The following is a 144,179-nucleotide window of genomic DNA, read 5'->3' as shown; positions in this document are numbered from 1 at the left end:
ATGATATCAATAATAACAATTGTACATCCACAGAATTTGGCGACGCTGTAGCTTCGTTTGATACGGGATTATTCGTTAGCAACCAAAGTACTGTAAAGGCTTCTGGAAGTGGTGTTGCTTCAAGCGCCGTGACTTCCGGTATGGACAAAAGAGAGTCGTCGGATAGTGATTCATCTTCCGGTACAAAATCCGGAAGTCATGGTTCATCTGACGAATCTTCTGTTGGTGAGGACACTGACAGTAATGTTGCCAATAATGATTCCAGCGCCGTCACTTCCGGTATGGACACCAGTGAGTCGTCAGAAAGTGAGTCTTCTTCCGGTACGAACACCGGAAGTAATGTTGTCGACAGTGTATCTTCAAATGATGTGAATAGTGTTCATGATGTCGAAAGTGTGTCCAAGGATAATTCAGGATCAGCTAATAATGATGATGAAAGTGCTAAGACCGTGAAAGAGAATTATTCGCCAGAGGTAGTATGGATCATTGATGACGAAGAGTGTAGTGCACTAGTGCCTTTAAATAAGTGTAAAAGAAAAGAAAAAGTCTGGATTATTGAATTTAGACAGATTGTCTCAACAAGGAATGCCGTACAGGTCATTGAGAAAAGTGAGGTCACTACCGACCATTATGTGCTCGATGCTTAATTGTGAAATTTAATATGAAAATGAAATTGCCAGGTAGCAATCAGAAAGTGTTTAAAACAATTGAAACATTAAAAATTATGTATTGCTGGGTAGCATTATGAAACAGTATAAGCTTAGAATTTAAACGTCATTGTTTGTTATGTTCTCAGTAAGCATATAATATCTATTTTATTTGTAATGCTGTTAATATGTATTTGATGTGTCAATGTTCATATAAACAGATGCAGTTCTTAATATTAATACATATGTACTAAACTGTCGGCGGGAGTGTCGCGACTTTCGCGAGTATTCCGCCGGATCATATCCGACGGATATAATCCTTTCGGATTGTGCACGTTTTTCTCGGGCGTGTCGTGCCCGAGTGGCGGGATAGAAAGGTATATAAGGAACGGTTTTAGAGTGCTATAAAAGAAGTTGTTCATTTTGGACAATGGATTATTAAAAACGTCAGTGATAAACGATTTATTGTGTATTATTTAGGAAATTCATTTAAGAAAACTATATTAAATTTGAAACAAATTAAAAACTGTAAAAATTAAATTGTGTTGTTTCTTGTGAGAACATTCAAAACCAAACCCCAATGTGGCAATTAAATCTCACGGGGCAATTACTCAATTAAACTTCGCCACATTCACAGACGTGTTATAAACATGATTTCTTGATAAGTAAACACGCATGGCAATCGTGTGATGCAATATTCATTTTCATTGGATGACGGAGATACCCGAGGCCGTTATTCTTTTCCGTAAACTTCTATACGCAATATAAGCTGTGTATTGGCAAAATTTATAAGCGGAAGTGTCAGTGACAAGGGATAAGTGTTTATAAGGCCGATGCCGCGTTAGACAGTTGGCCGCTTAATGCACGTACATTATATAGTAAAACGTACGGGGGGAATTTGGAATGGCCCGTTAAGGACCTTGCATAATCAATTGAACTGGATGTGGCATTCATCACTGTGGTATTAGATATTTATGTTTGTTCTGTATGAAAAGGGAACCATAATTGAGCTACGGCAGAAGTCTTTTCTATCGACCAATCAGAACCAGACATTGACCAGCCCCCTCTCCTCCAGGATAGACAAGAACGATGTAGTGTTGGAGTGCGGAGGGCAGTTTGAGGAAGGGAAGTTGTATATGATCGATGATCATCAGGGTAACACCAGGAAAATGATCTTTACCAAGGGAGATTTCATGCCATTGCAGGAACCAGATAAATCCAGTAAGTGGTTTGTGAACAAAAAAAAAAACTAAAATGATTTGTATCAAAATTGTATGTATAGGAATTCATTTTTCATGAACAAATTATTTTTAACTAACCTAAGCACAAAGTGCTCAGCGTTATCTCGAGCTTTTGTTTTAGGGTTATTGTCCATCACCGTCCGTCCTTTTCCTTCAAACAACTTCTTCTCCTTAACCACTGATACGATTTCAACCAAACTCTATAGGTATGTTCATAGGGTGGTCCTCTTCCAGATTCCTTCAATAAATGTAGTTCCAAGCAGAGCTCCGTTGCCATTGAAACCGAAAGGAATACTCCTCTGAAACTGCTAGCCCGATTTCAAAAATAATTTCACGGAAATGTTTCTTAGGCGACCATGACTGTATCAAATTCATTCACCACATGTTGATTTGTTAAAAATATGTCTATATGAGAGAAAATCTCCTCCTCAGAATCCACTGGCCAAATTTGAAAATACATTCTCTGAAGTGTTTGTAAGGTGGCCTTTTATCAATTTCTTCACCCAAAGTTGATTCGTGTAAAATCTTGGCCGCCAGGGTGCGGGGCTTCCTTTCACTGTATGTATATATGGACAACTTTGAATTTATTCTGTTCAGAAACTATTCGCCCGATTTCAAAATAATGTCACAGAAATTATTTCTAAGGTTACACTCTGTCAAATTCCTACACCCCATGTGTTCCTGAGGTGACCATATATCAAATTGCTTCACCCCAAGGGTGGGGTATATTGCTTTGCACATGTCGGTAGGTCTTTTGGAAGGTCGGTCCGTTGTTTGACCAAAGCTTGTCCGAGTGATAACTGAACAATTCCTCGACGTCTGGTCTTCAAACTTGACATGAAGATTGGGCCTAAACAGTAGATGACCCCTATTGATTTAAGGGGTCATTGGGTCAAAGGTCAAGGTCACAGTGACCTTTAATGGTAAAATAATTTTGAAGCTTGTCTGAGTGATAACTGAACAATGCCTAGATCTTTGGTCATCAAACTTGACATGGAGACTGTGTCTGACCAGTAGATGACCCCTATTGATTTAAAGGGTTATTGGGTAAAAGTTGAATGATAAATGGTTGTCCGAGTGATAACTCAACAATGTCTGCACCCATGACCCCCAAACTTGACTTGGAGGTTGGGCCTGACCAGTAGATTACTCCTATTGATTTTAGGGGGCATCAGGCCAAAGGTCAAATTCACAGTGACCTTGAAGGCAAACTCGACAATTCCTGGACCTATGGTCATCAAACTTGATATGAAGGTTGGGCCTGACCAGTATATGACCCCATTTATTGTTGGGGTCATCAAGGTCACAGTGACCTTTAAATGCGAAAAAGTTAACTAAGCTTCTTCCGGTAATATCTCAATGATGCCTGGACCTATGATCTCCAGACTTGACATACAGGCTTGGCCTGACCAGTGGATGACTTCTATTGATTTAAGGGGTCATTTGGTCAAGGTCACAGTGACCATGATTGATAAAAGGTTTTCTGAGTGATAACTCAACGATACCTACACCCATGGTCCTCAAACTTGACTTGGAGGTTGGGCCAGACCAGAAGATGACCCCTTTTGATTTTTGTTGTCATCAGGCCAAAGGTCAAGGTCAGAGAGACCTTAGATAATAAAAGGTTGTCCGAGAGTTATCTCAATAAGAGATAACTAAACAATGTCGCACCCATGGCCCTCTAACTTGATTTGGAGATCGGACCTGACCAGAAGATGACCCCCTTTTGATTTTAGGGGTCATTGGGTCAAAGGTCAGGGTCACATTGACCTTGAATGAAAACTTGACAATTTCTGGATGTATGGCCATCAGACTTGACATGGAGGCTTGGCCTGACCAGAAGATGGCCCCTATCAAATTAAGGAGCCATTTGGTTAAGGTCACAGTGACCTTGAATGCGAAAATGTTGTGCGAGTGATTGCTCGACGATGCCTTAATTTAGGGGTCATCAGATCAAAGGTCAAGATCACAGTAACCTTGAACGCAAAGAGCTTGTCTGTGTGATAACTTGAGAATGCCTGCACCAATGACCCTCAAACTTGACTTTCAGGTCCTCACACTTTGAATGCTCATAATCTTAAAACTGCCTCAAAGGCATCCAATGTCAATGACAAAACTGCCTCAAAGGCATCCAATGTCAATGACATAGCAGCTTTCATTTCGGTCCATGCATATTTCATTCAATTGTCCAAATAATCCCGACAATATGGCGCTCGGGTGGGGTGGGGGGTGGGGGCAATATGTTTGACAAACACCTTTTGTTTGCTTAAATTTTCACCGCATTGTTTGTTCTTGTTACCCTTAACTAATTTTATTTTTCTTATAGTAAACTTAACGTTTTTTAACGTTGTATAATGTTTAGAACTTAAGTCGAACTTTATCCCATATATATTGTTGGCTGTCCTGAAACACAAGAAATCTTTTTTTTTCGCGTACTAATTGGTCAATTGCCTAAAGAATATATACAAAATTGGTTTTGTGATCTCTGACCTACTTATATCATATTCTGATGTATGAATTTCTTGTTTTCAGTACACGATGTCATATAGTGGAGTTCTGAAGAACATATATTGTGCTTGATAAAATTTACAGTCCAGGTAAATAAAGCATTTATATCTTGCTAGTGGTTAGTGATTTCAAGATATGTACAATGTATTGAACACTGTATTATGTGAAGTTAGACAACCACATTAAATCTAGAAAAGCCATGTTCCCTTCCACAAAACTTTGTTAAACAAAGTTGGGGATAACATAGCCAAAATGGGCAATAACGAAAGCACTATGTTGCCTTATTTTCAACTGCAACAAGAACACTTCAATAAAGCTGCATTGTTGGTGCGTGCATCAACAAATGCACTTTGTACTTTGAGCAACAAGAACACTTCAATAAAGCTGCATTGTTGGTGCGTGCATCAACAAAGGTACTTTGTACTTTGAGCAACAAGAACACTTCTGCAAAGCTGAATTGTTGGTGCATGCATCAACAAAGGTACTTTGTACTTCAAGGAACTAGAATACTCCAACAAAGCTGCATTGTTGGTGCATGCATCAACAATGCAGCTTTGTACTTCAAAGAACTAGAACAATTACACAAAGCTGCATTGTTGGTGCGTGCATCAACAAAGGTACTTTGTACTTCAAGGAACTAGAACACTCCAACAAAGCTGCATTGTTGGTGCATGCATCAACAATGCAGCTTTGTACTTCAAAGAACTAGAACAAATACACAAAGCTGCATTTTGCCAATGTATTGTGACAGACAATGCCACATATAACTAGTTATACCCCCACAAACGAAGTTTGAGGGGGTATATAGGAGTGAGCTGGTCGGTCGGTCGGTCGGTCGGTCGGTCGGTCGGTCTGTCGGTCGGTCGGTCGGTCTGTCGGTTTTCATGGTTTCCGGACTCATGAAAGGCTAGACAGATTTGAAATTTTTTTGGTACACAGGTGTAACATCAGAAGATACAGGTCAAGTTCGATATTGGGGCTGGTGGTGCCAAGGTCAAGGTCACTGTTACTAAAAATTGAAAAACGGTTTCCGGACGATAACTCATGAAAGGCTAGACAGATTTGAACAATTTTTGGTACACAGGTGTAACCTCAGAAGATACAGGTCAAGTTCGATATTGGAGCCAAGGTCAAGGTCATTGTTACTAAAAATAGAAAAACGGTTTCCGGACGATAACTCATGAAAGGCTTGACAGATTTGAACATTTTTTGGTACACAGGTGTAACATCAGAAGATACAGGTCAAGTTCGATATTGGGGCTGGTGGGGCAAAGGTCAAGGTCACTGTTACTAAAAATAGAAAAACGGTTTCCGGACGATAACTCATGAAAGGCAAGACAGATTTGAACAATTTTTGGTACACAGGTGTAACATCAGAAGATACAGTTTGGTACACAGGTGTAACATCAGAAGATATAGGTCAAGTTCGATATTGGGGCTGGTGGGGCCAAGGTCAAGGTCATTGTTACTAAAAATAGAAAAACGGTTTCCGGACGATAACTCATGAAAGGCTTGACAGATTTGAACAATTTTTGGTACACAGGTGTAACATCAGAAGATACAGGTCAAGTTCGATATTTGGGCTGGTGGGGCCAAAGTCAAGGTCACTGTTACTAAAAATAGAAAAACGGTTTCCGGACGATTGATCATGAAAGGCTTGACTGATTTGAACAATTTTTGGTACACAGGTGTAACATCAGAAGATACAGGTCAAGTTCGATATTGGGGCTAGTGGGGCAAAGGTCAAGGTCACTGTTACTAAAAATAGAAAAACGGTTTCCGGACGATAACTCATGAAAAGCTAGTTTTTCTTCTCAGCAGTGTAACTTCTAAATTACTCAACAGATTTAAATAAAACAATACATGCATGATAAAAGAAGATGCAGTGTGCAGAAACCTTGGAGTTATGGCCTCTTTTCAAAAGAATGGTTTGCCATTCCTGTGTCCAGGCGGCATTTGGGGGTATTCGTCACTCCTGTGACAGCTCTAGTTTGAATGTATCTTCGTAAAACGCATCTTCTACAAAAAGTATGAAGCATTTAGACACCATCAATTTTGTTTTGTTTGACATTGTACAAAAACACATAATTATAACAAAGAATGTTGTCCTAATCATAATGCAACCATACCTAGGCTTTAAAAAAATGATAGTGTTTTTAACGTACTTAGCAACTAGACATTAGTTTAATCATACTTTATTGTGTTATCACCAATACATACAAATCATACATACACTTACAAACAAATCAAACAAAAGGAAACAAATGGGTTGGGCTACAAGTTATAATAACATTAGATTTATCCCTTCAAAGATCAGCACAACAATGATAACATGGAGTGGACAATTGTATGTCAACTCAGCGCTTCCAAAGTTTCTTTATTTGAGACGCACGACGATTTTTTTATATCGTATCATCTAATTGAAAATCAATACAAGCTAAGAAAAAGGGACTAGAAAACCAGATTGTCCCAACATCGGCAAAAACAGTATTTCTTCAAAACAAGCCTAGAATTGTCAACACGAGCTAGTATGGGGCCGATAATACATCATTTAAAATGATTGAAAGAATACTTTGTCGCTGTCTCAGCTGAGTTCTATCATTTAAAAAAGTGCCTAATAGTTTTCCAGTTTATACTGTGTATACCAGTAAAACTGCGATCGCTCGAGGACGCCGGGAACTGAGCCGAAACTTCGAGGGAACTGGTGTTTCGAACGACCCGAATTTCAATTTTCCAGAAATATCTTTCAGTGTATTTTCAGTTAGAAGACATCAAATCGATTGTTTACTACGGCACCGATTATGTGTTGTGTTGTGGAAATCGCTCATATGTTCAAAGGCTGTCGTATACTAAATGTATACTAAATGTAAAAGAAATATCAATAAATGAATAAATAGAAATGTTTATTTTACAAAATTGCTGTATTGCAAAGCAAAGTGACGAGAAGGAATTCTTTTCAGATATTCCGATGTTGGACCGATAGGGTACAAAATGGTAGTGTTTATTTATATTTTTATTACTCATTTACATTTCTCGCAATTAACTTCTCGTCATAAATTTCTCATAACTATTTTCTTAAATGCCCTTATAGACTCTCATCGGTCATGCTTAAACAGTGAAAAACGGTGTTTCACACCTTAACAAATTGCCTTTCAACTGTCATTGTAATTTTTACAACTTGCGAAAATATTAACACCTAGCAATTGTTTGTTTATTTTGGAACACGAATTAAGGAAAAAGTTTGAAATTATGACCACGAGGGAGCCTTAAGGTTTTGTGCATGATTTGTAAACTTGGGACCGACTATATTGCTCGACTCTTCGACATATTTAGGTTTTGGTATATTTTATATAAAAATAGAAGGAAATATGATCGGGACCAAGCTCCGACCTCGAGGGACCGCCGGTTCTCGAACGACCGCTTGTTCGAACAACCGCAGTTTTACTGTAGTCCATTAAAGGTCATAAGACACATTTTATGTCCATGCATTTTCTACCGTTTGACTTGTTTCATCACCAGTTAATACACAAATTGTATGTAGGTATTGTTCAAGTGAATCATTTCTTTGAAAGCCGCTTTGAAATATGACCTATCTGATCAAATACATCTTGAGCATATTCTGAGTGGCACAGTGAAATCAACACCTGGCAAACATCATATGCCTTTAAATTGTCTGTATTTCCACAGTTTTTTTTAGGCCTTTCGGGATTTTCTGACTGCAGTCATTTATAGTTATTTATACTAGGTTAGGAGTGACCCATTTGATTAATCTGAAGACAGAATGAAAACTTTTAAGTTAATTGTTACTAAATCTTTTGCAGGTCACAAGACACCAAAGCAGAAGCTTATTCGTTTAAAGCCACATGGCCATCATTCGAACGGTCGATATATGCACCCGATACAAAACATCTACGACCGCTGCGATGTCGGAATACTAGAATCGCAAAACGTAACGTCCTGGACGTTAAATAGGTCTTTCGACAATCACCGATTGCCATAAGTGGCAATGTCCCTGTTGGTCACAGTCTTAAAACAGCATTCGGACTTTTTTGCCTTATAATTGATTTATTTTCAAACCCAACGTTTTATATTTTTGTATAACTGGAATGTGTTCTGTACAAACAAATAAAATATATTGTTAGATTATTCTTTTTTTTTTGAAATATCATAATTTTGCCTTCCCTTTGGAATTTTTTTTTTCCAATTGAAAAATCAGCTGAAAAATGTTTGTTGGTAATTTCTCCCAAATTTAAAAACGAATAAGTGAAAAAAACACATTGTCATTTATTTAACTTGAACAATTGTGTTCAGAGTATTATTTATCATTTTCTGATAAACAAATGCCGTTGATTAATTTTCCAATTGGAATTTTCCAACCATTCAATATGGGAATAATTAGAATAATGGAAAATTGACCAATTGAAATCTTCATATTCGAAACATTGGGCAATGTTGTCCTCAGAAGATAATGACAATGACTGACCTTTTGTGACCTACTTTCTTATATTTGAAGCTTTGACAATGACATGTGTACCAAGTGTACAGATTTGCAAACAAGTATCTATCTTATCCTCGGATAACCTTTGTTGTTACCTTTTCAACGTCGTTCTTAATTTTGACGTCAAGACAATGAAATTTGGACCTTGTGTACAATTTTGAAAACATATATTCTTTTTTACTCTAATGACCTTGTTTGTGACCTTTTTTATATATTTTTTTTATTTTTGAAGATAAAGCAATGAAATTTGGACCAAGTGTTCAGATTGCAAAGCACCAATGTTGTCCGCGGATGACTTTGACTGTGACTTTTGACCTACTGTCTGATATTTGAAGCTACAGCAATCAAATACATAACCCATACATACATTCTGTGGATTGAAAAAACCATGAAAGTAGAGCTTAACCCTCATGGGTCTCTTGTTATTTCTCAGAGTTTGTGAAGGTACACGCACATGCATTGATTACAATATTGCTTTATGCGCGTTTTCCATCACGAAAAAAGCTATAAATGACCTGTGTGTGAAAGATCACAACCAGACAGAAGAAGACTTCAAAACCATGACAAATGATACAAGATCCAGGTGCTTTTCCCTAGCTCTTTGGTCCGGTCTGAAGGAGTGGTGCATAGAAAGAGAGCGGGAGAGGGGCGTTGCAATTTTCCTGCGTTTAAAACAATACTATCTGTACAATATGCCCAACAACCAAGGGACAAGACTAAAAATTACTTTCAGTCTAGAAAACCACCAAGGCCCCGGACTGTTATACTACATTTGAACTTTTGCACGTACGCGGAACTAATCAGATGGTATAAATAAATACTGATAAAAATACATATGAGTTATATAAGTTGTAGCATTGCGTACATTTGTTTAATTATTTGTACCTGAATATACTTGAAAGTGATTTCAAACCGGTTTAACACAAACATGTTAAAGAAATCAATATTATCTGCAGCTTTAAAATTTCGAATGTGTCAGACGAATTATTTTGTGTTTCGTTCAGCTTTGTAGGACGATAAATGGCACCTTAGTTTTGCAAAATGGATATATCAAACACCCATGGGTAGGTTATATATTTTATATATTTATGTTTTGTGTTTCTCCATATTATCATTTATACATATTATGGCCCCTGAATAACTATGGAACTTTAAAGTTTTAGGGCAGGTTGTGGTATTTGTTAATAACTTGACCTTACTTCAAATGACTTGATACTTCACACAGTTATTCAGGACCATCACACAATGCGGTTACATAACTCCATATTTTACTTTATACAAGTTATTGTCCCTGATTGGCTTAGAAACCTAGGTTAAATTTTTAGGATAAGTGTGTTTTTTTACTATAAGTCCAATACCATTCATTTAATTCACTTAATACTTCACACAGTTGTTCAGGGCCATCAAATAATGAGGTTAGATATCTCCATAGTATCCTTTATACAATTATTTGCCCCTGAGTGACTATGGAACTTAGTTTTAGGGCAGGTTGGTATTCATTCAATTGACTTAATACTTCACGCAGTTGATAGGGACCATCATGACTCCATAATTATTATTCTTAATACAAGTTATGGCCCCTATGACTAAGGAACTTAAGTTTTAGGGCAGGTTAAATTTTAAGGGCATGTTGGGATTTTAACAAAAACAACAACAAACTTCTATTTCCTTCAATCAATCGACTTAATACTCCGCAGAAATATTGACGACCACCTCACAACAAGATTTCATAACTCCATTTTAACCCTATATACATGTTATGGCCCACCTCACAACAAGGTTTCATAACTCCATTTAAACCCTAAATACATGTTATGGCCCTTAAATGACTTTTCTGTTTTTTTAACATGCGCATTTTTATATTCTTAACCAGGTTTTCACAAAGAGAAAACTATTTATTAAAATGACTTGCGTCATTGCTCGGGCAGGCTGGTGGCATAGCAGCATCAAAGTCACCTTTTGTTTCGATTAATTTTAGCTAGGTTTGACATATAGCGACCAGCCTTAGTATATAGGAAGAGTTTATGGACATCTTTCATGGATTGCGTTTGAGGTCCGTAGGATCAAGGTCAAGGTCAAAGTTACTATTTATAGAAAAAAGGTTAGTATTGAATAACTTAAGTAAGGGTCGATATATTGCGACCAAATTATGTATAAAGATTTTTCCAGAGACCTTTAATGAGATTATGATTTGGGTCCCATGAGTTATGGTCAAGGTCACTGCTGCTAAAAATGGAAAAATTGGTAAGTATTGAATAACTTACGTAATGTTTGACATAGTGTGACCAAACTTTGTATTTAGGACTAGTTTATGGCGACCTTTCATTGATTTGCCCTTTGGCCCCCTAGGGTCAAGGTCACTGTTACTAAAATAGATTAATGGTTGGTACTAAATTACTTTAGTTGACATACTGTGACCAAATTTTATATAGGAAGAGTTTTTGAAAAAGAATTATTAAATTCGCCCAAAATGCACCATTTTAGACTAGACATTGTTAAAATTTGCTTCCGATACTTTAAACCTAATTAAATTTTGGTGCTGAGGAATGGGCGCAGGTCAAAATGTTACGTCCCTAACTTATGCACCCTCCAATGTCAAATCCTGAAGCCGGCCCATGCTAATCCTTAAACGTCAAAACGGGTTGGTGAAAAAATGGGGTGTTTTGAAAAGTATTGCGATTTGATGCTAGTAACATATCAACTCATGATTTGTTTGTTGGATATTGACTTTTCGTGCAAGAAACTACTACGAACAACTTGTTTTTATGATCGTTTAGAGTTAAGATTATAGACAAAATATTCTTTAACCAGGATTCCCAATCAGAATGAATGGCCCAAAATAGTGACATAACAATTTGTTCGTGAAGGATTTGCCATATAAAGAAATTTTAACCGCCGCCACCCCCACCCCAACTACCCATTATTTGGACTAGACAACTCGTCAACTGATGGGTTAGTTTACTGTAGAGAACATCCATTATATGAATTTGTCCAGATAATAATAAGCCATGTTCGACAAGCTCAGGATTTTGTAAAAAAGCTAAGCGTCTATAATTGTATATATAAAAAAAACAATATGAAAATTATCGAGACAGTTTTTAAACCAACAGACCATAACAATGATAGCGTACGCACCTATTTCGTAGTACACATGTATAGGGCCGGGTAATCATGTTTAACTAATTTGACACAAACACATATGATCTGTGACTTTTTTAACAGGATAATTGACACCTCGCCGAAAGCAAACCCTGCAAAATGAAATTTATGGGTGAAAATGAGTGTTATTCAGAACAAATCAGACACGGGTTTTCACATAAGTATGGAACTCATTGCCAAATGAAGCATATCAATATATTGATTGTAGATGCCCAAGGCATATAGTATTTCCTTTTTGTCAGGGGAGGTAAAACAAACTGGAAAATTCTGTAATTTATCATATACATTAAGCCGTTAAACTAAGAGTGTCCTCCCTTCTGTTTACGTTGCGGGAATTTTTCAAGAAAATGGCGTCTCCTTTAAACAACCACTATCTACCATATCAAGACGTTTTTCATGAGAAGATCACGACTGACAATGATAGAATGTGTCTCTAAACGAGTAAATGTGATACTGTGCAGCAATTTATTTAAGGTGAATAAATCTATTCTGAAATTTCATTTCAGACGTTTGTTCCGAGATAAGTAGGCTGTTTTTAATAAATAAAATAAATATTATATGCTGCCAGAAACTACATCGACAAAATTTACAGAAAAACAACATGTAAACAATTCCGATAGAATGGGTCATGTATTACAAACATCGTCATAACACTCAATGGAACAGACAGCCGAGTGGTTTGGGGCAGGCTCCAGAATTAAATCGATTTGGTTAAATTCCGTGCGGGGGTCTGCCATTTGTTTTTTGGTAAATGTTGTAAAAACATACTTGCATATGGATTGATACATGCATAATTTATTTATTTAGTATATCGCATTTCTAAAAAGCATCGGAACCCATTACACTATTTATGCGAACTCTAAAATAAAAAAAGAATAGTTCATGCGCATTCGATTGAAAGCAACGTTGTTGACTGACATAGGTCATAACCTAATGTTACATCGTCTATAATCATATGCTACTTTGTATTATACAGGTGCGTCAATGGTTTGTGAACAACACATGGCTACGATATTCGAAGTCTACTGGTGGAGCGTATTGCGGTCCGTGCCATTTAGTTGCATCTGAGAAATGATCGCTTGTGTCGCAATTAGCGACCGACCCAAGTAATTTAGGCAAGGTCATCATCGCTCACACAAAGTGCGGGTTCGTTCGAGTCAGCTGAAAATTTCACTGCATTTATGTCTGGAACGAAGAAGAACATCGCCCAATTAAAGGCCTAATTGAAACAATTATCCTATGTGGTCAATCGAAATCTAGCTTTATGTGGTCATGAGGATACAGATAGTAACTTTAAAGCACTATTGAAATACCAAGCCAAATATAATCCTGTGTTGCGTGATCATTTGGAGAATGGTGACCCTAGAACAAAGTACAATTCACCTGAAATACAAAATGAAATAATCACGATATGCGAGGATCAAATCAGTCAGGGAATTCTTCCTAAATGAAATAGTGCCCTTTCCTTTGATTTATGCCACTCGAACCACGGATGCTTTTTCCATGGAGCAAATGGCGCTTCTTGAGGTACTTCGCCCATGAAACAAAGTCGGTTAGGAAAGAGTTCATATCCTTTGCAAATTTTAGAAAAGCCGATGTAGACATTGTAAAAATGAGGGGTCAAGGCAATGATGGCGCATCCAACATGTCGGGAAAGTTCCGTGGTGTTTAAGCGCGAATTCGACAGATAATTCCCGACGCAGTGTACACCCACTGCAAAGCACACTGCCTAAACCTGGCGATTATTCATGCGTCCGAGGAGCCACAAACATTATGAACGTTGTTCAGGAAGTAGCATTTCTGTTTGACTACTCGTGCAAACGGCTGCTGCGTTTTCATGAAAATCTCGCGAATGATCAAGTAAGCAAGGAACAAATGGAAATTCGGACTAAATTACAGTCGCCTTGTAAAAGACGATGGGCAGACAGGGCTGACGTAATTAACACTTTCAAGTGCTCGTATACGACTATCGTTGATAGCTTAGATGACCTCAACCTTCACTATAGTGATGCCAAAGCCGGGGCATACAGAGCTGCGAACACTCAGTTCTTCTTCATGATTGGTCTATTGAGCATGTGCTGCCAGGGTTGGTGTCGTTATCCTAGATGTTACAGAACAAAAGCTTTGATCTGGTTGAAGCCGTGAGAGAATGGTAACCCGACAAGTTGCAGCCGAACGGAACGACCCAGCAGTATGGGATTTCCTGTATAACAATCTGTCGACATGGCCCATATAGTTACTGTTGAACCATCACGCCCAAGGGCATACAACAATCTTCATCAGCAGTTGGTGAACCTATACATACCGTTTGTTGATCACCTTTCGAATGAATTATCAGACCGGCTTATTGAATATGGCGACAGGTTCAATGCACAGTATCTGATTCTAAGTGATATCGCTCATCTGAATGATGGCATAGTGCAGTAAATATATGTCACGTTTGAGCGTGATCTACCTGCGGAATCCTTGGAAGAGTTCCAGCGTGAAGTGTGTCGTTGGAAAAATAAGTGTAATAGCGATGAACTAGTGTATGACACTATAGGTGATACATTAGCACAAATAAACATATGTTTATACCCAAACGTATCAACATGCCTCCACATTTTACTGTCAATGCAAGTTTTGACACCTACTTTGGAACTTTCGTTTAGCACAATGAAAAGAGTGAAGACGTACCTACGGTCAACCATGAACACCGGTAGATTATCTTGGCTTGGTTTAATGAACATCCACCGTGATCGAGACATAAACATTGATTTGGTGATAGATGTATTTGCAAGAAGAAAGGAGCGACGACTCACCCTTTTATTTCGCGTGTACTATTAAGGGAAAAACTTAGTATGAATCCTCTTACAGTCGGAAAAGCATTATTGACTTATCGGTTGCACACAAACTTATACGACGGTTTTTTTTACAAGTATACAAATTGCTGGGTTGCAAGACCTTCGACTCCGTGACGATGCCAACACGTACGCTTCTATGGTTTTAGAATGTAATAGTCTGTAGAACAATTGTGCGATAGGTGAAGACAAGCTATGGCTAAACATGTTCTAAATATTTATTTACAGGTTACGTATTGCATTACAGACGAATCAGAAAATTTACTAGAAACTCATGGTATATATATATATATATATATATATATATATATATATATATATATATATATATATATATTATTTTTGTTGAAGTGACGGTCCATGTTAAAAAAATAAATTCTAAATGCTGCAATTTTTTTAAGGTTATTTTTGTTTTTGTGCGGCACATTATGGTATGACGTAGACTCATTTAGATATTGTGGGACCCTAGAATGGTGCGTAATCTCAGTTAGGGCACAGCTACGCGCCTCAAAGTGAACGAAATATGTTGAAAATTGCTTAACAATGTATTTTAAAACACCGTGCAAATGAGACACACTTAATGACAATTTTAGCAATCAGAATCACAATAACATATAGATAAGAGATTGTATACGGACAAAAGCTGTCTTGCCATTTTATGCACGTGTTTTTCGCTGGGGGTTTTCTATCACTTGTGTATTTTGCTATGACTTCTATTTCTGTATTAGTTTGAAAATAATTTCTCTATCTAATTTATATATTACACAATGCACGTACTAACATGGTTACCATGATCTGTTGAAAATACTCACTGATTTTTATGCCCCAAAATATTTTAAATCGCAACGTCTTTCAGTACCTGCGTCGGTTCGTTCGTTTTTCCATGTCCAGGCTGCAACTTTGTCTGAGAGAGAGGGATTTTAAAATTACTCAGCATATGTGTTATGTCTATATTGAAAACGAGCACGTGGGTCATGCACGTGATACGTCAACTTAATGTGTCGAAAATATGTGCAAAGTAATTTTAAAATCCCTCCATGCATGACAAACTTAATGTCCGGCAACGGAAAACCATACCATACTGATATAAATGTAAGCGTTTTGACCACATGCAGAAAAAGGTTTATTGAACTCGTGTACCTAAAGAATTTGATTGTTATGTCTACACCATTCATTGGGAGACATATTGTTTTTGTCCGGTCCGTCAGTCAGGTAGTTTGTCCGACAATCCGTAAGTAACACTTCGTTTCCGCACAATAACTGTAGACACTTGGAGCCAGGAGCTTCATACTTGGTATGCACGTTTATCATAACTAGAAGATGACCCTAACGAGTTTGCATTTAGTAAGTCAAAGGTCAAGGTCGCGATGACTATCAGGTAAAAATGATATATATTGGTGGTGATCTTAAGCTGAAAAATGGTTTCAGCCTAAAAACCAAAAACCGCTTGCACCCATGAATTTCATACTTGGTATGCCAGTTGGTCATGACCAGAAGATGACACCTGTTGATTTTGATATCAGGTCAAGGTCGCGGTAACCTTAATGTGAAAAAACGGTTTCCGCTCAATAAACCAAGAACGCTTGGGCCCAGTAACTCCAGACAATAACTGTTCTTAAGCAGTAGATGTTCACTATTGAATAAGGGTGAATAGGCTAAACTTCAAGGTTGTTGGTTCATCTCCAATTAAAAGTTACAACGACATCATCGAGGTAGATTTCTAATAATTGATGTTTTTGTATGCTTATGAGTTTTACCTTAAAAATCCCCTAACATAAATGGTATGTTAAAAACATGGTAATAAACATATCTCATATTTCATACATTGCGTATAATGTATGTCTTTATCACAAATTAAGTAGAACTGTTTTGAGTGCCACACAAATATATATTGTATGAGTTGTATGTGTTGTTTGTTTTCAAATCATGGCAGATTGGAGCGGTTCTTCCATGCTGTGATCTGCTTTGATCTGCACCAGTATACCCGTATACGAGTTATGTGTTTTATATGTTTTAATATCATGGAAGATTGGAGCAGTTCTTCTATGCTTTGATCTGATTTGATCTGCACTATTATACCCGTTTAGGAATTATGTGTTTTATCTGTTTTAATATCATGGAACATTGGAGCGGTTCTTCTTTGCTTTCATCGGCTGAGATCTGCTTTGATCTGCAACTTTATACCCTTTTACCCGTATATGTATATTCATGTCCCTCAAGTTTGCATTTAAAATAAAACAACCATGATTATAAAATGAGACAAATACACAAAATCAAACATTTCAATTCCTCTTCTTTTAATTCATGCTGTAGTTATTTATTTTTGCATTCAAATACCAAAACATGATTTGTGGGAATTTGGATAATGCATTTATTTCTTATAGTTTTTGTTAACAATTTTTTCCATTTCATTGTGAAAAGTTGAATATTACAATTTACCGCCTTTTACTACATATATACATTGTGCTTATGATTTTACATTGCATCTAACGTTTTTTTATGCTACGTTTTGTCTTACCATTTGAGAGAAACAGTTAAGTTTCTTATAAAGTAGGCGATATTTCCCCCACATAACAGACCCAATATCAGACTGAATGAGTCTGAAATAATGTGGAGAAAATATTATCCCGCCCCAAGGTGCCATTTTGTGATGTTCTATGATGATTCATTTTCAAATCTTCATTTCAAGTGTTCCTTAAAAATGTAAGTTTCAAAATCAGGGCTCCTGAGAAATAAATGCCAGTCTATGATGATTGGGCACATTACTTTAAAAAATGTTATATTAATAATAAAACATTTCTTTAAATATTGAATACCGGATATTTAGTAAAAATATCTTCTCGGGGAAAATAATGAGAATGTAGGTTTCTTTCTAAAATCAGCCAGATCCGCCCTTGCATGACTAGATTTTGGCCCTTGAAATTATAAACAAATGCCATTTTTTAGCCAAGTCTAGAATTACACGGAGACAACCTGTTTTAAGGTTGTGCTATTGGTTTAATGGTTTGCCCTCCCTTGCCCTTGTTAAAAAAGATTACAATTAAATTACAGTTTAAAGATGTTGGTTGATTTTAGCTCTATTGGCAAGGCCATTTTTAGCTCTATTGGCCCAAGGTCAGAAGAGCTTATGCGATGGCGCAGTCGTTCGTGCGTCAGTCTGAACACAATTGCTTATGTATGTTTGTTCAAAGTATGCCCCTGGGACCATTACTGGTCACGCCCAGGGGTTCACAAGTTTGGTATATTTACATAAAGAAATGATTGAAAATATTTTTGTTGCAAACCACATGGCTCATACCTTTGATATTTGGCAATGTCTTGTGGTTTATTATTATTTTCAAAATAAGGAATATATTCAATAAACTTGCAACTATTTCTTTTACAATAATCATACTATATCATCTTCATATTTTGCTTTATGGTAAAACACTTACAGCGCATACTTGCGTGTTTGATGTGTTTATGGATCTGGTCAGGCTTTAATACGGGTCATATCTGGTCAAAAACTTGGTTGCTAATTGTAACATAATTATTATACCGCATCTTTATGAAATGTTGTCACTTTGTTTGTCATTCGCACTCCACAATCAAGTTCATTTATTAATTATGTCGGAACGAAATTGGAGGTCAGCTAAGCAAAAGTAAAAAAAAAAGATTTCTCACAAGTTTGACAGTTGGTCATGTCGGGTAAAAATATTGGTCACAAGGTTACATATAAGACAAAAACATTCTAGAAACTTAACAAAGAGGCAAAATGTTTTCAGTATGTTTAATATCACATGTAAAACCTTGTTTCCGGTTGAATATAGTCATCACGTATTTTTCTGTATTTCACATATGTAATATAACATTCCTCTTTTTATATTGGTAAAAATACATCATTCCGCATGTTTGTAAACAAATGGCAAACATAATTGCTTATCTCGCAATATTCTATCAAGTCATACGTTTATTTCTCATTTTGTTTTTATGATGAAACTTATTTGAATACAGTTATACACTTTACTTCCAAATATTGAGTAAAGCGTGGTATTTTGTCTTGATTTTGTGAACAGCAATTTTAAAGATAGTCGGAACTTATGTTTTGAAACTGCTTATGACGTTATGAACATATCACAAAGGTGACATCATATTACCGAATATGACGTCACTATCTAAAAGAAAGCCAATTTCGTGAAACATGTGTTTGTTGTAATTCTCATTAGATATCATCTTACTTATAAACAGTATTGTACTGTTTCTATGGTTTAACATTATCCAGGTTACTTCGTTTCTGCAATGCATTTCATCACAAGTGAAACATGTAGGTTGATATATTACTATTGTTACTGGAAAAGCACGCGATAAAGAAAATCTGACACTTGTCATCATATAATACAAACTTTTATTTAACTCGTCCAGTAAATTTAGCTCGTCCACCAAAGGCTCGCTTACTAACATATTACCTGGACTCGTTGAATAAAATTGTGTTTTATATGACGACTCGTGACAGATCATATATATCTTTATATTATGGGACATATCTGCTAAAAACCAGTCCACATTAAAATAAAAGAAAATCCTGGTTACTTGATAGAGGCCTAACTCTCTGTCATAACTTCTGCAAGCCTGTCCTGCTTCAGTGTTTGCTGTCTACATGTTCTTGTGATTTGATTCTCTGCTTGAAGTGTATACGCTTCGATGCATACGGACAGTTAACTAACATTAGCTAACACGAGAGACTGTTTGACTGCCCTTAACTCAGGGCTGGCCATAGGTAACGTCTTGTCAAAAGAACAATGCTACTGGAAATCCATGGAATATTTAAACCCGTTATTAAGGGCCTTAAATGGGTAACATCAATAAAATCTTTATTACCACAAGGCCATAAACAATGGATAACATCCAATCAAAAGATGAATGTAAACTGGAGATCCAGGGTTTGCTAAGCCCCGTTCGAAGGACCTTACATGTGTCTGGACATTAAACATCGAACTTTTTGTACTCACAAAGGCCACAAACCGAGACGCAATAAATAAGAAAAAATAACAACAAAGAACTGAAAAACAACAAACATTATTTGAACTTATTGGATGTTGATATACATTTGGATACCACTTAACATTAAATGAGGGCTTAAACCCATTTACTAGTGCTCAATACTTTAAATCTATCATTTATCAATAAAAGCAAAGCTAAGCCTCAATGGAATCAGCATCAAACAGAGCTGTGTTTATCGAAACGTACAAACATAAAAAAATGATTACCCTTCTGTCTTATAATTTATGATTTGGGATAGAAATAGCTTCAAAAAATATGTTCAAAACGCATTTAGTATTTATTACTTTAACTGTTTTCTAACGTTCTAGATAAGTCTAAAGGTAAACATGTTTACCTGTTTAATTTACAGAAGATACCCGGCGACCTAATCTTAAATCTACGATATGTTTTGAACCTCATGTATTATTTTGAACATTAGTCCTATTTTTTCAGTGGCAACAATAAGCTTTAAGTGTATCTTCGAAATTTGTCTACCCAGTGGAAGATGGTGTCGCTACTCTAAACGTATTCGATAAGGGACGATCACTCTCGTTCTTAATTTACCAAATTGTGGTGTCAGCGGAAAATTTCATTCTTTCTGTTATTAGTGATTGAGATCTTTTGCGCCTTTTCTTGATTTATGTTTTCGTTTTAGACTGGTTTTAAATAATATTTTTCAGAATCACTGGAATGGTCGATGTTGTCTTATGAATTTTTTTCACAAATGTAAAAAAGCGCGTTCAGAAAAAGTCTCGGACGCGCGATATTTAAAGTTGCATCGTCATCATATGGTGGAATGATATCAACAGAAGATATATAAAGATTTATGTCTAAATCAAGCATGCAGTCTTGAACATTAGCTGGCGGAGCAGAATAAGTACGAAAGTTTCATGAATACATTTTTGGATTGCCTCAATTGTTGAGTGTTTCTGATAATTTGACGTCACTTTCTGTTCTTCATTCTGCTCAGAGCAGGTCTTATGTCGACCGAAATCCATCAATGCTGAGTCAGGACTTAAGTTGGGTGAAACTTATGATCTGTTGTCCGTGACCTCGGAGCATTCTCTGTTGGTATTTCATGTTTGTCTTGCAATCGTTGGCGCTTGTGCTCAATTGGGCGTATACGTCAGAATTTACAAAAAGCATATTCTGTAAATACAAATATAAAAGAAATTTGTCACAAGAAGGGACAAAAGAGCATACAACATTAAATAACCCCTCGATAATTTGGCCTATACAATTAGCATATTTTGTTGATATAAATGTAAAAGAAGTTTTTCAGATGAAAGGTATAAATGACAGAATGATATCATTTACACTATCCCTGAGACAAAACAATTTGTGTTCGTTATAAGTCATTACTACAACTTACAGGCAACGATATAAAGGACATTCTTTCATTTTCACATCAAACTTCGATGGCAAATATGTGACATTTGTGAATATATATATTCAACGACTTAGTGTGTCATGGCTACGGCTATCTATATCGGTCCCACAACTTTGTACGTCGTGGCCGCGACTTAGAAATTACCAAGTGGTGGCTACGACAAAATAAAGCTGTTCTTACTTTTGAGAACTAGTTATTAAGTCATGGCCACGAGAAAAATCGATCCCTATGCCATCGATCACTTGTTGATCGGATCAGTCGTAAGGTCAAAGTTAAATGAAAAAGAAAGAAGTGTTAGTAAAAATGTCCACGGCGTTATTAAGCTTTAACGACCTCCAATTTGTGTTTGCAAATCCTAGATTTCGCAAACTCAAGTACCCTTTAAATACGGTGTAATCGAATACTGGCCTATACTTTAATTAGAAGGCTTCATTAAGGTATGATTTTGGTGTTTTTTGTTTGCGAAATGTTTTTGGAAGTTTGTCTAATTGACCCGCCAACTTCGGGCCCCAGCGGGGTTTTCGCAGAAAAACACGGGGTTTTTCACTATCCCGCGGGATTTTTCTCCCGTTTTTCAAAAGCTGGGGAAAAATCCCGCGGGGTTTCAATAATACACGATTCAAGTTATTTTAGCTCAAAACAACATCTTATATCAAAAGGAGCATTATGCTTCGACACCGGAAGTGAAATAACGCGAAACAAAAAAAACCCGCTTTTCAGTACGGGGTTTTTCTCCTGCGGGATAAAACTCCAAGATTTTACCGATAATGCAAAATCCGTAAAAACCCCACTTCTAAGCTAGTATATTATTGTTATGATGTTAATTATCACTTGTTTAAGGATTTTGAAATACTTGCTTTTTATTTAAAGAACAATAGAAATTTTATGAATGTTTTTTTACGGGAGAAAAACCCAGCAAAACCTGTTTTGACTATTTATGATTTAAACGCGATTATTGCACTTCATTTAAAGCAAAAACAAATGTTACTACATATGTATCTTATATGTTTAATATAACAACCATGTTAGTTATGTAAATGATATTATTAAAGGTAATTTGACTAATTTCGAAACTTATGAAATAGTGTAATGTAACCTTTTTAAAAAAAAATCTTCCTTTTTTAAACGTCTTTAAAAATACTGCAGGAATGAAAATTATACGTGACGTTAAAGAGTTGTAACGTTAAAAAGATGATATTGCTTAAAATTGTTTAATTATTGGTACTTGAATCTGACTTTAAACCGGTTTAACACAAACATACAATTACAATAATCAATACCAGGGTACATGTATCATGCTGGAAAATTACGAATGTGTCAGACGATTATTTTGTTTTTCATAGAAGATAAACAAAATCATCGAGCTTTGCAGAACGATGAATCAGAATGACTGAATGACACTAAGTTTTGCAAAATGGATATATCCCTAACTTCCATGGTAAGTCATATATATTTTATTCTATTGCATTTTTGTGTGGCTTGTTGAATATGTATCAGCTAAGAACACAGGTAGATCTACTTGACACAAACAATTTTAATAAGAATATCTTAATACACTTATCCCATATATAAGGCGATTATTGATTATGTGACTTGCACCTGTGGCTAAGAAGTAGGACAACTCTTGGTTATGCGCCAGTCAGTTGTAACCGCCCCTCCCCCCCCCCCAGTCCAGGGAATGGCAGGGACTTTGACTTTCGGTCCAGCTAAGCCCGGGCAAAGGCCCATTTTCCCCAGCTATCCCCGGTATACACCCAGTCTCGGGTAATCACGGCCTCCCCAGTTCCGGAGAATAGAGGGGACTTTGACTTTCTGTCCAGCCAAGCCCGGGTAAAATCCTTGTCCTACAGGGACGAATTGCCGGTAAAATCCCTGCCAAATGATCCCGTACCCCAAGGACCCTAGGTAAGGCCTCCGGTAATCACAGCCTTCCCAGGTCCGGAGAAAAGCGGGGACTTTGGCTTTCTGTCAAGCCAAGCCCAGGTAAAATCCTTGTCCTGCGGGGACAAACTGCCGATAAAATCCCTGCCAAATGATCCCGTACCCCAAGTAATCCAAATAATTGTACGTTGACAGATTTTTTTATGATTTTTGATATGGCAAATCCTTAATGTACAAATTGTTTTGTACCAAAAGTGGGTAGTTGTTCCGGGTTAAAGCATATTGCGTCCATTAAATATCATAAAAACAAGTAATATTACCAGATTATGTTATTTTATATTAGTTCCGTACACAAAAAATAAGTATCCAACGAATAATTATGAGTTTGACGGTCTATCACGAAGCTTGTCGGATGTGGCCTACTTATTAAGATTGTGTCGAGTTGTTCCGTTTGGCATAATTGTTGTCTGTGTCAGTCAACTTTCATTTTATTGGAAAGGTAAATGTGTTTTAATGCATTTAATGCTTGTTTTGTGCAAAATAACTTCTTTTACATGTATGGTAAATTATGAATATAAACCTTTATGATCAATTTCAACCATAAAATACTGCACTTAATACAATTTCAATATTTTTCAAACACCTCTGGTTTTTACACAAACCCGTTTAGACATTAGGGATTGGAAGAAACCCGTATAACACGTCTATTATTTTAGACTTGTACCCCAAGGACCCTAGGTAAGGCCTCTGGTATTCATGGCCTCCCCACTCTCCTAAAAAAATGGTGAGAAAAAACAACATTATTATTAAAAGTATTTATTCTTTTCATGAAAGTCTTTTGCCTGTAATTGCGCATTCAACATCCTAAATAATGCAATATAAACTGTCATGATCTGCCCCCAGATTTCAGATTTAGTAAGCTTCTTATGACACAGACAACAGTTTTGCCTATATATGATCTGCAGGTTGGCGCATGATTTTTATATATTAATGGCATATTTAGCTGACTGCAGTGGTCAAAATTGACACCAGCCCAATTTTATTTAGCAGGGCTTGATAAAAACATTAATGCCAAGCATTAGTGTTAGAAGTCGGGCTTGTACCTTCAAAAGTCTAATTGGATGATTGACTCAGTATGTGCATGTTTTGACATATTTTTATTACTGTTTGGACTTTCTGGTAGCATAGTTGTGCTTGTTAGATGTAAATTCTTCCCTCAGAAAAAATGTATCCATGGTGTGTGTTTTTCCATGTAAATGTCATTATAACTATAACTATAGTATATGTCACTGTTATATTGGTCTAAATAACTGTTTCAAAGATGTGATTACTTTCAATGTACCTGTCCTCAGAATTATTAATTTGTAAGTTGTATACATGAATGAAATGTCTGTTCGTGAATAGCTGTTCCCATGGGGTGTATCTCTTCATTGTACTAAATGTCCTTATAACTCTTACTATAGTATATGTCAGTGTAATGTTCGTCCTTGAATAACTGACCCCATGGCACGTGTCTTTGTAATGTACCATACATTTTAGAATGACTATTATGATTATTACTATATATTGAAAGTCAAATGTAATGTCCATCCCTGAATAAATGTCACTATAGTGTCATTTTTTGTTATAAAGTACATTTTAGAATAACTATTTATACTATATTGTATGTAATTGTAATGCTTGTCCCTGAATAACTGTCCCCATGGTGAGATTCTTTGTAGGTACATTTGAGAATACCAATTTCTGGAGTGTGTGTCAATGTTATGTCCGTCCCTGAATAACTGTCACCATTGGGTGTGTCATTACAATGTACATGTCAGAATTACTATTACTATAGTATAATGTCATTTAGTCAATGTATGTTTGTCCCTGAATAACTGTCCCAATGGTTCAATTCTATGTAAAGTAAATGTCAGGATAATTATTAGTATATGGTTATTGTCAAGTGTGATGTCTGTCCATAAATAAGTCTCCTCATGGTGTGTGTCTTTGCAATGTTAATGGAAGAATAACTATAACTATAGTGTATGTCAATTAAGTCTAGTCAATGTAACATCCGTCCCTGAATAACTCAGTCCTCATGGCGCTTGTCTTAAAATGTTAATATGTCAAAATAACTAGTACTTATAAAAGTGTATACATCAATGTAATGTCCGTCCCTGAATAACTGTCCCCATGGCATTTGTTGTTACAATGATAATGGCAGAATAACTATTCCTATAATGTATGTCAATGAAATGTCTATCCCTGAAATCCCTGTCCCCATGGTGTGTGTCTTTACAATTTTCATATCAGAATAACTATTTTTATAGTGTATGTCAATGTAATGTCCTTCCCTTATTAACTGTCCCCATGGGGTATGTCTTTGCAATGTTCATAAATTTCAGAATAACTATTTCTATATAGTGTATGTCAATTTAGTGTGACAGGCCCTGATTAACTTTCCCCATAGTGTGTGTCTTTGCAATGTTCAATCATTTCAGAATTACTATTTCTATAGTGGTGTTAATGTAATGTCCGTCCCTGATTAACTGTCCCCATGTAGGGATTCTATGTAAAGTACACATCAGGATAATTAATTACTGTATTGTATATCAGTGTAATGTCTGTCCCTAATTAAGTCACCCTAAGGGTGTCTGGTGTGTGTCTTTGCAATGTTCATGTCTGAAATACTATTAGTATAGTGTATGTCAATGTAATGTCCGTCCCTTATTAACTGTCCCCATGGGGTATGTCTTTGCAATGTTCATAAATTTCAGAATAACTATTTCTATATAGTGTATGTCAATTTAGTGTGACAGGCCCTGATTAATTTTCCCCATAGTGTGTGTCTTTGCAATGTTCATTTCAGAATTACTATTTCTATAGTGGTGTTAATGTAATGTCCGTCCCTGATTAACTGTCCCCATGTAGGGATTCTATGTAAAGTACACATCAGGATAATTAATTACTGTATTGTATATCAGTGTTATGTCTGTCCCTAATTAAGTCACCCTAAGGGTGTCTGGTGTGTGTCTTTGCAATGTTCATGTCTGAAATACTATTAGTATAGTGTATGTAAATGTAATGTCCGTCCCAGAGTAACTGTCACCATGTAGCGATTCTGTGTAAAGTACATGTCAGGATTACTAATTACTATATAATTGTATGCCAATGTTATATCCCTAAATAAGTCTCCCCATGGATGCACCAGTCAATTGTATCCACGCTCCCCCCCCACCCAGGTCCGGGGGTATACCAGGGATAGCCGGAGAAAAGGGCCGTGTTTTTACTTTCCAGGTGGTCCCGCAGGGCCGGGTGACCGCGGTGGTTTTGTCATAGGGCCAAATTAAGCCAAGATTGGGCCTTATATAGAGTCTCTGGGGTGCGGGGGCATTTGGCTGGGGTTTAACCATCAGTTCGTCCCCGCAGGGCGGGGATTTTACCCGGGGTCGGCTGGACCGAAAGTCAAAGTCCCGGCTATTCCCCGGACCTGGGGGGGGCTGTGGTTACAATTGACTGGTGAATTATAATGTCAGTCCCTAAATAAGTCTTCCCATTGGCGTGACTGTCATGGTAATGTACATGTACCGGTAATTATTACTTTAGTATATTATTTTAAAACTAACAGTAGGATGTCAAAATGACTTAATTAATTACACCATGATAAATGATAATATATCATGAGTGGATGGTACTCTGAAATTGCAGAGCTTAATATTATTTGTTTTAGTTGAAAGATTTTACTATTGTTAAAGTGACTGGTCAATAAACAGAATTTATGATGAAATGGGTTTCATTTTCCTACATGCCTTGGCGAAACAAAATAATCCGCTGAGTTCTCTCCATTCCTTGAAGCTGTCAAATAAGTTCACATTTGGATTATATATATCTTAAATATATATGTCTAATGTCTACACTCATGCACAATATTTTGCTAAGAATTGGGCGCAAGTCCGCTAACGCGTTCACAGGGGGTACTTTGAATGACTGGGGAATAGCACAGTAGCGCCCCTAGTGTGCCTCCTTGTTTTCAGTTCCTACTGAAAGATTACTGTTGGTCAGCCTTAGAGTATTTGAGGTTGGCTGATGTAGTTTTTTCAACAGTCAGAGACTTCTGTTCAGGATTTCCACTCCTTTATTCTAAGAATAGTGTTCCTTTTAAATCAGCGATAACAAATAACACAATTGCAATTGCAAATCCAGTATGATTTAAGTCTATTTCATGTATAGTTATATGAATTTTTCATATGTGGCAGGTCTATTTTAGAAGTCTTTTGTTTATAATTGTCTCTGTGGCTGCATTTATGCCACTCTGATCCTGTTGTTGTTGAAATAATGAAGATAAAATTCTCTATTAACAAAAAGTCCACAATTAGAAAATAGTAGGAGAGAACATAATTAAACTTTTCCCAAAAAAAAATCTTAATCAAGATATGGAAAGGGCCCTTATAATAACCTAATTAAACTTAAAATTAAAAACAAAAAGTAAGACTTGTTAATTACTCTAAAATCTAGGTGTTAGATGACATTAAAGCTGCACTCTCACAGATATATATATACCATTTTGACAACTTTTTTTTTGTTTGTCTTGGAAAGAGCAAATTTCTGCCTAGATATCTGCAAATAAATTTATGATTGCTGACAAAATCAGATCGTAGATTTTCACATTTTTCTGTTTGAAAAATTGATGTGTTTTAAGGAAAATGCATATTATATCATTTTTGGATTTTTTGTTAGTAGTTTTATTTATATAACTGGTTCCATGGATTTTTGCAAAAATTGGCTGGTTCCAAGGCAAACAATAAAAAGTTGTCAAAACTTTCAATCTGTGAGAGTGCAGCTTTAAGTGCACTGTACAAAGAAAGCTGGTAAAAATAATGAATAAACACTTACAGCAAAATTATGTTTAAACTGGGACCAATAATATGTTATCTTACTCCCAGGTTTAAACAATTGCATATATAATAACAATAATTATAGTTTTGTCTGGCTTTTCTTACACAAATAGAAACTAATTTTTTAATCAAACAAAAGACATTAAAACTGCATATCCAGAATATCCTTGAAATAATATCAAAATGCCAAAATAAAATGTACCAAAAAAACCAAAAAAACATCTGAATTAAATAACAATTAGCCACTTTAGCAAAATGGAGAATTATACATTTAAGATATTCACATAAAATTCACCTCAATTTTTCTTTTCCATTATATGATTATATATATTTCTTATTTTTTCCCTCTTTGCTATTAGCCTATAAATCAACATGACCATAAGCAATTATTTTAATCAATTCTGTGAAATGCTATGAAATTGAAGTTCAATTCTAAATTGACAGTCATGTATCTCTTCCAATATTATAAGGATTTATATTTTAAGCATAATTAAGGAACATGTATTTTGATCAATTAAAGTGCATAACTGCAGATTATGTTTATTATCTTAAATAAATTATAAGCCTATTCATAATCATATTTATAGCACCATTTTCAGAATAATGATTGTCACATTAACCAGGCTTTCCCTGTATAAAACTGTCATTCATGAAGAACATTAAAAGGCAATTTTAACTCAGCCAATCAGATGTCAAAAACAGTGAAAGGGGCAATGTCAAGTCCAGTGAAAGGGGCGGAGCTAAGATAAATACTGACATGAAATGTAGATGGATCTTACCAACTGAGGAACTATTTTGATTTTCCTCATTTGCTTGTAATAAAAATTAAACTTTTACATTGATACAAATTTATCAATATATTATTGAATATAAAAGTGAATTATAAAAGCAAAATAATGACACCAAACATGACACATCTTGCATAAAGATTAGCATTTTGATAAACTTCCAGGAATTGTTATAATCAAAATACCTTGCACCAATATATCAAATCCTACTCCCACACAATGCAATGTAATAAAGTAAAAATATATGTGTAGTATGCAGCAAAACTGTCTTCAAATTAAATCCTTGATTAGGCGAAACAAATATTCTTAGTTTCTACTAACATCCCCCCAAAAAAGGGTAGATAGGTAGGCATTACTTTTTTTTGGACGACCATAATTCTTTAGCAAACTGACCTGTATCAGGGTATTATTTTAGGTCTCTGAAAAAACGCATTTTGATCAAAACGCCAAAAAAAAAATAGGAAGAAAAAAATAAATTCAGATGGGTGTAAACAAAGATTTGTATAGGCCTTATTATGTCCATGTTATCATATCAGTGATCAAAATAATCACAAGCCCACAAGCCCTGCAAATGTAAAGTTCTTTCTTGGCTGTCAGGGGCCCAGGGCCCACTTCAACTCTTGATTTATGGTAGGTTCTGTTGAAAGTGTTTGAAGCAAAATACTAGTTTAAAAATATTGGCTTTGAAGGTCTCCATAGTAACACTTCTAAACCTAACAAATGGATTGAATTAGGGGGTTAATTGGGGGTAATAAAACACATCTTGATAGTGACAATTTAAGTTTTAATCTTTAAAGTGGTGGTTCAACTAAGGAGGGATATATATATATATTCTGTAACATTCTAAACTTTAGCATAAAATGTTAACTTAAATTTAATAAGAAAAAATATAATTAAAATGTGAAACTTTTTTGTCATTTAAAAAATCTTGTCACAGCTTCACATTCTCTTATTTTTAAGACCTTCGACATATTTGAGTGGGATCCTGAAACAACCTCTGACACAACAACTTAATCTACAAGAACAACCCTGCGTATAAGAACAACAATACTTCTGACAAAAACAAACAAAAGCAACTCCAGATTTATGAACAACTCTGATTACTAGAACATGAACACCAACCCCATCTTCAAGAACAACAACTTCAACCCCAGAACATCAACACTTCCTGCAGGGACAACTACAAAAACATCGGCTTCAAGAACAAATTCATCCTAAACACAAACATCAGCAACAACAGCTACCCGAATAAAACTACTCGAACTACAAGAACACCGGCAACACACTCTTTAAGAACACCAGCATCATCATCTTCTTCTAGACTTGCAAATGCAACAAACACCAAAGACAAAGTTGAATGGTATGTATATATGAATGCAAAGTTTTGACATACACATGTATAAGATATAGTTATTTGTCTTATTCCATAAATATGACCAACTCATTAGAACGTCATTGATTAAATTATGTAATTGAATAAAACTAAACAATCAATTTGCTATCATGGATTCTTTAAGTCAATGAGCATATGACTTTTTTTATTGTCTTTTTATTTTGTTAATGTCTCAAAAAACATTATTGAAGTATTCAACAATATATTTTGAATAGGCTTTTTTATTGAAGATTATGTTCATGCAACATAACCTACTTTATTTGTGTGCAATGTAGCCATAAACTTAAAGGGACTAGACACCAGGTTGGCAAGTACAGTATTTCTTCAAAATAAGCCTAGAACTGTCGATGTGATCATTTAGAAGGCTGATAATACAAAAGGGTTATTAGTACTGTGTTTTGATCCGGGAGGTTGTATTTAACTTGAGTGAATTTTTGCAGATTCGGATTTCACAAGGCACAAGCCTCCCGGATCAAAACGCCATACTAATAACCCTTTTATTATATATACATTACTAATTTACTTGTTACATCACTTAAAAGCCACATGTATGTTTTCATAATAAATGTCATTTTAAAGGGTCTGTCTCACAGATGATGAAATAGCGAAAAAAACAAATTGTCGAAAAATGACATAAACTTGGCATCGATGTGTACAATGCATTGAAACGTACTAATTGAAGTACCACATAGTTTACAATTTATTTAAGTTATTAGCAGTTACTTAGTATTTTTCCATTAAAAAAGATTACTGGGTATGTGTTCAAGGTAGAATTCATTCAATCATGCGTGATTGGCTAGAAGGTGTTATCACGTGAAGTTGGACTTCAATTTTTGCGACGCGGGTTTGACCCGTTCTCCGACACAATCTTTTTTTTTTTACATTTTGGTACTTTTTTACAATTATGACATCAAAGCGTAACACATTCTATTAGATAATTGTCCTGAGATTCGTTACAGAAAAAACTTTTTTGTGCAAATCTGTGACACAGTCCCTTTAAGGACACATTATTTTGTTTTATGACATCATTTTAACATCACGCAATGACACTTGTAAAGTTGTTATGACGTGACGTCACAAGAGTTGAAAACGGCTGTAGTGCACTAGAGTGGAATACAGACTACTGTATTTTGCGATATGTATTACGTGTGGATAAATGATGGGTATATAATAATTAATTTTACATGATTAAAATAAACAGAGCAATCATCATTTGACTATCTCATTTGGGTTTCATTGTGTAAAAATAATGAATTAAGTTTTCCAAGTTTATATTATATCCATTTATGAATACAGATAAATATACTGATGCTTTTTTATACTTACTGGGATATTATATGTGGTAAACACACCCCAGAAAGTTTCATATCGACAATATTTGCAAAAGCTGTGAAATTATGTGTCTTAAGCAATGTTATATAGCTATTAAAGTAAGATTAAAAGTTATTCACTAGTATATCAATTGTATGTAAGTTTTTGACAGTTATCTATTATTTTTGCAATTGTATCATCTGGTGTCTAGTCCCTTTAATAAACTCTGTTAAATTCATACATTATTGAAAAAAATGACAAGCAGCAATTGTCATCACTTGATTGTTATCCTTGCCTTGGGGATAAGTTTTGCGTTCAGGTCAGTTACATGAAAACTATCAAAGTTGTCACTTTGAAACTTGGGGAACTTGTACATCTTATACCCTTCTTCACATTATACCCTAACGATATTGAGTCTCACCTGTTTTTAGGGTAAAAAACGTGAATTTTGGTTGATTTTGAGAAATGGACACTAAGCTTCTTCATAGAAAATGAAAGGATTATGCCTTCAATATATCAAACTCATTTAGAAGGGAATGGGGAGGATGGGGGATATTTTAGTATTTGTGGACTATAGTCTAATTATTTTAAGTTAATAAAATAATGTGCTTAGAAGGCGGCTTACAAGCAAACTATCAGAGCTATCACTTTTAAACATTGGAATATTCACTTTCAAATGTACAATATGAAATAAATTTACAATAAAAGGATATAATCAGACGAGCGTTCAGAACCCGCAGGTGGTGCTCTTGTCATATGCCAAATGTGCTGGTATAAACAAGTGCCATTTTTGTGTGAAATTAAAATTTTCCTTTCTAAAATTGCAGGCTAACTTCAATGGAGAGGACAGAGTAATGGCAAAAAGACGATCATTTTAAAGAGAGGAGGAAGAGGGATATGTAAAGAGTGTTCTGAGGCCAGGATATTAGCAGTGCGTTCAGTCAGGCGAGCGTTTACAAAACGCTCGCAAACGTTTTGTTTTGTATCTCTGTTGCAACGCAACGCATATACGTTAAGCGGGAAACCAAACAGCAAACGTTCGCCGCAAACATCTTTCATCTTTACTGAACGCGTTGCAGATTCACGATGGGGGAGGGAGGGGGGGGGCGGTTTAACAGTTTTCGAGAATTATTGACATACATGTGTATAAATATATATATATCATGGTAGGAACTGTTTGCCTTGTCAACTGTGACTTAAATATTTAGTTCTTGTGTCAGCCTGTGCTTATCTCAAATATTTAATGACATTTTTTTGGTTTGTTTGATAGACATGATAATTATATAACTATTAAATATAAATGGCAACAATTATAGATAAAACATTGTAACTCTGAGTCTCAGGTTAACTTTATAATGGATAATTAATTGTTTATATGCAATATATATTAAAGGATGCATATTTCTTTTATTCTTGAATCTAGTTTTTGTGTTTTTTTTTCATATATCGAAAATATTTTTCATGAATGTGGGTTTTTAATTCTTTGTCAGTCTCAGAAGAATTAAACAACTTGTGTTGAATTTATTTGCTAGACTGAAACTAGGCTGTTAATATTGGTCAGACTAATTGAATCAGAGAATAATATGTACAGCTTATCGGATTACTGACCAATAGAGTGAATTTAGTCAATGATGTATGACCCTAAGATTAAGATTGACTTAAAGCTGCACTCTCACAGATTGAAGTGAACTTCTTTATTTTTTGGCTTGGAAAGAGCCAATTTATGCGAAAATGCATGAACAATAGTGTCATAAGACTGCATACTTTCTTATTTAAGTTCAAGAAGTGATGTTGAATGCCATTACATTAATTTTCGAACAGAAATCTACAAATATGCGATCTGATCTTTTGTCAGCAGTCTGATTTGCAAAAATGAATGTAGAAATTTGCTCATTTAAGACAAAAAAATAGAACAGCTGTCAAAACCGTAAATCTGTGAGTGTGCAGCTTATTTGCATATTTTGAACTTATGTTTCTTCATTCGTTTTTTTCATTTTTAAAGTTATTATCAATTTAAATCTTAGAATATTGTTTTTATATTGATTTATAAATATATAACAGTATTATACTAATATCAAAGTAAATTTGTACTGGCCAATTTTAAATGGACAGTTAAAGCTGTACACTCACAGATATACAATTTTTACAACTCTTATATTTTTGTCTTGGAAAAAGCACATTTTTGCGTAAATATCTGTAAACCAGTGATAAAAGATTGCTGCCAAAATATCAAATTGCGAACTTTCATATTTATGTTTGAAAATTAATGTTTTATTGCATAAGACATCAATTTTTGAACTGAAATATAAAGATCTACAATCTAATTTTTCAGCAGTCTTATTAGCTCACCTGTCACGTAGTGACAAGGTGAGCTTTTGTGATCACTCTTCGTCCGTCCGTCCGTCCGTCCGTCCGTTCACAATTGCTTGTGAACACAATAGAGGTCACAATTTTGACCTAATCTTTATGAAACTTGGTCAGACTGATCATCTCTATAAAATCTAGGTCAAGTTCGATATTGGGTCATCTAGGGTCAAAAACTAGGTCACTAGGTCAATTAGTACAAAAACCTTGTGAACACAATAGAGGTCACAATTTTAGCCTAATCTCAATGCAACTTGGTCAGAATGGTCATCTCTATAAAATCTAGGCCAAGTTCGATATTGGGTCATCCGCGGTCAATAATTAGGTCACTAGGTCAATTAGTAGAAAAACCTTGTGAACACAATAGAGGTCACAATTTTAGCCTAATCTCAATGCAACTTGGTCAGAATGATCATCTCTATAAAATCTAGGTCAAGTTCGATATTGGGTCATCCGCGATCAACAACTAGGTCACTAGGTCAATTAGTACAAAAACCTTGTGAACACAATAGAGGTCACAATTTTAGCCTAATCTCAATGCAACTTGGTCAGAATAATCATCTCTATAAAATCTAGGTTAAGTTCGATATTGGGTCATCCGCAGTCAATAACTAGGTTTCTAGGTCAATTATTAGAAAAACCTTGTGAACACAACAGAGGTCACAATTTTGACCTAATCTTTATGAAACTTGGTCAGACTGATCACCTCTATGAAATCTAGATCAAGTTCGATATTGGGTCATCTGGGGTCAAAAACTAGGTCAGTAGGTCAATTAGTAGAAATACCTTGTGAACACATTAGAGGTCACAATTTTAGCCTAATCTCAATGCAACTTGGTCAGAATGATCATCTCTATAAAATCTAGGTCAAGTTCGATATTGGGTCATCCGCGGTCAATAACTAGGTCACTAGGTCAATTAGTAGAAAAACCTTGTGAACACAATAGAGGTCACAATTTTAGCCTAATCCCAATGCAAATTGGTCAGAATGATCATCGCTGTAAAATGTAGGTCAAGTTTGATATTGGGTCATTCACGGTTAATAACTAGGTCACTAGGTCAATTAGTACAAAAACCTTGTGAACACAATAGAGGTCACAATTTTAGCCTAATCTCAATGCAACTTGGTCAGAATGATCATCTCTATAAAATCTAGGTCAAATTCGATATTGGGTCATCCGCGGTCAATAACTAGGTCACTAGGTCAATTAGTACAAAAACCTTGTGAACACAATAGAGGTCACAATTTTAGGCTAATCTTAATGCAACTTGGTCAGAATGATCATCTCTATAAAATCTGGGTCAAGTGCGATATTGGGTCATACGCAGTCAATAACTAGGTCACTAGGTCAATTGTTAGAAAAACCTTGTGAACAACATAGAGGTCACAATTTTAGCCTAATCTTAATGAAACTTGGTCAGAATGATCATCTTAACATAAGCTAGGTCAAGTTCCATATTGGGTCAACCCAGGTCAAAAACTAGGTCACTAGGTCAATTAGTAGAAAAACCTTGTGAACACAATAGAGGTCACAATTTTAGCCTAATCTCAATGCAACTTGGTCAGAATGATCAACTCTATAAAATGTAGGTCAAGTTCGATATTGGGTCATCCGCGGTCAACAACTAGGTCACTAGGTCAATTAGTACAAAAACCTTGTGAACACAATAGAGGTCACAATTTTAGCCTAATCTCAATGCAAGTTGGTCAGAATAATCATCTCTATAAAATCTAGGTCAAGTTCGATATTGGGTCATCCGCAGTCAATAACTAGGTCACTAGGTCAATTATTAGAAAAACCTTGTGAACACAACAGAGGTCACAATTTTGACCTAATCTTTATGAAACTTGGTCAGACTGATCATCTCTATGAAATCTAGGTCAAGTTCGATATTGGGTCATCTGGGGTCAAAAACTAGGTCAGTAGGTCAATTAGTAGAAATACCTTGTGAACACATTAGAGGTCACAATTTTAGCCTAATCTCAATGCAACTTGGTCAGAATGATCATCTCTATAAAATTTAGGTCAAATTCGATATTGGGTCATCCGCGGTCAATAACTAGGTCACTAGGTCAATTAGTAGAAAAACCTTGTGAACACAATAGAGGTCACAATTTTAGCCTCCAAAACCACAAGGCCTAGAGCTTTGATATTTGATATGTAGCATCACCTAATGTACCTCTACCAAGATTGTTCAAATTATGCCCCTGGGGTCAAAAATGACCCCGCCCCGGGTCACGTGGTTAACATAGACTTAGATATGGAAAACTTAACAAATCTTCTCCAAAACTAGAAGTCCTAGGGCTTTGATATTTGGCATGTATAATTACTTTATGGACATCTACCCGGGGGTCGCAAGTTTTACATAGGCTTATTTAGTGAAAACTTAAAATCTTGTCTAAAACCACAAGGCCTAGGCATTTGATATATGATATGTAGCTTTACCTTGTGGTTCTCTACCGAGATTATTCAAATTATGCCCCTGAAGTGATAAGAGGCCCCACCTAGGGGGTCACAAGTTTTACATAGGCTTATATAAGGAAAGTGTTTAAAAATCTTCTTGTCTGAAAATGCAAGGCCTACGCATTCAATATTTGGTATGTATCATAACCAAGTGGTCCTCTACCAAGATTGTTCAATTTATGCCCCTGGGGAGAAGAGGCCCTATCCTGGGGGGAGTCACAAGTTTTGCATAGGCTTATATAGAACAAAAAACTTCTTGTCTAAACCAACAAGACATTGGCATTTTATATGTGGCATAACCTAGTGGCCCGCTACCAAGATTGTTCAATTTGTGCACCTGTGGTGAAAAGAGGCCTCACCCTGGGTGTCACAAGTTTTACATAGGCTTATATAGGAAAAAACTTTAATTTTTTTTTGTCTGAAGCCACAAGGACTAGGTCTTAAATATTTGGTTTGAAGCATTGCCTACTGATAGGGTCATGTGGGGTAAAAAACTAGGTCAGTGGGACAAATAAAAGAGTGGCCTCTAGGGGCCATACTTTTCATTGGATCTTTATGATAATAGGTCAGAATGTTCACTTTATTTAGCAAAGCTACAGGTGAGCGATACAGGGCCATCATGGCCCTCTTGTTTTACTGTTTTCTATGGAATTTCGAAAACTATGGCTCCAAGACAAAAAAAAAAAAAAAATGTCAAACGTTCAATTTGTGAGAGTGCAGCTTTAATAAATGGTTAAATGTTGTTGTTTTTTAATTCTGATTTTTATAATAAGTTGATGATCGCCATGTATCATTGATAAAACATGTAAAAAAAAAAATCTTGTTTATTTTCCAACGCTGTTTTGCATTTAAATTTGCTGACATAATGCTCTCCAAAAACTTCTGATATGTGGTTTTAAAATGTGTGTTCATCCTTTATTCAGCTAGTGGATGGAATTCATTAAACTACTGTATTCAGTACACCATGCATCTCTTCCAATTGTTTGAATGCAATTATTTCACAGAATCTGATAATAGAGGGACCGGACTCAAGATTCTACATTGCAAGAAAAAGTGAAAATTGTCAAAATTTATCATCAAACTGTTATGTTTCAACAGTGTACAGTGCACTGAATCTTACTTATGTAATCATATAAGTCGAAATTAACTCACTTTGTCTACCATGTAAATCGAAGTAAATTTAGAAATAGCAATCATGTATTTATCTGTATATATGTTTATGTGACCTTTACATGCTTAAAGTAGATATGATAATACTAATAAACGGGAAAATCATTATGTGCTATTTTTTAAAGATTACTTGTCTCAGAGAGAGAGACAGTGATGAAATCTTTTAAACACATTAAATGATGTAATATCAGTCTCATAATAATTGGTATTGATTCGGCTAGGCTTGTTTTGAGGTAATATTGAATATCTTGTTTTTGGATCATCTGGTGTCCAAGTCCCTTTAATGTATGTCTGGGTGGGAATCAGCCACCGGGGTCAGCCACCGGGGCTGAGTAGGCGACAATGCTAGTGCATTGTCTATCATGGGTTTAATCCCCATATTGAACAGTCCCTTATCCATACTGTTTTACCAACCCTTTAACATTCAGTATAAAACATTGTGGACACAGGGTATAGATTACAAAAGTATTACATTAGTATTAAATGGGTTGTGTCACTTGTGTGTCTATGGGGGAAAGATTTTTGTTAAGCAAAAAAAAAATTGTAGTCATTAATGGTATTTTTCCTAGACAATAAAATAATTATAGATAATTATTAAAGCTGCACTCTCACACATTGAACGTTTTGACAACTTCTTTAATTTTTGTCATGGAACCTGAAAGTGCATTCAAGACTGCTGACAAAAAAATAGTCACAGATTTTTTCTTTATAAGTTAAAATTTTATGTTTCATGCATTTTTCTTGAACCGTAAGAAACGGTTTATAGAGATAAAAGATAAGTTTTCTGACTGAAATTTAAAAATCTGCTATCATATATTTTGACAGCAGTCTTTAACCACTGGTTTCAAGATACCAATATTGGGTAATTCGAAGACAAAAAATAAAAAATCTGTTAAAACGGCAAAACTGTGAGAGTGCAGCTTTAAAATGTTAAGTGGCAGTGAAGGGGAGTGGGGTTTGGGGTTAGTTATCCATTATTTAAACGAAATTATATATCACTTGGTAGTTCTTAAATGAAATTTTAAAGTCTTAAATGAAAGTGATCATGTAGACAATAAATAAACTGGAAGATCACTGATGGCTATAACGGCTGTTTATCGACGATGCCGACGGTTACAAACAACTAATTATTAAAATCTGATTGTTTTTTTTATTAAAAACACATGTTAACTTAATATTATTGACTCAATATAAATATGTAAAACAACTTCACTTCCTTAACAACATCCAACCGCTGGAAATTGAAATGGCTTTTGTCGGTGTTTTTTTTTTTCGTTAAAAAGCATTCCTGATTTTTGCTGGGTTTTTCTCCCGTAAAATATGCATTAAATTAATAGATTTCTCAAATGAAAGAAATGACTCTAGAATAGTCATTCAAATTAGTATTTACATTAAAGTAATGTATAAAATCTCAAAAACATAAAGCTTGAATTGATTTCTTTTTTTGCTAAAATGTAGGAATTTTATCCCGCAGGAGAAAAAACCCGTACTAAAAAGCGGTTTTTTTTTGTTTCGCGTTATTTCACTTCCGGTGTCGAAGCATAATGTTTCTTTTGATATAAGATACAAATTGGAGGTCGTTCTTTACAATTACTCCCACTTTATTTACATGCCATTTTGGAAGAATGAAGGTTCACATTCTATTTGTAGACGCTTAAATAGTTGTAGTCGCTTTTATATATTGTAATGTTTATATTTATACCCCAAATATATAATTTATTTTCTTTTTTTAAGCTCGTTTTTAGCATGCGATAAATTGAGGACGTTATTTTATACATCATATGGAACACATAAGTGGCAAATAGTTTACCAAATGTTAGCGTCGCAACGTCGTTTTTCATGCAAACCGATCCGTGAACTGATATATTGTTGTAAGAAGGTACTTCCCATTTATCCATCATTTGTCGTATTTCTCTGAAACTTTTAGAAAGATCTACAATATATTCATCTTCATTGTGCTGAATTTATATGAAGATAGTATTTATACTTTTTTATTTTATAAGCACAGTCTCAAAACTTTCCGGACAACCCTTGTAACATTTAAGAATTACTAGAAACAAGAAACAAAACAAAATTCAACATACGTTTATATCGGATATCCTTATAACCTGCAAACTTTGTCAATTATCATTCCGAATTCAATTGAAATTGGTAAAGGTCAGAGGAACGACTATAAATTTTATCTAAATGTATCGACTTATCTTTGAGTGGCAATATATATATATCACATCTACTCTGTGACGGCGGTTAAACCAAACAATATATGAAAGTGGTAAATCAATAGTTTGTAGAGGTTTTAAACCGAGTAGTTAAATACATTTTCTTCGTCTACGATGTTTCGATTACAAGCTCATCATATTTGTTTTGTTAAAGACTCATACACGGCTATGGTATGTGATAAACAATGAAATGCTCAAGTTTCATAAAAGTTGTGTTACCTTTAATGTTTGGGTACAATTTTTGATAAGCTCTTATATTATATAGTAAAATATACACATAGCATTTATTTTACAAATTAAAAAAATCTATCGTGACTATCATGAACTATTATTTTTCTTTATAGTCTTTAAACTTCGAGGAAAGAGTAACCTGGGTATTTCGTAAACGTCTCACGAACAATACAAATCAGCGAAAGATAGACATGTATTTACTAAAACAGGCAGTTCGTTAAATATAAAACTACACGCGGAATCTAAGTGACAAAACGGGGCAAAATGGACTAAAAGATAATAAATATTTAAAAAAACTGTCGCTCTTGAATGTGTTACATCGGTCAACGGCTGAAAGTGCTAAACTGCCACATGTTCAGGAGCGGATCCAGGATACGACGTAACAAGGGGCGTAACTTAGGGGCGTCAATTGATTTGGTTAAAAGCGTTTCGAGTCAGAAATGGTGCATTTTGGGCGTATTATAATTTTCTCCTATACTGAAATTTAAAGTAAACTTGGACAACTTTGGGGAATGGGTGGGTGCGCCCCTACTGTGATATTTGTATGACCTTGATTATCGGTTGAAAGTGCGAAACTGCCACCTGTTTTTGTGACCTCGCACATCGGGTGAGATCTAAACTGCCACCTTTGTTTACGACCTCGTACATCGGGTATATTGCAAACTGTCACCTCTGTGTATGGCCTCGTCCATCGGGTGAGACACAAACTACCACCTGTATTTGTGTCCTCGTCCATCGAGTGAGATGCAAACTGCCACCTGTATTTGTGACCTAGTCCATCGGGTGAGATGCAAACTGCCGCCTGTATTTGTGACCTCGTACATCGGGTATAATGCAAACTGCCACCTGTATTTGTGACCTCGTACATCGGGTATAATGCAAACTGCCACCTCTGTGTATGACCTCGTCCATCGGGTGAGATGTAAACTGTCACGTCTGTGTATGACCTCGTTCATCAGGTGAGATGCAAACTGCCACCTCTGTGTATGACCTTGTACATCGGGTGAGATGTAAACTGTCAACTGTGTGTATGATCCGTCCATCAGGTGAGATGCAAACTGCCACCTGTGTGTATGACCTCGTCCATCGGGTGAGATGCAAACTGTCACTTGTGTGTATGACCTCGTCCATCGGGTAAGATGCAAACTGCCACCTCTGTATATGACATCGTCAAACTGCCACCTCTGTGTATGACATCGTCAATCGGGTGAGATGCAAACTGTCTTCTCTGTGTATGACCTCGTCTATCGGGTGAGACACAAACTGTCACCTCTGTGTATGACCTCGTACATCGGGTAAGATGTGAAATGTCACCTCAGTGTATGACCTCGTCCATCGGGTGCGATGCAAACTGCCACCTGTGTGTATGATCCGTCAATCAGGTGAGATGCAAAAGGCCACTTGTGTGTATGACCTCGTCCATCGGGTGGGATGCAAACTTCCACCTGTGTGTATGACCTTGACTGTCGGGCGAGATGCAATCTGCCAACGGTGTGTATGACCTTGGTGAAAGTACTTTTATTTTTATCAAGGGGAAGTAACGCAAAACAATAACATAATTTAGTTTAAAAGTTAGTTCCCTTCCATTACAGACAGGAAGTTATAAACAGGAAGTTCTTAGTTTCGTTTTCAAAAGGCTTGTCTGTACATGAAGTTTTGTTTTTCAGACAAAATTAATTTGATAGCACGTCCACACCGACATTAATCTGACGAAAAACGTGCATTGGAAAATGCTGTAAGCCGATTTCTTCATATTGTGTAAGTAGATACATTATAAACTGAACTATTTCTAAAATGATTTTGCCATAAGTTTACGATTCAAAACTATACGAAATTGACACAGAAATTTTCTATATAAATGAACTTCCCCTAAAAATATATTATAAACCTGTGTGTTTAAGAAATTCAATATAGCTAATTCGTAATAAAGATTATTCGCAGTAAAGTGAATGAGGCGTAAAATATTAGGTCCAAAGTACCGTACATGCATCCTATAGACCAACAAACACATGTTTAGCCCAAACAAATGTTTGTTAAGGGTAAGATATCTCAGAAAACTAGGTAAAATAAGTAGTTTTTTAATTAAAAAAGGTGCACAAAATAGAGTAGAATTTAGTATAATTTAACACATGCAGAAGAGAAAGAATGTCACCACTGATATTGTACATTTCAAATACGACTTAAGTATTTAAAATGAATGTAATTGCGATGACTTTTAAATAAATCATTTTTCTCGCGTATATAAGCAAATCAGTTTAAGCTGTGACACGCGTTATCTTTTGTACATGTTCAATATGAGTTATCACGGAAGGTGAATGAAACCGTAATAACTGAATTCTCTTTATTTACACTTTTCCTTTGTATAACCACAGAGTGTCGACAATAATTGAAATTTGTTATTCAAGATTGATTTATTGTTTGTAATTACTTTCCGTGAGGTGCCAATGGTAATATTAATAATACATCTGTTTGACAAATGATAAACCCACAAATCGGAATTGGGACGTGTACTAACTGACCCGGGTCAGAACATTTCTAAATATGTGCAGTACTCAAAACTGATAAGAAAACATAAGCCCCAATATCAACATCACCATATATTTCCTTTTATAAATGATGCGATACACACACATTTCCTTCTTATCTTAAAACCACGTTTAATATTTGTTTAGGTGACATGTACGATAACATTTTAAACTCATTGAACTAATGTGTCTTGTTATCATATACCCGATTTAACTATAGAGTACTGTGTCCTGTATATTGTATCTTGTGCTTGTAATAAATAGTGAAGATATCAGAATTGTGTCATATATCACCTGAGAAAGATAAATAACAAAAAGACCAGCATTTTAAACCATATACGGCAATGAATTATTTCTCATAGAGGTGCAGTTAAATTTATATCCAATATAGTATACGCATATATTTGATTTTGTGAAGATCGGTTTAAAAGGACGAGAGTGCACTCATGGTATAGGTATCTATCTTTCACCCAAGAAGTTGTGGGTTCAAGCCCTACCAGGGAAACAATCTCGTTTTCTATCGAAATGGAAACGCTGCCGTACTTAACGGATTCGCGAGTGATTAATAGAAATTACAGTAAAACCCCTCTATTCAAACCACCCCAGGGACTGGATCAAGTATTCGTATAACTTAATAACGAGGTGCCCGTTTTTTGTGTTTTTTTTTCAGGGGGGGATTGGGGTTACAAACATTGAATTATATAGAAAAACAAACAGCTCTAAAAAATTCGGGGAAGTCGCATTTTTCACAGGCATTTGAAATAATTCAAAATTGTCTATGATATATGTATATTTCAAAACTTCCATACGTTAAAATGAAATACACAAAATCTAATACAGATTAGCATGACTTTAAATGTTTTAGCAAATCAATATACCCGTACTCCCAAGAGAACTACTCAAAACGGTCAAAAGCATGCGGTCACACGCACACCCTCTTATCACAAAAACGTACGTGCAAACACACCCCCTCTCCCCGAACACACGGTCGCATACACCCACTCCCACAACCCCATACACGTACGCGCACACGCACTCCCTCTCAACGAACACACGGTCGCGTACACACACTCCCACACCCCCATACGCGTACGCGTACACGCACTCCTTCTCAACGAACACACGGTCGCGTACACACACTCCCTCACCCATATACGCGTACGCGTACACGCACTCCCTCTCCCCGATCTTACGGTCGCGTTCACACACTCCCACACCCTCATACGCGTAAGCGCACAAACAGTCCTTTTACCCTCAACGCGCCTACGCGCTAACGCACTCGCATGCACACACATACTCACACATGTACTCTCTCTACCCCGTACGCGCACTCCCTCTCCCCGAGAACACGGTCGCTTATACATGTACTCCCTCTCCCAACACACCTACCCGAACACACACTACCACTTCCCTACACGTCAACGCACACATACACTCCCTCTCCCCGAGAACACGGTCGCTTACACATTGACCCTCTCCCAACACACCTACCCGAACACACACTACCACTTCCCTACACGTCAACGCACACATACACTCCCTCTCTCCGAGAACACGGTCGCTTACACATTGACCCTCCCCTAACACACCTACCCTAACACACATTACCACTTACCCACACCTTAGGCACACACACTCTCCCTCTCCCCAACGCAGGTACGCGCACATGTACAAGACCCCCACGCACAGGTACGCGCACACACACACCCTCTTCCCCATGCACGTAAGCACACATGCACGCCATCACGACACACACACGTTCGCGCATTCGTACTACTCCTCCACCCACACACTAACGCGTACTCACCTCTCCCCACAGAAACGTACGCGCATACACACTCCCTCTCCACTCACACATGTACGCGCATACGCACTCCCTCTCCCGACACTCTCGTTTGCGCATACAAACTCCCTCAACGCACACAGTTGTACATGCACACGCACTCCATCTCCTCACACACACGTACGCGCACATGCACTCCATCTCATCACACACACATGTATTCGCTCATGCACTCCATCTTATCGCACACATGTATTTGCACATGCTTACCCCTGTCTCCCGCACACGTATACACACACGTTATTTATCTCCCACACAGACATACGCACGCATGCTAATCCCTGCCCCCCACACACGTATGCACACACGTACTTCATCTCCCCCACGCACATACGCACGTATGCCAAACCCTGTACCACACGCACGTTCGCGCACATGCACTCCATCTCCATAGACACATGTACGCGTACACGCACGCATGCTGGTACACATAACATTAATTGCAGGAAATACTATATTTGCAGGTAAAATCAATATTTTAGTCAAATTCAAATAATCTTATTCCTTTGCTGTAACAAATACGTTATTATTCAAGGCTGATTTGTTGGCTTAAAATGTAGGTTAAAATCTAGAGATAAATAATGAGCTGCATTTGAAGGTTCGTGGGTCTAGGACCTACATTTAAAATATACTTCTTTAACTTATTTCAGTGAGGGTGTATTCAGAACAAAGGCTGGGCAATATTATAAAGTCCATACAAAAAGTGAATTTCAGAGTGTCAGCAAAGTTATTTGTGATTTCACCTTTATTCGGTCAGGATGTGTATATGTTTGTCGTTGTATTGTGTGTTTAACATATATTAAATACTAATTGCACGTATTGATATTTGCCGATGATGAACATTACGAAGGTCAGGTCGACGAAATCTCGGCCATCTGGTAAAGTGTAAAACTGCCACCTGTGTGCATGACATCTGCCACAGCATGACTCTTTGTTTGATAGCAACGGTTGAAAGTGCGAAAATGCGACCCGGGTTTATGACCTCGATCATATAATGAAAGTTCAAAGCTGCAATCTGCTTTTATGACCTCGGCTACATTGAAAAATTGCGAAACTGCTATCTATGTGTATGAACTCGGCTATTTGATGAAAGTGCGAAACTGCCACCTGTCTGAGTAACCTCGGCTAACAGATGAAAGTGCAAAACCGCCATCTATGCGTATATCCTCCGGTACCTGATAAAAGTACGAAATTTCCACCTGTGTGCATGAACTTGGCTATTTGATGAAAGTGCGAAACTGCCACCTGTGGGTATTTCCTTGATTATCTGATTAAAGTGAGAAACTTTCACCTGCGTCTATGTCCTCCACCATCTGATGAGAATGAGAAACTGCCACCTATGTGTATGGTCTCGACTTATTGATGAGAGTGCGAAACTGCCACCTGTGTGTATGACCTCGGCTATCTGATGAATGTGCGAAGCTGCCAACTGTGTTTTTGACCTAAACTAACTTTTGAGTGTGCGAAACTGCCACTAGTGTGTATGTCCTCGGCTTTCTGATGAATGTGCGAAACTGCCACTTGTGTGTTTGACCTCGGCTATTAGATAAAAGTGCGAAACTGCCACTTGTGTGTATGACCTCAGCTGTCTGATGAAAGTAAGAAACTGCCACTTGTTTGTATGCTCTCGGCCTTCGGGTAAAAGTGCGAGACAACCACTTGTGTGTATGACCTCAGCTATCGGATGAAAGTGCGAATCTGCCAATTGTATGAATGATTTCGGGCGCCGGATGTAAGTGCCAATCGACTACCTCTGTGTATATGACATCTTCTGTTAGGTGAAAATGCGAAACGGACATCTCTCTGTATAACCTCGAGCGTCGAGTTAAATTGCCAAACTGTTACCTGTGAGTATGACCTCCCTTTGGTAAACATAAATTGTAATCTCTGTTAAAGACCTCGGTTATCATTTGAAATTGCAAAAATGCCATCTGTGCATAAAACGTCGGTCAACTGATGAAAGTGCAAAGCTGCAACCTGTGTGTATGACCTTGGCCATCTTATAAAATTGTGAAACTGCCAACCGTGTGTATGGCTTCGGGCGTCTGATAAAAGTGCGAGCCGATCAGGTCGGTATATGACTCTGGCCATTGATTTCATGGGCGAAAATGCCACATGTTTACTTGACTTCGACTATCGGATGATACATGGAAACTGTGTCCTATGTGTATGACCTCGTTCATTGCGTGAAACTCGAAACTGCCATCTGTGTGCATTACCTCGGCTGTCTGGTGAAATACAAAACTGCCACCTGTGTGTATGGCCACGACCGCCGGGTGAAAGTGAGAAACTGCCAACCTTTTGTATGTCATTGGCCATTGGATGAATGTTCGGTACAACCATATGTGTGTATGATCTCGGCCATCAGGTAAAATTGTGAAAGTATGTGTGTATGAACTCAGGGATTGTTTGAATGTTCGAAAATGCCACCTGTGTGTACGACCTCGGCCATCAATAGAAAATGCTAAAATGCCTGTTTGTATGACCTTCAATGTCGGATGAATATTCGAAGTTGTGTGTATTTCTTCAGTGCCCGGATGAATGATCGTAACTAGGACCTGTGTGAATGACTGTTTGTTTTCAGTGCGGAACTATAACATGTGTGTATGACTTAGCCATTGGGTAATTATGCAATACTGACATATAGCTTAAAGGCCTCTGCGATCTCATGAATTAGCGAAACTGCCACCTGTGGTAGGATGAAATACTGTTGTTATTCATCAAGGGTAGAAAAAAATCATACAACTTAATTTAAACCGTAAGTTCCCTTCCATCACAATCAGGAAGTTATGAACAGGAAGTTGTAAGTTTCGTTTTTAAAACGAGGGTCTATTTATGACCAAGTTGTATTTTTCAGACACAATTTATTTGGTAGCCGGTCTACACCGAACTAAATCTGTCGACAAACGTGCACTGGACAATACAGTAAGTAGATTTCTTCATATTGATTGTAAGGTAGATATATACTCTTAAATTTGTCTAGGTAGTTCTTGAAACAATTTATCTCAATTATATTCATCATAATTGTCCAAAATGGAGACTGGAATTCCATGTTAAATTTACTTTCAGTTTTATATTTATAAAACCATGATTAACAAGAAACATATACAAACTTTGTAATAAAGTAAATAGGGCGGACTATATATGGTTTACCGTCTCGTACCACCACCAAACAGTCCAACCATTATGTGTATATTGGCAGAAGTGGACCTTTGACCTCGACCTTTGATTTCAAAACTCTAATCTAAATTGATTGACTATTTGTGACCACGTAGCTATACATTCCCTTTTAAAAAGGCTTATATTGTTTTATCGGTAGAAAAATCTTATAGTTATTTTTTTGGTTTGATCATTGTATCAACATATACTGTGATCCCTTAAAGAGTAAATCGTATTGAAGATGTTTTTTACGTGTTCACCATTCAGTTAACAATATGATATAATTTCTCTTTTTCCTATAAAGTTGGATGGTTTCTTTAGGGTGCATTTATAGCGCTGCCTCGCGGTGCTCTTCCTTTCTGTGGAGTATAATTAACGTCTGGAAAGGGATATAAAAATGGCAACAAAACGAGGCGAGAGAGAGAAAGAGAGAGAGAGAGATAGAGAGAGAGAGAGAGAGAGCGAGATAGACACAGAGAGAGAGAGAGACAGAGAGAAAGACAGAGAGAGTTCATAAGTCATATTGTAGCTACGCTATATTTCTTTCTTATTTAAGGCACTCAGAAGGATGGATGCAGTTCCAGGGCGAAAGGCGAGAATGGCATCTTGATTGGCGCCTGGCCTCACCTACTGCCAGCCGTGCGTGGAGGACGGCAAGAAAATCCTCCCCGAGGCCTTCTGTCCCGTCTGCAAGGAGTTCCTGTGTTCTAACTGTGCCCGAGTACACCGGAATCAGAAAATAACCAAACGCCACGCCCTTCAGGACAAGGACCGTATGCCTTCCTCATTCCACGAACAGAGTGAAGAGGAAATGTTTACAGAAACATGTCAGCGTCATGCTAAAGAGTTTATCAAATATTACTGTCAGCGTCATTATGGACTTTTGTGTGGAGACTGTTTAATTGAGAATGAAGATCATCGCTCTTGTAAAGTAGAGAAAATTCAGCAAGTGGCAAAACGGTATAAGCAGGGTGCAGAATACAACAGCCTTAAAACAGGACTTGTCAACACGGCCAGTGACATTAGCAAAATTTCACACGACATACAAGCGATCATGAAATCAGTTGACGAAGAAAGCCTTACCAATATCAATGAGCTTCGCAAATTCATGAATAATATAAACCGGTACCTGCAAAAAAGGGAAAACGAACTCTTGGCAGAAATCGATCGGAAGAAACGGACATCCAAGACACTGCTAGATGAACTGAAATCAAAATGCACAAATATGAAATCATCCATTAAAAAACTAAAATCGGAGCTACAAGCACAGGACGACAACAGCAATCAGCTATTTATAGTAGGAAAGCGAGCTATAAAAGAGCTGGTAGGTCTCCAGGCAGCCCTGGAAGAGGTGAGCAGGAGGAGTGATGTTCCCCGATACATGTTTTACAGTGACCCCTCAACTGAGCAGTTAATAGCTTCTGAAAAAGCAATAGGAAGGTTGGAAGAGGACAATGAAACGTCGGTTTTTGGTCAGCAGCAAAAACAACAGCAGACGAAGCAGGAACAACTGCAACAGAAGACGATAGGGCAGCAAGAACGACAACAACAGAAGGAGAAGCAGCAACGGCAACTCGCGACGATGCAGCAAGAACAAAAACACATGCAAGGCGTATCACCAAAAGGTTTGTGTACAATCACACACAAAATTGACCTTGCCCTATGTAGTGCAGTCTATAAGTCTCTTTTCAAAAGCCTTTTGATGTCGCTCAAGCTTACCAGGCACATTGACGCTGCTTTAAAAGCTATGTTGTAAATTACTAAACAAAAGCAAAATAATTAAATACTGCGACAAATAATATTGCGCAAATCTGCTGACGTCACACAAATAAAAATGCATTCTTAATTCCTCGGCCAGAAAACAACCTCGGGTGTATGTGGACTGTTTACATTCTCAGAAATTCGTATGTTTAAGTCCGCTGCAAGTAGATCGCGTAGTAATTTAATTTAGCAGTTAAACTTAATGACTTAAAGCTCTTCGGAAATTTAACTATGTTTGCAATAATACACTTTACTGGCAATCAATTAAAACTTAGATAAATAAATACAAGGTAAAACACTAAATTTAATTAATGATAAAAAAAATTAAAAAATACGAACTACTTCAACTGATGAACCGTCATACATCCGAGGTTGTTTTCGATAAAAATGGACGAGGAGCCCCGAATGAAACAAATGTGACAGTGTTGAAATGACATCATTAATCAAAATATTGCGTAATAAAAATTGCATTTATTATGAAAGCATGTGTCTTTTAAGACAAAAGAAAAAAACAAAAACTAATAATCAAAATTCATATGTATGCAATTTAATAGTCTTCAGAACTCATTCCAAAAAGGATTTTTTCACTGCACAATCCCGAATTTGATGTTAATAGACCATTGTGCTTTTGTAAGAAGGTTTCGTTTAAATGATTTGTTGGATACATTGTTAAGATTAATAACTATTCCCCAACATAATAAAATGTTATAGATCTTTTTCAGTAAAATGATTAAATGGTGATCTTAGATATTCAATGTCTCCGACTGACCAGTGTGCTTTAAGATATTGTTGAATTACTATTTGGTACTACAACCAACTTTCTATGAATGAAAAGTATTATACATTTGTGAATGACATTATAACCGTGGATATATAGTAAATTATTAAGACTGGTACCTTCCATTATCACCGAAAAAAAATATTTGTGTCGGATCGATTCGGCCGAGATATCATTTCGGCCTACTTTTATTTATTAATGTTTGTTTAAATCGTGTGAATTGCGCTTTGAACTTTAAATTTAAATTGTTTAAATTTCGTTATTGCGACTTATATTCATTAGTAAAATCGTGTAAATTAAGCTTTGTACTTCCATTATATATCACTTAAATTTAAAATAATCAATTAATGTCGTGTTAAGGCACTTATATTTGTTATCAAATGCATAATTTAAACTATTATTCACAATATGCCCATAAATTCTCAAATGCGTATTTACTACCACAGCGTGTATATAAATCGTTTTCACAGAAAGTAAATTTCTAAAATAACGAACTCGTATGACCGGCGACCAGTCAATGCAAAAAAGAGAGAATAATTTTTTTTTAACTTGCTGTTTTAAACATTTAGCTTATTCGTTTTATATGACGTTTTGGAAGTTTTACACGCATCAAAACGGCTATTGACGACAAATTTAAAGTAAAGTTGAATAAGAGTTGATATCATTAACAAATCTTCTTTTTTCATAAATAAAATTTATCCGTATACACTTCCCCATTAACAATTGCAATCATTTATCCCTAATGAAAACTCGTTATGCAAAAATGATTTTCGCATACTTTTATATTTTTTGTAAAAAGAGACAACAATATATGAACTATCGACACTAGGATTAATTTAATAAAAAGATCAGATATGATAACAATGTTTATTATTATTATTATTATTATTATTATTATTATTATTATTATTATTATTATTATTATTATTACTCTTGCTATTACTATTATAATTATTATTATTATTATTTTTATAATAATAATTATTATTATTATTATATTATTATTCCTTTTTAAATGTGATGAAACAAAACATTTTTTTGTTTTTGTTATTTATGATGGCGTTCACTTTCAGTCCTCTTTAAAGACAGTGCTGACTTAAGCCGGGTTATGTTCAGCAGGCAACCTGATATTTCAGTGAAGTCATTAGATGATACCCGTGACTGCTGGCTGTCCAGTGTTGCCCACCTAACCGGGGACAGACTCCTACTGGTAGATCGCGCTAATTACTCATTGAAGCTGGTGGACAGTGAGAATAACAAGCTGGTATCCGAAGTGAACCTGCCAGGTCAGCCGTGGGACCTGTGTCTCCTGCCCGGGGACAGGGCTGCCGTCACTTTACCTCATGTGGATAAGATACAGTTCGTATCTACTCAGGGAAATGTCACGCTACAGCGTGCTGTTAATGTAGCTGGATGCTGTTGTGGAATAGATGTCTGTGATGACAACTTGATAGTGTCCTTCGTCAACCCAGGTTATGTTGTGTTAATGGACATGAAGGGAAAGGTGAAGAATAGTGTGGACAAAGACACCAGTGGAAAACCTTTGTTTGAGTATCCCGAGTATTTGACAGTGACCAGGGTGAGCCAGACTCCGGTCATATTTATCTCAGACTGGGGCACCAACACCATATCCAGGCTGAGCATCTCACTAGAGGTGGTCCAGACCTACCAAGACCCGATACTGGACTCACCACGTTGCCTGGCAGCCCTGGGGGACAACCAGCTGCTCGTGTGTGGGAGGGACAGTAACAACATCCTGTTACTGGACACGCTCACCGGCGAGATAACCCAACAGCTAGGGAAGAAAGAAGGGATAGAGATGCCATACAGTGTGGCTTACTGTTCACTGAGAAAGATGATGTTTGTCACCTGCAGTCAGTATGCCAGACCTGAATTGAAGAATTTCGTAAAAGTATTCAGCTTAGTATAGATCGAGTCTACCAATTGATATTAGTGAAATCTGTATCAGGTGTGAAGTATTTGTTATGTTTAAAAATAATTCTAATGTATAGTATCGTACTGAATATACGCTTATACAATGCTTAATATCACATATCGCGTAATTTAATTCATTCGAAATTATTGGACGGATAAATGACTTTAAATTATGTTGAATTTTTACAGTTTTCATAAGTGACAAGTCGGGTAGTAATTTGCTATTAGACATGAATATACGAGTATAAGTTGGCTTCTTACCACATATAAACGAAGTTTATGTAAAATGTGTGAATGTTTAAACATTGTTTTGTGTAAACGAATGATCAAGAATATAGAGTAATAGACACGGTGTGTCATTTTTTCATGCAGCTTGTATTTAGTAAATATGATGTTTATAATGTGTTTATATTGAAATTTAACTCACATGTACGTGTCCTTATACATGTATATTGAATGAATAATTCTAAAGACATTGACCTTAGTGTGAATTGTTTCCAAAAAATGGAATGAATTATTTAAACAGACATAAACCATAGTAAAAAAGTTCCCTCATATATTAATGATTCAACAGACATTGATCAATGTGCAACTTGTTTCCTCATATATCTATTGAATAAATTATACAAACAGCCTTTAGCTGATTTGTAAGGGGTATGGAAATCGTGGAATTCAAAGTCAATTTGTTTAGCATATATTACCATTTGTAAAAAAAAGGTGCAACTGGCATAGTTTAACACTCCTGATGATTTGACACACTTTATCTCGTATGAACAAAATGAGGAAATAATACATTCTCTAAACCATGGAAGAGTCCCTTTAAAATACAACTGTTGTTGTGTGTCCTGCATTACGGGTATTTGTTTGGAATCGAATGCATCACCCATGTCCAATTGACGTTCAACATTTTATTTCAAATTATTTGTAAATTGGCCATAATAAAGTTTCAGATGGGTTTTTTTTTCCCGCTTTTTTGCTATAATAACTTATATACGCGTCGTCGGTTAGTGCAAAAAGGCGCTATCTAACACCATACCATTTTTCACATCTAGTGATACATTTGGCGCCACTTGAATATAGTTTTACATCATAAAGGTCTGGAAATTCCTTGAGAGATGCCTAAATTCAGTTATATAACTATATCAATACCAATTTTTAAATTATATGTTCAAGATAGCTTCGTTAAATGCCTGGCACTTCCTGTATTTTTGTGAACTATTTCCTAGCCTGATATTCAGCCTTTCGCTGAAATGTATGTGATAACATACATGGATATTTCGGTAAAGTTTTGTTTAATTTGGCAATTAATTTATAACAATGCTTTCAAAAATGTATTTTGAACGTTGCTGACGTCAACATTGTTTTATGTACGTAGTCGTTATGCTGGTGTTAAATTGTGATAATTTGTAGAATTGAATGCTAAGAGTACGGCATGTATTCCAGTTACAAAAACCATTATTCTATGTTATAGTTAGATGACCTTCAGATAAATAATAATGCTAAGGAATGGGCAGAGTGAGCGTTAGCGTCAGAGCCATTCTCAAAAACTTAGATTTCACTTCATGTTATCCAACTGATTTAGAATGTAACTCTATTAGCTAACGTAAATTCAACGTGCAATCAGAGTTTTTGTCGAAACCGTGCACTTGCTCAATATAACCGGAAACAGCATCATACGCGCAGGTGGCCGTATTCTGACATGCAACACATCGCCTACCGGAATTGCGACACATGAAGAGCATTCATTTTATTACAAGACACTTGTTGAGTGTGCAGACGTGTTTACTGGCCTGTATTCGTTTTCCGAGTGGTTAAGAATTTAACCACCCCGTCCTAACAGCACACGATGCAGCTTTTGACACAAGAGTAATAACAAATAAATGTCTTAGCTATAGTTTAAGCCATTCCTACATTTATGGTTTTGCGGATAGTTTATGACTATGCAAAGTAATCTTTCCTGGATGTACAAGCTACAAATTATCTGCAATCGACCAAAATATATTGAACATATACTAAAAAGCTCACAACGCGGACGCTGATCTTGCCGCATTCGCAGCCCTACAATAAACAGTCGACGCTCTTCCGCAGAAGGTTCAGATAACGTTCTTCGTGACCCTCATTATAAAATAACAAGAATTAAAAATGAAACGAATCACCTGCGGAAATTTTATAAGCTTATAACTTTAAAGGTATAAATAAATTCCGAAGCTAAAATATAGGCCGGTACTGGACTGCATGGGCAGTTGCTCCAAGCAGCGTGCCACGTTTCCGGGTGCGATTGTCAGTTGTGCTAAACAGATTAGTAAAATTGGTTAAACCAATTGCACCTTCATAATTTATTTTACTGATTCGAATATTTACTTAAGCTTGTTCAACTCCTTCAGATGTTACGGAACGTTACGTCATTTACTTGAAAGTTACTTGTTGTTTCAGATGTGAGGTTTAATGACACAAAATTTAGCCCCGAAACCTCATTGTTTTTACATATCGAAAATTTGAACATTTGGCTATATGATACAAATAGTCATAGAGAGCGCCGTCGTCTGAAGCACTGAACACATTTGACGTTGAACAAAAAATACGCAAAATGCGAGTTATTCTGATATTTTGAATTTGTATGTGTACAAATTTTAAAATTGAATTTCATTATAATTGTTTCAGTGCATATCTTTTATCAATTAACATGAGGTTTTTTCTATAAAATTTTAATATTTATTGACGCCATTCAGGATAAAATTAAAGAAATTATGGTGCCTTTAATGATAACGGGGTTTTCCACTTACCTTCATCGGAAATATATTTGTTCACATAAATGATTAAAGCAAGCCTACCTCTTTATGCTGATCAATTTTCAGTACATTTAGAAAATATTTCATTTTGACGGCAAAATTTTGTTTAGGAACGTATCCTATTAAGCTCAGGTAAATTCGAATACACAAATGATATGATCAAATTTCACAACATTTTATTCCAAAAATAGCACAACAAGGGTTGATCAACTTTTTGAAGATTTTACAATACTCATACACTAACAAACACATTTCATCTCATTAGATAAATCACATTTACATTATTTATTTAAAATATAGTTTGGGGGATAAAACTACTGTAAATTTATTTTAATGAACATGGTGCTTATCTATATAATTCGTACTCTGCTGTACTCTATTATAAACCTATGTCTTAAGACATGTTTTGGCATAATTGATACGTTTCTGTGCCAAAGACACAACCAATGAAATTCTGATAATCTTGAACAACTCCTATTAAATCATATATATTTTAACAAACAATAGACTATATCATAACAAACTAATGCCAGAACAAATATCACATGAGATCAAGACAAATGGAACACATCACCATTAACACTCAGACAAATGGAACACATCAACATAACAGTCATATTAAGAGAATATTGAAAAATAAATTACCATGCTCACACTCAGGCACAAGGGATATAATTATATAGCATAACACTCAGACACAATGCAAACAATTCAACAACAGTCACTTGTTAGAAACGAAGTAAGCTATTCAACTTTAAAATGATCACATGCAGAGACAAAAAGGAGAGCTCTGTTTTCAATGGGAACAATTCAACAAGAGTCACTTTCAGAAACAAAGGCAGCTAAATTACATGATCACATTCAGAGACAAGATGAAGAAGTATATAGTTATACACTCAGCAAAAAAAGAGACCAATTCAACATGATCACGATCATAAACAGAACGAGCTATTCGACACGATCTCACTCATAAATATAGCGTACATTTCCACATTATCACACACGGAGACAAAGCGGAAAATTCATGGTCACAATTAGAGACATAGGGAACAATTTAACATTATCACACTAAGAAAAATACATTGGTATCACACAAAGGGACAAATTGCATTTATCAAAATTAGAGACAAAGGGAATATTTAACAGTAACACAATTATAGATAAAGAAGTAATTAAACACTGATCATATTTGAAGACAAAGGGGAACATGCAAAGACAACGATGTCATTTTTAAATGATCACAATCAGAGATAAACAAAAGGCCTATTTTACATACCGTACTCAGAGTCAATTTAACATTATCACTCTTAGAGAAATGGGGCCTTTTAACATTAGCAACACCTCAAATCTGATATTTCGAACAAAGGGGACATCAAAACAGAGTGAGTTTTAGTGACAAAAGAGAAACCTTAACATGTTTTAGCTCATCGTTGAAGGAAACATCTCATTCAGAGATAAAAGAGACACCCCTACATGTGCATTTCATCGACAAAAGGAACATCTCAACATTATAACAATAGGAGACAAGGAACTTCTTCCTTTTAATCAGAAATAAAACATTATGGTACTTTACCTTAAATCAAATTTAGTATATTATAACATTCTGGTTCTATGGAAAATATCCAATAAGAAAAGATACACTTATTAGCTCTCCATTATTATCCCATGGAAAAGTGGGAATATATTTATAAGCTTTTATGGCAAAATAAAAGGGAAAAGTAGGAGTGCTGGCAATATAAGTTGGACAAAAAGCACTTCTTTACATCAGTTTAAGCTCATTTTAGAAAATTAAAACTTTCTTAAGAATGTTTGTAACGGCGTCTTTCTGTTTCATCAAACCTGTGATTAACTTAGCCTTGAACGACAGTTAGTTTTGAAATGTTCATAGCCATTAGGCCAAGTGAAATTGTTGGCAAGGATTGAATTGACTATAGATATGCAGCTCTTAAGATAAATAGGCAATCGGTAACCAGAGATCACGAATAGATTAAAAAGATCTACAAAATCAGTGTTTACAAAAAGGAACCAGGAAAAATAGGATTTAACGAATTTAGAGAATGACTTAATAAGTTGTTTACCATCTTTCAGTTTAATACTATACACTGTTTGCTTGTTTCTTCCCAACAAGTCGTAAAAGACAAAACAATATAGCAATATTAGGTTTTAACATATAGAAAAGGGAACACGGCCTTTTCGAAAAGTAGGGAAAACGGAGTCTAAAACAACAGACATATTATAAACTGTACATGCTATATTTTCCTTCACTAGCCACACATTTCTGAAAATCATCATAAAGGCGTTACATCATTTGAAGCATCAAATAACATTTTTTGGCAATGCAACGATAATAAATTTCAATTAACAATCACATATTTATACATTTAATCATTTGATATTACAACAATCTCAGTGCAAATTAAGGAGGTAAAATATCAACTTGAAGAACTACTTTAAAAATAAAAAGTGTGTATTTAAAGAAGAAAATAAATATATACTTGAAAAAACACACAATAAACACTTTGAAAAAAATGACAGCTACGTCATAAGCAATACTTTTCACGAAGGGCCTGCCACGGGTATTTTAGTATAAGATCGTATTTTAAATCACTCGTGACACAGCATACGATATTACACTGAAATCAATAAAAATCATCTATATATTCGAGTTAACTGGGTTATTTATTTTCTGATTAGATAACCACTCCTGTATATATCTACATACATATATATCGACATTCATAATGTCAACATTTAAAATATCGTGCACACATTTGGAATTTGCTTTGTCTAGTATCATATGAATAATTAAAACTAAATACAAACCTTTTCATTAAGATGAAACCTTTCAGTGGAAAATCCTTATCTTTTTACAGATCGTTTTAACGTTTTTATACATTTCTATATTTCCTTCAGCTCACTCTTGTGAGTCGAATTCTGTCTTCCATGCGTCTCTTTAAAGTTCCCGAATTCATACTGTATTATTTTAGTGTTTTAACCCGTGACTTCACCGCGCCACACTATGGATGGACATGTCACTCTGGCGAGTCATGTTCCCACTCTCGGCCGTCTCTATTGAGTCCCCGGATGTGTACATATTGTATCGTCTTGGTATTGTAGTCCGCGCCATTAAGAGTGCCACACCAAGGCTGGGCAAATAGACCTTCGACCTCCTCAAGACTTTTTCCCTTTGTTTCCGGTTGCCAGATATAGAGAACTAAGGCCCCAAACACTGTCAGGCCAGCATACAGCAAAAAAGTGCCTGAAATGATAAATTGTATAAAATTCAGCCACTCAATCTGCCCGGCTCGCGCAAAGGATACATCCACATGTGCTTCAAACAAGTACATTTACTAGTATATCTTTATCTTACAAACAAACTCTACGACCAATTTACATGGAGGATATATTATTGTTACTAAATCGCTGATGTTTCCAGTGAGAGCTATAAAAGTGATATCTTTTTTTACCAAAACATTGGAATTTTTCTTGGTTATAACTGAATAGTATGAGTGTTTTTGTTAGAGTCATAAATGTGTTATCACTGTTACCGAATCGCGTGAGGTTTTCTGTGAGAGTTACAAATGTGATGGAGACGAGTAGGTTGAAGATCCAGTTTGTGAATGTTGCCACTGAGATAGCTGAACTACCCAGTAGAGAGGGTAAATCTCTGAGTTGATAGTCCATGGCATTGGACCCATACCTTCATATAAATCATAAAATTTTACTGTTTTAAAAGTGTTAAAAAGCATGCTTATATGGTTATCATCAGCATCTGCAGACCTGGTTTACAGGTGTCAAAGTAGATACGGAGAAACACATCATCTGCATATGTGGTGTACAGTTTACAATATTTTCACAGACACACAAATCATCTGCAGTCTTTGTGTGAAGTTGACAAGGTGTTTTCTGTCAGACATCATATGCAGGCCTGGTGAATAGTGACGATATATATTCAGACACACACATCATCTGCAGACCAGGCATTCAGGTCACAAGGTGTGTACAGACAAATACACACAGCATCTGCAAACCTTGGGACCAGGTGAGGTTTATACAGCTACACACATCATGTATATTTTGTGTACAGGTGGCAAGAAATATTCAGCCATTCATCATCTGCAGACCTGGTTGTCCGGTAATAAGTTTTATACCGATATGCAACATCTGCCGATCTGGATATGGTAATTAGGTAAACACAAACTTATACAACAAATTGCAATATACCACAGACATCCAACATATGCAGACATAGAGCAATATATACACTGAAGGTTAACACATACTTAGATCAAAGGTGACAATTGCAGACCTGGACTAAGGGTGACAATGTACACTTAGACACACAAAGTATGACTCAAATGTGTTTAGGTATATAAAGACAAGCTCAACATCAGTGGACCTGGGGCATATGTGACGAAGTACAGAACGAGACCGACCATGTGCATCCAGGAAAATTGAGATGGGCAGTAGTCATATGCCCAGGTCAGCTTCCCCGGGAATGGTTGTTGGCTAAACTGTCCCATACCGGAAACCCGGGGGTTATCCATTCCAGTTGATAGGCAGGATGAGTTACTGATTGCTCTGCCCTCATTATCCACAAAACAGTAGCCGCAACTGAGGCCCATCATACAGTCATTACACGTCCTATCATAAACAATAAAAAATAACTCCAAGTACAGAAATAAGATATCTAACAAATCGAATTCGGATATATTCGATTCTTTTGGAATACCTAAAACGCTCAGCACAATTGCCATCATCTTGATGGTTTGCGGCGCTAAATGTCCGTGAATATCCAAAATGCGATAATTATGTTTTATAGTGTTGATGCATACATGCCCCGTTGTGTTAATCAATAAAATGTGTCTTCTGCACGCATTTTCAATACACGACTTTTAATACAAATGCGAAATACGTGCTCTGTTTTTGGTAATGTAGGTGTTGTGTAACCTGAATTGCAAAGCAGGTGCATTTGGGTCAAAACAAATAGCGGAAATGTTATGTTGTTTATGTGAACACATTTGCTTATACATTATTTAGTTTATAGTTATTGTAAGCATTGTTCAAGTCGAACAATCGGAAAATGGAGCCATGAAAGGACCCCATGCGTATCCGTTATGGAAAGCTACCCTAATAGGACATTTTCGGTAAACCGGAAACTGTACAGACTTAGGTAGCAATGAGGATCACTTATAATTTACAAGAAAATGTTAGCTCAGAACTTCTTTACTACAATTGTCATCATGCTTGTAAATATCTGCATTGCCTTACAGCTTTAAATGCTAACATATGACTTCCTTCCAATGCTGCCCGGTGAATGCTATATATCAAAGTGATTTCGTATTATTGCATCGTAAGAGAATATTATAATGACTGTTTGCCCTGTACTTGATCCGTGAATGTCCTTGTGCCAATCTTGCTTCCCTTAGTTATCATACTCCGAAATTATTTTTTTCCGTTCGACGCAATATACATAAGTTCCATATGTAAGTCTATAAAGCAAAGTTGCTAGTTTCGTTCAAAAATATTTGTCCATTCATGTTTACGTTTTGTTAAAGGACAAACGAATTGTTGAGCAATAACAAAAAGGTTACACCGAATAAAATCTGGCATTGGATAGTTATCAAATTGCCTCATAGCCTTTGTAAGTATACTATACATTTAGATCTTAGTTAGCATTCTGTTTGGATTTTTTCAAGTTGTATAATTCGATTTAAATGGGAAAGTTAATTTCAAAATGGACCTCCGAGTAATTGTTCGAAATGATTGCGCTTAACATTTAATTTGCACATAATGCGATATCATGTTTGACACATCATGACTAAAACCTGATAAAAGTAATTAAATAGTTCTTCGAGACCTTTGCCCTCAACGAAAATAATGGTTTTGTCATATGAGGCGATTCATTTTGATAACATTTTATTGATAGAAAAATGTATCTCTTAATTATTAGCTATTTAAGAGGAGTGGTGGTTCCAATCGCCTCATATTTCATATAATTGACAATATAAATCGTTTAAGTCAGTATTGGACATGCAGCATGTCATTTATATAATTATGAAGCAAGGGCGCTCGTCAAACTAGCGCCAAAAATCGGTTTCATTTTAACATCAATATTTGGGTATGAAAAACTACAGAAACAAGACCAGTAGACGAACGTTTACATAAACGTCGTTCAAATCCTTTTCAAACCTGTGTCTATTGCATTGATTTAATTGAATGAATTTTCTTAATATATACATTGAAGAATGTTTGGATTTGTTTTAACATGTGCAAATAAGATTTTCAATATCACATGAAATTTGAATCACAGGTCTTTCAAAATACATACAATTATTTAGAACGAAACCTAATACAATATTTATTCGACAATTCACACAATAGGCAGATCGTACAATTTCTATACTCATCACGAATGTGATTAAAAGATTTGAATACACACGAATGAGATTTAAAGATTTGAATGGAAATATAGCAGAATAAACCAGTATGGGTGGAATGTTTTGTTACAATGTCAGTAATTAAATCGCATACATTCATATTCATGTTAGAGAAAAGAATGAATTAAGTTGAAATATGTATTGGAAAAGTCATTGCATTTTTCATTTTAAGAAACAACGTATAAACGTAAATAAACCAAAAGGTAGAAAGACCCTAATTGGTATTATTTTAAATTTTGATCAGCTTGATAATTTCTTATTATAATCACTTGTTTTATTCAGTGTTCAACATGTTGGTAATATTTTGGTATCATAGTAACAAATATATATAGTTGAACATCACTGAAAATATCCTAATGGTATTACAATTGAAACACACTGTTTTGTCCGCGTAAAGATTGGAACATTAACGTGTTATTGCAAAATCAAACCAGTTCTAGAAATAATCATGAACTGTTGTTTATAAATGAATAACTTTAACTTTTTGACAGCATTATGGCAAAAAAGTATCGTTTTAGATAGTATAAAGTTTGAAATAAGTTTGGGGTTAAGTGCAGTACTACCAGTGTATGTATATGACCTCAGCCATCGGGTTAATACGCAAAACTTACACAGTCATAGGTCTATAGCCACTGTCTTCTCATGAATGTGACGAACTGCCACCTGTGTTTATGACCTCAGCAATCGAGTGATTGTGCGAAGCTATCACATTGTGGTATGATAAAGAACTTTATTTATTTATCAAGGGAAAGTTTAGCCAACGAAGACTATCACCATAACGGTAAGTTCCCACCCATCACTTTTAGGAAGTTATAAACATGAAGTTGTTAGTTTCCATTTCAAAAGGCTTGTCTATTCATGCCTATGTTATTTTTTCAGAAACATATTAGCTGGTACCCTGTCCACACCAAACTCAGCCTTTCTAAAGAACGTGAATAGGACAAAACAGTAAGCAGATTTCTCCATATTATTTGTAAGTAGGATTATACTGTTCAAATTGCCCACCTATTTCTTGAAATACTCTACCTCAATTGTATTCATCGGAATTATCAAAAATGGAGTCTGTAATTCCATGTCAAATTAAGTTTCAAGTTTACTTTTTAAAACTCTATTTAACAACAAAAAATAAAGTGAAGTAGGCGTACTATATGTGACCTACCGCATCGTACGGTCACCCAATAGTCCCACCAATACTTGCTTATTCTTAGAAGAGATCATTTGGTCTATATCTTGGACCTACCAAAGAAGCTATGAAGTTACCATAAACGTTTAAAAATAGAAGCCATTTATTGGCATTTTTTTTGGAATTTGTGACCACGTAGCTATAACATTAAAATCCCTTTCATAAATACTTTATTGTTTTATTGGTGCACTCAACTTAGTCTTTTATTTCTTGGTTATATCATTAGAGCCTAATAATTGAAACAATATAAAGCATAACAATTAAACAATATTTGTATCAACATATAGTGTGAACTTTCAAAGAGAGAGAGAGAGAGAGAGAGAGAGAGAGAGAGAGAGAGAGAGGGAGAGAGAAACAGAGAAAGAGAAGAGCAAATCAACTTGTTATGGAATTAATACAATAAATTTTCGCCATGGTTGCTTTATGGTTCATATAATAGCTACGTTATATTCCTTACTTAATTAAGGCACTCTGAAGGATGGATGCAGTTTCCGGTCGAAAGGAACAAATGCCATCTGGATCGGCGCCTGACCGCACCTTCTTCCAGCCATGCGCGGAAGACGGCAAGAAAATCCTTCCCGAGGCATTTTGTCCCGTCTGCGAGGAGTTCCTGTGTTTTACATGTGCCCGAGTACACCGGAACCAGAAAATAACCAAAAGCCACGCCCTACAGGACAAGTCTAGTATGCCTTCCTCATTCCGCGAAGAGAGTGAAGATGAAAAGTTTAAAGAAACATGTCAGCGTCATGGAATAGAGTTCATAAAATATTACTGTCTTAATCATGAAGAACTTCTGTGTGGAGACTGCTTGGCTGAAAAAGCTCATCGCTCATGTAATATTGAACGAATTTCTCAATTGGCGGAACGTTACAAAGAGGGTGAAGAATACAACAACCTGAAAACAGGACTTGTCCAGACGGCAAATGACATTGGCAGACTGTCACCCGACATACAGGCGATCATGAAATCAGTTGACGAAGAATGCCTTACCAATATTAATGAGCTTCGCAAATTCAGGACTGAAATTAACCAGTACCTGGATAAGTGGGAAAACGAACTCTTGGCAGAAATTGACCAGAAGAAACGAACATCCAATACACTGCTTAATGAACTGAAATCAAAATGCACAAACATGAAATCATCCATTGAGAAACTAAAGTCGGAGCTACAAGAACAGGACGACAACACCAATCAGCTGTTCATAGTAGGGAAGCGAGCTATAAAAGAACTAGCAGGTCTCCAGGAAGCCCTTGAAGATGTGAGCAGGAGGAGTGAAGTTCCCCGATACAAGTTTCAATGGGACCAAGCAACTGAACAGTTAATAGCTTCTGATAATGCAATTGGAACGTTGGAGGAGGGCAAATCATCTTCGGCCTTAGGGCAGCACCAACGACCACAGCAGACGAACCAGGAACAACCACAACAGGAGACGACACAACAACACCAAAAACAAATAAAAGCCTTATCACAAACAGGTTTGCGTACAACCACTAATTTGACATTTCTTTAGTAATGCAGTTGATTAGTCTGTTTTTAAAAGCCTGTATACGTCACCCAAACTAACCAGACACGTTAACGTTACGTTAAAAAGTAATAAATTCGACAAATAATATTTCGCAAATATAATAGAGATAAAATAAACTTAAAGATTTTTTTTTTAATGATATATACTTATCATTTTGGTATTACAATACGGTATAAATATTTTACTTAATTTACAACCATCATATTTCCATGCGAATCAACTTCGGCGGTAGGGGAACTAGAACGACAACAGCAGAAGGAGCAGAAACCACGGCAACACGAGATGATGCAGCAACAACAAAAACACATACAAGGTGTATGACCAAAAGATTTGTGTACAACCATACACAAATTTGACATTGCCCTTTGTATTGCAGTCGATAAGTCTGTTTTGAAAAGCCTTTTTATGTCGCACAAGCTAACCATGCACGTTGACACTGCGTTAAAAGCTATGTTGTAAAGTACTAAAGGAAAGCAAAATAATTAAACACTACAAAATATATTATTGCACAAATAAACTTATGATCTCAATACACTTAAGGCATATATTTTGGAATGATATAAACATTATTATGTTGGTACTACAATACGATGTTTATACGTATTCCACTTCTACCAGTGCAATATGGCTGTATTCTACTCTGATGACGTCACATCACAAAAAATGCATTCGGAACTGCTCTGCCAATTGTTATCAAAAACAACCTCGGATGTATATGGACTTTTTACATACTCACACATTGGAATGTTCGCTGCAAATAGATCACGTAGTAGCCTAATTTAGCAGTAAAACTTTAATGACTCTTGTCAATCTTACTATGTTTGCAAAAAATAGACTTCACTGGCAATCAATTTAAATTTAGATCAATAAATACAACTCTCAAACACTACATTTAATTGGTATTATATAGAGGATATTTGTTTATTTCAGTGTAAAATCGTATTTTATTTCACGAGTGTCATAGAAAACATGTAGTTTTTTTATCACGAGTGAAAATGAATACGATCTTACACTGAAATAAACATTTTTTTCTGTTTTTTATGTTTATTTTCGTTTTATTAGTTTTTTTTATTTATTTCTGAATTACCCCCTTTTTTGAAAAGGGTGTTTTTTACGCCGATACCTGTGGGGCGCCCCTCATGCAAAATTATAAATGTCAACTTTTCTATTATCGGTTTGCTGAGAAAAAGTTATCTGCTATTCATTATTTAGTTTATTATTTGCTTGTTTTTTAGTTCAAAGCTTTTATTAACATTATTAAATGAAGTTTTATAAGTGCACATATCTTCTAAAATATAAGGAAAACACTTTTACATAACCAAATTACTACACCGCTATTTAAGAATGAAAATTTGGAAGGTCAGATGTGTTAGCAAAACAAATGCGGATACTCATTGGATTTTAAACATTCTTCTTAGTTTAAGACTGCATGTGTTTCATAGTAAATTAATATTCAGTCATCTTGCTGTCAGCGACCAGTCTGTTTCGCTTGAAAACAGGTTTGTTTTCCAGATAAAGATTGAATGTGGCTAGTTTGTTGACAAATTTTGAAGTGTGGGTGGGGTAAAAAAATCGGATTATCTGTAATTGTTGTGTGAATTTTCTGGGAAGCTCATTTTGCGCACTACAACGGCAAACAGTTCAAAATACATATGAACGATGATATAAAATTATATCTATGTTCGAACAGTTGTTTTTGTCTGTAATTTGTTTGGTATGAAAGCAAATGTTCGAACATTCAGCTTCAAAGGTCAAGAAAATATTTGAAAAACGGGATAACCGGAAATAAACGGTAGGTTGTTTATTTCCAAATATATATTTATTTAAATTTATAAAACATTTCTTAAATTGTTTAAACATTTTTTGCCAACATTTACTGGTTTACAAGTCCAGTGTTCTGTTTTGATCAAACCAAGTAACTACAAAGGAATTTAAAAGTAGTTCTGAAAATTGATATTTTCACTCCTTAATTTGCAGTGAAAATATCAAATTGATATTACACTGTTGTTATTTCACTGTTTAAACCCCAAATTTCATCGAAAAACATAAAAGAAAATTTAGAAAATACAAACTACTTCTACCGATGTATCAGCATACATCCGAGGGTGTTTTCGATAAAAAATGGCCGAGGAGCTCCGAATGAAAAAAAATTGACAATATTGAAATGACGTCGTTAAACAAAATGCTTAAAATAGAGACTCAAATAAAATCAAACATTTTTTTTTTACTACACCATTTTAGATAAAACAAAGGGAAGTCTATACCGCTTAAAGAGCCCCGCCTCCGTCTTATTACCGAAGTTTGATAGGGTTATTAGTTCCATTTAGTTTCGACAAACCTGTTTTCAAAATAATGTTTTGACAGTGCTCCGTTAGACGGCCATATTGTAAAACGGTTTTTCGAAGTGTTTTAAGAATCTCAACTCTCAATCAAACTCTAGTAAAATACCAAACTCGTGGCCCCGTAAGCGGCTTAGACTGCTCTATATATCATTTAAATGGTGAAGAAATAGTGAAGTAATCTTTGTTTAAAGACTTCATTGGAAGCAAAATATTGTCTTTCGACGCAGCCTTTATAGATATTGATTTCAATCGGCTTTCGCCACGTAAAATCAAAATCTGAAAAAAATCCGCTCCATTCTAATACAACATTCTAGACGAAAGCGCAGCACTAATATACTTAATATTTCATGATGCAAGGTTATTTGATTTGTATTACTTCGTATTTACCCTAATCCTTTTATACCAACAATGCAACAGCAATGATGATTCATATAATTGATATTGAAACCGTGATTATTAGTTTGATCAGTTTATAAGTGTTCTCAAAAAACACATATATAATTAAAATGCATACATATACAACTATATAGTCTACAGATTTCATTCCAAAACCGATTTTGCACTTTATAATCCCGAATTTAATGTTTGTAGACCATTGCGCAACTGTAAGAAGGTTTCGTTTAAATGAATAGTTGGATGCATCGTTAAGAAGAGGGCAACTCTTCTTACTGTAACCCAACATTTTAAATGTAATCGATCATTTTTTTAAAAGTAATTGAATGGTACCCTTGATAATATGTTATGTTTCCGACTGTCAAGTGTTCTTTAAGATCCTTTAGAATATATTGTATTCAATGAAAACTCATTATGCAAAAATGAATATCGCTTACTTTCATATATTATTTAAAAATAAATAGGCAACTATTTATTTTACGTCATTTTGTATTTTTTTACGGTGACATTTATAGGCAATCGACAATAGAATTTATTTTATAAAAAGATTATGATTATTAAGTTTAATATAATTATTTTTATTGTTATTATTTTAGCCCACTTCAAAGGCAGCGCAGACCTTAGCCTGACAAAGTTCATCAGACAGCCTGACATTTCAGTGAAAACATTAGGTGAAACCCGTAATTGCTACCTGACCAGTGTGGCCCATCTGACCGGGGACAGGCTCCTACTGGTAGATTGCGCTAATTACTCATTGAAGCTTGTAGACACCATGAATAACAAGCTCGTGTCTCAGGTGAAACTGCCAGTGTTGCCGTGGGACCTGTGTCTCCTGCCTGGGGACAGGGCAGCAGTCGCTCTGCCTGGGGTTGAGAAGATACAGTTCGTATCTACTCGGGGAATTATCACACTACAGGAAGTTGTTAAAGTAGATGGATACTGTCATGGAATAGAATTCTGTGAAAACAACTTGATAGTGTCCTTCTCCTCCCCAGGTAAGTTTGTGTTGATGGACATGAAGGGAAATGTGAAGAAGAGCGTGGACAAAGACAGCAATGGAAAACCTTTGTTTATGCATCCTGAGTATCTGACAATGACCATAGAGAGTCAGACTCCGGTCATATATAGCTCAGACTGGGGCATCAACACCATAACCAAGCTGAGCATCTCACTTGAGGTTCTCAAGAACTTCAAGCACCCGATACTGAGCTCACCATCTGGTCTGGCATCCGTGGGGGACAACCAGCTGCTCGTGTCTGGGAGGGACAGTAACAACATCTTAGTGCTGGACACGCTCACCTGCGAGATAACCCAACTGCTGGGGAAGGAAGAGGGAATAGAGAGTCCATTAAGTGTTGCTTACTGCCCACAGAAGAAGATGATGTTTGTCACCTGCAGTCGGTATGGCAGACCTGAATTGGAGAATTTCGTGAAAGTATTCAAAGTAACGTAACAATTGCATTAACTTGAACATCAATTGATGTCATGTAATATGTTGTATATGCCTTTATGAAAATGCATGTTTTCAAATGTTACTTATGTATAAATTATTGTATAATTAAATTTCTTTGTAGATAATTTGAATTAAGGTTGAACAGTTGAAATAATTGTTATACTGTCATTGCTCTGTCAATAAGTGCGGCTTATTGTTCACAGAAGAAGAAGATGTTTGTCACATGCAATCATCTTGACAGACCTGAATTGGAAAATAAAATCGTGTATGTCTGAAGTTTCATAACTAGTGCTTCTACTTTGATGACATTTTGAACATGTGGTGTATGCTTTAATGACTTTGTCACCAAGGTTGCACTATCACAGATCACAGATTTCACATGTTTCCTTGTATTCAAAGTCCATTTCATTTTGGCATAAATCCCTTCAATTCAGTCATATAAGATTGCTCACGATACAACAGATCTCGGTTTTTTGGTACACTGTCAAATTGTTCATATTATTCAAGGGTTATTGACGCCTATACAACATTTTATTTCGAACGTTAATGATAAAAACATATTTTTATGAACTTTTGTCAGCAGTCATATACTTTTAGACATGGACACAAAAATGTTTATTTCAGGACAAAACGTTGTCAAAACGATCAATATGTGGGAGTGCAGCTTTAATAGTTTGTTCTGTATAATTGGTTTATTATTTAATTTGCCCATTTTCGGAATCCATGTCAAATTGTCAAATTGTTAATTAATAAATAGTGTTTAGTCAAGTCTTCATTAACTATGCTAATTCTGCTATTTATTGGTGAAACACGCATGGCAATCGTGTGATATTTTATGCAATTGTATTGGATGACGGAAATATCCGTGGCTGTCGTGCTTTTCCGTATTTTTTGGTCTGCAATAAAAGCTGTGTACTGAAAATACTATTAGCGGAATTGTCAGTGACAAGGGATTAGTTGCCGCTAATTAGTGCTTATATGGCTTCATGGGGTCAAAAAGTAGTGACCGCGGTCGCGTTAGACAGTTGGCCGCTTGACGCACGTACTTTATATAGTATAAACGTACGGAGGTAATTTGGAGTGGCCCGATAAGACAGGTGGCAGATGACCGTTTAACCAGGTTTTACTGTACTGGGATTAACGTGTTTGAAACCCCTAGTAAATGTTTAAATGTTAAAACTGCAAAAGAAACATGTTTCGTAAGCGATGTGATACTGATACATCAGTAAACAAGATTCAATGCATTTTACACAACGATTTGCAAGTTTATGTCTTTGACAGTTTTCTTTTATCTTGGAAATATATCGTCTGGTGTGATGTCCCTTTAAAATAACTATAATATTATTTTTCTTTTAATGCCAACAATACATGTCTTACTAATAACAGTTGCTTGATCATGAATCATTCATATCATTCAATACCAATGCATGTATCATTTTATAACATACCTTTTTCTTTCTTTCCAGTGGAAATACAGCACGCTGCATTGAAAAATTCTAACCAGGCCACTGCGATTTTTTTCAAACCCATATAAAATAGTAACATGTGTTTAGAGCTTACATTTGCAGACTGATGTTTTTTCAAGGTCTTTGACATTTAACATTACTCTTGCAGACTGATGTTTATTTAAAAACTGAACTTGTTATTCAGTAAACATATTATATTTCCTAAGGAAATGGTTTCAAATGTATTTAATAACTGATTTGTTTTGTATTCAGGAAAATGCCCTAAATCATTAATTCTGTCATTTCCGACATTGAAAAACCAGGTAAAGTCGTGTAAAATCTAGATGCGGTTTCCTTGGTTTAAACTTTAGGTTTTGCGTTTAAACGTGGACTTATCAAAAGAAATATAATCTAAAATATATATTACGATACATTAAACAAATTTTGAGTTGAGTTATATGTACTCTTTACTGACGACTTATATGAGCTTTATGTTATAACTTTTGGCTACTGAGTTTGTTTCTGGAGTTTTTCATATAAATATTGTTCGGTGTAAAAACATGATAATGCAAGGACTTTTCTTGTTGCTCATGTCAAGTCGTGTTCATCAAAACATTTGAAATAGGCGTAGATTCTAGAGTATTTGAAGTTTAAATAAACATGAACATTAATACACGGTTAATTTCTTTTAAATTTTGTTTTTGAATCCAGTTCTAAGCAATCAGTTTATTTTTCAAAAAAATAATTATTATTTAAATGCACAAAGTCAAAGTCACCAGATATTCCACTTTATTTCCATGATCTTGTATGGATTCACAACCAAGTCAATTTAACACAGAAATACAGGGGCAACATTCATAAAACTTCTTAAGATATTTCTTCACTTAAGTCGGTTTCCTTTATTTTTCGTAGTCAAATCAAAAGAAAGGTAGATGCGTTTTTAGCATAAAAGTACGTAATTTTGATTAATTGGTTAAAAATCAAGCATATTATCAATATTTACTACATGTTCATCTTCCGTACATTTATAGTCGACGGTTTAAGGCCGCGGCGACCTGTTCTGTTGTAATTATTTTTGTATTTTTATTTTTCAGTATTACGGTTTCAACCATCTTTCACTTTAATTCTCTGTTGATTTCCCTCTCTTTGGCCAATTTAAGAACACTGGGTTGAACCAATCCCAGTCTAGTCTATCTGGGTGGCGTAGGATTCTCCTGTTGGCGGTTTTATCCACCCAGATATGATCTTTTGGAAAAACTACATGTATATATATAATAGTTTAGAACACTTTTATGGCATTTTGAATAAATGCCCTTTTTTCATTCAATCAACGTGTTTGTTTTTCCCTTCGTCCATACTAGTTCGCCTTAGACTGGTTTTTCGTTCTACCTAACCATGGTCAATATATAAATATTCAAGTAAGGAAATTGACTAAAGTTAGGAAAATGATTTGAGTTAGGAAAATGATTTAAGTTATAAAATATCGCCTCAGTAGCAAATAATGCAAACCAATATTACGGATATAAATCTCATTACATGTATTATGTTTGTCAAAAGGAATCATGACAGATTACAAAATAATACGGTTACCAAATTTTTAATAGCGTTACTAACTGTTTTTGCCACAAATGATAATTTGTATTACATTTTATATCTGATAACAAAATAGCAAGTTTTTGAGCTCGTAATAATGTTCTATCATGCAGCAAGCCTTTTGCTCATATTTCATACAAATTATGTTTTTCGATGTATGACACTTTAAAAATTTGAATGAGTCATTTTAAAGTGTTAATACTAATTGAATATTATTCTTATATACATTAATCAAATATCAAATATCACCAATAACATTTTTTATAATATTACAGCTATGTTACTGTTTAATAAAAAGAACTGGCCAAAACTACTCGAAAAATATTTAACCTGGTAAGCTTAAGTATCTTATTTCATTAAACCAACTAACTAAACTTAAACGTGAGTTAATAAAATATCAAAAACATTGTGATCATCATAAAGATAATATCTTTGTCTTAATCCTGATAAAGACGACTGTAAGATATTTGAGAAACTTGGGCCTGCAGATCTGTTTTTTTTAATAAAGATACAAGACATAACATATGACCATGCCAAACAGATTAAGGTCAAGCTCCATTTTCAAAACCTACCAACATGTAGGAAAAACAAAGTGGCAAAGAAAAAAAGATCTCATATCTTTACAACAAATGACCACGGTAGTAGATTTCACCAATGAAAGTCATCACGTACATTACATTTGCAGGTTAATACATTTAACCAAGTTTACCACTCCCAGTGTAAACTATATTTTTGACCTGATATAATATTTCACCAATGAAAGTCACCTTATACATATGCAGCTTTGTACATTTAAACAAGTAAATCTCCAAGCAGGGTTCCTAAAAACCGACAATTATCCGGCCTTGACCGATTTGACTTTGACGGACCAATTTCAGCAACAGAAAATGGCTAAAATGTTGGTCCGTAAATTGAAATTTGATACCGGTGTACTGATTGTTTATTCAGCCCGGACTGATATGGATTTCAAACGTTTGGAAGACCTGAGGCTTCCAGAGAATCATCATTATTGTTCTGCTAATTATCAATCTCTAGCATAATTGTTTGCTTAATTTGGATTTCGATAATTGTTGCTCAACTCATTCTGGACGTAAATGACCTTCCCATTTAATGAGGCTAAACATTGAATCAATTTGGTCTGACTTAAACCAAAAAACAAGTTGCACATATGGTCATAATAATTTGCACTACATCATTCAAATATGGCTTGACCCGAATCCAAAAAAGTTGCATATATATATAAAAACAGAAAGGTTTTACAAATATAATACAGAAGGAATACATTTGAGTGTCCCTTAGTTATAATGGTTTATCTTCAAGATGTTATTATTTTATCACAGAATTGGACATTTAAATAAACCCTTCAAATGATTCGTCACTAAATAGGAACTCTTTCACGCGCGAGGTCAAATTATAATATTTTATCGAATAATCATTACTTTAATCGGCAATAAATAGGGGACCATGAGTTTCATCATCTGATCTTATTGATCACGCAGCCCGGTATCAACATAACCCGGGTACCGGGTACCGGATTTTAGCACCAACCATGATGACCTACATTATTTCTTATCAAGGAAGTTACTACTTTCGTTTTTGAAGACGCCTAAAATTCGTTGACTCACCTTCTCTCTATCCAAAATGCAACTATTTAAGTTATGCAGCCACACTTGAAAGTATTGAGTTGTGTTCTTAAGGTATTCAAGTTACTATCGGAAAGGACTTTCTTTCAACAGTCAACAAAAGTAAGTACAAATTAGTATTTAAAAACGAACACACTGTGTCGGATGAATTACCGAAAACCACGTAAAACCCCGTAAATGCAGTAAAATATAAGAGTAAAGTTTATACAATAGAGTATTCGAGGTGGTTTGTGCGCCGGAGTTTGATACTGCATTGTGTTTTCGTGGCTTGTATGGAATGGTTGAGGCTGGTTGGAAATGGGTGGGGAAGTTGGAGGAGGGTGAAGCTAAAACCCGGAAACCCCTTTAAGTTTCAACAATTACGACATACAACCAACGAAAACACAATGCAATATAAAACCTCGGCGTACAAACAACCTTGAATACTCTATTGTATATACTTATGAAAATTTACGGGGTTTCCGGGTTTTCCGTGGTATTCGGAAATTCCACCAACCGCGAATACACATGCTATTCAATGTTTTATTTTACTATAATTCGTAAAAGCACGTTTATGGCATTAAAACTTTCATTCAAAGCTTTTGTTATGTTCTCCCTTCAGCCATACACGTTCGTCCCGGTCTGTGACTTAGTACCTTGACCTTGGATAATACATAAATGTGTATATGCGCCAAACATGCTATAAATGTTTTTAGTGTTTAGAGCTCTCTAACCAAACATTTGGCTACCTTCAGTTATTAATGATGCATTCTTGTGAGTTGTTTGCACATTTTCTCCACTGGATTTCAACCATGGTCATTTGTAGAAATTAATTTTGGGGGTGGTGGTTGACGACAAAAATCACCATTAAATCCTGGGTAGGGTAGCACCTGGCGCATGACCACTTAATTTGTCAAATGTTTCTTTTTTATTTCAATATAGGACAAGAAAGTAATAAGATATGCATAAAAAGCACTTATGCGGCTTTGAACATTATAAAACTTTCTGTGGGGAGTATCCCCACCTCCCCTGTCAGCAATTTAATTCAAATAAATGTTGGTTATGAGGGAGGCACGCATGATAAAATGTTACATCCTTGTTACGACCCATCGAACGTCAACTCCTTTATCGGCTCTTGTAAATTGTTAAGAAGTTGGTAAACCTAGTGTATATTTGACAATCAAATTATTATTTTAGACTCAAGATGGATGCAGTCTCAGGGAAAAAGGCACCCGAGTTAACAGGATCGGTTTCTGACCACACCTACTGCCAGCCATGTGCGAACGATGGCAAGAACATCCCACCTGATGCCTTCTGTACCGTCTGCAAGGAGTTCCTGTGTTCCAACTGTGCCCGAGTACATAGGAACATGAAGTTTACCAAAAGCCACGCCATCCAGAACAAGAGTACCATGCCTTCTTCATTCCTACCAGAGCGTGAGAACAAGCATTTTACGGAAACATGTCAACGCCATGCCGAAGAGTTCATAAAATACTATTGTCCCAATCACGAGGACCTTCTGTGTGGGGAATGTTTGGCTGACAGGACCCACCGATCATGTAACATTGAAAGGATTTCTCAGCTTGCAAAACGATATAAGGAGGGTGCAGAATATAACAGTCTGAAGGCAGGAATGGTCCAGATGGTCAATGACATTGGCACACTTTCAAACGACATACATACGGGCATGAAATCAGTTAACGACGAAAACATAACAAATATCAATGAGCTTCGAAAGTTTAGGAATGAAATTAACCAATACCTTGATAAGAGGGAAAAAGAGTTACTGAATGAAATTGAGCAGAAAAAACGGAAATCACAAAGCCTGTTAAAAGAGCTGGACTCAATTTGCCAAGACATAAAAGCTGCCACTGAGAAACTCAAGGCCGAGCTTAAAGCCCAGGAGGTCAACAACAACCAGCTGTTCATATCTGGAACAAAAGCAGTCAAGGAGTTAGTCGGTCTACAATCAGCCCTAAAGGACACCAGAGAGAAAACTAGAGTGCCATACATCAAGTTCAGCAGAGACCCCACCACAGAACAGCTGCTGTCTTCAAGCACAGCAATTGGCATAGTGGACCAGGTGGCGTCAGATTTGGCAGACCAGCAGAAACAAGCCCAGGAGCAAGGTAAGCAACACAAAGCAGTTATATCACAATTAGATTTCACGTTTGAAGTAAATGTTATATTTAACGCCATGTTACTAAATTGCCATCCATTTCCAAGTTATTTGAGATATTTATAAGCACCTCTTTAATTTCCATTTTGCAACAGAAGTTATTCCACAATCGGAAAGCGTGTGTGCTTGAAAGTGTGTGTGCGTACGTGTCTGCGTGTGAGTGTGTGTGTCTAAGTGCGTGCGTGCTTGCGCGCGCGCGCGCTCGTGCGTGCGTGCGTGCGTGCGTGCGTGCGTGCTTGTATGTATGTGTGTGTGTTTGTGTGTGTATACATTTGTGCATGCATGTGTGAGTGCATGTGGATGTGTTTTGTGCCTGTGAGTGTTCCGTGTGTTCTATTCAATAATAAATTGATAAGCTGCAGTGTTTAGTACACAGCGTATGTCTTGGTATGAATTCAAAATGGGTTAAACATAACATCGAATCACTTTATCGCACTTTTTCAGACTATTTTTAAGATGATATCAACATTTATTAATGGTACAGCGTTGCCATCATATATGGCGGCATCTGTCAGAGATGATTTCATATATATATATGTATATATCAATTATTAAAAGGTCTCTGTATTATATTATTACTAGCATAGGCGGCAGTTTCAGTAAGATATTGTTAAATATATTAATTATGTTATTATAAACATATCGGCGCTTTTTGATATTTGTTTGTATCCCATTCTTGTCATAAATGCATTTTTTTATTTATTAATGCCTTAAAACCTCACTGTACACCCCCTATGGTTATATCAGCGCTTTTAGATATTTGTTTGTATCCCATTATTGTCATAAATGCATTTATTATATATTAATGCTTTAAAACCTCACTGTACACCCCCTATGGTTAAATCGTATACTTCTAATGTTGATACCGCCCCCTATGGTTACACTGTTTACTCCTCTGACAGTTACTGCCCCCCCCCCCCCAATGATGAAACTGTATTCTCCTCAGACTGATACAGCGCCATAGGACTTCAAAGTCTATTTCTGTAGCTGATACTGCCCCCTGTGGTTACACTGTATACTTCTTTCGCTGACACTGTCCCCTATGGTTTACGGGTACACAGTATACCTTTATCACTGATGGGTACTTCCCCCTATGGTTAAACTGTTCGTGTCTCTGAATGATATTTCCCCTATGGTTACAACATATACTTCTCTGACTGATACTGCCCCTATGGTTACATTATACTACTTATCTCCTTTGGTTAAACTGTATACTTCTCTGGCTGACTCGCCCCCTCTAGTTACACCGTATTCATCTCCGACTGATACCTTCTCATGTGGTTACAACGTTTACTTCTCTGACTGATGCTGACCCCTGTGACTACAAGTATACTTCTCTGACTGACACTATAACCTGTGGTTACACCATATTTTTCTCTGACTGATACTGCCCCGTTTGGATGCATTATACCACTTCTCTGACTGATACTATATCCAGTGCTTTCACCGCATACTTCTCGGGCTGACACTGCTCCCTTTAGTAGCACCGTATAAATCTCTCACTGATACTGCTCCCTATGGTTACTTTATATACTTCTCTGACTTAAACTATCTTTTGTGGTTACACCGTATTCTTCTCTGTCTTATACTATCACCTGTGGTTACACCTATATAGATACTCCTCTGACTGATACTGTCTCCAGTGATTACACCGTAATCTTATACCTATTTGACTGAATGTATCTCCTGTTGTTACACCGTATACTTCTCTGATTTATACTGTCCATTGTGATTACACGTATACATCTCTGACTGATCAGCACCCTATGGTTACACTATTTCCTTCTCTGACCAATTCTGTCACCTATGGTTACACCTTGTACTATCTCCTGTGGTAACACCGTGAAATTCTTTGACTGATACAATCTCCTTAGTTTACACGGTATTCTTCTCCGACTGATACTATCTCTTGTGGATACACCGTATACTTCCCTGACTGATACTATCTCCTGTGGTTACACGGTATACTTCTATGACTGATACTTTCCCCAGTGGTAACACTGTATAGTTCCCTGACAGATACTATCCCCTGTGGTTTTACGGTAATCTTCTCTGACTGATACTGTGGCTATACTGTGTACTTTTCTGACTGATACCTTCGCCTATGTTTGCACCTTATCCTTTTCTGACTTAAATGGTCTTCTAAGGCTATATTAAACACTTCCCTGACTAACACTGTCCTCTATGTTTACAATATATTCTTCTCTGACTGCTAATGCCCCTATGGTTACCAGGCATACTTTTCTGACTGACACTGTCCACTATGGTTACAGGATATTCTTCTCTGGCTGATACTGCCCCTATGGTTACAAGGTAGTCTTCTCTGACTGATACTGCCCCCTATTGTTACTAAGCATACTTCTCTGGCTTATACTGCGTACTTTAGTTTCAAAATATTTTTCCCAGCTTGATGCTTTCTGCTACTCTAACACCATTTACCTCTCTGACTTTAACTGTCCCGTATGGTTACACTGAATACTTCTCTGACTGATACTTTCCCCTGTGGTTACACCGGATACGTTTCTCTCTGATTCTGTCCCCTATGGTTACTCCGTATACTTCTCTGTGTGATTCTATCCCATGTGATCACACTGTTTTTTTTGCTGGTTGATATTGCCCCATTTGGTTTCACCATATATTTCTCTGAATGATACTGCCTCCTGTTTTTACACTGGATATTTCCCTGACTGAAAGTTCATGATATCAGTAAGCAATACATTCTTTATACATAATATCATCATGATCATTTAAATGGTTAAACCTGAGATCAGTACGTGTGATGCTATAGTCATGCCTTTTGCAACAGTATGTAAATTTCCATAACCTTTTTCTGTCTTTTATAACTATACGAAAACATAACAACTCAACAAATACTAATAATTGCACATGAATTGCGAATTGATGCACACCCCATCAAGTAAGTTATATTGGCGTATTATCCATGTAAAAGCATATTCAATATTTGTTAACCAGCTTAACATTCAATAAACTGTTATATTGAATAGTTCATTAGAAAATCTTAATTTCATAAAACTTACACAAAAAAAGTGAATTAATGAATTGCAAACGATACTAAAAAGGTTTTAAAAACAGAATGCATCGAGCCGGGATCACCGGTAAGACCGGACCCACTACACCATAGAGACAGGTTATTGAAGAAGGTTTTATGAAATATATAAACAATTAAATACAATTTGTAATTTGGGGAGAGTTCTTACGCAAAAGTGTTTACATGCACCGCATTTGTGTAAGAGAGAAACTTCATCTAGAATTTATGCACCAGTCAATTGTAAATTGTAACCACGCCCCCCCCCCCCCGGTCCGGGGGTATACCGGGGATAGCCGGGCCGTTTTTTTCTTTCAAGGTGGCCCCGCAGTGCTGGGTGACTGCGGTGGTTTTGTCTTCACACCATATTTAGCGGAAAATTGGCCTTATCAAGGGTCCCTTGGGTGCGGGGGCATTTGGCGGGGGTTTTACCTGCAGATTGTCCCCGCAGGGCGGAGACTTTGCCCGGGCTTGGCTGGACCGAAAGTCAAAGTCCCCGCTATTTCCCGGACCTGGGGGGGGGGCGTGGTTACAAATGAATGGTGCATTTACGGAAACAAAAATTGACATTTAATCGACATTTACCACAACAAAAAATACGTAGTTAGGAGCATTAGCGACATCGATTTTGGACAACCACTATCGATAGTCGCCGACATACCATTGTCAGCGACGATTAATCGATTGTACTCGATTATCGTTTCATCACTACACCGTATACTTCTCTGACTGATACTGCCACATATGGTTCAATCGTATACTTTCGTGTGTGCGTGTATGTGTGTGTGTGTGTGTGTGTGTGTATGGGTATGTTCGATGTGATCATGAGTGTGTATGTTTGTATGAATGTATTTCATGTGTCTTTGAGTTTATGTTTGAGTGAGTGCACGTGTGCGTACGTGCATAAGTGTCTTTTGTGCCTGTGAGTGCGTGCACGAGTGTGAGTTTGTGCATTTCTTGTGTTGGTGTGTGTGTGTGCCCTAAAATTAACTTTAAGAAATTGTTACCATTTTGTACTCAGAAATAAATCTGTGTGTATGTATTGATTTGAGCTTTATGTGAATATAGGAAATGAGAACAAAATGGCATCATTTTCAAATCAGCCTTACTATTATTACAAAGCATGGACTTGATATTTACAAGAATTTAAGTTTAAATGATAATTCAAAATTTCGTCTCAGGGGATTCAATTGTGTGTTTTCTTCATAATCAAATTAATCATCTACTGTGTTTCGTTGCTAGCACAGGTCTTGGTATAAATACAAAATGCGTTCGTTTCAAACAGAAAATGAAATATTTTACATTATCACATTTTTTAAGATGGTACAAACATTAGTTAGAATTACATCGTGGCCATCATAGGCGGCAGAATCGGTCTGTGATTGTTAATATATAAAATACTATTTACATTATAAGAATGTCTCTGTATTCCATCGTTGATGGGGCGGAAATAAGTAGGAAAGGGCGTGAAACCGTAAACAAACGGTTTTGTTTTGTTTTATTGGGTGTTTCAAAAAATTAAAAACCAAAAAAAATTACCATATATTTTACGGCAAAATAATAACCGTAATAGTCTTCTGATTTCATTCAAAAACGGTGTTAAATACAGATTCATGTTCAAAATAGAGGCTAAATCGGAATATGCTTTTAAGTATGATTTTTTTATATCAATTGAGCAACAGCATTTTTATCACCAAAACTAAGATATAAGTTTCAGACACAACGCGCGGCATTTGTAGTTTATTATATTAATAATGTACATACAATTTACTTAGTTCAGATTTGAAATCAATCCAAGAATATTTTTTATGAAGCTTCAAATATATCTTTGTGTATATGCCCATGCTATATTTTTTATATTGTTTCATACATGCACAATCCATCAAGGTCATGAACACATCTAAGGATACCTGCATTTACTAAGAACATATCTTAGTCTGCTAAATGTTAAATACAAGTGAAGCGGACAAAAATAAATACAATTACAAGTTGTTGTTCATTAAAAGTTTTATTTCGATATTACAGCCTTAAACCAGAGCCGTGCAGACCTAAGCCAGTCCCAGTTTAGCAAGCTGCCTGGCATTCCAGTGAAGACGGCAGCAGACACCACAAACTGCTTCCTGACCGTTGTGGCCTTTCTGTCCGGAGACAGGCTTCTACTGGCTGACTACAACAATTGGTCAGTAAAGCTTTCGGACACACTACCAACAAGATGGTGTCCCAGGTGAAACTTCCAGGTCAGCCGTGGGATATGTGTCTCCTGCCCGGGGACAGGGCAGCCGTCACTCTACTTTGGATGAAGAAGATACAGTTCGTATCTACTCAGGGAAATGTCACACTACAGGATGTCGTTAAAGTAGATGGACTATGTAGTGGAATAGATTTCTGTGATGACAACCTGATAGTGTCCTTTATCTACCCAAGTAAGATTGTGTTGATGGACATGAAGGGAAATGTGAAGACGAGTGTTGACAAAGACAGCAGTGGAAAACCTGTGTTTGTGTATCCTGAGTATCTGACAGTGACCAGAGAAAGCCAAACTCCCGTCATATATGTCACAGACAGGTACACCAACACCATAACCAAGCTGAGCATCTCACTAGAAGTGCTCCAGACACGCACACCGGCAGGATAACCCAACTGCTTGGAAAGGATGAAGGAATAGAGTGGCCGTACAGTGTGGCTTACTGTCCACAAAAGAAAATGGTGTTTGTAATATGCTGCAATGGCAGCATACCTAAATTGGACAACTTCGTGAAAGTCTTCATAGTTGTGTAACATTTGAAATTATTCATTTTAAAATATTGTATAATTATGTTTTTGTGAAAATTCAAACGTTTTCAAATATTAAAAATGTACTTTAATAATACAATAATGGTAATTCTGTTATATTTGATATGCCAAAAAGTGTGGCTTACTGTTCACAGAAAAATATGGTGTTTGTCACTTGCAGTCATCGCAATAGACCTTAATTTGAAAATTTCGTGAAAATATTCATCTTAGTACAGGTTATTATCAAGTCGTCATCTAAATGTAAATGTAATCTATATATCCTGTGTGAACTTATTGTAGCAATGCAATGTATCGCACAATACTGACAAATATGTTCATAAATTCTGAATATATTCTAATCAAATCTACGTTGAAAGGTTTGACTGAAAATTTGACGTTTGAATTATGTTGGCTTCTAATAGTTTTCAAAAGTGACAGGTCGTTTAATATTCTGTTATAAGAAATGAGTATTTGTATTTGTATTTTAAGTTGAAGTGTAAGTAGCTGGTTGTGTTTGAAATATACCCACAAAATGGCTTCTTTCCGCATGAGAACGAATTAAGACATTATTTTACAGTTGCCAAATTTGATTTTAAGCAAAAAATGAATTCACGAGCGAACGGTCTACGGCCCTCAAAATGATAATAGATAATCGACCGGGGCCGCAATACTGATAATAGCTAAGTCATGCAAAACCCTTAAGTGATTATATTGAAATTTCACGTACCTATCCTCATACATTGATTGATTAATTTATAAACATTGAAGTGTGATTGTTTTCACAAATATGATACTATTATTTATACAGACATTTACTAATGTGCCATTTGTTTCCTTATTATAATGATTAATCAAAGTATACTAGATGCCAAACGACTGTGTAAATTATGTTATGTAATAAACGATTTAAAGGAACTCGCTCATATTTATGGACCCAAAATAGTTTCCAAGTAATTCATTTGAAATGACTTTTATCATCACTAGTTTACTTTTTGATACCGAAATTGCAGCAAACAAATATAATTAAAATAAAAATAAAAATTGGTCTAAGACCCACGCTGGTAGAGCCAAAAAATATATATATAACCGATATATAAACTATTCGACCACTGGGACTCATACTTTGAATTATACGCAAATCTCTGGATATTCTAACCTTTCTTATATACATTGAAAGTATCACGTGATAATATCATTCAACCAATCACTACAGTCTTTTGCTGATTTTAGCATATATTAACATTTGTCAAAGGGGTGCAGCTGTCTTAGTTTTAAACTTCTGATGAGTTGACATAATCATATTCGTATTTAAAATAAAATCCGGAAAAGTGCATTCAACCATGAACGAGTCCCATTAAAATAAAAATTGGTTGTGCGGCCTGCGTATTAAAACGGGCGTTTGTCCGGCATCGTAGGCATTACATACGTCCATTTTAGCTAAACTTGAATACGCAAATTAAATGATGGTCATAATTCACAATAGTTTATCCTAAAACAGCACAACAATTGTTGATCATTTTTTTGAACATTAAAGAATAACAATACGCTTTTTAACACAAGTATGTAGTAGCATATAGCTGCCGTAAGATAACCAGATAGCGTTCGCGAATTACCGGCTATCTAGTTAATATTCGCGATACTTTTTCGATAAGATACATATCTAAAAACAGGCTTGAAAGCGCTCAAAACTGCCACCAATGGTATCAACTGCAGACCTGGATTAAGGGTACACTTAGACACACAAAACATGATTCAAATGTGTTAAGGTACATAAAGACAAGCTCAAAATCTGCAAACGTTGGGCAAAGATGACAAGGTACAGAATGAGGCCGACCGTGAGCATCCATGAAGATGGAGGTGGACAGTAGTCATAACCCCAGGTCAGCCTCCCCGGGAGTGTTTGTTGGCTACACTGTAAATCCAAGAAACCCAGGGGTTGTCCGTTCCAATCGGTAGGCAGGAAGGGTTATTGAATGTTGTGCCCTCATCATCCTTAAAACAGTAACCGCAACTGAGGTCCACCATACAGTCATTAAACGTTCTATAATAAACAATCATAAATAACTATCAGTTTGGCAATATAATACCCGCCAAATGGAATTGAATTGCATGTTCGGCTTTTTCATGCTATTAAATACGGACAACGCTCACCACAATTACCCATCACCTAGACGGTTCGCGGTGCTGAAATCCCGCCAATAGTTATAGTGTTGAAGCATACTCGCCCTGGTTTGTAAATCAGTGAAAGTGTCTTGTGCACACATTGATCCAATAAAGTTCATTTTAACACACAACTTTTAATGAAAAGTGCTTTGCTCTAGGTTCAACGTAGGTGGTATGTAACCTGAATTATACCATACGGTGTGGGTTTCTAATATATATGACGTTAGCAGGCTTAGCAGCTGCTCTCAAATCAATTGGCATCAGTGTTCATGTTGTTTATATGAACAAATTGCATTACTAGTTTTTAGTATGTAATTAAGGTACGCATTGTCGCTGAACCGGAAAAGGCACCAACAGACAGCAGAAGGTTTAGCTCAGAACTTCGTTTAAAGAATTATCATTTGTAAAAATAGCATAATAATCTATGCTCGAACGTATCAGTCTTCTGAATTGATATAAAGTTGAAATCGGATTACCTACTTAACCTAACTTAAGAGAAAATTGAATAAAAGTTGTATGCATTTGTTTGTCCAGGGTTATCCTGTCACCAGTAAATATCGTCATTGGTAAATTCAAATATGTGAATATAATTATGAAGGAATATTTATAGGATTTCCAAATGCTACTCGGTGGATATTATACAATAAAAGATGCACTTTTACTCCAAAATAAAATGTACCACAATTAATACAATTGTTTTAATTTATTGAAAAGGATTAATAAATATGTAAAATCGTGGTTCTTATGAAGAACACTGTGTTTAATTTGAAAGAAAGGTGCAGAAAACACGGAATTTCTACTTAATGCGAATATAGTTGTCATTGTAATTCTTTTAGCACTTACCAGTCATTTGATGTTTGTGCGTTTTCAGCTATTAAATACACAGTTATAATATTGTTATCAGTTATTAATATTTTCCATAAATGCATTATTTCGTAAGTACTAAACAGATATTTGTTTTCGTTCAAGGCAAGATCCATTCCTGTATTTGCCACCTTCCGATTGTTGAGATGTCTATATATAGATGCCCTATAGCAAAAGTATGTGGACAGCATGTAAAACGACATATTTCAGATTAGAAAACAACGTTTAAACTAGAAAGGCAATGTTGATTTTTTCAAAACATCGCGCAACAAACATTGAATGTGGTCTTTACTACATATATAAACGTATATGCAAAACTTCGCATTACCTTAAAAACTTTATCTTGAGATTGTATTACAGATATATAAATTATCTTTCTTCAAGTGGCAAAATAATGTTTTATCAAAAATTGTTTATGTTATTTAAAAGTATTTGGAAGAAGATATATATTTGTAAGCGAAACATTAAAATGAGTAAGACTTGTCTAAAAAAGATCTCAAGATTCATGATATAAGTGTATTGACAATATTAATGAACAATTAACCCGGTTACCAAGTTACGATGTAGTGCAACCCCAGATATATGTACTGCATGATCAGTGTTTACAGAATAAACATGACGTCTACGACATAACACAAGGGGTTTGACATTACCTTTTTTATATTGGAAAGAACTGTCAAGCTTGAATAATATAAGTATTCTATTACAACTCATTTTGGTGTATGCCTAAATTCTGTTCGAATACATATATTGCAAACTAAGATTACTCAGTTGAAGCTGCAAAATGATAATTGTTATTTGCCAAATACTTCTGTTTGCAAGTGAACTTAATATTTCAAGGTTCTGAAGCACTGAACATCGAATCAAGTCTAGTAGCATGTGGCACTTCCTACTCAAGAGTTTGGTCATTACAACATTAAACATTTATACATTCGCACTTTACTTTGGTTTTACTTCTACCAGTATTTACAGTTATCAGACAACTTCAGATAATATGCAGAGAATATGCAAACACAGATTTTGTCCTTTTCTGTTTTAGCATAATTCAAGTAGCAAACAGAATCAAATATTTTTGTCTAGATTTTACCTTAGTCAATAAATCATTTTTATCAGTATAAGAAAACATCTAAAACATATAAAATCTACTAAACATACATGTGTGTGTGTGTGTGTGTGTGTGTGTGTGCGTGTGTGCGTGCATGCGTGCGTGCGTACGTGTGTGTGTGTGTGTGTGTGCTTGTGTGTGCGTGTGCGTGTGTGTGGAATCAATTATAAACCATGTTATATTATTAAATTGCGTATAAAGAGGATGTTAATCATTACAAAAACATTACACCTCATGAACGATAAATTCCCTTCAACCAAACAGAAAATTGGTAGCTTTTACCAAAGGATTAGTCCATTTATGTCTTCATTCTGTTTTAAAAAGGAAGTTTCGTTTGTCAGTAGCATTCAATTACGCATCGAACTAAATCTGTTGAAAACAAAGTGCATAGGATATAAAACATTTTATTTGTGAGTATATTGTACATTTAGTATCTAGTCTATGTATCGTGTTAATGATTGCTTTTGTTCTTGAAAATGAATTGATCAAATTGAGACTTCATTTTAACATTCATTTTGAAATTTCTATGAACAGTGACTTTTAAGAACATTTTTGTGCTATACGAAATGAATGTCTCTGCTCAAGGAGACGAAGTCACCTTTGACACATTTTGATAATATTCTCATACAATTCAATCAAGAAAATGGTTTTGGCATATGAAGCGGTATTTTTGATATTATTGTATTTTGGTTTAAAGCTATTCCGTGAGGACTGTGCTGAAAAAGGAGTGGGGAGGGAGCATCCGGTTTGCAAGCCTCTAAAACTGCACAAGGTAGCCTTCTAAGTCAAAATTGAATTTGAAATTTAAAAGGTACACTATAATGCATCATTTAGAGGATTCCTCCCCCTTCGAAATTTAACAATATAATTTTGTAGGACGAGCATAACGTTGCGCCCAAACTCGCACTCCCTTTATTTTCAACTCCTGTGATTGGTGATATTGCTGCTTACTTATGAACGTTATCAAAATGCATTTGTTTGTTTGGTCACACTTTCGCACAGTTATTGATTTAGAGTTTTGGTAATTGTTTCAACAGGTGCAAATAAGACTTTTAATATCACATGAAATTCGAACCACAGATCCCCGAAAATATTCAAAGGAAAGTAAAATTGTAAATGAACATTTAGGTAAATCCTAGGTTCCAGAATCGAAGGTTTGTCTTTATTTGAAGTATGACTTTTATTCAAAATATACTTAAAGAGATTATAAAAGAGTAAAATGTGTTTGCTCTTTGCCTCAATCTAAACCGCAAACGTGGTGTATTTGTGATTGGGCTCTGTGACGTCGAATATTGGAACTACACGTTAACCAGCATGATTTAAAGAGTAACGGATATAGTGGAGCGCAGGACCCTTCAATTGTTTGTGTCAACATCAATAGTGGTATGTCATTCATGGCGAAGAAATAATATTACATGATATCAGAATGCACAATTTATACGAAACGTGGCAGAATATGACCCCAACCAAACGCAAAAGAACGGAATACACCAGTTCATGCAAAACGTAGCCAAATATGTCCTCGTCTGGTCACGGGCAGCTTCAGGTGTTTCTTTTTGGTAATTCATTTGCCTTTGGTTGATTCGCTTTTAAGATATTGTGGTGACAATCCTTGAAAAAGAGCTGCCTCTAAATCGGGTTTATATTTGATTTTTGAACACATGGCTTGTGAATGTAACTTCTTTTGTAGTATGGATTCATATCCTTTCATTCAACATAACGACCATCAAATGTACATATTTGTTTGCTCTCTTCGTTGAAGTAGAGACCAAGAAACATAAATCACTCACATTAAACGCAAACGGTTAAGCCTTCTTAAAGTGACTACCACTCTCCCATGTCCGTGTATATTTCACAACTTATATGCATTGATCTTAATCTTTCTTGCAGTCTGCCGTCTATAAGATCTCAGATATGGGTATCCTGCTGCGCGATTCTAGGGATTTATTATAAAAAAAATGAATGATATTGTCTGAGTTTGAGTTTGTTATTGTTTCTTTATTGTTTTAGATAATAATAATAAAATTAGCTTTAGAATAAGAATAAGAGTATTACTATGTGTTACATATAATAGCCGGAAGCCGTACGAAACATCCCATGGATCTTTGATGGGTTTTTTCAACCCTGTTTAAGTAAAGTGGGAGGTTATTTCCATCCTGTCGAAATGAAGTTGAATGCTTTTCCACTATGAATTGTTCTGGTGTCGGTAAATCAGTGTATTGCACTGGCGTCGGAGCATCCCCTTTGTATTGCCCTGGCGTCGGTGAATCATTGTGGATTGCTCTGGTGTGAGCCCATCACTATGTAGAGCCCTTGTTTCAGAACGTTTCTTGTGTATTACCCTGGTTTCGGTGAATCAATGTGTATAGCCCAGGTGTCGATGAATCATAGTGCTTGCCCTGGCGTGAGAGAATCCCCCGTTATTTTTCCCGGCGCGCGCAAAACACTTTAACTGTCCAAGTTTACTTTGTTATTTCAATATACACAATGTAGTGGAAACAATTATTAAAATATATCAAAAAGAACCATTTCGAACAAGAAATTGGATACTATTTTTTGGAGATAACCCTACACTCAATATCAACACTTTTATCCTGATCAATATTGGTTCTGAGGGAGGGGTGCAATTCAAAATGTTACCCCCATATGTTACGCCCCCAAAGACGTCAAATTCTTGGCCAGCCCCTGGTATGACCTCGGCTATCGGTTTAAGGTGTAACGTTTATTCCTAAGCTAGCTAAGCCACGCTTCTTTAAATCAACACATATTAAAACTTTTCTCGGACTGCCTTGTCCCAAAAACTAAGTAGGTAATCAGTTATATATACTCTTGATTAACAATGATAATTGACAACATCAAATGATTGGAAATAATTATTATGGTTCAATAATCAATGTTAAATTATCAAAAACCACAGAACGTACCTTCGGGAAAACTACAACACCTATGTTATTTCTTCAACAATACCAGTAAACAAATGTTCATTGACCAAAATACACAATATATTCGTGAAACCCACAGTCCTTATATATGGTATGTTTGAACACGGGGAATCTAACCATTGACCTTGATCCGTCTGTATCGCAATGATCCAGGTTTATAAAAAAAGGCAAATTAGAAACCCCACGGCTGTAGGGACCTGAAAACTAGAAACAGTTGCGCAATGCTCCACTTTAATTCTCCTAGTCTCCAATAGTTAAAAAATGCCCTTTACACAGTACCAAAATTAACTTTAAACGCTACCTGTGTGTATGATTCGTACTTGTTTGAAGGTTTAATATTTTATCAAGGTGAAGTTAAGCAAGCGAATAACATTACTTGGCTCCAACTGTAGGTCCCCTGTCATCATAATCAGGACGTTATAAACAAGTCGTTTCAAAAGGGTTGTCTTTTTACGACTGAAGTTCTAATTTTCAGACAATTTTCTGGCATTGGACAATACAATTAACTGATTTCTTCATACTATGTAAGTAGATAATTATATACTGTTTAATTCTTTCTTAAATGACTTGTACTCAAATTCTATGTTTCAAAAAGACCGAAAATGGATCTTGACCTTTGACTTACAAACCCATTTCAATACGGATCAACCATAAAACTATGAAGTTGTTAAAAGGGTCTTTTTGATGTAGTCTGGTCATATTTGGGGAGGGAAATGAGCACATCGGGTTAAAACTTTGATACTTGGTACACTTTGAGAATCAAGGGATATGATTTTGAACAAAGGACCCACTCTGGACTTTACACTAGATGTAGCAGAGACCTCCTGTAGTACTGTTGAGATCAGGTATACCTAGAATGGATGTAGAAACGTCCTCATGTAGTACTGTCGACATCAAGTATACATAGACTGGATGTGACATGCCCTCATGTAGTACTGTTGACATCAGCTAAACCTAGACTGGATGTACGAACGCCCTCCTGTAGTACGGTTGACATCAGGTATACCTAGACTGGATGTAGATATGCCCTCCTCTAGTACTGTCGACATCAGGTATATATTGACTGGATGTAGAAAAGCCCTCTTGTAGTACTGTTGACATCAGGTATACCTAGACTGGATGTTGAAACGCCCTACTGTAGTGCTGTCGACAACAGGTATACCTAGACTGGATGTAGAAAAGCCCCCCTGTAGTACTGTAAACATCAGGTATACCAACACTGGATGTAGAAATGCCCTCCTGTAGTCCTGTTGACACCAGGTATACCTAGACTGGCTGTAGAAATGCCATCCTGTAGTACTGTAGACATCAGTTATACCTAGACTGGATGTCGAAACGCCCTCCTGTAGTACTTTCGACATCAGGTATACTAAGACTTAATGTATAACCGAAAATGGACTCACAGTTGGCCCCGAAACGTTCTGTCTGTAATTACTGTATGTCATTTTAAGGTTAAAGGTAGTCAAAATGTGGTTGAACGAGCTTTTGCTTGACCTTTTTAGAGCCCGCCCTGGGCTTGTTTGATTCTGGGTTGGCTTGACTTAACCAACAATAGGGATACAAATGTAACTAATAGTAATATTTTGGTTTTCGATATGCTGGTGAACACATTAGGTTTTTACTTGAGAAATGATACTTACGGTTCGATAGGCTTACATGAAACTCACTAAATTATTTTATAATAGCTTGTTAAGCACTTGATGCGCTCCAGTAGAGCTGTTCGGTTATTTTTACTTAAAGTATCGAAACAGGTATGCTATATAGTCAAATTATTAAGCATTTTTTTCTCTCTTCAAATAAAATAAAGGAATAGGTTATAACACTGTCGCTTTTCGTCATACTTGCATTTTCCATTAACATGATTTTAACCTTGATTTTGAAATGATTATTTTGCACTTTTATGTTAAGTTCATATAAAACATGTATCATGCATTCATTAACGTACAAAACTCTGATAAATACGGATCGACCATGAAGCTATGAAGACATTTAAATGTTGAAACTCCATCGCCTTTTGTTAATTATTTACCAAGCGTAGGCCAAAAATGGCATACCTCTTTTTTTGGAAAACCGGAATCTGTACCAAACAGACTTATAACAGATAATATCATTATTTGAATGTAAACATTGCATGTATACCTCTTTGACTTCATTTTAATAATTAATTTTGAGTTTGATCTGCTAAATAAGTGTTTTATTTGGAATTGAGATCAGGCTAATTTCAAGACAGTGAAAAATATCAAACTGTCATTTTTCTGTTTGAAACCGTAAAAAAATATTTTTATTTTATTTCACAGTTTATATCTCAATGAATAACTGGAAATGTTCGGTGGTTCAATAAACCAGCCGACATCTGCAAGCTTCTACATTACCTCACCATTGTGCGTTTCTTCTATTTCCAAACTTAACTAATTTTGCATTATCCGCTTTTAACCAATGTTGCTCATAATGAGTAATGGCGCTTTAAGTTGCATTCACATTTTCTTACTTAATGATTAAGTTATGCCATTTTTACCACCAAATAAAAATAAGATATTGATATCGAAGATAATGGTTTGTTTCAGCGTAATATCGTTATTATATCTGATATATTATAGCTGAAAAGAATTTAGCGCATGCTTAAAACCAGCTTAAAATCAAATTAAATGCTACATTTGGTGTATAAATGTATAAATCACAAAACAAAAAGCGAAAGATGGCCATTGTCTTAGCAAAAAAGGCATAACATTACAAATAGCATAAAAGTTTATTCGTAATAATGTTTTAGAACATAACAGAACGGGACAAATTAGAATGGAAATGCATAGAATATTATTTAGTATATCTAGTAAGATGCACTCTTACTCCCAATTAAGATTTACCCGAATTTATGTTATTGTTTTAATATCCCAAAAAGGATGAATAAATGTCGAAAACAATGGTTCTTATGAAGGATACCGAGTTTAATTTGAAAGAAATGAGCAAAAACACGGTATTTCAACCTTATGAGACTATAATAGATTATAGTAAACCTTTTAGCATTCACCAATCATTTAATATTTTTGCGTTTTCAGCTATTTAATACACGGTTTCAATCTTGTTATCAGTATTTAATAATTTCCATAAATGTATTATTTAGGAAGTAGTTAAAGGTTTATCACTTAAAATGTTTGTCTGTTATGCATGTGCATGTATATATTTTGAATAAGAGTGTCACTTTAACACATGGAGAAGGTAGAAAGAAGCAGTCACCACTGATCGTGTACAGTTCATACATGGACTTAATTTCAATCATAAGCCGTATTTAAAATAAATGTGATTTCGGCCATGACCTTATACAAATCATTGACCTCGCGAATATAAGCAAAACACTTAAAACTGCAGCAGATCGGGTTTCCACGCTTCACTATTTGATCAGTTTAAACTGTATATCGCGTTATGTTTAATACATGATCAATTGTAGTTATCACCATAGGTGAATTAAACCGTAATAACCTAAAATTGTCACTATTTGCACTTTTCCTTTGTATAACCACAGAGTATCGGAAATAATTTAAACTTGTTATTCAATATTATTTAATGGATTACATTCTCTTGAAGTGCAAATGGTAATAGTAATATAAATTACCCTTTTGATAAATAATAAACCCACAAATCGGAAATGGAGGCGTACTAACCGACCCGAGTCAGAACAATCCCACATACGTGAAGTAAAGTCCTAAAAAAATGATAGGAAAACATAGTTTAAACCAGAAGATAAACACTAGAAGCTGACCCTATCTTTCAGAATATTTTCAGATATGATGTGATAAACACACATTTCATTATTGACTTAATCCACGTTTGGTATGTGTTTAGCTGACATATCAAATCGGAAAATAAATCATGGAGCTAATGTTTCTTGTTATCATATACCCGACCATAAATAAAGAAAAGTTCATCATCTTATCTGTAACTTATGGTAATAATAAGTAATTAAGATAACGGAAAAATTGTGTCACCAATCGTCATGAAACATGAATCACTTAGTATGATGGATACATATTCCGGATTCATTATACATATACGGCAATTAATTATTCCCTATAGCGGTGCAGTTTCACTTATATACACATAGTACACGCATATTTGATTATATGAAGAGCGGTGTAAGCGGACGAGAGTGTACTAGTGGTATCAATCTTTCAAACAAGAATGTGTGGGTTCGCGAATTTTCGAAACTGTCACCACCTGTGACCTTGACCATCTGATAAAGGTTCTAAACTGTCACATTTGTGTAAAAACTCAAAAAGCTGATGAATGTGAGGACTTCCACCTGTATGTGTAACCTCTGCCATCTCATGAAAGCGCGTAACTGCCACATGTGTGTTAAACTTTGGCCATGCGAAGTAAGCAAGAACTCCGCCGTTGGGTTAATGTGCGGAATTATCACTCGTGTGTATGATTTCAGCCATACGTTGAATGTTCGAACCTGCCACCTGTGTGTATGACATCGGCCGTTGGGTTAAAATGCGGAAAGTTAAGTCCCCGGTATGTACGACTTTAACATTCGGGGGATCACATAGGTTCATGGCACCTCTGCCATCTCATGAAGGTGCGAAACTGTCACCTGTGTTATGATAAAGTACTTTTATTTATCGGGTGAGATGCAAACTGCCACCTGTCTGTATGACCTTGATGAGAGTAATCAAGGGGACATAAAGCAAAATCCTTAACTTAAACGGCAAGTTCCCTTCCATTACAATCAGGAAGATATAAACATGAAGTTGTTAGTTTCGTTATCAAAAGGCTTATCTTTGATCTTTGTTTTGTTTTTCAGACACACATTATCTGACAGCCGGTCTACACCGAACTAAATCTGTCGAATAAACGTATATTGGACAATACAGTAAACAGATTTTTCCATATTTATTGTAAGTAGATTTATGCTCTTCAATTTTTCTAACTAGTTCTTAAAATTCTTTACCGCAATTGTATTCATCACAATTACCCTAAATGGTGACTTGATTTTCAAGTTAAATTTAATCTTAAATTTATTTATTAAAACCTTGTTTAAATAGACACGTTTAGATACTTTGTAATAAAGCGTACGACCACCCTACAGTCCAACCAATATTTGTATATTCTTACAAAGGAGAGAGATGAGAGATGGAGTAAAGGAGAGAGAAGAAAAACAGGTACAACCCAAAGATAAAAATAACAATTTTGAGTCAGAAATAGTGCATTGTGCGCAAAATTTATGATTTATTTCTCCCCTGGATCCGCTAGTGATGTTTGTATGACCTCGATTATCAGGAGAAAGTGCAAAACTGCCACATGATTTATCACCTCGATAATCGGGTGAAAAGGCGAAACTGTCACATGTTTTTATGGCCTCGATTATCGGGTAAAAGTGCAAAACTGTCACATGTCTGTATGACCTCGATCATCGGGTGAAAGTGCGAAACTGCCACATGTTTGTATGACCTCGTATCGGGTGAAAGAGCGAAACTGCCACATGTTTGTATGACCTCGTATAGGGTGAAAGTGCGAAACTGCCACATGTTTGCATGACCTCGATTATCGGTTGAAAGTGCAAAAATGCCACCTGTGTGTGTGACCTCGTCCATCGGTTGAGATGTAAACTGCCACCTGTGTATATGACCTTGACGAAAGTACTTTTATTATTTATCAAGGGGAAGTAAAGCAAAATTACAACATTACTTAGCTTAAACGGTAAGTTCCCTTCCATTACAATAAAGAAGTCATAAACAGGAAGTTGTTAGTTTTGTTTCAAAAGGCTTGTCTATTCATTAATTATATTTGTCAGTCAAAACCCATTTTGTAGCCGGTCCACACCGACCTAAATCTGTCGAAAAACGTGCATTGGACAAAACAGTAAACAGATTTCTTCATATTGTGTAAGTAGATACATTATATACTCTAAAATTCTTACAACTATTTTGAGAGTGTTGCGCTCAAGTTTGATTTGGAATTGAGATCGGGCTAATTTCCAAAAAAGTGAAATACATCAAAATGTTATTTTACTGTTTGAAACAGTGAAATATGGTTTTTATTTTACTCTTTAATCTCTATGAATAACCGGATAGGTTCGGTGGTCCAACAGACCAGCCAACATCTGCAAACTTCTTCATTTTGTTACTGTAGTGCGTTCTTTTAATTTTTAAACTAACTTATTTTGCATTATCCGCTTTTAAGCAATATTGGTCATAATGAAAGATTGTCCTTAAAGTGCAATTCACATATCTTACTTAATGATTTTTTTTATGTCATTTTCACCACCAATTAAAAAAGAGATATAGAGGATAATTGTTTTTTTCATATAAGATCGTTATATATCGGAGCATTCCCTGCTTTTATCCCTGTTGCGGAGCTGGAAAAAATTCACCACACGCTTTAAACAAGCTGAAAAAAATCAAATAAAATGCCAAATTTGGGATATAAATGTAAACGTCACAATACAAATCAGCAAAAGATTGTCATTTTTTTAGTAAAACAGGCAGAACATTACATACAGCGTATTATAATGTTTTCAGAACATGACAGAACGGGACAAATTAGACTTATATAGAATAGAATAGAATAATTAAAATATGATAGAATATAATAGAATAATTAGAATAGAATATAATAGAATAGAATAGAATAGAATAGAATAGAATAAATAGAATATTTTTTTATATACATATATAAAGAAGAAAGAAAGAAGAGTCACCTCTGGCATTGTACATTTTCAAATTCAATAATAAGCCGTATTTAAAATAAAGGTCAGTGCGACAATAACCTTGACTTGACTTGACTTGACTTGAGCAAATCAGTTCGAACTCTAACACGTACTTGTCTCCAAGCTTCACTATTTTCCAACATTGCCGATATTCCGAAAAAAAATACATTACCATAAGAAAACAGGGGCATTAATCTATGTTTGAGTTCAAAATGTGTTATCTTCTATACATGATCAACTTATGTCATCACAGAAGGTGATTAAATAGTTCAAAATGCGTTATCTTCTATACATGATCAACTAATGACATCACAGAATGTGATTAAAAAGTTCAAAATGCGTTATCTTCTATACATGATCAACTTATGACATCACAGAATGTGATTAAAAAGTTCAATATGCGTTATCTTGTATACATGATCAACTTATGACATCACAGAATGTGATTAAAAAGTTCAAAATGCGTTATCTTGTATACATGATCAACTTATGACATCACAGAATGTGATTAAAAAGTTCAATATGCGTTATCTTGTATACATGATCAACTTATGACATCACAGAATGTGATTAAAAAGTTCAAAATGCGTTATCTTGTATACATGATCAACTTATGACATCACAGAATGTGATTGAAAAGTTCAAAATGCGTTATCTTCTATACATGATCAACTTATGACATCACAGAATGTGATTAAAAAGTTCAAAATGCGTTATCTTCTATACATGATCAACTTATGACATCACAGAATGTGATTAAAAAGTTCAAAATGCGTTATCTTCTATACATGATCAACTAATGACATCACAGAATGTGATTGAAAAGTTCAAAATGCGTTATATTATATACATGATCAACTTATGACATCACAGAATGTGATTAAAAAGTTCAAAATGCGTTATCTTCTATACATGATCAACTTATGACATCACAGAATGTGATTGAAAAGTTCAATATGCGTTATCTTGTATACATGATCAACTTATGACATCACAGAATGTGATTAAAAAGTTCAAAATGCGTTATCTTGTATACATGATCAACTTATGACATCACAGAATGTGATTAAAAAGTTCAATATGCGTTATCTTGTATACATGATCAACTTATGACATCACAGAATGTGATTAAAAAGTTCAATATGCGTTATCTTGTATACATGATCAACTTATGACATCACAGAATGTGATTAAAAAGTTCAATATGCGTTATCTTGTATACATGATCAACTTATGACATCACAGAATGTGATTAAAAAGTTCAATATGCGTTATCTTGTATACATGATCAACTTATGACATCACAGAATGTGATTAAAAAGTTCAAAACGCGTTATCTTGTATACATGATCAACTTATGACATCACAGAATGTGATTAAAAAGTTCAAAACGCGTTATCTTGTATACATGATCAACTTATGTCATCACAGAAGGTGATTAAAAAGTTCAAAATGCGTTATCTTGTATACATGATCAACTTATGACATCACAGAATGTGATTAAAAAGTTCAAAATGCGTTATCTTGTATACATGATCAACTTATGACATCACAGAATGTGATTAAAAAGTTCAAAATGCGTTATCTTGTATACATGATCAACTTATGACATCACAGAATGTGATTAAAAAGTTCAAAATGCGTTATCTTGTATACATGATCAACTTATGACATCACAGAATGTGGTTAAAAAGTTCAATATGCGTTATCTTCTATACATGATCAACTTATGACATCACAGAATGTGATTAAAAAGTTCAAAATGCGTTATCTTCTATACATGATCAACTTATGACATCACAGAATGTGATTGAAAAGTTCAAAACGCGTTATCTTCTATACACGATCAACTTATGACATCACAGAATGTGATTGAAAAGTTCAAAATGCGTTATCTTCTATACATGATCAACTTATGACATCACAGAATGTGATTGAAAAGTTCAATATGCGTTATCTTCTATACATGATCAACTTATGACATCACAGAATGTGATTGAAAAGTTCAAAACGCGTTATCTTCTATACATGATCAACTTATGACATCACAGAATGTGATTGAAAAGTTCAAAACGCGTTATCTTCTATACATGATCAACTTATGACATCACAGAATGTGATTAAAAAGTTCAAAACGCGTTATCTTCTATACATGATCAACTTATGACATCACAGAATGTGATTGAAAAGTTCAATATGCGTTATCTTCTATACATGATCAACTTATGACATCACAGAATGTGATTGAAAAGTTCAAAACGCGTTATCTTCTATACATGATCAACTTATGACATCACAGAATGTGATTGAAAAGTTCAAAATGCGTTATCTTCTATACATGATCAACTTATGACATCACAGAATGTGATTGAAAAGTTCAATATGCGTTATCTTCTATACATGATCAACTTATGACATCACAGAATGTGATTGAAAAGTTCAAAACGCGTTATCTTCTATATATGATCAACTTATGACATCACAGAATGTGATTGAAAAGTTCAAAACGCGTTATCTTCTATACATGATCAACTTATGACATCACAGAATGTGATTAAAAAGTTCAAAACGCGTTATCTTCTATACATGATCAACTTATGACATCACAGAATGTGATTGAAAAGTTCAAAACGCGTTATCTTCTATACATGATCAACTTATGACATCACAGAATGTGATTAAAAAGTTCAAAACGCGTTATCTTCTATACATGATCAACTTATGACATCACAGAATGTGATTAAAAAGTTCAAAACGCGTTATCTTCTATACATGATCAACTTATGACATCACAGAATGTGATTGAAAAGTTCAAAACGCGTTATCTTCTATACATGATCAACTTATGACATCACAGAATGTGATTAAAAAGTTCAAAACGCGTTATCTTCTATACATGATCAACTTATGACATCACAGAATGTGATTAAAAAGTTCAAAACGCGTTATCTTCTATACATGATCAACTTTTGACATCATAGAATGTGATTAAAAAGTTCAATACGCGTTATCTTCTATACATGATCAACTTATGACATCACAGAATGTGATTGAAAAGTTCAAAACGCGTTATCTTCTATACATGATCAACTTATGACATCACAGAATGTGATTGAAAAGTTCAAAACGCGTTATCTTCTATACATGATCAACTTTTGACATCATAGAATGTGATTAAAAAGTTCAATACGCGTTATCTTCTATACATGATCAACTTATGACATCACAGAATGTGATTGAAATAGTTCAAAACGCGTTATCTTCTGTTCATGATCACTACTATAGCCAATCACAGAAGGGGAATAAGACCCTCACAATTCTATCTCCTTCGCACTTCTCATTTGTATTACCACAGAGTATGGGGAATAATTGAAATTTGCTATTTAGGACTTTTTAATGTACTAACTTTCCTTAAAATAACTTCCGTTTTTGATAAATTGTAAACCAACAAATCGAAATGGGGAGGCTAACCGACCCGATTCAGAACAATCCCAAATATATGAAGTAAAGTCCTCAAACAATGATATGAAAATATTAACTTAAACCACAACATAACCACTTAAAGCCGACCCTATCTTTCTGTTCAGATATGATGTGATAAACACACATTTCTTTTTTTACTTAAGTCACGTTTAATATTGGATTAGGTGACATGTAAAATATATCATGTTCTTGTTATTATATACCCGAATTTATCAATATCCACACAGAGGACTGCCATCTTTCATCTAATGAAAGCACGTAACTGCCACCAGTGTGTAACACTGGCCATGCGATGAAAGTAAGAAACTGCCATCTGTGTGTATAACCTCGGCCATCTAATGATTGCGCGTAACTTGCACAAGCGTGAATGACATCGGCCGTCCAATGTAAGCGCGAAACTGCCACAAGTGTGTATGACCTCGACTGTCGGGTGAAAGTGCAAAACGGCCACCTGTGTGTATGATGTAGGCCGTCGGGTGAAAGTACGAAACTGCCACCTCTATGCATGACTTCGGCTGTTTGGTGAAAGTGCGAAACTGCCACTTGTTTGTATGACCTCGACCTCCTGGTGAATGTGAAACTGCCACCTGAGTGGTCGGCCAACGCGCGAATGTAGGAAACTACCAGCAAACCTGTCAGTTGTGTGTATGACTTCGGCCATCGGGTAAAATTGCGAAACTGCCACCTGTGTGTATGACCTCGGCGATCGAGTAAATGTTTGAAACTGCCACCTGTGTGTATAAACACCGCTGTTGGACTAATGTGCGGAACTATTACCAGTGTGTATGACTTCAGCCATAGTATGAATGTTCAAAACTGCCACCTGTGTGTATGACATCGGCCGTTGGGTCACCGTATGACTTGAGCAATGGGGGGGGGGGGATCACGCGAAACATACAAATAGGTTTATGGCCTCTGTCGTCTCATGAAGGTGCGAAACTGTCACCTGTGTTATGATAAAGTACTTTTATTTATCGGGTGAGATGCAAACTGCCACCTGTGTGTATGACCTTGATGAGAGTACTTTTACTATTTTTCAAGGGGAAGTAAAGCGAATAAACAACATTACTTAGCTTGAAGGTTTAGTTCCCTTCCATTCACAATCAAGAAGTTATAAACAGGAAGTTGTTAGTTTCGTTTTCAAAAGGTTTATCTATTCATGACCTGTGTTCTGTTTTTCGGACACCAATTATTTGGTAGCCACTAAATCTGTCGTAAAACGTGCATTGGACAATGCAGTAAACAGATTTCTCCACATTGTTGTAAGTTGATATATATATATATATATCTTTGTTCACCTATTTCTTGAAATACTTAACTCAATTGTATTCATCTGAATTATCCAAAATTGTTTACTCGATTTCCCTGTTAAATTTACTTTCAAGTTAATTTTTTGAAACCTTGTTCAACAAGAAACATATACATACTTTGTCATAAAGTCAATGAGGCGGATTTTTTATGGTCTACAGTACCGTACGACCACCCAACAGTCCAACAAATATTTGTGTATTAGTAGAAGAGGACATTTGACCTCGACCTTTGATCTTTAAAACTCAAATCAATACGGATCGACCATTTGTGGCCACGTAGCTATACATTCCCTTTTAAAAAGGATTATATTGTTTTATCGGTACATACATCTTAGTCATTTTTTTTGGTTTGATCATCAAAGTCAAATAAGTTAAACATTATAAAGCGTAACATTTAAAAGAATAGATATATTTGTATCAGCCTGTATTGTGACCCTTTTAAAGGAAAGTCGTATTGATGTATTTTATTACGTGGTTTCTTGGTGTGCATTTATAGCGCTGCTTCGTAGTGCTCTCTTATATCAATAGTGTACAAGAAAGACCATTGATGCAAAGTATCAAAGGGCGCCGTTTAATAGTTTATGCATTTGTTATATGTTGAAAAACAAGGAATGTCAAGGCCAACAAGCATATTATGGTGCATTGAACCGCATCTGTGAAATTCTCAAAATATTTGTAGTATTCTGCTTGACAACATAGGCAAAAGCATTGAAATTGAAGAGTTTCAAGTTGAACATTTCATTAGCGGTGGAGTACATTAATGAACACGACAGAATTAGGTTGCTTGTGCACTGTACTTTTTGTCATTGCCACGTACCCATATACCAAGTTTTATTTCAATACCATAAGTAGTTTTAAAGTAATGCTCTGGTCAAGAAAAAGCGGCAAAGGGCAATAATTATGTAATTAGCTTAAAAACAGCTTTAGTCATTGTGCACTGCACTTCCTCTCGTTGTGCTTAATACCATTGAATGATGTTTAATGAAATTCCAAAAAAGTAGTTTTCTAGTTATGCTCCGGACAGGAAAAGATACAAAGGGAATAACTCTTGCAATACGTTGAAATAGAGTTATTGTTCATGTACACTGCAGTTCTAATCATATAGGGGGAGGGGGCAACGTCACCATGCTGGAATGACAACTTGTAGGGAGGAATAAGTTACCTCATTCATCATGAAAAAGTTATATGAAATAACAATTTAACAATTTTTGTAGTACTTTAAAAAACATTATCATTTCGTCTGAAAGTTGCAAACATAAATAGAACATAATTATTGAACTGTTATATAAAAAGTGAACATTGTTTACTAGATGAAATGCATTTATAACATAACATGCCTTGTTTTTAGCTGTTTTATAATACTAAAATGTAATGTAAAATTGCATAAAAATCTGATCAATGGAGTTATAATATTAACTTCTTCATTTACATAGTAAAGAAGAGTTGAAAATGGATGTTTTTAGTTGATATTAACACAAAAACAGCATGTGTCTTATTGGACAATGGCAAATTTTTCAAATATGATAAAAATAACGCATTCAAACTGAATATGTATAAGACTATGTATGAAAGAAATAATACTGTTTCTATTTTTCACAAAGGTTTTGAAATACAACAATGTACATATAAGCATAAATAGGCCAAATATGCAAAAAAAATAATAGTAAACAATGTGTGAAAGTGATACTGAACACTTAAAATAATTTCTTTGTGCATTAAATGAATATATTCCAGAAAAGCAATACTAAATCAAGTCTAAAATGTATAATAACATGAAGAACACCCCTTTATGAATATCTTCATAACAAATCAGAGTACATGTAAACAATAATCATTTATATCATTAGTATCAAATGTGTCTAGTTTAAAGTGTGTTTTCATTTGCATTAAATTACATTGTAATATATACCAGAAAAGCAATTATAAAAATCCTTAAATGTATAAGAAACTGAAGACAATAAAGAATAACACCCATTTATGAATATCTCCAAATCAAATCAAGAGGTCACCTAAACAATAATCATTCATATAATAAGTATCAAATGTGTCTAGTTTTTGTGTGTATGTTCATTATCTTTTAATGAGCATCATTAAAGTGAAACTCTTATTTGAAATCAATACATATAATTGTATTTATAACACACATCAAATTGAATGATAAAACAATAACTACTTACTAAATAATGCATTTACTGAAATATTGTTTACTGATAACAAGCTTGTGACCCTGTTTATAATAACATAAAGCATGACAAATATTAAATGATTGGTGATTGCTAAAAGATTTACTGTGGTCTACTATAGTATCACAATGCAGAAGTACCATGTTTTATGTTCATTCTTATTAATAGCAAATTGAACTCAAGATCCTTCATTAGAAACATTGTTGTTGAACATCTATCAATCCATTTTGAAAAAAATCAAAACAATTAATATTAATTATCATAAGTCTTATTTGGGAGTAAGAGTGCATCTTTAAAAATAGTGTGTGTTTTTTTTCACTTTAAATATGTAACAATTCAATTTGACGAATGAGACAAAATGTTAGGAAATAGAAGTAGTAATTGTACATAATACAAAACAACAACAAAAATTGACAAAGCTCAATATAACAGGAAATCTATATTGAAAACACAAATCCTTAAAGGCCATAATTATTTGAAACTGAATTAAGGTATAAGTAATACACACTTTTATAAAGCTTTTACCGACAACATAGTTATTATCATGGTACACTATGTGACTTTTATCCAAATTTTGAAGATTGTTTACCTGTGAATTAAAATATTTTGTCTATATTTGATTTTTTTTCACATTATCAGAGATTATGAAATAAACACAACAGTATTCTGGTAAAATAAACTTCAGTTAACAGAAAAATTAAGTTCAACCGAACATATTATTAATACACATGGAAAAAAAATCATTTTGATTGATATTGTGAGTCTTCGGAACAGAGCAGTATTTCGATGTTTGAAAATATATAGCAGTTTTATAAATTCATAAAAAATAGTTAATAATAAGACAACCTGCTGAAATCATTTTAAATATTTTCAATGATGTCTAATGAACAATTTAAAAGACAATTTATGATAGTTTACCGTTCAGTTTTGAAGAAAATATACATAATGTCATGTAACTATACATTTTTATAACTAATAAAATGCTTAAAAATCAACCTTTTTCTTGTAAAAATTGATAAAGCTTAATTGGACTTATTCATAAAATGTAATCATTCAAATAAATGAATTTTACTTATGATACTAAGTCAGAATTCAGATTTAAAAACAATGACTGTACTTTTAAATTAAAATATGTAAAGAAACAAGAACACTAAGTAGGCGGTAATGCCCCTCCAAATATGTCAGAGTGAAAGTTCTCAACTAATGTCTTTTTAATATTATAGCATGTAAACAGTCTCTGTTGGTAATCGATGTATATTTGTTTTATTTAGTCAATGGTATTCTAACATTTAGAATTTTTCACAATCATTCTTCACTCTTCAACATTTGAAGTTTGGTTTGTTCCCATGCGTTTTTACTTGTAGTGTGTGCACAGATGATAATTACTCAATGCTGAGTCAATGCTGATTTGGTTTTCATGCCCCTTCAGGTTCTTTACCCATCTAGAATGTTTAGTGCTGTAAAAGAAAAAAAGTACTTTCTAACTTATTTGTATAGATAATAATACTGCCATACATATACAAAATAAAATATAAACAGTTTAATATTTCTCAACATTATTTAAAAACAACAACAATAAGCTGATACCTACATGTATATAATATAAAGATAATTACAAAATTTATCAATAAAATTCATCATCACCACCACCATCACCACCACCACCACTGGATTATTGGATACAGTGAGTTTATAAAACAACAAACACCAACTCAAATATGTTTTATATGAAATACTCACATAATCTCTATCAGATGTGACTACCTTGTGGATAGACATGGATGTCAAATCTGTCTCAATGATCCAACAAAGTATTTAATGCAGGCTGGAATTCTTCATATACTAGTAATATTCAGTCATTTTCCTGCCTGAAAGAAATTAGACTTCTGATTATCAACCAACAGAAACTACAACCGTAAAATACAAATGCACATGTATTAATTATACATTCTGCACTAATATCCATTTTAGCCAAGAGTAAGGGTTGGTAGGCACAAATGTGCAGTTGTTGTGCATATGGTTGATAATGATTCACAACAGTATGGCGTTCAACGAGACCTACACCAAGCAAATGAATGTCGCTTGTGTCAAAGCTGTCGTGGCTTCCAGCCCGAAACCATGGGGCCGTGGTTACAATTAACTGGTGCATTATAAGTAGATGTAAAGTATGTAACATGTATATTTATAGTACATGTAGAAATATTAAAAGCGCTGTCTTAACATTTAGCAAATAAAAATGATTTAAGAATTCCAAAGATAAATTAAAAAAACAAACATTTTTGAACACATAAACGTACACAACTACTCAAGGATACTTACATGAATAGCCCTTTGATACGAATATCCCAGTTCTATGCTGATTGTTGACATTAGTCTTTTCGACAGAAAATCTTCTCTTACGCGTATAATTGGCTTATTATCCATGTTTTACTGTAATGACTCAAAGTGTTAGATGTATCGTAATCAACTGTCAGTGTGCACTTTTAGTGTTTACTTATTTTAAACGAATATTCATGAGAAAACTTCACCGAGTTTACAACTATAATCGACGATGTAGAAATTCCATTATTGACCTATGAATAGCGGGGAAATACCTTCTGGTTCTTAAAAATAGCAACATCCGGATATGTGTAGTGTTCTAAAAATAAAACAACTCGGGGGCAATCGTAATAAAATTTTACTAATGTCACCTTCAACACATTAACAAATAAAGTTAGGTGAACATTTAATTCCAATATCGATTAAATTAAAGAAAACAGCTTACCTCATGGTTTATTAATGCAGTAAACATAACAAAACAACATAAAACATAATTATTCCCATTCCCATAATTACCGGTCCACACATTTTACATTTCATTCGGAACTCCTCCGAATGTTTACATTTCCGGCACATGATATTACAGGTAACCAATCGGAAAACGTTAACGAATCGGGAACAGTTATTAAACTTATTTGTCGTTCTTCCGATATAATGTTTTGAAGATAAATTGAAGACAATCTATTCAACCATTAATAGCATTAACAGCCATGCAATCGCCATCCATTTGCATTTTTTAATCATAATAAAATAACAGTAAAACCCAACTGTCAATCAACTTAAAAACCGCTCCTACCACTAACTAAAATAAATACCCATTCTATAATAGGCGCGCACTTCAGTACGGCGCCAATAATTAACGTCTGGAAATGCAGCAAAACGAGAACGAGAAAGATAGAGAGAGGGAGAGAGAGAGGGATAAATGGAAGAGAATGGGGAGAGGGACAAAGATATATATATAGAGAGAGGGACGGGATACATAGGGGGAGGGAGAGAGAGAGAAACAAACAGAGTGAGAGAAAATTAGGTGAGATGGGATGGGAGAGAGAGGGGGGGAGAGAGAGAGATGGGGGTGAGAGAGAGAGAGAGAGAGAGGGGGGGGTGAGAGAGAGAGAGCGCGCGCGCGCGAGAGAGAGAGAGAGAGAGAGGGGATGGTATATATATTTGTATATATATATGGGTCGGAGGGGATGGGGAGTGGGACAGAGAGAGTGTGAGAGAGAGAAGGGGAGAAAAGGGGGGGGGGGGCGGTACGGAGATAGAAAAAGAGGTGGGGGGAAAGAGAGAAAGTGAATGGGTGAGATGGGACGGAGAGAGAGAGGGAGAGAAAAAAAATATATAGAGAGGAGGAATAGGGGTCGGGAGGGAAGTAGGTAGTGAAAGAGGGACACAGAGAAGGGGAAGGAGAGGTACGGTCAGAGAGATAGAGAGATAGAGAGAGAGAGAGGGGGGAGTAAAAGAGGGGAAGGGAGGGACACAGAAGGGGAAAGAGAGAGGAGAGTGAGGGGGAGTACAGAGAGAGAGAGAGAGAGAGAGAGAAAGAGAAAGAGGGTGAGAGGGGATGGAGAAAGGGACAAAGACACAGAGAGAGATACAGAGAGAGAGAGAGAGAGAGAGAGAGAGAGAGAGAGAGATATATATATATATATATATATATATATATATATATATATATATATATATATATATATATATATATAGAGAGAGAGAGAGAGAGAGAGAGAGAGAGAGAGAGAGAGAGAGAGAGAGAGAGAGGCGAAGGTTAGTACAGAGAGAGAGAGAAACAGAAAGAATGGAATGAGAAAATAGAGGGAAGGAGGTGGTTCTTTTGAGAGAGAATGCGAGAGAGAAATTGGTATGTAAAGAGGGAGAGTTCCAAGGGGTGACGGGGGGGATCTAGGAATTTGTGATGAAAAATACAATTTCTTTTACGTCATAATATCATTATGGTTAATATTGTAGCTACGCTATTTTCCTTAAATATTTAAGGCTCTCAGGAGGATGGATTCAGTTCCCGGACGAAAGGCACAAATGGCATCTGGGTCGGCGCCTGACCTAACCTACTGCCAGCCATGCGCGGAGGACGGCAGGAAAATCTTCTCCGAGGCCTTCTGTCCTGTCTGCATGGAGTTCCTGTGTTCCACCTGTGCACGAGTACACCGGAATCAGAAAATAACCAAAAGTCACGCGCTCCAGAACAAGAGCAGTATGCCTTCCTCTTTCCGCGGAGAGAGTGAAGATGAAATGTTTACAGAAACATGTCAGCGTCATGCTAAAGAATGTATCAAGTATTACTGTCCGCGTCATGATGCACTTTTGTGTGGAGACTGTTTGATTGAGAATAAAGAGCATCGATCTTGTAAGGTAGAGAAAATTTCGCAAGTGGCAAAACAATACAAGCAGTGTGCTGAATACAACAACCTTAAAACAGGACTTGTCCAGATGTCCAGTGACATCGGCAAACTTTCACACAACATTCAGGCGATCATGAAATCAGTAGACGAAGAAAGCTTTACCAATATTAATGAGCTTCGCGAATTCAGGACTGAAATTAACCAGTACCTGGATAAGAGGGAAAACGAACTCTTGGCAGAAATTGATCAGAAGAAACGGACATCCAAGACACTGCTAGATGAACTGAAATTAAAATGCACAAACATGAAATCATCCATTGAGAAACTAAAGTCGGAGATACAAGCACATGACGACAACAGCAACCAGCTATTAATAGTAGGAAAACGAGCTATAAAAGAGCTGGCAGGTCTCCAGACAGCCCTGGAACATGTGAGCAGGAGGAGTGATGTTCCCAGATACAAGTTTCACAGGGACCCCGCGACTGAGCAGTTAATAGCTTCTGAAAAAGCAATAGGAGGGTTGGAAGAGGGCGAATCAACTTCGGTGTTAGTGCACCAACAACGACAACAGCAGACGACGCAGGAACAATGGCAACAGGATACGATGCAACAACATAAAAAACACATGAAAGCTGTATCACAAAAAGGTTTGCGTACAACCACAGACTAATTTGACATTTCCTAAGTAATGCAGTTAATTAGTCTGTTCAAAAGCCTGCCGACGTCGCTCAAGCTAACCAGACACGTTAACGCTACGTTAACAATTATTTTGTAAAGTACACCAAGTGCTAAACAAAAGTTAAAGAATGAAATACTTCGACAAATAATATTCCGCAAATAAAATTGAGATCCAAATAAACTTAAGGCATATATTTTTGATTGATATATACTTTATTGTTTAGGCATATATACTTAATTTATTTCCATCATAATTTCAGGCGAATCAACTTCGGCGGTAGGACATCAAGAACGACAACAACAGAAGAAGCAGCAACCACGGCAACCCGCGACGATGCAGCAACAACAAAAACACATGCAAGGTGCATCACAGAAAGGTTTGTGTACAACCACTGAATAATTTGACATTTCCTTAAGTAGTGCAGTTGATGATGCAGTTTGCAAAAGTCTGTAGACGTCGCTCAAGCTAACTAGGCACGTTGACGTTACGTTAAAAATTATGTTAACGAGTGGTTAAAAAAGAAAAAAAAAATGAAATTCTTGTACAAATCCTCACCAACTCAACTCAACATTGTTTATTGCATTAAACATTTATACAACTTCATAGCAATTACAACATATGCAAAGACATGCATTAAGGCCAGAAATTGTTTTAACAGAAGAGCACAACAATATTAAGGATGAAAAAGGGAAACAACTAGTTTGCATTGTACATAAACTTTAATAAGTTAATTAGTTTTTCTCGAACTTTCGGATAATAAATTGACATGTTTTTGCTTTGTTGGCCACAAGCTATAATATATACTTATATATTTGGTTCTTAATTCTGAATATTTTGCGCATAGCAATTACATTGATATTCACTATTAATCATTCTTTTATTACAGTTGTTACATAATATTTGATGCCTTGGTCTATTTTGGAGCAAGTTATTTCGTTCCCTAGTGTTTTCGTACCCTCCGCTTTTTGGTCATTTCGTAACCTTTAGATATTATTTTCGTACCCGACCATTTTGGTCATTTCGTAACATATTTATTTATTTTTTAAGTTATGAATTACAATACTTAAGAATATAGACTTATTAAAGTAACATATATATGAATCTTATATGACTGATGTTTGAGTTCGATCCAAAATTAGTAAAAAAAATCGTCGTATAAGAATGAAAGTAACTCCAAGCCAAAGTAACGCTAGAGATCTATTAATTCATACTTCTATTCATCATGAAATTCCTATATATAATTCCTCGATCTACACTTATTTCTTTCTACCATTTTGACGGTTGTTGACCATGTTGATGGACGATTCGGTACTAGAACTGATACTGATTAATGAAAAACATGTTATAATCAAAGAATATGGTAATTTTGTCAGTTTGAAACAAACCATGTTAATTGTAGCACTTGATTGCAATTCCAGTCAACACTTGACTTGACTTGACTCCAGAAAGGTATTACAATCATTGAAAGATTCCACACGTCTGGAGTAATAGGAATTAACGGCACTTAAAGTTTAAGTGCCGTTAATTCCTATTACTAATACCTACAATATTATATTACCTTTCCTAAAAACATTATATATTCGCATATTTCTTAACCATGAGTATCCTAAGTCTTGGGGGAAAGGCATAATCGCACCAATTTTAAGAAGGGTGATATAAACGACGCTAATAATTATAGAGGAATCACTCTAATAAACATCATAGCCAAAATTTACTTACAAATACTCCTTAATAGATTAACAAATTAGTCCGTTGTGAATAAAAAGCTCACAAAAAATCAATTTGGTTTTCAGAAAGGAAAATCTATATCTGACTTTATTTTTAATCCCCCGCCACGGAGTGGGGAGGGGATTATAGGAATGCACTTCGTCCGTCTGTCAGTATGTCTGTCTGTTCGTCCGTCCGTCCGTCCGTCCGTCCGTCCGTCTCTCCGTCCGTCCATCTGGCTGTAACATTTCGTGTCCGGGCTATAGCTTACTTATGCATGGATGGATTACCATATTACTTGGTACAAATGTTGTCCTCATTGAGAGGATGTGCAGTGACCTCGACCCGGGTCCATACCTCAAAGGTTAAGGTCACACAAGACATTTACAGATCATACTATTCAGGCTCGTGTCCTCGCTATAACTTACTTATGCATTGATGGATTACTAAATTACTTGGTACAAATGTTGTCCTCATTGAGGCGATGTGCAGTGACCTTGACCGTGTCCATACCTCAATGGTCATGGTCACATCTGACATTTAAAGGTCATAGTACACATGCTTGTGTCCGGGCTTTTTAGCAGTGTAGACATGTCAATTCTTCAACTGGATTTATTGACCTTATACGTACTTTTAGGATAAGATATAAATGTTAATTGAAAGTGTTAAACAAGTTGCGCAGATTGATACTTAGCGCACTCTACCAAGCATTATTAATATGTGCATCAAGTTTAATATTTAAAAAAAACAATGGACACAAATGTGATAATATATCTATGACATGTGTTTTCTCTTCAAAAGCAGTAAAACAATGTTATGACGTCACCACAATATATATATGTATCACTTTATCAAAAATACTTAAGGCTTGCTATTTCATTGATGTTATAAATCAAGGACTCATTTTACTTCCTATTTTTAGCCAAAATAACCTTGACATTGATTTTACCTACACTACACACAATATGAAAAACTTTAACAAATATCGTTTTATAATATGTTCAAATATCCAAGAATATTTAGGTTACCGATCAAACAACTTGTGTTTCCTATATTCCCACTCTTGGCCAGTGGTTGAGTACAATTTTGGTCGGATTCAAGGTACCAGTCAGGTTGCGAGAAAAACAAAATATATTAAAAACAACGGCGGGGGATAAAGCCGTCCTTTGGACTGCCTTGTTATTTTACAATCGATAATCTCAAAATTTCTAAGCGTAAAAGAAAAACTATACTGTGTGTTTATGGATGATCAATATTTTTTTTTACCGCATTCACCAAACATATCTATGGCACAAGTTGTTAAATGAAAATATATATGGCCGCTTTGTCGATGCTTTTAAAGCGATGTGTAACTGTGTTAAGTCGTGTGTTAGATATCAATCGTGATTATCTCCCTTTTTGAAACTTCTCCCGGGGTTAAACAGGGGGATCCTAGTTCTACTCTTTTAGCGATGTTCTTTATAAATGACCTTATACGTAATGTTAATTCTAATCGGCCAGGGGTGATATCTCTAGATGATATTAAAATATTCTTATTATTTTATGTCGATGATATGGTACTTTTTGCAAAATCAGCTGAAACTATAAGATTAATGTTAATTGACGTTGGACATTTCTGCGACAGGTATCAACGACTAAAGCAATGATCTTTGAAAATGGAAGGGCAACACAAATAAACTAACAGATTTATGGTAACCCAATAGAAGTTGTTAATTCCTTAAAATACTTAGGAATCAATTTGTTTAAAAATGGCAACTTCAATAGGTCTCAAAAACTGATTGCTCAACATGCATCTTTATCACTGTATAAATTATATCAACTATTTAATAATACTGAAAATTAAACTGTATGATGTGATAGTGGGCTTAGATTTTAAATTCTGCTAAAAAATCTGGGGTATGAATCCAGCTACCGACAAAGAACAGATCTATGTAATATTTCTTCGCTTTATACAAACAAACTAAAACAAACTTAATTGCATTATACGGAGAACTTGGAAGGGTACCAATGATAGTATATAGGAAAATAAATTTAATCAAATATTGGAAAAAAGTTATTGTTTCAAGAGATAATAGTTTAATCCAACATACGTATTACGTATTACGAACAGACGATTCAAATAATAAAACATATAAAAATAAAAAACTGGGCCACTCAAGTTAAAAATATTTTGAGTGAACATGGTTTTTCTGATATTTGGCGACCTTAAGGGATCGATATTTACACATTTGAGGTAATCAAAAAGAGAATTATAGACCCATATTGCCAAAGCTGGTTCGCAGATATCAATAATTCACCTAGATTAAGAACATACGCCTTATTTAAACATGCTTTCATCAGAGAAAAATATTTAGAAACAATCAATGAAAACAAATTTCGATATGCTCTTGCACGATTTAGAACTTCTGTCCATAGACTTGGAATCGAGACGGAAAGATATACTAACACACCCGTAAATGAAAAAAATATGTATATCATGTGATATGAATCTGGTAGAATCTGAATTTCACTTTCTACTTGTGTGCCCAAGATATAGGGAATTAAGAAACAAATTGCTAAGCCTTATTTTTTTCACTGGCCAACGTTAAATAAATTTGAATCAATGTTAAAATGTAACATATGCATAACACATATAGATTAGCAATATATATATACTTTGCTAACCAGCTAAGGGAGGTTTTACATAACTAGGCACGTATTTCCTTTTATACCTGAATTGCTGCTATTTAATGTAATTATACTAAAAAAATTAGCTACATTTCTATTTTTATAACCACACTCTAACAACTATAGGATGTTATATCATTCATGTTAAATTGCTTCAGAATATTGTATTTCTGTACTTTCTCCATTCATTGTATTGTACGTTATATGCTATGAACATTGTATAATATTTTACGCAATAAACTTACTGTATCGTATTGTAAGTTCTTTGATCATTTCGCTAATAGGTTAATTAATGGAACAATAATTTCAGTTTGCCAGACATAGTGAACAACGTAAAATTAATTCATCGCATATATATATTATCATAATAGCACAATCATTTACCCTTGTCTATTTTTGTTATCATTATCTATTTGTTTTGGAGATTGAAATGACTAGGGTACGAAATTACTGTAAACCGTATATTTGTGAATCGACCACGTTCAATCAATAAGTCATTTTAATATGTCCTAAATTAAGACAGAGCTGTTCTCAACTTGGAATGTTCGATCCAAATAAACATAAGGCACATATTTTGAATTATATCTACTATACTGTGTGAGTATTACACTACGGTACTAATACTTAAACAATACCATCATAATTCCAGGCGCTTTACATACCTTACAATACGATAGACCGCATTCCAATTCAGTGCCAAACGGCCGCATTCTACTCAGCTGGCGTCGTATCATAATCGTATCTTTGTACATTGTGACAAAGTTAAAATGACGTCATAACACAAAGTAGTGCGTAATTAAATGACAATTATCATGAAAACATGTGTCTTTTAAGTGATTAAGCAAGTCATATATATATATATATATATATATATATATATATATATATATATATATATATATATATATATATATATATATAATAAAAGGGTTGCTAATATTGCGTTTGATTCGGAATGTCGTATTCGATTCTCGTTGATATTAATTTCAATCGTCTTGCGCCTCATTAATTTAAATCTTCAAAAATTCGCTCCATTCTAATACAACCGCCTTGACCAAACGCAGCACTTATAACCCTATTATTTTCTGATGCAAGGACGTTTGCTTTGTATTACCTTATATTTACCCTAATCATTTTATACCGAAACTGTAACAGCAATGATGATTCAGTAAAATGATTGATTTGTACCCTTATCTATATGGCTGACAAGTGTGCTTTAAATGATTATCGCATACCTTCATATATTTTTTTATAAAAATAGAATGAAAACTACTATGTCATTTTGTATGTCGTTGCGGTAAAGTATTCTTCTTTTTCTTCTTCTTCTTCTTCTTCTTCTTCTTCTTCTTCTTCTTCTTCTTCTTCTTCTTCTTCTTCTTCTTCTTCTTCTTCTTATTAATATTATTATTTTTGAATGTCATGATGAAACAAAACGTTTTTTTATTATTGTTTTTTATGATGATGTTTACTTTTAGCCCACTTCAAAGGCAGTGCAGACCTAAGCCGGGCCAAGTTCAGCAGACAGCCTGACATTTCAATGAAGACATCAGGTGATAGCAGTGACTGCTTCCTGACCAGTGTGGCCCTTCTTTCCGTGGACAAACTCCTACTGGTAGATCGCTATAATTACTCATTGAAGCTGGTGGACACCAATAACAACAAGGTGGTGTCTCAGGTGAAACTGTCAAGTGAGCCGTGGGGCATGTGTCTCCTGCCCGGGGACAGGGCAGCCGTCACTCTGCCAATGGAGGGAAAGATACAGCTCGTATCTGCTCAGGGAAATATCACACTACAGGATATTGTTAAAGTAGGTGGACAGTGTCATGGAATAGATTTTTGTGATGACAACTTGATAGTGTCCTTCACCTCCCCAGCTAAGGTTATGTTGATTGACATGAAAGGAAAGGTGAAGAAGAGTGTGAACAAAAACAGCAGTGGAAAACCTTTGTTTCAGCTTCCCTTGTATCTGACAGTGACCAGAGAGAGTCCAACTCCGGCCACATATGTATCAGACTCGGGCACCAACACCATAACCAAACTGAGCATCTCACTAGAGGTGCTCCAGTCCTACCAGGACCCGACACTGACATCACCACAGGGTCTGACAGCTGTAGGAGACATCCAGCTGCTCATATGTGGGAGGTACAGTAACAACATCCTGTTACTGGACACGCTCACCGGCGAGATAACCCAACTGCTGGGGAAGGGGAAGGGGAAGGGGATTGAGCGTCCGTACAGTGTGGCTTACTGTTCACTGAAGAAGATGATGTTTGTCACCTGCAGTACATTAAAAAGACTGGAATTGAAAAATTATGTGAAAGTATTCATCTTAGTATAGTTTATTATCAAGTCTTCCAATTAATATGAGTGAAAACTATATATCCTGTGTAAATGAATTCTAGTGTGTAAGAACAATTGTAATACGATGTATCGTACCGTACTGACAATATGCTTATAAATTCTATATGATTAAATGCACATAATTTCACTTATATTTCTCAACTAAATCCATGTCGAAAGGTTTGACGGAAAACTTTGAAGTTATGTGATAATTTGTGGATGAAATATACCCATATGTTATCTTCTTACCACACAAGACATTAAATAAATAATTTGTGTTGAAGTTGGACTTCTTTAATTATCACCATACCACACAAGAACGAAGTATGCGTAAATGGGTAAATCTTTAATCAAATGAACTGTTTATGACGTTAAAACGTATTAAGCTTAACTGTTTTATGAGTTATTGTGTAATGAATGTTAAAGAAAATGGTATAATCTGAACTGTTTGTCATTTCTTTAAGCAATTTGTAATTTCTTAATGTGATGTATATTATGTGTTAACGTACGTATCCTCATATATTGATTGAATATTTGTATAGACATTGACCTAGGTGTAAATTGTTTTCCCAAATATGATTCAATAAATTACATAGACATCAACCAATGTGCAAATTCTCTCCTCATATATTGATTGATTAAATTATACAAACAATTGGGTACTAGATGCCATACGACTGTGTTGTAATGTAATAATCGACTTAAACGGACTCACTCATATTATTGTACCAAATATGTTTCCAAGATAATATACTGAAAAGACGTATATAATAAAAAGTTTACTTTTGATACCGAAATTAAGCAAAAACTACAATAAAAGTATAAATCAAAAACATCTGGTCTTAGTCGGCAGTAAGCCCACGCTGGTTCCGCCAAGTCAATTTGAAAAAAAATAGAATAGCTAAATTACTCGGCAACTGGTTCTCATACATCACTTTCTTGATATTTTAACATTTCTGAAATACAAAGAGGATATTTGTTGAATTTAGTGTAAGATCGTATTTTATTTCACTTGTGGTCACAGAAAAATAATATTTCCACTCGTGGCTACATTTTCACAAGTGGCGTAGCCACGAGTTGAAATATGATTTTTCTGTGATCATGAGTAAAATAAAATACGATCTTACACTGAATGCAACAAATTTGCAATGTATTTCATCCATTTATCGTGTGTTTTTTTTTCAATATAACTCTTATTTCCCCGCTGAATTAAATTTTGTTTGATGACCGTCCCTATCTGTGGTCTCTTTGCGAAGGGAAGGAACTGCGGCATAACCGCTCTGTCAAGGTTACCTACTTTTTGCGCGAGTCCGTACACTAAAATCAAAGCACTGAAAGTGCTGAATGCGGCAATGCCTTGGTTATAGCAATGGTTTGTTGACTAAAGGCGACAATAATATTATCTTGAAACTAAAAACCTTGAAAACCCTTAGGTTCAAATGGCAACATCGAAATTTAAAAGTTGCAATAAAATGTAAATTTTGACTGAGTAAGACATTGACCAAACCGGGTCGATATTCATATTTTATAAATGATTCAGCGGACACAACAACGTTGAAAGCCATTCTTCAACGTTGAAATGTGGGCGAATAATGATTGATCTACAAAGTGTTGTAGACACTGAGATTTCAACGTTAAAACAACTGTTAAGTGTGATATTAAAAGTTCCATAAACTTAAGTCTTAGACTTACATAAAGTATGAATTGTTCTTGCTTGCCTAGGAAATAAATGGTTGCCGATAGGTTCAATAATGATATGGTATAATAATTGTATAATAAGGATGTAAGTGGATGCTCGATCATTTTCTGGTTGCTATGGAATTCACTGGTTGCTATAGAAGTCATATGTTGCTGTAAATATTGATAGTTGCGAAGATTATCAGTTGTGCCTTCAGTAATGTTTGGTGAATGTAGCTGCAATGGAAGTAAATGGTTGTTCAGAAAGTTATTAGTTTTTAAGTTAGTAAATGATTGCCAGGGAAGTCATCATATGCTTAAGAAGTAAGTGGTTGCTTAAGAAGTTTTTACTTGCTAAGAGGCCATTGGTTGCTTAGTAAGAAAGGGGTTGCTGAGGAAGAAATTGGTTGCTAAAAAGATTATTCATTGCTTAGTAAGTAAATGATTGATAAGAAAGTGATTGCTAAGGATGCAATTGGTTACTAAGGAGGTCACTAGTTGCAAAGAAGAAAGTGGTTGCTAAGAAAGTATTTGGTTTCTTAAGAAATCATTGGATGCTTTTTAAGTGAGTGGTTGAGAGGGAAGTAAAAAACTGCTTAGGAAGTCACTGGTTGCTAAGAAAGGCATTGGTTGATACGGTTGTAGTTAGTGTAACTAAGCAAAACATGAAGCTATATACCAATATTACGGTGTTGGCCTGGTTATTTTAGACAAGATATAATTTGGATCTCTTAGTGGTATTAAACTTCTTCAGTCATTTCCACACATAAGTCATTTCAAAGTTAAGTATATTACTGGTCATAAGATATTTTATGAAAACCAGCACAGGGACCTGGTCAGCTTTGACTCCAGGGGCGTTATTTCAACAATTTTGGAAGACCCACTACATAAGGCTGGACCGGGCTGGGGAATGAAGTTTAAGAAAAGTTTTTTTTTTAAAAATAAGACTATAAAAGAATATGGAAAACCTTAAACCACAGGTTCAGGGCCAGTTTGGACAGCAATGACATTATTTGAACAAACTGACTAAAGCATCATTACATTATGCTTCATACCTTATTTCAAGGGTCTGCGCCTTGTGGTTTCAGAGAAAAAAGTCTTTTACTTCATACATTATATATAAATCTTGGAATCCCCAGGGCAAGGCATGCTTTGGCCAAAGGAACATAATTTGAACTATTTAAGTTAACAGCTATTACATGAGGCTACATACAAACTATCAAAAGACTCTTTTTAGAGAAGATTTTCAAAGTTTTTCTATATATGAGTATAAAGGAAATCAGGGACAGCTTGGGCAGGGCCACTTTTGACCACAGAGCCGTTATTTTATTCTTATTGTGCAATTTGGTATCGAAAATGTAAAAAACCCATTGACACGCGGGGGGAAACACCGCCTCCTGCACCCACCCCCACCAATACTCCCGCCTGAAATGTCTTCTGCTGAAGGCTCTGATTTTATTGAAGGATCACTACATGAGGCTGCATTTGTTGGTGTTCACCGAGCCGGACAAGTGAGTTTTTGTCCAAAATAGACGTACAACTGTGAACATAGTTGTGTTATTGGGGTTTGAACGTGTGTACAAGATGATGCCCACAAATTGCTTGGTTAGGTGTTGTAAGAATCAATTTCAAGCTGATTATAAGTGTCCACTTCAATGTAAAGATATAAACCTTTGCAAAGAGTGGTTGTTAGGGGCTTGATTGTTAAAGAAAGAAGTGCAAAATGTATTGTTGACACAATCATGTCACATATGGTGAATTTGGTCATCACATTTTGAGAGTGAATGGACTTTAAAGCTCATTCCTACACTTAATATTCCAGGTTTGTTTTTGCAATGATTCAAACAGGCCACAACTAAATAAATATGGTAATGTGCCAAATTTGATTTAGCCAGGCAAAGACATTTTGTAGTTCACCCCTATATTAGGTTCTACCTGTTATTACCACACTTATTCATCAGAATTTTATGCTAGATGTGCTTACTGTTACATTGTAAATCATAATATTTTCTTATCGTAAATGTCCTATCTAATGTGCATGCCCTAATAAAACGTGCTGGGGGTCTTTTTGAGGGTCTATTTGCCAATTATATGACATGAACAATGATGAACATAACCCTTAACTAAAAAAAAAGATAAAAAGCATTTATACAGCCGCTTTTTGAGAAGAACCTGCTCACGCCATGCATTTATTGAAAAAAAAATACTCTGTTGAATGCATTTGATGAGTGCCATTAAAATTGCGGAAAGTTGTGTATTAATATATTGAAGCCAATGTATTTATACAGTTTACCATTTTATTGACTAACACAGGAGGTTGAGTGTATAGCTATGTTACAGTGGATACTGAACGTTATTTTATATTATTGACTTGAAATGAGAGAACATTAAAAAGGTACTAAAATGGGTCTTTTGCAGCAAGCAGAAGTTTGAAAAAGACACGAGACCTGCTCATTTAATATGACATATATGGTAAATTCCCTTTTTAAACTGAGGTTGATGTTATTTGGATAACAGACATCACCTTTTTTCACTAGCAGATTTTTTTCCATAATGGTGAGCACAGACATTTACTAACTTATTCGCCACATGACTTGGAATACCAAAACTTAAAGTCTCTGGTTCGTTTTGCCGAACCAGTGTTGTAAAGAAAGTAATATTTACTGACAAGATTATATAACGTTTTTCCCAATTATTGTAAAATAAGTAAAGCTCAGTTATTAAACAGTAAAGGCGTGTCATATTGGAACTGAAATATATGGATTTCCAAACAATTAAAGAAGCGCAATGTTTTGACCATTATTTTGTGCTTCTGATTACTTTGAAGATATAATTTCAGCCAACTTATATACGAATTCAGAACGTTTTGACTACAAGGTGGTTTATCTTTAAGCTTGCCTCGACTGAAACTTGACTATCAATCAACTATTTATTAATGCCATCCGATCAGGCGTAAATGTCAATTTCTGGTCAAATTTGGTAAAAACAAAACAAAATTTGGTCTCAGTGCAGATAACACCTACATCAAGTGAATTAAGTTACAATTTAGGATTTCATATTATCTACGGTTTCTACATGTTCACAATAAATATTCTGTGTTCATCATCATTTCTGTTGATGCAGCACAAAACAGCGCAAACAAACTATGAAAAAATGTACGGTATATAGTATAAGCTACAATAATGAGCGATCAGGGATACTTTTTTATTCTGACATTTCTTATGTATCCCTGTAACGCTACAACTCTCTACCATTTAACACTGGGCGAAAGAATTTATAGTAATATTATGCATCGATATTAATAATAACGACAAAGTTGTTCAATATATACCCGACAATAATCAAAACTGGATTTAATTTGTCATAACAGTCGTTATTTTCACATAAATATATTCTTGGTCACGAATACCGTTAAACACAACCAGTCAGATTTGTCCCAGATTTACAGATATCGGGATACTTCATAAACAATCGACACATGTTAGTGTTTTATGATATCTGAACATGTATTTTGGCATAATGAGATAAATAAATATGAGTTTAATAGTAGGCTATAATATTATCGTAGAAATTTGAATTTATAACGCAATTAATATCAAAATTGTGGCCGCGAGGATTCGCTGCGCAAGGACAGTTCGCTACTTTTTGCTAGGATGGTGGATTCGGGATCTTACGGTATTTTTTCGGGGTGAATTGATGCCGTGCAGCCGCAGGGCGGGGATTTTACCCGGGCTTTGCTGGACCGAAAGTCAAAGTCCCCGCTATTCCCCGGATCTAGGGGTGGGGCGTGGTTACAATTGACTGGTGCATTACATACATGTACTTTTACAAGTCAAGGGAAGCAAGTCTTATTTAAAATGGAAAAAATAGTCCCGAGTTGTCTGCAGAGTGAAATGATCAAATGATATCATTTCACTCGACCCAGAGTGAAATGATCAAGTTATCATTCACCAATATTTTCCAGTCTTTCACTGTTATGCATGAAATAAATTGAAAGCATCACATTATAAACATTGCGATGGTAGAGTGTTGGGTGTGTACACATGACGATAATAGAGTGTTAAGTATGCACACATGGGAAGGATGGAGTGTTAGGTATGTACACATGGGGATTATAGAGTGTTAGATATGTACATTTGGCGATGATAGGGTGTAGGGTATGTACACATGGTGATGATAGAGTGTTGGGTATGTACACATGCGGATGATAGTGTGTTGGGTGTGTACACATGGCGATGATTAAGTGTTGTGTGTGTAAACATGGCGATGATAAAGTGTTGGGTATGTACATATGGGGATGATAGAGTGTTGGGTATGTACAAAAGGGGATACTAGAGTGTTGGGAGTGTACACATGGCGATTTTTGAGTGTTTGGTATGTACACATTGGGATGATAGAGTGTTGGGTATGTACACATGGCGATGATAGAGTGTTGGGAGTGTACACATGGCGGTGATAGAGTGTTGGGAGTGTACACATGGCGATTATTGAGTGTTTGGTATGTACACATTGGGATGATAGAGTGTTGGGCATGTACACATGGCGATTATTGAGTGTTGGGAGTGTACACATAGCGATTATTGAGTGTTTGGTATGTACACATTGGGATGATAGAGTGTTGGACATGTACACATGGCGATTATTGAGTGTTGGGAGTGTACGCATGGCGATGATAGAGTGTTGGGAGTGTACACATGGCGATTATTGAGTGTTTGGTATGTACACATGCGATGATTAAGTGTTGGGTATGTACATATGGCGATGATAAAGTGTTGGGTATGTACACATTGGGATGATAGAGTGTTAGCTATGTACACATTGGGATTATAGAGTGTTAGGTATGTACACATGGCGATGATAGAGTGTTGGGTATGTCCACATGGCGATTACAAGGTGTCGGGTATGTACATATGGAAATAGTAGAATATAAGCAATAACTGGTTATGTATACATTGAGAAGATAGAGTATTAGTCTTGATCTTATCAGATACTACTACGTTTTACACTGCCTACGTATACATATAACACAGGCAATCATTTCTCTTAAGATTCATACCTAGTTTGGTAAAAACAGGGATTTATTTTTCTTTTATTCGACTCAGTGACTTAGTTTGACCTTCTACTTCAGCTATTCTTGATAATATTTGAAAATCGGCTAAATTGGAGGTTACTAAAGTAATACAAATAAACTTTACATAGGATGAAATTGGTTATGTGATTAAGGTATCCACCTCTTACCTAAGTTCAAGCCCCAAAATGTGATATTCTCTAAGCCTTTCTACTGGTTTCTACCATAAAGACGGACATAGATGTTGATAAAGATCAATTAAAGTTATTTTCTAGCAAGTTTTTCCCGATCAAACAGGACAATATCGCTGGATTTTAAAAAGTTTGTTAAATATATCTTAAAAAAACAATCAGAGAGTTGTAATCGTGACAAAGACCAACGCCTTTTCTTTTGGATTTTGTTATACATTTCTATAAATAAAATGAACAGATATATATCAACAAACACGTATTGATAAAACCTAAATACAATAACCCTTCCAAACTTATAAAGCAATATCAAAGCCTAAAACATAAATACCAAAATTACAAATCCCCGGACAGACCCATCAATAAATCAATCAAGCGAACACGCTGTTCATGGGATATATTCAATATAAATTTTAATTGGATCTAAGAACGATATAGCTAATCGGATTGCGAGTGAAATATGACGGGTTTGAAGTCAATCATGTATGGCCACAAGAAAGGTTTTAATTTCATATTTAATACCATTCAGAGGCACAAGGATAGGACCCAAAGGACCCACAAACTACGCATAGCATTGCTATATTAGTTTTATATCTTCGGTATGTATACACATATTTTGTAAACATTTCAATATAAGGTCTTTTTTAATAGTTTTGTGTTAAATAAGATTCTTTTGAAAATCGTCACAAAATCCCTTTTCCATGAAGTTGTTTTGACATGACCATGACGTGTAAACCTAAATGTCACGATGGCTTACATTTCTCCACAATTACGTTACAAATGATATATGTTATTAACAACGTATTAAGTATGTGTTGATGCGCTTGTGTCGTCAATTGATACATTTCATCGTGTCGTCTAATAACTCCTCTGAGTCATTGGCCTAGAAAGTTGCTTGACTTGCTTCAAGAATCGCCTATCCGTTGCTAAGGAAATAAAAACAAACACAATTTGCATTTAAATGCTTTTATTTCATTTTGTTTCCTCTTTTTATTTACAACGGTTCTTGAAAGTTAGCCAAAACCATTAATGTTGTGAACAAGTTGAAATCATCATTAATATTATGCGCCCTTAATGCTTCATCATCAATGCCTAGATGCCCCCTAAATTCTACATCAATAGTGACATAATGCTCCCTAAATGCTACATCATCAATGCCTGGACGCCCCCTAAATTTTACATCATCAGTGACATAACGCGCCCTAAATGCTGAATCATGAGTGTCTGTACGCCCCCTTAATGATACTTCGTCAGTGCCATTACGCCCAATAAAGTCTGCATCATGAGTGGTTTTACGCGCCCTAGATGCTACACCATCAATGCTATTACGCCCCAGAAATTCTGCACCATCAGTGGCTCTACGCGCCTTTAGAGCTACATCATCAATTACATAACGCCCCTTAATGCTAGATCCGCTTTGACTGTACGTCCCTTAAATGCTATAATAACAGTGATTGTACGCCCCCTAAATGCTATAAAATCGGTGATTAACGCCCCCGAAATGCTTTATCATCATTAATTGTATGCCACAATAACGCTATATTTTCTGTGAGTGAACACCGTAATTAGTGCTCAATCATCAGTGTTAATACGGCCCTTACGCGCTACATCAGTTGTTATAAGCTAAGTAGAGTGGGTTCTTGACCATCTAAATCAGTAAGCTGACCTGAATTAAAGTATTGATAATAACGAAGGGCTCGTTTGCTAGGCTCACTCCGCCCATTATTAATAATTAAGATTTTAATTTAACTCTTTTCATTTGACTATAACGTAAAAGTATATATAATCATTCTTAGTGTGTTCCACATTTGTAATCATAGGAATACTTGCACAAACACCGTCAAGGGGAAAAAAAGTAAAACAAGAACATAACTTTTCTTACACAGTAAGTTCCCTTTGAGAGGAAGTTCCAAGTTTTCCTACTCCCTCTTGTAAGATAAAGATTTTGCTTTGCACAAAACAAATTACTCGGAGGAAATAAGTCTACCCGAAACAATCGATCAAAAGAAACAATAAGCATATCGTTCAATATAACGCGTAAGTCTACAATACAACGGAAACATTAACAAAGAAAGATATAATTTCACATTGAGAGGGAGAGAGCATGATAAAACCTGACATTAAGAAACAAGGGGACATCTCAAACATATTCACGTTCAGGGACAAAAAAGAGACATCCACACAATGTATTTCTCAAAGTGAAAGGGGCATTTGACCATGTTCACATTAAGAGACAAGTGGTCATTTTTTCAATCACAGTAAATCAACATTTCGCCATGTTCAATCACATCCAGAGACAAATTCTACAACATTTCTGGTAAGTGCAATTTGACCTTTCATATACACAATACAATATGTATTACAGTATCCCATCAATCGCCCAAGACATAAACTTGAACTTAATAAAAAACATTACACATATAAGTCAATTTTTTTTTTCTCTTTTGAACTGTAATTACTCACAGTCCGTTTATTTCTTTAGAAGAATACACAATCGTACAGCTATACATATAAAATGATACATAGAACTGTCATGAATATACACATCTTTAATATATTGTTAGACAATGTGTTTAATGTTGTTAATAAACTCATTCAGAAAACAAACATTCACATTTTGTTTTCTTTAAGAACGTCTGTAAAGTAAGCAAATCATAAAATAAATGATTCAAAATAACAATGTGTTTTGCTCTCTTATCACTGATGAAGTATGTTTTATAAATACAGTAGCAGATTTGGCTCAATACAATATTGACGCAATTATATTCTTTTTGGTATATCTTATATCCTACCAAGATGTATTTTATGTTGTTGAGATGTTTGTTTATACCACATTTTTTAAACACGGAATTTATGGTGTTCCAAAAAGTTGATAAAGTAAAACACTGTATAAATAAATGTTCATAATCTTCTACTTCATGGCAATATATGCATAAAGGACAGTCTCTCAATTTCCACGTGATTAAATTCAGGTTAGTTGCCACAAGATTATGTAACCGTTTAATTTTGAACTGTTTAACTTTATTGTCAACAATACATTTATGATTTATATAATACCATGAATTCCATTCTACTTTTTCTCGAAGACTGTGATTCCAGTAACCATGAATGGACGGTTTTTCAAAAACGTGCCTAATAAAAAGCTAGTATATTTCTTTATTTGTCATTTCGGTCAGAGGTTTATTTTGAATCTTTATTTCTAGCTTTGTGTTAACTCTAGTATTTAATGATTCATTTAATTTAACAACATTTTTCCAGCTAGCTGGTAAAGATTTTTTAACGTATAAATTTCTGCCATCCAATTTGTTTTGTTTTTAAGTTTATTCAAAATTAAATGTGTTTCTATGTCACCGCTATTTGAAATTATGTCATTAATGAATATCAAATCAATCCAGGTTTTGAAGAGGAGACTTTTATTATTACATTTTATGAATTTATTACCCCAAATTATTTCCTTCCTAATATTATAAAATGTGTTAGACATTTTGTCTTGATGAACAGACATTTGTGAAAAGTGGATCCAAATTGACAGTAAGTCTTTATAAAAAAGTTCATGTAGAAAATTAGGAAGTTCTTGCCGAATTGGTCAAACATAAGAGATGGTATTGTTTTCCAGCTTGCGCTTGTTGTACTGATAAAGTGGGTTACCCACTTTATTTTCATGGCTTTAGAAAATAACATGAAATCTGGCATATCTAGACCACCTTCAAGTTTGTTACCAATAACTGTCTTACGTTTGATTTTATCTTTTTTTTCCGTTCCAGAAAAACTCGAAGATCATTGAATTAATTATCTTAGAAATATTATCGGGAGTTACAATATTTTGAGCTAAGCAAACAAGCTTGGGAAAAAGTAAGGTTTTTATGACCGTTATTTTTCCAAAGTATGTAAGTTTTCGTTTACTCCAAGTGTTAATTAGCTGCTTACACTTTTCGATTTTGTCGGTCCAACTTAGGTTTACACATTCATTTTTTATTATTTCGAAAGTAGACGCCAAGAGATTTAACATGTTTTGTAGTAAATTGTACACCATGTAACATAGTGACGGGTTGATTTTTCGATTTACCTATCCAGAGACCTAACGTTTTCATATCGTTAAGTTTAAGACCCGAATGTTTTCCAAAGGTATCAATTATTTCTAAAACAATAGGTATTTCTACATGGTTTTTAAGAAATAAAGTAGAATCGTCTGCAAGTTGGGTAACTTTAATGTTGTTTTCTTTTACTTTTATACCTTCATATGTTTCGCATTGTTTCAGTTTAATTGATAAAACTTCAACAACTATAATAAAAAGAAGAGCAGAACGAGGGCAGCCTTGTCGAACGCCACGTTGTAAATAAAATGAGTCTGATATCCATCCATTGTTTGCTATTTTGGACGTAATATTGCAATAAAGAGTCTTAATCCATCTTATAAACGAGTTCTTAAACCCGATTTTTTTCAATATGTCGACCATAAAAGGCCATTCTACTGTGTCAAAGGCTTTTTTGAAGTCTAAAAATAGAATCGCACCCTCTTTGTTATAAAGATCAGTATAATCTATGACGTCATCTATAAGTCGTATATTGAAACCTATATTTCCGTTCTTGATATAACCTTGCTGATCAAAACTTATAATTTTCGGTAGGACTAATTGCATGCGTTTTGCTAAAACTTTTGCCGCTAGTGTATAGTCGATATTTAAAAGGGATATTGGACGCCAATTTTCAAGATTTTCGGGATCACGTTAATTTGTATGCTAGTTTCTTCATGTGGTTCTTTATCGTTATCCTCGTACAATAGTTTAAGTTCTATTTCTAATTTAGTCAGATGATTATGCTTTTGTCTTGAAAGACGTTTACAAAATTGAATTGTTTGATTTCTAATTTCTATTTTACAAAATTCCCATTTCGCTTGAGGGTTAACATTCAATTGAATTTGCTGATTAAGAATATTTTTAATTTTGGCTTTGTATTCTTTGTTTTCGAGAAGAGAGTTATTGAATTTCCAATAGCCAGGACCACGTGTATTAGGCAGTTTAAATTAAAGGGAAATGGCCATGTGATCTGTTGTTTGTACATATAAGTCAATTGTGAACGGGCCACTTGGCAGGCAGGAGGAGTAACTGATTTCTGTTACTCCCCATTAATGATAATCACTTAAAAGCGTCATTGTACCCTTTTTTGGGACCCTGCCTCGTTATGTTCCCAGAACCTCTCCCCTTTACTGCGACACACTTTAACGCGAAATTGTGTTCTTACTCGCTATGTCCCCATTGAAGCGAAACACTTTAACGGAGCATTGTGCCATAGCTTGCTATGTTGTCAGTGTCCTTCCTAATGCCTGAGGAAAACTTTAATAGAGCAGTGTGCCCTTAATCTCCATGTTACCAATGCCTCTCCCAACTACTGAAACGCACTTGAACAAAGCATTGTGCCCTGTTTCGCCCCATTACGGCGATTCGCTATGTGGCCAGTGCCTCTCTCAATAACGGTGAACCACTTTACCGGAACATTGTGCCTCTTCCAATTACGATGAACCATTTTAACGGAGCATTATGCCCTGATTCGTTATGTTGCCAGTTCCTCTCCTAATTACGGTGAACCACTTAAACGGAGCATTGTGCCCTGACTCGCTATTATACCTATTCCTCTCCCCATTACGGTGAAACACTATAACTGAGAATTGTGCGATGATTCGCTATGTTGCCAGGGCCTCTCCAAATGTCGGAGAAACACTTTAACGAAGCATTGTACCCTGATTCGCTCTGTCGCAGTGCCTCTCCTCATCATTGTAAAACCCTCGAGGAGTATTGTGCCCTGACTCGCTATGATACCAGTTCCTATCCCCATTACGGTGAAACACTTTAACGGAGATTTGTGCCTTGATTCGCTGCGTTGCCAGTGCCTCCCACAATGAAGGTAAATACTTTTACAAAGCATTGCAAATAAGGAATGAATTTAATGCACATCCATTTAAAAGTGAGGTATTCTATGGTTTGATGTTCTATCTGAATTAAAGATAAATATAAATATCTGATAAATTGGAACATTGGTAACATGTAGTTTGTTTGCCAACTCTAGACTGATAAACATTGAAATGAAATGCATGTATGCTATGTTTTTACTGAAGCCTAAAGCTATGTCAAGTTTTCTTAAAAAGGAGAAACATCGTAGGAGAGCATTGTCCTTAACAACTAAATGTAACATTGATCAATTTACACAAAACATTTACATGTTTATATACATGTATATTGTCTGCAAGTATGTAATGTAACTATTCGGCTGCATCTAGAATATTGAGTTACATTATTCAACGTTTGATGATGAAAGTAAATAAAGAGTTCGATGTGCCACCCCCAACATTTTTGCAACCCTTTAAACACAAAATGATTGATTGGTTATGAGTATGTTTGCATATACCGGTAGTTCCCATTGTATCATTGAGAAGTTTTTACACATTCAGTCATTTGTTGTATGTTTTGAGACTACTGAGGGGTAGGGGGCGTGGTCACTAAGGTGATCAGGCCAACGGAACTAGCCGCCTGTGGGTAAACATGATCATGCTATTTTTCATAAAAAAATATTCAATGGAATTTAAAGGAAATATGTATTTTGGAATGGGCCTTTAAGATTTTTTAAATTCAAAATTTAGGCTGTATTTTTTTTTAAATGCTTTGGAAATGTTTAACGAAGAAATTGTTTTGTCACGTGAAAAAAAAAGGAAAAATATTTTTTTTATTTCCTGAAAAAACCTTGATTCTACAATATTTCAAACGTATTATAGATGGTTAATCATGATACTAGTCCACCTAAATGGCCGTCAACGAGTCTTTTGACGATTTTTTTTCACTATGGCAGACTCGTGACAGGGATACATTAAAAATGTAAAAATAATAAAAAAGGTATCCCTGATCGCTCATTATTGTAGCTAATCACGATACATATATGAGGATTGATATTTTCTATGTTGCAAAGATTTTTACTTTAGGTTTTTTCTGTAATTTTATTTTTCCCATTTCCACTGATTCAGGATGCATAACTCTTTCCTGTATGTTTTATTTAATGTAATGGTTGTTCGTAAACGGATATTCTGTAACCAAGATAGTACTTACTTGTAGATCGTTTTAGTTTTCCCAGGCACATAATTCTTATAGCCCCTACGTTGTTAGTAACTTTACATGTATGTGTATTATTTTAAGTTTTGTATTCTATTTTATATGATGGGTTTACTTCTGAGGTAAATGCTTCATCGTCAAAGTTCATTGTATCTGTGTCGATCGCACCCAATAATGTTCGTACCTTGGAAGCTTCCATAGTCCTCAGTGTTGTTTGATGGGATTTAAAGAGGATCTGTAATTAGCCAACACATATAAATCTTTATAGCGTTAATTTGCATCAATATTATTTTGAAATTATCTCCGTTATCAATTCAAATTTCTACAAAAATGATATTGCCTACTGTATTAATGCTCCAGTCAATTGTAACCGCCCCCCCCCCCAGTTCTGGGGGTATACCGGGGATAGCCGGGCAAATGGGCCTGGTTTTTTGCCTTCCAGGCAACCCCGCAGTGCCGTATATATTCTTCTTGCAAAAATACCGGGGAATGGGCCTTACCTTGGGTGCGGGTGCATTTGGCGGGGATTTTATTAGCAGTTTGTCTCCGCTATTCCCCGGACCTGGGGGGAGCGTGGTTACAAATGACTGGTGCATTAACACATATTCATTTACATGTATGTCATTCCGCCAAAAAAAAATGTTCAGATATCATAAAACACTTACATGTGTCGATTGTTTATCAAGTATCTTGATATCTGTAAATCTGGGACAGAACTGACAGGTTGTTTATAAAACGGTTATCATGACCCAGAATATATTTATGTGAAAAAAACGACTCTAATGACAAATTCAATACAGTTTAGATCACTGTCGTGTATATATTGAACAATTTTGTCATAATTATTCAACATCGATTTATAATATTACTATACATGTGTACATTCTTTCGCCCAGTGTTAAATGGTAGACAGTTGTAGCGTAACAAGGATACATAAGAAATGTCAAAATAATAAAAAAGTATCCCTGATTGCTCATTGTAGACAGTTGTAGCGTTACAAGGATACATAATAAATGTCAAAATAATAAAAAAGTATCCCTGATTGCTCATTGTAGACAGTTGTAGCGTTACAAGGATACATAAGAAATGTCAAAATAATAAAAATAAGTATCCCTGAAAAGCGATGGCTCATTATTGTTGCTAAATTTTCAATATACATGTTTGAACGACTATGATGTTTATTTTTTTGTGGAGCCCGTTTGTGGTGAGCGAGACAAAGTTGTCACAATAACGGTTCCGTGTAAATTGTATGTGCCTGTGTCAATTTGTCCGTACGTTTGTCCGTCTGGAGTAAACCTTCTCCGGGCTGTATCTTGACCATGCATTATAGGATTTCAAAAAACTTGCCATGATGGTTTCACTTTGATAAGGCGGCGTGTCGTGCACAAGACCGAGATCTGTACCTCAAAATTCAAGGCCACATTTAGAGGTCAAAAGTTGAAATGAGTACTCTTGATCAGACTGTACCTTGTCTGGGCTGCCCCTTAACCAAGCATTACAAGATTTCCAAGAAACTTGACATAAATGTGTTTGAGTGACAATCAAGTGGTGTTTCGCATACATGTCCTCAAAATTCAAGGACACATTTAGAGGTCAAAAGTTGAAATGAGTACTCTTGATTGGACTGTACCTTGTCTGGGCTGCCCCTTAACCAAGCATTGCAAGATTTTAAAGAAACTTGACATGAATGTATTTGAGTGACAATCAAGTGGCGTTTCGCATACATGTCCCAGGTCTGTACCTCAAAGGTCAAGATCACACTTACAGGTTAGAAGGTAAAAATAAGTACTGTTGATAGAACTGGTCTGGACTTAATCCGACCGGGCTGTAATTTTACCATGTCTGACTCTCATAGGATTTTTAAAAAAACACATCTGATTCACCCTGATGAGGCGTAGGGTCACAGGTTCCACATATTGTTTAACTCCATGTTATTCTGTACTGCAATTGCATGTAAGAGCCTTTTGTTTGTTTCAAAGGCTCTTTCAACGGGCTCGGCATGTCGCCATTTGGCATCTTTCCTATTAAATGCATACAGTTGACTATGCTATTCACTTCACGTAAAAGTTGCTAATCTAAGTAAGTAATATATATATATATATATATATCAAAAATATATAATAGCTTGTTTTCTTTTTTTTACTTACTATATGAGCTATCACAGTCTGCCTTAATTTTGTTTCAGTACTTGTCCTTTCGGGCATGTAATTGAAGAAAATCGCTTACCCAAAAACAAATTGCTCAAAATATTTTTTTTAAAAACCAACAAAAATCAAATTGTAGTGATCATTTATTCCCTAAAGGATAACTGCAAATTGAAAACAAAAACACAAACGAGAGAAGAATTTAATTAATAAGCGTCCAAGTTTCGGGCAGAGGCTTAGACGCTTATAAATTTATTATTTAATAAATAAGCGTCGGGCAGACGCTTAGAGCCTATTAATTGAATACTTCAAATGCTGAGCACCTGGAATGCTGTGACTTCACCAATTCATGCGTAAATATATACGAAGCTAATATTTAGAACATTCATTCAGGATTTATGAATTGTTGCTGAAGAAATTAAGAAAACTGAGAGATTTAAATTCCGGAAAAATGCACTTGCCCGTTTGGGCAACCACCTAGGAATTTTGACTTGTCCGAAACAGTATTTGCTTGTCTCGGGCTTTGGGCAACCCAGTTAAGACGAAGACTGCTATCAGCTATATAATATTACTAACTTTACTCCTTTAGTGTACCAAAATACCATTGAAACATGGTGCACGTTTGTTGAATTTTACGGTCATACGATACGCTGAAAACATCCCAGCATGCAATGCAATATTTTGGCTTTTGTGCGGAATTTGTGGCCACGTAGAATTGAAATTGAAAATCCCATTTATAAAGGCTTTTTTTTTATCTACATACATAAATCAAATGCCTTTTTTATTTGATCATAAAAGACAAACGAGTTAAACATAATATTGCATTCAAATTGATGTTTTTTCTTATGTGCACAAATCTATATTTTGAGGGTTTTGTTTTTGTAAATTTCGCCAACAAATTGTGTGACGATTATCAGTGCACATGTATTCCATGTGATAAATTGCGTCATAAATGCTACATCGGAAGGCAATATTTTGCCACGAATAAAGACTTTAAACAAAGATAACTTTCCTATTTCTAAACCATTTTAAAGGAAATATAGCGCAGTCTACGCCGCTTACAGAGCCCCGCCTTTGGTCTTTTACCAGAGATTGATTGAGTGTGTAGTTTCTTAAAACACTTCGACAAACCTTTTCGCAATACGGCCGTCTCAGACGGAGCACTGTCAAAACATTATTTTGGAAACAGGTTTGTCGAAGTGTTTGATGAAACTAATCACCTTATCCAACTCCGGTAATAAAACGAAGGCGGTGCTGTATAACGGCATAGCCTGCCCTTTGTTTCATTCAAAATGGTGTACTTAAAGAAAAGTTATCTTTGATTTAAGTCTTCATTTTAAGCAAAATATTGCCTTCTGGCGTAGCATATATGACGTAATTTATCACGTGGTATGCACACACTGATTATTCTGATAGAAGATTTGACTACACTTGTAGTACAATGACAGACGCCATTAAAATTCATTATCAAATTCCTGATGTTTTTAGGCCAAGGAAAGCAGTTAAGAATGGTTAGAGCCGAAACGAGACTGACCCTCATTAAAGACTGTATTTTGTGCTAAAAAATACTTATTTTCATTTCAGCATGTGTTGTACTTTAGATTTAAAAATATTGTCAAAACATAGAACAAGGAACACCCTTCGTGAAAATTGTCTGTTTCATATTGTAACCTGAAAATATCTTAAAATATTAAAGGTATTCTGAAGGATGGATGCAGTTCCAGGCAGAAAGGCACCCATGGAATCAGGATCGGCTCCTGACCCCACCTACTGCCAGCCATGCGCAGGAGATGGCAATAAATTCCTTCCTGAGGCCTTCTGTCCTGTCTGCAAGGAGTTCCTGTGTTCTAACTGTGCCCGAGTACACCGGAACCAAAAGATAACCAAAAGTCACGTCCTGCAGGAAAATAGCAATATGCTTTCCCCGAACCACGTTGCAGAGAGTGAAGATGAGAAGTACACAGAAACATGTAAACTCCATGCTAGAGAGTTCATAAAATACTTCTGTCCCAATCATGAGGATCTTCTGTGTGGAGATTGTTTGGCTGAAAAGGAAGTTCATCGTTCTTGTAAAGTAGAAAAGATTTCTCAAGCAGCAAAATATGATGTAGAATACATCGGTATAAAGACTGGTCTTGTGCAGATGGTCACTGACATCAGCAAGCTTTCACACGACATAAAAACGGGTATGAAAGCAGTTGAAGAGGAAAGCCTTACCAATATTAATGAGCTTCGCAAATTCAGGACTGGAATTAACAAGTACCTGGATAAGAGGGAAAAAGAGCTCTTGGCAGAAATTGATCAGAAGAAACAAACATCCAAGATGTTGCTAAGTGACCTGAAGTCGAAATGCACAAACATAAAATCAGACACTGAAAAACTAAAGTCTGAGCTACCAGCACAGGAAGCCAACAACATGCATCTGTTTGTAGTAGGAAAGCGAGCTATGAAAGAGCTGGCAGGTCTTCAGACTGCCATGGAAGATGTTGACAGGAAGAGGAAAGTTTCACAGGGACCCTGCAACTGAGCAGTTGCTAGCTTTTAAAAAAGCAATAGGAAGGTTGGAAGAGGGTAAATCAACTTCGGCATTGTGGCAGCAACAACGACAGCAGGAGATGAAGCAGCAACAACACAAACATAGACTAGTTACATCACAGAAAGGTGACCAACTTGAAACTTCCATATTTAATATATATAGTATAATTAGTTTGTTTCAATTATACTCTTCATTTAATAACAATATAGAAAATTTAATACTTTTGTCTAATGCAAATGTATTTTCAAAAGTAATTATAGACATATTATACATTCAATGTTGTTTTCGATAATAATGGCCGAGGAGTTTTGAATGGTTTACCGGAATCTGTCATTTTCTTTGAAATTGTTGACTTCAGTGCTAAATCAGTTGATATATTAAACATGACTGACATCGGTTACTTCCATTTACAACACAATTACTTTAAATGGTTATTAAAAATTTAATTGATTATTTTTCAGTTTCAAAAAAGCTATTTGCCACAAAAAAACGGTGGTCGCATATTTTTAGCTCACCTGTTACTTTTTGACAAGGTGAGCTTTTGTGATCGCCTTTTGTCCGGCGTGCGTCGTGCGTCGTGCGTCGTCCGTCAACAATTTACTTAAAAGACATCTTCTCCTTAACCGCTGGGCCAATATTAATACAACTTCATAGGGATGTTCCTTGGGTGGCCTTCTATCAAAGTTGTTCAAAGAATTAAATTCCATGCAGAACTCTGGTTGCCATGGCAACCAACAGGAAATTTTTTAAAAATCTTCTTCTCCCAGACCACAAGGCTTAGGCCGTTGATATATGGTAGGTAGGATCACCAAATGGTCCTCTACTAAGATTGTTCAAATTATGGCCCTGGGGTCAAAATTGGCCCCGCCCTGGGGGGTCATGGGTTTTCTCTATATGTTTATAGTGAAAACTTAAAAAATCTTCTCCTCTGAACTTACTTGGCCTAGAGCTTAGATATTTGGCATGATTCATCGTCTAGTAGACCTCTACAAAGTTTGTTCAAATTATGGCCCTGGGGTCAAAATTGGCCCCGCCCCGGGGGGTCATGGGTATTCTCTATATGTTTATAGTTAAAACTTCAAAAATCTTGTTCTCTGAACTTACTTGGACTAGAGTTTAGATATTTGGCATGATTCATCGTCTAGTGGACCTTTACAAAGATTGTTTAAATTATGGCCTTGGGGTCAAAATTGGCCCCGCCCCGGGGGGTAATGGGTTTTCTCTATATGTTTATAGTGAAAATTTAAAAAATCTTCTCCTTTGAACTTACTTGGACTAGAGCTTAGATATTTGGCATGATTCATCGTCTAGTGGACCTCTACAAAGATTCTTCAAATTATGGCCTTGGGGTCAAAATTGGCCCCGCCGCCTTGTGGGGTCATGGGTATACTTGATATGTTTATAGTTAAAACTTCAAAAATTTTCTACTCTTAACTTACTTGGACTAGAGCTTAGACATTTGGCATGATTCATCGTCTAGTGGACCTCTACAAAGTTTGTTCAAATTATGGCCTTGGGGTCAAAATTGGCCCCGTCCCGGGGGGTCATGGGTATTCTCTATATGTTTATAGTTAAAACTTCAAAAATCTTCTCCTCTGAACTTACTTGGACTAGAGCTTAGATATTTGGCATGATTCATCGTCTAGTGGACCTTTACAAAGATTGTTCAAATTATGGCCTTGGGGTCAAAATTGGCCCCGCCCCGGGGGGTCATGGGTTTTCTCTATATGTGTATAGTGAAAACTTCAAAAAAAATCTTCTTTGAACTTACTTGGACTAGAGCTTAGATATTTGGCATGATTCATCGTCTAGTGAACCTCTACAAAGAATGTTCAAATTATGGCCTTGGGGTCAAAATTGGCCCCGCCCCGGGGGTCATGGGTATACTTGATATGTTTATACCCTTCCCTAAATTTGCCACAAATTGGACGTGGAAAATGGGTGGGAGTTGGTGGAGTATTGGAACGGGTGGCACTTGGTGAAACGATGAAAAACAGAAGAAAATGGGCCTTGATCTAATTTTTCACCATTTTCCACCAAATGCCACCCCAACGTGCCAGTTGGTGGAGTATTGGAACGTTTTCCACCAAATGCCACGTGGCAAATATTTTCACCAAATGCCACCCCAACGTGGCAGTTGGTGGAGTATTGGAACGTTTTCCACCAAATTCCACGTGGCAAATTTTTTCACCAAATGCCACCCCAACGTGGCAGTTGGTGGAGTATTGGAACGTTTTCCACCAAATGCCACGTGGCAGTTGGTGGCAAAATTTTCACCAAATGCCACCCCAACGTGGCAGTTGGTGGAGTATTGGAACAATTTTCCATCAAATGCCACGTTCAGTTTCTTTGATCTTTTTTTCACCAAATGCCATGCCGATGTGGCACTTGGTGGAAATTACGTGGCACTTGGTGGAAATAAAATCATGGGATTATGAAGTATGCATACAACAACCTAAGAACCAAAAAAAAAACCAAATCTTTGCAGTCATTTAGTTTCATATGTACACAAAATTACAAAGGATCACAGTTGATGGTGAAGAGCTGTCTGCATTTCTACATTTGGAGAAATCCTGAAAACAGTTTTAGTATTATTTATTTTGGAGGTTTCATTTTAGCTATCATTATTCAAAATATATTTTAAAATTAGATGCATAAATTAAATGACAACATTAAAAACATACTCTAAATATGTTTCTTCAGCTTTGGGCCTAGCCAGATTAATACCAAGTATTACAACAAAATGATATACCATAACTAAATATAGAATCCAGCCTCATACATTGAATCATTGCAAATATGTTTTACAAGAGCATTCGTCTGTTGTATTAGCAATGACAATACAGGTAAAAAGTTAATTAAACTAACGGTTTTGGTATTTTGAATATTGAAATGTCAATAACCTGTTTCTTAAAATTCTTTAGTGATGCACATCCGGTTGTTGTTTTCTGCAAGATTGGCTATACTTCTTCTGCTATAGAAGTTCTCTATTCATATTTCTTTCTGAAAAAGCGATCATTTTAATAAATCTGTTCAATATAACAGGGTTTGCCTCACAGAAGAATGTTATTTGTTCTACAAATGTCTTTGGAAACATGTGTACACCAAGATTCACTTGAATATCTTTATTTTTTCAAAATCATGCAGCCAACAACATGAATAACACCAAGGCTTTGTCAATACCTCAACAACTTTTCTTAAAAACACACACACCCTTTAGATCATATACATCTTCTACATCTTTTCTTGACTGGCATTTAATATTGTTTATCTCGACCTTTATAGCACTTAGCACTTTTAAATAAGTATGAGCTAATATAATATAATAAAACAATGAGGTCAGTCTTCATTAGAAGTTATTGTAATATTCAAATATTTACCAAAAAGGTCTTAGAATCTTGTCCAAGTAGATTGTCATCGTTATGAGGGGTTTTGTCTGGAAACAAATGTGTATAACATTTCTTTATACATCTTCAACTTTCATTGTACAAATTGAATGATACTTTTTAAACTTAGTACATTCCTTGACTGAGTATTTGTCAATTCCTTTGGAATAATGTGAAACATACTTGACAGTACATGCATAAAGCTTATCTCTTAGTCAAACTTTAAACAAAGACAAAGAGCCTAATATGTGTAAAAATAAAATAATAAAATGATAAGTCATGATCTTTTTTGGTTGTTAATATGATAAAAAAAAAAAACAGTTACCTCCACATTTTTTTTCTCACTATTCAAAGTTCCACAAAATTAATGCTAGTAACTGTCAGAAGATTCAAATATTTTGAGGAGATTTTCCAGCAGAGAGGTCATTCCGAGTTTAAATCAAACATTAATGGGGTCCCTGTACCTTTGGGGAAATAGCAACAGAGAACATGTACACAGAAAACTTAGTTTAACTCATCATTATCATGATCATGATAATCATCATCACATTGTTGTTGTTGTCATCATCATCATCATCATCATCATCATCATCATTATCATCATCATCATCATCATCATCATCATCATCATCATCATCATCATCATCATCATCATCATCATCATCATCATCATCATCATTATCATCATCATCATCATCATCATCATCATCATCATCATCATCATCATCATCATCATCATCATCATCATCATCATCATCATCATCATCATCAGTAACAACATGTTGTTGTTGTTGTCACCACCACAATAATCATAATGATCACTATCACCACCACCACAATCATCATCATCACCAATACCACCACAATCATCATATTCACCAACACCACAATGAACTACCAACAACACCACAATTGTCAAAATCAACCACCACCACCACCACAATCATCATAATCACCACCACCACCATCATCATAATTACCACCACCATCATAATCATCAACAATAGAACCACCAACATCGTAATCATCATCAGTAGAACCACCAACATGATGAAGAGTAGTAGGACATGTAATTATAGTAGTAGTGGGAGAAATCCCCAAAATAGTATTACCAGTTAGTTTTAAATAGTAGCATATGTAATGATGCTAAAACAGCAGCATGAACAGCAACTGTCGTAAATGCTTTTCTTATTCCATGATGATAAGTAATGGTTCCATTTTACAGAACTCTTGAGATTTTCTAAGTCTTTTTTCACCAAATGCCACCCAAAAAAATAACTAAGTTCAGTTTTTCACCAACTGCCATATGAAAAATTAACTAAGTCCAACTTTTTCACCAAGTGCCACATGAAAAAAAAACTAAGTTCAATTTTACACCAACTGCCACCTCCAGTTGGGTGGAAATTTCATGGCAGTTGGTGGAATTCTTGATATTCCACCAAGTGCCACCCATTTTCCACCCATTTTCCACCAAATGCCACCCAAATCCATGGCATTTGGTGGAAGTTGGTGGCAAATTTAGGGAAGGGTAGTTAAAACTTCAAAAATCTTCTCCTCTTTAATTACTTGGACTAGAGCTTAGATATTTGGCATGATTCATCGTCTAGTGGACCTCTACAAAGATTGTTTAAATTATGGCCCTGTGGTCAAAATTGGCCCCGTCCCGGGGGGTCATGGGTATTCTCTATATGTTTATAGTTAAAACTTCAAAAATCTTCTACTTTAAACTTACCTGGACTAGAGCTTAGATATTTGGCATGATTCATCGTCTAGTGGACCTCTACAAAGATTGTTCAAATTATGGCCCTGGGGTCAAAATTGGCCCCGCCCCGGGGGGTCATGGGTTTTCTCTATATGTTTATAGTAAAAAAAATCAAAAATCTCCTCTGAACTTACGTTACTTAGAGCTTAGATATTTGGCAAGATTCATCGTCTAGTGGACCTTTACAAAGATTGTTCTAATTATGGCCTTGGGGTCAAAATTTGCCCCGCCCCGGGGGGTTAGGGTATTCTCTATATGTTTATAGTTAAAACTTCAAACATCTTCTCCTCTGAACTTACTTTGACAAGAGCTTAGATATTTGGCATGATTCATCGTCTAGTGGACCTCTACAAAGATTGTTCAAATTGTGGCCTTGGGGTCAAAATTGGCCCCGCCCCCTTGGGGGGGTCATGGGTTTTCTCTATATGTTTATAGTGAAAACTTCAAAAATCATCTCCTCTGAACTTACGTGGCTTAGAGCTTAGATATTTGGCATGATTCATCGTCTAGTAGACCTCTACAAAGTTTGTTTAAATTATGGCCCTGGGGTCAAAATTGGCCACACCCCGGGGCTGATGGGTTTTCTCTTTATGTGTTATAGTGAAAACTTAAAAAATCTTCTCCGAACTCACAAATATCATCTAGTTGACTTGTACCAATATTGTTCAATCTTTGGCCCTGGGGTCAAAAAATGGCCCCACCCGGGCGGTCATGGGTTTCCTTATATATGTCTATGATGAAAACTTAAAAAATCTTCTTCTCCAAAACCAAATGGCGAAGGCCTTAGATATTTGGTATGAAGCATCGTTTATCAGACCACTATTAAGATTGTTCAAACTTTAGCCCTGGGGTCAAAATTGGCCACGCTCCGTGTTCATAGGCTTAGGTTTTCAATATTTGTATATAATGGAAGAATGTGCAATATATGACAGGTGAGCGATTCAGGGCCATTTGACCCTCTTGTTTCTCTACATTTTTCAAAAAAAAGGTGCCGTAAATCCATTGAATGAAACATTAATTTGGTGGTGGCCTTATACATTTTACAAAATTCATTTAACAGTGCGGGAAATTAAATCTCATTACCGTGTATGCTTAATATCAGTATACATCTTAAAACGTAATAGCTAAATGCTGAATTTGATTTCACTTCATTCATTAATTATTGGAAGAAGAAGGGGTATATTGCTTTGCACTTGTCGTTCAGGTAGAACGGTAGACCAAAGCTTGTCCGAGTGATAACTCAACAATGCCTGGAACTATGGATCTCAAATTTGACTTGGAGGTTGGGCATGACCAGTAGATGACCCCTAGTATTGATTTTGAGGTCATCAGATCAAAGGTCACAGTGACCTTGAACATGAAAAACTCATCTAAGTGATAACTCGACAATTCTTGGACCTATGGTCCCCTAACTTGACATGGAGGTTGGGCGTGATCAGTTGATGACCCGTATTGATTCCAAGCTTAAGGTCACAATGACCTCCTTAAACACATCAAATTTGAAATGACATAATAATCAGCTAGCATATGGGTCCTTGCATATTTTATTCAATTGTCCAAATATCCCTTACAACATGGAGCTTAATGGGTATAATGTTTGACAAACATCTCTTGTTTAACTGTTAAACATGTTAAATTGAGATTATCCTGTCACCTGCATACAAATCGGTCCAATAACAAGGTGCCGTGTAAACTTTAGTTTATTAGGATAGTAGACCACGTGATGTTTATCTACAGTCAGGTGGTCATGTGACCGCGAAAACGAACTTCTTTTATATATTCTGCAATGTCAGAAGAAAAGCAGAACTGCCGTTTCAGTATCTTATCAATGGACCACTAACAGCCGACCTCAGCAATCACTCGCCCATAAAGTCCCATCATTATGCAAAATAATCACACTGGCAAAACAATCGACCTGAAATCTTCATGAGATGTGAAAATCTTACCCCACCCGCAAATGCTGGAAACTGTGAAACAGCATTCAACGATACTCGTCGATAGTTTATTCCATTTCTGTGGTGAATGACAAAATCTCACTTACAACAGAAATGAATGATCTCTTTGCCGGTGCAGTTATGATCATTCAACATTATCAACATCATTTAAATCCATTTAATATGTTGCGATTGTTTGTAAACACTCGTGATCTTGAATTTTGACCTGTGTACAGTACTGTACTCTGACTTGCGGAATAATTGTTACATCATCAGATAATGTTCAGAGACTGATCCATGCTTATGCACGTTTAAAAGTATTTTTATGTTTTGAATTGATATTGACGTATTAAAATGCAATGACTTTGAATATAAACGTACTAAAAAAGTTGAACAGTGTTACGAACTATTTTGGGGGCGATTTAAACATGGATACCGAGTGTGATGACGTCAACAGGGAAAAACAGTTGTCCCCCTTACTTTTAAAGATTCTTATTAATTTTAAGGTTTTATAGCGTTTAATTAAACAAAGTAACAGGATAAATAGAATACTAGGTTAGTGCCGTGGATGGAGAAAGTTTATCTGGCTCGGCTGCGGATTTTATCGGGTTCGCCTTCGGCTCACCCGATAAATTCCTCCGCCTTGCCAGATAAACTTCCTCCATCCACGGCACTAACCTAGTATTCTCTATTTATGATTGCAAGGCATTTAAACAAATCATAAAACAATTAATTAATACATGCTTTATTAATATGTTCATGCCCACATTAAACTAAAAACATATTTTCAAATCAGTTAATCAGGTTATTGTTTTGACTTAAAACGGCATATTTATTGTGTTGGGAATTAAAACAGAATAATTGTGGCTGTGCCTGAGAAACACACTTTATTTAATTGTGTAACCGGGGGTATAATATAACGCCTTTGTAGGTCTTGGAATATATATTTATTGTAGATGTTGAAGATGAAGCCTGCAATATAAAAGATGATTCATCACCTTTTTGCAGTAGTATTTAAAGATAAAACAATAATTAATGATAATTACATAATATATACATATATATATAATGAATAAAAGTAAAACAATACACTTGATCTAATATGAAATAACAATATAACCTACTGGCAGCAAATTACTCTTTTGCAAGAATATTAAACATTTTACGTAAACAATGAATAGTGGTCCGTTGGTTGCAGTGTTCAGTACAGGAAACACTTCCCTGGCTGATACTGTTCCCTAGGGTTACACCGAACACTTCCCTGGCCGATACTGCCCCTAGGGTTACACCGAACACCTGCCTGGCTGATGCCGCCCCCTAGGGTTACACCGAACACTTCCCTGGCTGATACTGACCCCTAAGGTTACACTTTGGTCAACGGAATACTTCTCTGACTGATACTGCCCCCCCCCCATGGTTACACCGTATACTTTTCTGACTGATACTGTCCCTAAGGTTACACCGTATACTTCCCTGGCTGATACAATGCCCTATGGTTACACCATATACTTTTCTGACTGATACTGACCACTATAGTTACACCGTATATTTCTATGACTGATACTGCTCCCTATGGTTACACCATATACTTCCCTGGGTGAGACTGCCCCCAATGGTTACACTGTATTCTTCTCTGACTGGTACTGGCCCCTATGGTTACACCATGTACCTCTTTGACTGAGACTGTCCCCTATGATTAAAACGTATTCTTCACTGGCTGTAACTGCCCCCTATTGTTACACCGTATACTTCTCTGGATTATACTTTCCCTATGGCTACACCGTTTACTTTTCTACGCTTATACTGCCCCGTATGGTATATTGTATATTTCTCTGGCTTGTGCTGCCCCATTTGGTTACACCATATATTTCTCTAACCGATTTTTCCCTAATAATTACACCATATACCTCTCTAACTGATACTGCCACCTTTGATTACACCATATACTTCTCTGGCTGATTATGTCCCCTATGATTGCACCATATATTTATCTGACCGATTTTTCCCCTAATAATTACACCATATTCTTCTCTGGCTGATACTGCCCCATTTGGTTACACCATATATTTCTCTAACCGATTTTTCCCCTAATAATTACACCATATACCTCTCTAACTGATACTGCCACCTTTGATTACACCATATACTTCTCTGGCTGATTATGTCCCCTATGATTGCACCATATATTTATCTGACCGATTTTTCCCCTAATAATTACACCATATTCTTCTCTGGCTGATACTGCCCCATTTGGTTACACCATATATTTCTCTAACCGATTTTTCCCTAATAATTACACCATATACCTCTCTAACTGATACTGCCACCTTTGATTACACCATATACTTCTCTGGCTGATTATGTCCCCTATGATTGCACCATATATTTATCTGACCGATTTTTCCCCTTATAATTACACCATATTCTTCTCTGACTGATACTGCCCCCTATGGTTACACCATGTACTTCTCTGAATGATACTACCCCCTATGGTTACACGATGTACTTCTATGAATGATACTACCCCCTATGGTTACACCGTATACTTCTCTGACTAATACTGCCCCCTATGGCTTCACCATGTACTTCTCTGAATGATACTACCCCCTATGGTTACACCATGTACTTCTATGAATGATACTACCCCCTATGGTTACACCGTATACCTCTCTGACTAATACTGCCCCCTGTGATGACACCTTTTACTTCTCTGTACAATATGGTGGCTTTTTTATAAAATAACTTTAAGAAGACTTATTTGTGATTGAGAAACAAATAAGAGAGGGAGAAAGTATTTTCGTGTCTATGTTATCACTTTTTAGATGCCCATCTAGACAAAGCAGCTGATAATCATAAAAAAATAAAAGTAATGACGGGCGGAACTAAGTAAGGGCGGTAAACTAGAAAGAAACTGTTTTGTTACATCTTATTGGGTGTTGAACGAACTATAAAACCAAGAAATTGCAAAATATTTACTTTTTTCTTCTCTGACTGGTACTGTCCCCTATGATGACGCCATATACTTCCCTGGCTGATACTCCCCTCTATGAAGGCTGTTTCTTCATAAAAATACTCTGTTTTGGGATATTAAACTCATGGGAGAGGGCGAAAGTATTTTAGAGTCAGTGTGATCATTGAAAAATAATGACGGGCGGAAAAAAACTAGGGAAAGGGGGGGGGGGGATCGTAATCAAACTGCTTTTTACGTCTTATTGGGTGTGTTTCAATTACTATAAAACCAAGATTTTGTAAAATAATTACGGTATTCTGATTTCATTCAAAACGTGTGTTTAAATTCAAATTCATGTTCAAAATAGAGGCTTAATCGGAATATGCTTTTAAGTATGATTTTATTTTATATCATTTGAGTAAACAACATTTTTATCACCAAAACTAAGTAATAAGTTTTAAACACAACACTCGGCATGTGTAGTTTATTATATTAATTATGTTCATACCATTTCCTTAGTTCAGATTTGAAAACGACCCATGAATATGCATTATTAAGCTTCAAATATCTCTTTGCGTACATGCCGATGCTATATTTTGTTTATGCATTCATCAAGATCATGATACATGCGTTTACTATGAACAGATCTTAGTTTGCAAAATGTTGAATTATAGTGATGTGGATATAAATTAAGAAACACTAGCGCAAGTAGTTGTTCATCAACAGTTCTTTTGCGATATTCCAGCCTTAAACCAACGCCGTGCAAACCTGAGCCAGTCCCAGTTATGCAAGCTGCCTGACATTCCAGTGAAGGGATCAAATGACACCCGTGACTGCTTCCTGAACAGTTTGGCTCTCTTGCCTGGAAACATGCTCCTACTGGCTGACTTCAACAATAACTCAGTAAAGCTTGTGGACAACCCTACCAACACGATGGTGTCCCAGGAGAAACTGCCAGTTAAGCCGTGGGACCTGTGTCTCCTGCCCGGGGACAGGGCAGCGGTCACTCTGTCTGACTTGAAATATATACAGTTCGTATCTACCCAGGGTAATGTCACGCTACAGGAAGTTGTTAAAGTAGATGCACAATGTTATGGAATAGATTTCTGTAATGGCAACTTGATAGTGCCTTCTACTACCCATGTAGGGTTGTGTTGATGGACATTAAGGGAAAGGTGAAGAAGAGTGTTGACAAAGACAGCAGTGGAAAACCTTTGTTTCTGTATCCGTCGTATCTGACAGTGACTAGGGAGAGCCAAACTAACGTCGTATATGTCACAGACGGGAACACCGACACCATAACCAAGCTGAGCATGTCACTCGAGGTGCTCCAGTCGTACCAAGATCCGTTACTGAAATACCCATCTGGTCTGGCAGCCGTGGGGGACAACCAGCTGCTCGTGTGTGGGTGGGGCAGTTACAACATCCTGTTACTGGACACGCTCACCTGCAAGATAACCAACCTGCTGACTAATACTGCCCCCTATGGCTACACTGTGTACATCTCTGACTAATACTGACCCATATGGTTACACCGTATACTTCCCTTGCTGATACTGCCCCCTATGGAGGCTGTGTCGTCATAAAAATAGCTTTAAATAAGACTTGATTGTGATTAATAAACAAATAAGAGAGAGAGAAAGTATTTTTTAAGTCCGTATGATTAGTTAGCGTTACTAACACTTCTTGCCAAGAAAGAGCATTTTGTATTGCATGTTGTTTTTTTTTATATGTGTTAACAAAAAAAGCTATTTCTTGAGCTTGTGATAATGTTTTTAACATGTTACAAGCGTCTGGCTCACATTTCACACGAATTATTATTTTCGATTTATGA

At 35.6% G+C, this 144,179-nt stretch overlaps 4 protein-coding genes across 4 annotated transcripts; all 4 read left to right on the top strand.

Moving 5' to 3' along the window:
* The first annotated feature begins 41,677 nt into the window (after positions 1-41,677).
* LOC128216349 (uncharacterized) lies at positions 41,678-51,997 on the top strand. The gene is made up of 4 exons (XM_052922908.1): positions 41,678-41,759; positions 47,227-47,294; positions 48,085-49,153; positions 51,141-51,997. Exons 3-4 carry the CDS (start codon positions 48,304-48,306, stop codon positions 51,995-51,997), a joined length of 1,707 nt encoding a protein of 568 aa, XP_052778868.1. The 5' UTR covers positions 41,678-41,759; positions 47,227-47,294; positions 48,085-48,303.
* Positions 51,998-62,892: 10,895 nt separating this feature from the next.
* Positions 62,893-68,127, top strand: LOC128216348 (uncharacterized). The gene is made up of 2 exons (XM_052922906.1): positions 62,893-63,889; positions 67,271-68,127. The coding sequence occupies exons 1-2, from the start codon at positions 62,893-62,895 to the stop codon at positions 68,125-68,127; spliced, it is 1,854 nt and encodes a 617-aa protein (XP_052778866.1).
* Positions 68,128-72,763: 4,636 nt separating this feature from the next.
* On the top strand, positions 72,764-80,257 carry LOC128217406 (E3 ubiquitin-protein ligase TRIM33-like). Its single transcript, XM_052924547.1, has 3 exons — positions 72,764-72,910; positions 73,985-74,916; positions 80,038-80,257. Exons 2-3 carry the CDS (start codon positions 73,992-73,994, stop codon positions 80,238-80,240), a joined length of 1,128 nt encoding a protein of 375 aa, XP_052780507.1. The 5' UTR covers positions 72,764-72,910; positions 73,985-73,991; the 3' UTR covers positions 80,241-80,257.
* An 18,913-nt stretch (positions 80,258-99,170) lies between these two features.
* LOC128216347 (uncharacterized) lies at positions 99,171-113,601 on the top strand. Its single transcript, XM_052922905.1, has 4 exons — positions 99,171-99,306; positions 105,846-106,857; positions 107,149-107,265; positions 112,739-113,601. Exons 2-4 carry the CDS (start codon positions 105,858-105,860, stop codon positions 113,599-113,601), a joined length of 1,980 nt encoding a protein of 659 aa, XP_052778865.1. The 5' UTR covers positions 99,171-99,306; positions 105,846-105,857.
* Positions 113,602-144,179: the final 30,578 nt, after the last annotated feature.

The sequence above is a fragment of the Mya arenaria genome, chromosome 14 (genome assembly GCF_026914265.1).
Source record: "Mya arenaria isolate MELC-2E11 chromosome 14, ASM2691426v1".
Lineage (NCBI taxonomy): Eukaryota > Metazoa > Mollusca > Bivalvia > Myida > Myidae > Mya > Mya arenaria.
The sequence above is the reverse complement of the archived record's forward strand: the minus strand, read 5'-3'. Positions and strand labels throughout refer to the sequence as shown.

Excerpts from the sequence above, each read along its gene's own strand:
- LOC128216349 (XM_052922908.1), top strand. The coding sequence starts at position 48,304 with ATGCCTTCCTCATTCCACGAACAGAGTGAAGAGGAAATGTTTACAGAA. Across the intron at positions 49,154-51,140 it reads GCAAGGCGTATCACCAAAAG|TCCTCTTTAAAGACAGTGCT; the intron begins GTTTGTGTACAA and ends GTTCACTTTCAG.
- LOC128216348 (XM_052922906.1), top strand. The coding sequence starts at position 62,893 with ATGGATGCAGTTTCCGGTCGAAAGGAACAAATGCCATCTGGATCGGCG. Across the intron at positions 63,890-67,270 it reads AAAAGCCTTATCACAAACAG|CCCACTTCAAAGGCAGCGCA; the intron begins GTTTGCGTACAA and ends TTATTATTTTAG.
- LOC128217406 (XM_052924547.1), top strand. The coding sequence starts at position 73,992 with ATGGATGCAGTCTCAGGGAAAAAGGCACCCGAGTTAACAGGATCGGTT. Across the intron at positions 74,917-80,037 it reads GAAACAAGCCCAGGAGCAAG|CCTTAAACCAGAGCCGTGCA; the intron begins GTAAGCAACACA and ends TCGATATTACAG.
- LOC128216347 (XM_052922905.1), top strand. The coding sequence starts at position 105,858 with ATGGATTCAGTTCCCGGACGAAAGGCACAAATGGCATCTGGGTCGGCG. Across the intron at positions 106,858-107,148 it reads GAAAGCTGTATCACAAAAAG|GCGAATCAACTTCGGCGGTA; the intron begins GTTTGCGTACAA and ends TCATAATTTCAG. Across the intron at positions 107,266-112,738 it reads GCAAGGTGCATCACAGAAAG|CCCACTTCAAAGGCAGTGCA; the intron begins GTTTGTGTACAA and ends GTTTACTTTTAG.